The sequence below is a fragment of the Cervus canadensis genome, chromosome 8 (genome assembly GCF_019320065.1).
Source record: "Cervus canadensis isolate Bull #8, Minnesota chromosome 8, ASM1932006v1, whole genome shotgun sequence".
NCBI classification, from domain to species: domain Eukaryota; kingdom Metazoa; phylum Chordata; class Mammalia; order Artiodactyla; family Cervidae; genus Cervus; species Cervus canadensis.
Window position 1 is genome coordinate 53,730,544 of NC_057393.1, and position 134,808 is coordinate 53,865,351.

A 134,808-nucleotide genomic window follows, 5' to 3' on the forward strand; every position below is an offset into this window, starting at 1 on the left:
ACTAGGTTCATTCACTCATGGCAGTCCTGCAGTGGACTGTGAAAATGCGTTGTGGATGGGTATTCGGCCACGGAGAAATATTTCTGAGATACAGTAAGTAGAATTAATTGCAAAACACAATTCTCATTTGTGTGGAAAAGATACTTGAATGTGCACGCACATTTCGGAGGAGGGTATTTCGTGGTGGATGTCACTGGGGAACAGAACACATACTTGTTACTTTACACTCTATGCTTGGACTGTCTCGACTTATACTGAAAAAGAGATTAGTTTAAAAGTCATATGAGGTAATAAAATTAAGACTCTTAGGTGATAATTTAATTTAGTAGTTATTAAACCATGCTTTTGAAGCCCCTGCTGACATACAAAACGCAGAGCATAGCAAGAAAACAGAGGAAGAGAGAACTCTCCCAGACCTGTGTGAGACAGACTTCCTCCTTCTCCAAAGCTGGAATCTCTAAAACTGGCAAGTTCACCAGTACAGTATCCATTTGAATCCCAAAGTTGTATCACAGTTGCTGTTTTATAGTGCCCATTGTCAGGTTGTCCTGAGGTGCCCTGGAGACCCTAAAAGCATTCTGAGAATGAATATATCTTTACTGTAGTCTTTGAGGGCTTCCCTGGTGGCTCAGATGGTAAAGAATCCACCTGCAGTGCAGGAGACCTGGGTTTGATCCCTGGGTTGGGAAGATTCCCTGGAGAAAAGAATGGCTACCCACTCCAGTATTCTTGCCTGGAGAATCCCACGGACAGAGGATGCTGGTGGGCTACAGTCCATAGGGTCACAAAGAGACAGACAGAATTGAGTGACTAACACTTGGGTTTCCCTGGTGGCTCAGATTGTAAAGAATCTTGCAATGCAGGAGACCTGGGTTTGATCTGAGGAGGATAAACCAGGTCTTGAGTTTATAGGAGCTAAAAGTGTACAGTTCTCTGCATCTTTGGAGTGAGTGCCCAGATGAAGAACGGTGCTGCAGGAGGCCCAGTCTGCCCTGGAAGGCTGGGCAGCATCCTCTTGGATGGCAGATGAGCACATGCAAGGGTCTATACCAAGGTGGGTCCCCGGGGACAGGTTACCACAGTTTGGGGGCAGACAGCCTACAAACCCTGTGGATGACCCTAGAGCTAGAAAACACCCACCCAAGGTCATACAGCTACTCCACTCACCCAGGACAGCTGAGGGCACTGGACCCTGACGTGGCCTGGCTGAGCTCCGGACACCTGGGCAGAAGGATGTCCTGGGACCACTGGGCTATCTCCTCCCCCTTTTTTGCAGTCTACACTCTGAGCTTGCCAGCCAAAAGGCAATTGGGTGGTCCCCACTGCCGAGACTCAACCCCTCCTCCGCTGCCTCTGACCCAGCCTCCTGTTCTGAGGAGCTCTCCCCCTGGGTCCCTGAGATTGCCAGGGACATGCCCACTCCCAGACATGCCCATTACTGCTCTAGTAGCAGCCCCAAGTAGTATCTCTGGGAGAGAAAGCTATACCCGATTCCTTACTGCATAGCAGGCTTGCTCTGGTCATGGAGGGGAGTGAGGCTGCTGCTCATGAAGGTAAGTAAGCTGCCCAGATGTTCAGCTCTGGTCATGAAGGTCAGAAGTGAGCCTCCTGCTCAAAACCAGGGCCTCTAGCCCAGGGTGGGACAGAGGTCCTTAGGGATGACATCATGCTCTCCCAAAGGCCCACCAAAGCCAACCAGGCATCCAGATCCAGGTACAGAGCTGGGGATCTTCACTTTCTCCAGATGGTTGTCAACCTCCCATAGAGCTCAGTAACTGGATCATCATCAGGAAACTGATACTTTTCACAGCCTTGTCCTTGGTGCTGGTTTTGCTCAGCAGGCACCAATCAGTGGTTCAGAAGCAAGGCTCACAGGCACCAAATCTATTTTAATTGCAGCTGCAGGTTCAGGGGCAAGGCTCCCAGAGTTTCAATCCACCTTTTCCAAATCTCAACTGGTAACTTACCTTTTTCGTGTTTTGGACACAAAATGGCTCCTCCAGAGCTGTCCTGGTGACTGAATCAGTTTTTAACTGTTAAGTACTCTGGGTACTTCCTTTGTTCCAGGAAGTTCTGGATCCATTCATTTTTATTGTTACTCCTGTGGGGAAACCCAGTGCAGCAGCACAGATGGCTTTCCTGCCCCGCCCACAGCCCTGCCCTGGGGTCAAGCGAGCCCAAGGAGGCTGGTGAGTGCTGGCAGGTGCACCTAGAGGCGGGACAAGCGTGGGCAGGAGAGGTCAGGCACCTGGGAGCTTGGGCGGCAGAAACAGAGGACTTTGAGGATGGGCTGGTCCAGGGCGTCAGGAGCCACAGGGGCCAAGAGAGAGGCACTGAGTCTGGTGATTGGGCCGAGCGGCTTTCAGGCAAGTGAGAAAAGCAGCGGGTAGTGGCGGGAGGTGGCCAGAGCCAGACAAGCAGCTTCCTGGGAAGGAAAGCTGGAACCTGGCAGCACAGAGGTCGGTAGGCAGGCTTTCTGGGAGGTGGATATGTGGGATGGGACAAGAAGGAGAGCAAGTTGGAAAGATAATAGCATGGCAGTTCCAGGAGGAGGAGGTGGACAGGAGAGTCACAGGAAGGATAAACAAAGACCCTGAAACTTTCAATCTAGAGTGTATGGGGGCGGGGGTGCAAGAGGGGACATGCAGAGCCACAGGCTGGCCTCTGCCTCAGTCTGAGAGGACTGGGAGTGGCTGGGGACTCAGAGGAGGCTGGGCAGGGCGTGACCGGGAGGGCTGCACTGTGGCTGTGTGGAGAGAGGCCAGAGCGTTGGAGATGCCACGTCAGCACTCCTTGGCCTGCATTTCTTTTCTATCCTCAACACAACTCAGAGTCAGAGGAGATGGCTGAAAGTGGTCAGCAAATTCTGTAAAATAATTAAGAAACAAAGCCAACTCTAAATAAGTCACAGGTAGGTAGACTTCACCCTGAACTGGGCTGGGACCTGTGAAGATATTTGCAAGGGGTCGCCAGGTCCACCTGAATAGACGGACGGCAGAGCTGTCGAGGAGCAGCCGCGGTGCACACACCAGCAATGAGAGCCTGCAGACACTGACCCCCCAGGGCGGGCTGGATCAGATGCACCTGGCGAGGTGGGCACAGCCGCTGACCCTCTCCACAGATGGGCCAGCAGGTCTAGGACACACAGCTCACACAGTCGCAGATTCCAGCCCAGTGTTCCCAGGCTCTTTTGCTTGGACCTTACCACCTGGGGCTGTATGCTTAATGACCTAAAATAACATTTCCTCTGGGCCTACAGAGTCAAAGTCCCTGCGCTTACAGCTGAGCAAGCCAGCTTGCTCTATCGTAACCTCCAAGCAATCGCTGAAAGTGGCACGTGGAATCTTAAAAAAAAAAATCACCCAATGAAATTTATTTCAGATTGTGTCAACTGGCTACGTTCCTGTGGTGCTTACCCACACCCAATCCCATTGGTTCCCTTGGCAACCAAGTTTACCACCGAGGTGCTTAATGCCATCTTGATATGACCCCAAACAAAAACAACCAAAGCAGCAGCATTAATATAAAGATATATTCCATAAAAGAGTTTGGCAGTCAAAGAAAAGCGTCACACTTCCTAAAAACACAAGCATTCTTCTTCCCCTAATCTACAGAGAAAATTGTAAAAAACAACAAAACCAACGTCATCAACAAACACCCACCAGTATACACCACGCTAGCATGTACACTTCAGCAAGTAAGTAAAGGTAGTGCTCCATCCCTGAACGAGGAGGACAGAACTGGTAGAACAAGATCCAGAGAGGCATTAGAGTGTAGCCCAGCCAAGATGCACAGACACCCCAGCTTCCCCCAGGAAGTTATTCAGGACATCAGACAGACTTCATTTCCAAAAGCAAGCCCCCAGTAAAACCTGACCCAAAGGGTGGACACAATGACCACAGATATCCCCTTCAGGGGTTGGAGGGTCACCACGAAAGTCTTCAACGAAATATATGAGCCTCTATCCAGCTGCAGGCTGGGGTCCATGGCTCAGCCCAGGGGCTGGCTACAGGGCTTCTCTGTCCAAGGAGAGGCAAAAAAAAACGCCAGGCCGGCCAGCCGGCCCTTAGCATGCAGCCTGGAGAGGAGCCCTGGCCAAAGGTCTCCGGCTGGCTGTCTCTGGCTAGGGTTCCCTGGCCTTGCAGTAGCGGAGGGTCAGGATTCAAGTTCTGGGTAACAGTTTCAGTAGCACCAAGACCAGGAGTCAGTGAGGCCAAGTGGGGAGGGGAGTGATGGTATGCGTGTTGGGGGCACGGAGACAAAGGGGGAGTCTGTGAGTGCAGCTAGGTGATGAGGGATGATAAGCTGATGGAGCTGGTTCGTGAGACACTCAAGGGAACTCAGAGGGCTGGCGTCAGTCCCAGACACCGCGTAAGGCTGTTGAGAGGAGAATGCCAGAGGAAATGAAGACGTGGTGTGAGAACATTCTTACCCCTATAAATAAACTATTTACACACTTTAGGAAAAGGAGAGCTGACGCTCAAGAGGAAAGCCATGCCCACCGCCCCCCCACCCCACCCCCCGTGCCATCAGGGCATAATGCTGTTAGGCTGGAGCAGTTCCCGTCCTGGGGGGCGGGGTGGGGGAGACAGGGGACGAGGCACTCCCGTGGCACCAGCCACGTGCTGGCTCAGGCTTACTTCACTTGGATGTGGCTGAGGATCCTGCCCACACCCCTGACATGTGCAGACACCACAGGCCCCATGGGCACTCGGAGGTCCACAGAAGATGGGGCTGCCTCGAGGCCAGCACCAACCACATGTGCGATGGAGGCCTGGGTGCAGCCACCAGAGCCGCTGGTCCCTCAGAGTCACCTCCCCCACTTAATGACGGGGCCTCTGACTCCAGGCAGACCCCCGTGGGGGTGTCAGTCACAAGTCTGTGTGGGTGACAGGGGGCCCCTCGGTCTTCGGCATCGGCAAGCAGAAACAGGCCACATCACGCGGATGCTGAAGGCGGGGTGCTGGCTCTGGCCAGGTGCTTCTGCTTCTCTGCCTGTGGACATGACGCTAACGGTGGCGAAGGGCTGCCGCCCCCATGGTGTGGCTCAGCTCTGCTTGCCTGCCTCCGGCTCCTCAAAAGTGGTGGCCTGCCTTCACCGCCTCAATGTCCGAGATCAGGGTCCTCGCCAGGAAGATGCCAAATATCTGGAAACAAAGGGCAGCAGAGGCAGCAGCTGTCAGCATCAGGGCCCAGAGGGCATGGTGGAGAGGGTAGCCCACACTGCCCATCACCCCCACACCTGCCCGCGGCTGAGGACAGAGAGCAGCACATGGGCACCTGCTGAAGGAGACCAACCCACAGTAAAGACAAAGGAGCCCAGGGTCTGCTTTGCCAGGTCCCAAGAGCCTGGAAGAGGCGAATAGCAGCACCACAGAAGCACAAGGGATGCTCTGGCCTGCCCGCAACATGACCCTGCACGTCCCAGACTGCAAACCACGACACGCTTTGTGCCCTGGGTGAAACCGGAAATGACAGGGTCACTGACTGGTTCTGATTCCCAAAATAAAATCTGAACATTTCCCGTAAACCTGGATTCTATAATAAACACAAGGTTGTCCCCGGCCTGGGCTGTGCTACACTTCTGACCTCAGTGACCGGGATAACCGTGTGGGAAGAATGATGTTTTTCTACCAGGAACAGACTAATGTAAACTCGGTGACCTGAGGAAATTGGCTTTTTCACCAGTTTTAAGTTCTTTTTGTGGTTGGTATTCGATGAGCCACTCCTTCTTAAGTCTGAGTCCTTGCCTGCTTTGCAAGTAAATTTTTTTTCTTTCCTTTTCCCAATGCTTCTGTCTCTCGGCCTTCCTCTGAGATCAACCAGCCACTGAGCAAAGGAGGGAAAAGTGCATGGACAGCTGGTGACCCCGAGTCCACATCAGTGACCCTCCTTCCAGGAAAGGTCAGAGCTGTACATTTTCTAAATGGTGTGTTTTTCCATAGAGCAGCAGCCTCAGTTGCTTCAGAGGTTGCTTACAAGGCTGCCAGCTTCTCCAAGCCCTGGGTAGTACTGGAAAACTCCTGGTTTCTCTGATTCACTAAATTCTCTAGCTAGTTCTTCTCCCGGCAGACACTAGCCAGCCTACTCACCCCAGGCCTCGGGCACCCCCAGCTACCAGCATCTTTCCCCATGTGAAATCTGGCTCAAGGGGAGAGCAAGCCACACAGGCGGTGGGAACAGACCTGCAGCAGTGAGATGGCGATGAAGACGCCGGCCACAATGTAGATGTTCCGTGGGAGCCAGCTCTCCAGGGCCTGGATGCAGCCTTTCGTGAAGATGGACTCATCCCATTTGCTCTTCAGCTGCAGGGAAAGACAGCGCCCTGAGCCTGTGACATGCAGGCTGTCTCCACCCTGTTTCCCCAGAGGGCTTCCGCCAAGGGCAGAGCAAAGCTCAGTGGGGAATGAGGGATCTTGGAGGAAGGCGCCAAGGACAGACGGACAGACAGAACTCTCCGGGAGAAGTACATCAACTGGCCTTGGCCTCTGCCCCTCCCTGGACAGTCTGCACTTTATAACCTGCCTAAGTAAAGGCTCCCTCACTGTGATCTTTAACTTTTTCTGTCAGAGTCTCCACAGATTTCAAGATCAACACACTCCACAGCCTGTATCTGGAGAAAGGGGAGCAGGCTGGGAGGTGGGCGGGAAGGAAGATGTGCCTCAAAGAGAGAAACTAGGAGAAGAGGATTCAGCGTCTTCTGAGTCAGCAGAGGGAAGGGAAGGGGCTTCTCAGATCATGTGCCCTAGCCCATGGGAGACCAGTTCCAGGAAGCAGAGCCTGCATAAGTGGTCACAAGCCAGCCGGCTCTTTCTAATCCTGACCCCAAGTGGAGGCTCAGGAAGCACATAGGGATGGGCCAGGAGCTGGTCCCTATGTCCCCCCACCTCCCCACACAGCAACCAGCTCCGGGCCCCCTCCCCTATCAGCATCACCCATGAAACACTGACAGAACATTCATTTGTTAGCGGTGTTAGGGGCTGAATTATGTCCCCCTAAAATTTGTATGTTGCAGTCCTAACCCCCAAGACCTCAGAGTGTGTCTGTACTTGATGACAGGCTTATAAAAAAAGAAGTAAATACATTAAAATGAGGTCCCTGTTGTGGGCCCTAATCCAGTATGACTGGGGTCCCCTAAGAAGAGGCTAAGAAGAGGTCAGGACACAGAGAGGGAATCCCATTTGAGGACACAGGGAGAAGACATCATCCGGGCCAAGGAGAGAGGCTTCAGAAGGGACCAACCCTGCTGGCAACTTGATCTCAGACTTTTAACCTCCAGAACTAAGAAAATAAACCTCTGTTTCCACATAGCCCAAGCGCTTCATTACAGCAGCCCTAGCGACTAACACAAATGGTGACAAAATTCGTTAGCTGGAGAAGCTGATGCTGACACAGGCCCATCTCTGTCAAGTGGAGCTCACTGCAGAGGGGGCTGAGGTTTCCCAAACAGGAGGGTCACATCCCCAGTGTCCACCTCGAATAGGAGGGGTTGTCTGCAGGTTCCCTGAGACCCCTCTCTTTCAGACCAGCTGTCATTCACAGCAGCAGAGGCCATCAGAGCAAGGGCTGGGGGAGGCCTCGCCTCTTCACATCCGAGTGGACACTCCCTGCAGCCTGAAGAAGCCCTTAGAGGACTGAGCCCCGCCTGCCCTGTCACCACTGTCTCCACGTGGCAGCTGGACCAGGCCATGTGCTCCTGCAGCTCCATCCTGGACCCCTAGATAACGACGCCTCCTAGGATTCCAAGGAGCCTCTTCTCAAACTTATAGCCTTTGTTCCCCCAAACTTCCATCTGACCTCTTTCCACTCACGTAGCAACTGCTAGATTTTAGGATTGTGGTTCACAGAGCGTGAAATCACAGCCATCACTGTTCTTGGGAGGGTGTATGCGTGACCACGTGTGTGCCCTTGCTTGCCTGGTTTCCAGCTTAGGAGGCACGTCTGGCTCCTTAAGTCTCCCCTGGCTTTTCCATCCAGTTTGCACTTTTGCTAAATCAGGGAGTCAGACCCTGGGGAACAGACCTGAAGAATTCAAAATTCATATGCACTGGGGCTCTCACCTGAGTCCTGACGTCATAGCCACACTGTGTGTTCACAACTTTTTGCTGTTAGAAAAACAGAAAAGATTAGTCATTTTTGTACTCTTGAGAAGCTGGTGGTAGAAAGCTCTAGAAAAGTCACAACCAAACACCAGCACCAACTCCATTACAGCAAACGCCCTTCCAGCATACTGCCAGCTAACCTTTCATGCCAGGACAGGGTCAGAAAACCTTTTGTGTGAAGGACTAGACGGTAAATATTTCTCACCCACCTACGTGGCTGCTTTTTAACTCTGCTGTTGCAGCATGAACACAGCCATTGACAATATGTAAATGAATGGGCATGGCTGTATTTCAATAAAACTTTATTTACAGACAATGGAATTTGAATTTTGCATGATTTTCACATGTCACAAAATATTCTTCTTCTTTTGATTTATGTTCAACCACTTAACAATGACTGAAACCATTCTTGGCTCACAGATGATGCAAAAACCAACAGCAGGCCGGCTCTGGCACGGGGGTTGCAGTCTGCCAATCCCTGTGCTAAAAGGGAAAACCTACACTTGCTGAAGAATTCACAGTCACTGTGGAGTTGTCAGATGCTGGCTCTGTGGCCTCTGTTGATCTGAGCGCTTCCCGGGCTGAGGAACCTACCCAGGGCCTGTGGCCCAGCACCAAACAGTGTGACCACGCTGATGGTGCGGTGTGACTGTCCTCTCGGCTCAGACCCTCTTCAGGGAAACATTCAGTGCTCCTTCAAGGGAACCCAAGGAACCTCCCTGGGCAGTCCAGTGGTTAGGATTTGCAGCTTTCACTGCCAGGTCCCAGGTTCAATTCCTGGTTGGGGAACTAAGATCCCATAAGCCACGCAGTGTAACCAAAAGAAAAACAAAAAAGATCACCCAAGAGCTCAGTTTCTGGAACTCAAGGATGTTGGTCTGCAGACCAGAGAGGAAAACCCATGAAAAAGAAAGAACGGTAAAAGAATTCTGCGTCACCCCAGATGGCAATGTACTCCACCATCCCAGGCTTTTGAGGATTGGGCATTTTCTCCAGAGAAAGGGACACCTGGGTTCATTACATTCATAGTATCCTGTTCAGGCTCCTTGAGTGAGAGCCCCTCCCGGCAGGGGGAAACATTGTTTTTCTCCTGCTTCACCCAGCCCACTAGAGCCAGGGTGGGCCATGTGAAAACGTTCCTGGAATTTCTACATACAGGATTTCAGAGCTGCACGAGCCCCAGGCAAGTGGAAGGGGAGCCGGGCGCTCATTGCGTCTGCAGGAGAGAAGTGGCCAGAGCCCTCAGGGAAGCAGGAACTGCTCACTCCACCCCGGAGGGACTGTCCACAGGTGGGCCGACTTACTGCTGGGTCAGGCACGCAACAGGAGAAGGGCACCCCACATTTCTCGCGGCTATAGCTGGCGCCACTGCAGTTGAAGTAGACATTGAGGTCCCAGTCTTCAGGGCCATATGCCCCGCAACACTGGTTCTGCAATCATAAAGGCAGGAACCATCAGAGATCCAAGCACAGGGTGGGTGTCTGTCTTAGGGACACGGGGTTTGATGTGCCTCCATGTACCACACAGAGAAATCAAGGCCCACCCAATGGACCTGCCATCACAGAGACGTAACCGAGATGACCCTGGTGGTCCTAAACAAGGGAACTGTGTCCAGGACCCAACACCCCAGGCTGGCTCAGCAGCGCCCTGGCCTCAGCTCCACTCCCTCCTCGCTCTGGAACTTCCCCTTCTTCCCCAACTGCCCCCCAAGCAGCCCAGAGCAGGCTTCTGGTTCTCCTTCCTATATGGTCCTCTACTACCCCGCAAGAGAATACCTCCTGTGGTCAGTGCGCCTTCCTCCCCAAGAAAAGGCCAAGCTGACCCCAGTCACCTTTTGTGTCTCTTTACAGAAAACAGCTGCTGAACGCCTACTCCCAAGGAAAGAGTTACAACTGGGGTGAGCGGTAACACAATCAAAGCTTTGCCCCTGACCCTGGATCTCTGTCCTCCCTTCCCACAACCCCTCTCTATCTGGTGAAGCAGCAAAGAAAACCTCCCTTTGTCTAAAAACTCATAAAACCAAATGCACTGAGAGCAGCTTTGTGACATCAGCAATGTCCCAACCAGATGTTGTTTTTGCACTTGTCCTTAAAGCTGACATAGTTACAGCCCTAATTACAAGCCCACAACCAGGATTTCTGCTTCACTTTCATTTCTGAGATAAAAGTCCATCTCTCCCCGCCAACCACCCTCCACGGTTCCAAGTGCTCTAACGAATATCCAATATTTCACCATGAGAAAAAGAAAGCTCCATCATTTACTGACTACCCCTGAAGAAAGACTACAGTGTCTTTAAGGCCAATGCAGAGATCCGGCATCCTTGACACCAGCAAGCCCCAGGCTATGTGGAATTGAAGAGCCTTGAATAGAAAAGGAAAAGCCGCAGCAGGCAGCAGTGTCAGGAGAGGGTGGGGTGACGACTTTCACAGATGGACGTGGGTCTCTACCAACAACACAGGAAGGATCTCTGATCACATAAATGGGTTTTGCTGGATCGAGCCCAGGATACGTGAAACACGGGGCAAACAAGTTCTGCTTAATAAGGAGAACAGATCACAGTTATTTTTAATGCTCTCTATTTTCTTCTCAGAACCAAAAGGTTCCCAATAAAAAGTTTTTGAGGAAGCTAGGCTTTCTGGCAGAGCAGAGATCAAACAACAGCCTTGCAGAGGCCGGCATGGTGGGGAGTGGGTTTCTCCCGGGGGAAGAGGGGCAAGGGATGGGGGACAGCTGTGGTCCCAACCTCCAGGTGCAGCCACACACAACGGGGATGGAGGTCAGATAGAGAAAAGGTCACCACCTGGGACTGCTTAGACTAACCTCCGGGGACATATTCCAGGGAGGTTACATTCCTCTTGGTCTGAAGAAGTTTGCTCCAGGCGGCTCTGTTCTCTCAAACAGGAAGGGGAAAAGGTCCCAGGAAGGAAAGGGACAGGAATAGCCTCAGACAGCGAGTCATGTGCCCAGCTCTGCCCCTCAGTGCCCACAGGGCCCAGGGAAGGTGGCTGTCTGGGTGGTCCAGGCCTGAGGGAGTGGGGGTGGTCACGAGTGAAGCTAGACTGCCTGCCTGAAGCACCTGGGGGACAGCACCCTGAGAGCAAGCCTGGCCCGTCAGCACACAGGCGTGGACAAAGCTAACCTGTACAGAGGCAGGGGTGGCACCGTCCCGGCCTCCCTGCCGACGGCAGAGCTGAGGGGGGAGGGTCCCATGTTCCCCACCAGCCTGGGCCCCCAGCCGCGCACACAGACTAAAGTCAGGACAGTTAAGCTGTCTTAGGGAGAAGGCGGGCACGGTACTTACAGCTTTCTGAAGGGAGTCGATGAGGTTCTGCAGGTCAATGTCGTCCCGGTAGGATCTGATGTTGCTCTCGAAGAACTCCCGGAACCGGTCCCTCACCCAGTCCTGGAACAGGAAGGCCAGCACGGCCACGGCCAGCTCCAGGAAGAAGATGAGCACAATGGTGCTGCAGAACTGCAGGGGGGGACATGCAGAGAGCGGGCGTCACTGCACCTCAGCCTCCCGGCCAGACCGCACCCCCACCTGACCCAGAACCTCTGCCTCCCTCTAAGAGCACGGGCCTGGCAGCCAAGAGACCCGCGCTGGAGCTGGGGAATCCCACGTGATGGGCTGGGTACCCTGGGCACCTCATCCCTGCTCACATCGCTGCATTGTTGGTTAGAGTCAGATAAGTGAAAGAACAAGCAAGCTCCAAGACAATGGGCCAGCCATCTCCTGTGAAGGAGTGCCCCTCCAACAAGGAAACACCCCCACAGGAATGAATGGCTATCCTGGCCCACCAGGCTGTCAGCTCCTTTAGCATAGAGACTGTGCCCCAGACACCCTATCTGACCTCTCTCCTCGCACCTACAACCAGCGCACTTGCTAAAAACCTGTCATTCCTACTTTAGGGATAAGGAAACAGGCTCACTCAGGTCACATACCTGAGACGCAGGCCATCTGAGTTCCCTGGCGGGCTCTTGACAACTCTGGAGTTGCTAATGTTATCAGTACCTACTCTGTGTGCATACGATAGTCAACTGCGGTAAAACATCTGCAGGGCACAGGCAGCACTGGGGTGGAGTTCTGGAAAGGCCACTGCAGCCACAGGTCCACACCCCTCGATCAAGGCAGGGTTCCGGCCTGCAGAGCTCATGTTATCACAGCCACTAGCACGGGCCACACCGCACACTAAGCATCTATGCTACAGCCAGCAGTATCCCAAAATAAGACACACACACACAAACATACATACACACAAGGCCCCCCAGAATGTAATCTCCATCCACAGAGAAGCAAGATAACCAAACAAAGTTGAAAAGCAGGGGAAAAAACAAAAACAAAAAAAAACCCCACGTGTTTTCCTTTTAAAATTAAGCCCAGAAAAAAAGGCTTGGCCTAATAAATTCAACAAATAATATACTGCAAAACATGATTATGTGTTTCCCCCACCAGGTGCTATTTAATTTCAGCTGAATGCATTTCAAAATGAATGTGTATCTAAATATAAAACTAACTCTTAGTAACTCAAAGTTCTGCCATAAAATCAAGGATTCTGCACTGTATATCCAACAGATTCATACCCCCTGGAGGAGGCAAAAGATGATTGACATCTTCTGATCTTAACCAGGAAGGGCAAAGGTGATTAGCAAACAAACAACTGGAACTGCAGCGGGGAGATAAAAGGTGAGGGAGGCACAGGTGACTCTGCCCACTAGGAGCTGAAAATTAGAAGGGCTCAACGTCTCCCCCGCTGAGAACCTACTTCATCTGATTGTCTCCCGAAACCTTATCTTTTTCAGTGGGCAGCAGGGTATAGAGGGCTGCCTCCTCCCCTCACTGCTGGATCCTGGGGCAGGCTTATAAGAGTGGCTACCTCACCCCACCCACTCCAGCAGGTAAGGGCTAAGCCTGTCCTACAGAGCCCGCAGCCCTACCTCCCCCACCATACTTCCTCCCACCCCCACGTCCGGGCCACTCACAAAGTTGAGCAGGCAGATGTTCTCCCGCAGGGCCCCCACGCAGCCAGCGAAGCCCAGGGTGAACATCACCACGCCCACCATCAGCACCAGCACCACTGGGTCAATCCCATGCATCCGGGTCACTTTGGTGAGGTCAGAGAGCACCCCCTGAAAGAGGCAGAGAAAGCAGGGTAACATCAGCCTTGAAGAGTCGAGGGTGCCCTGGTGGGGTGGGGGGGGGGGCTGATCTGCAACTAAATGAGGACAGGGACCTGCCTTCTGGGGCTCAATCTTCTCATTAAATGCCAGGCCAGAGCATGGCCCCTACCCAGCTGCCCTCTTAGAGGCCCAGCAGATCCTTGCCTCCCTCAGCTCCCAGTTGCCCTCCTGCATCACATCTAGGCTGTCAGTTCCTCACAGGCAGACCCCATGCTTCTTTTGTAGCTTGTAGGATATTGATGGGGTGAAAAGGGGCCCTGGGGGACCCTGTAGTCAAGGCACCCAAAGGCCCTGGCCTTTGGTCATCTGGTGGCTGACCCCGCATGCTATTCATGGAGAACGCCATTATCTTGAGATGGAAACAGCTTCAACTTGAACAGGCTTGCGAACAGTACATGCACCAAGGACAGATGAAGACAGCACTGTTCACTGTCTTTTTGTGATGATGCAGATGTCCTATATATATCTGCGCTATTCAAAATGGCAACCACTGGCCACACGTACTATTACTGAGCACTTTAAATGAGGCCTAGTGGAACTGAAGAAGTGAATTTTAATTTGTTTCATTTTAATTAATTTAGATATAATCAGTCACATCTGGCTAATGGCAATCAGAATGGACAGAGCAGCTCTACAGGACTCAACGGAGGAAGAAGCAAACAGCAGCCAGGCCAGACACCCAGCGGGAACCGGGCAGCCAGGGTCGCCAGGCCTAGGCTCCGGGTCTGATCGGCTGCGATGCTGCTGCTCTGTCTGGTCACACGGTGGCGCTATGAGTCATGGTTTGCACCAGCTTCTCGGTCACTAGGGCAAAGGGACACTGCCCTGCAAGCACTTAAAGGGGCCCAAACCTAAAGGTAGACCTTATCCAGTTCCCAAGGCCATGGCAACAAAGCCCACAGACCTAAGTGCTCCTGCCTCCTTCTTCTGGAAGCAAAGAGAGGCTCCACTGACGGAACAGAGGCCCCTGGGCCTTAGGCTTAAGAGAAGGCTTTAGCTCTCACTGTTTCCTGCCTGGCCTCTCCACCTCCCCAGTACCCCCCAACTCACAGTGCAAAAGGTGCACCAGAGGTCCACTCTGCTCACATCCGGTCTAGTCCCCTCCTAGGAGTCCCAAATGCCCCTTGTCCTCCCCTGTCCTCCACAGGCTGGGCGATGAGGTTCAGGCGTGCTAAAGATGTGCCCCTGCAGCACAGGGCACCCAGGGGGCACAACCCAGAGCTTAACTCCCTGACTCAGGGGTCCTATCCGTGGGCGAGAACGAGAGCTTCAGGAATCACCACATCTGTGCTCAGGGAGCTGCCGGCTCCAGAGGCAAAGTTAGCATCCACTCCAGAAGGTAGCCCCAGGCCTGCCCTGGACACAGCCGTGGACACGCCCCGGGATGACTCGGGGCTTCTGGAAACAGAAGAGACGGCTCTCCATGCTCATGGGGCTCAAAATCCCAACTGGCCCAGCCTTGGCCTCTAGCAGCAACCCTGCCACAGGGAAGCCAGGCTAGCCAGGAGTTTTCATCACAAGTTAAGTAACTTCCAAGAACCGGCTCTGTAAAGGTTAATGACCACAAATCATTGCCCTGCACAGGAGGGGCTCTTTGGGGAGGAGTTTGGAGGAAAAGACAATTAAAGCTGAATGAACCTGGTGGACTACCGCTCAGGGTTCCAGGGACAGCCACACCTACCTTCTCGCTCCATGCCCATAGTCCAACTCCGAGGAAGACAACTCCAGCCAGCTGAGCAGGGGCAGGGGAAAGAGAGAGAGAGAAAGTCAGGTCAGAAACCAGCTCCATGAACATGCTTCTCAGAGGAGGGGCCGGACTGCAGGTGTCAGAGGGCGTTCCTGGCTCATGTCCACGCTGGGCAGAGCAAGGCGGCCCCTTGGTCCCTGCAGATGACAGGGACTCCAGCAGAACGGTGGGACAGTGAGGCTCTTCAGGTAACTCACACCTGTTTTCCCTGACTGCTGGAACAAAGTTCTTTAACCCCAGCTGGCCCCATGCTTGGGAGAGCAGAGACAAAGATCTCGGAACAGTGTCTGACCAGGAGAGTCTCTGGGGTCAGAGACACTGAGCCACACCCTGCTTCTTTCCCCTTCCACAAGCCCCCTACTCACTTTAATGCACTGTCTGGTGTGTAAGAGGACATCATCCCTTGTGATGCCTGCAAGGGCTCCCAGTGCAGGTAAGGCTCTGCACAGGACTGCCACCCTCCTTGGGTCTCCAGCCCTGCAGACAGACTCCAAGCACAGACAAGCAGCTGCCAGGCTGAGCTTCCTCCCCCACCATACTTACACTCCACGTGGCGGGACACACCTGTGCTTAGGGAACGCTGGGTTATGTTACTGAATTAAGAGGCCTGCACTGAGCCATGTGCTAACCCCAGAACTGTGTCCCCCAACCCTGACCTCTCATCCATAGGAGCCCACTGGCACCAAGGTGCCCCACATGCCCCATGACAAAAAGAGACCCCCCCCATGTACACCCCACAGCTTCCTACACCAGGGAGGGTTTTTCCAGAGCAAACACCTCCTGGCCTCAGAAATTAAGTGGCCCCCTGTTGTTCTGCTAACTGCCTAATATTCTGCTGGCATTTCACTGCCATTTATCAGGACCTGGTGATAAACAACAGGGCAAGGCTCTCTGTGACTGCACGTTTCCCAAGTGTGTTCTCCAGCTTCAGGGCCTCCCTGCCCACTGCAAGCCCTAGGAGGCCGGACTCGGAAGAAAGGCCTTCGGAGAAAGCCCGGGAGTTCCCAACCTCCTCTGGATCACAGGCCACTTTCAGAAAATGTGCACATGCCCCGTATTTTGGAGGGAATTTCAGAGGGTTCACAGACTCCTTATTGCAGGTTCCCAAAGCAGTCTGTGGACTTCAAGTGAAAAAGTCCTGCCAAGACCTGATCCGCCCGCCCCCGGCCCCTCAAGTTGACTAAGTACCACAGGGACTAAGAAGGCCAGGTCGAGAACTCTGAACCCAAGTCCCCCTGAAACCAAGTTCCCTGACAAGTTGATGATTAATCTCTCTATCCACAGCTTCATTCCCTTTCTTGTCTGCCCCTGTTCTCCTTAAGATTAAGGAATATCAAAGAAAAGGGGAGACTGAAACGGAGCAGAACCCTGAGGGACCTTGCCGGGAACAAGCCCCTCCGTGGCCCCTGCTTCTTGCTGGCCTCCCCTCCCCCTGCCTGTTCCAAAGAGCAGACTCAAGCAGTTAATGATTAGAATAATGACACAGGAGTCACAGGACTCCCGATTCCTCCGGAAGGGATTTAGATAACAATCTGCCACTATCTTTAAGTTGTTCGGCAGAAATAAGACCCCCACCCTGTGGAGGAGGGCGATTACACACTGACCACAAGAAGTGTGGACCCCAGACTGGTTGGAACCAAAAGGCTGATGATTCAGATTCCTGAAACATTACCTGTTACCTCAACACTAACCAATCAGAAGAAAGTCCACAAGCTAACCACATACCCTGTGGCCCTCACTACTAACATCTGCCTTTAAAAACACTTGTCTGAAAGCCTTCGGGGAGTTGGGGTCTTTTGAGCACGAGTTGCCCATTCTCCTTGCTGGGCATTCTGCAATAAACCTTGTACTTCCCTTCACCATAACCTTGTGTCAAGTAACTGGCTTTGCTGCAAGTTGGGCAAGTGAACCCAAGTTCAGGTCAGTAACAATTCAGTAAGCAGTGAGGGAGAAGACCCAGATCCTAAGTCTCAGTTTAGTTCATTCATTTACTCACTCATTCATTCAATGGACATTGAGCAAATGCTAGGTACCATCTCAAGCACTGGAGACAGCACTGCATCACGTGGTCAAAGATCCCTCTGCTGCTGGAACTTGGGTGCCATGGAGCTGACATGAGATTCTTTCCACCACATCACACCGATCCCCCACTTTTCAGTCCTCCCATTGGATTAGCCAGCCGATAAAGGGCTTCATTTTCCTTGATGGGGTGCATGACCTTCCATTCCTGAGTGTCTGACACTGTGTGGTAAGCAAGCTGGAAGGTGACCAGTTGCTCTCTGCTGAATCCTATAGACATCCCTCCCCACCATTCCTCACAGTCTCTGATGACTCACTTCCCTCTTTCCAAGCTGGGAGGTCAAGTCTTTTGCCTTAGCTTATCCACCCTCATCCACCACAGTAGTCATTCCCTCCTCCACTGAGGCACTCAGCTTTGGGGACACGAAGGATACACACATGGTTGTCTTCCACTCTCCCTGTCACTTCGCCTCAGTCTCTTTTGAGGGCCTACCCTCCTCTTTCAGAGCCCTCTAAATGCTGGAGAACCTCACTGCTTAGTCCTGACCCCTGGCCTCCCCAACCCTCTGGATGATGTCATAACGCACACAGCTGACGCACAAACCCCAACCTCCAGCCACAGCTGATCCCTAGTCAAACACCCCAATGTCTATTTGATCTGTCCTCTGAATACAACCAGCAACATTTCAATCTTCACACTCCCCCAAAGGGAGCTGTGGTCTCCCAACTCCCCTGCAGCTCCTCCCAACTCTCCCGTTCTCACTAAATGGCACCACTGACCATCTACTCTTAAGACAGAAAACCTAGACCTCAGGCTTGACTGCTCTGTCCCTCAACTCCACATTCAACCTACTAGGACCTGCTATTAGTCCTACCTTCAAAATACATAGAGAACCCTCTCTGCTCCCACCTGTCCATGCCATCACCCCTGCAGGGGCCTCCCCACTGTCTCCCCACAGGTCCTGAGCAACTAGAACAATCCTTTAATAACATATATCAGATCACCCACCTCCTCAAAATGCTCCGATGCTTTCCTTTTACACTTAGAATAGAATTCAAACTCCTTGCTGTGGCTCACAGGGGCCTGGGTAGCCAGGCTGTAGCCCGCATCTCCAACATTATCTCCATCTCCAACCCAGCTCCCCGGCCCCAGTCCCACCCCCCCACCCACCCACCCCTGATCCCTGCCATCTCTGCTGAATCCTACAGACATCCCTCCCCACCATTGTGACTGTTTCTTGAACTCACCTACCTCATCCCTGCCTCAGAACTTTGACTCAATCCCTTAGCCTAGAATGTTCCTCCTCCACATCCCTTCCTGGCTTCCTCCCTCACTCCACTCAGGTCTCTCCAAATTTCACCTCCTCAAACACACCTCCCTTTGCCATCCTGTGCAGACTGTCTCTGCACGTGTCAGTCCTGACCTCCCTCCCTGCTAGATCTTCATGGTACTCATCCTAGACCACGTGAGCTGTCTACTGTGTCTCCTCCTCTGCCCTCTGAGGGCAGAGATGTTTTCTATTTTGTTTAGGGTTGCCTGACCACTTTCCAGGACAGCCCACCCACCACCAGGTACCACATGGGATGGTGAGGGAGGTCTGCCCCCTGCAACCCTCTCGCTGAACACAGTCAGCTTGAGACACCAGCTCCGCACCACCACAGCCCAGTTTTCCTTCTCTCAAAACAATGGGGCTCCAAGAATAAGAGCTCCTGTTTTTTTTTTCCATGCTGTTTCAAAGGAAGAACTAAAGTTAACTTGCAGCAGAAAGACAGGAACTGAGGTGGGGGGTGGGGGTGGGGGGGTGTCACATGCCAGATCATGGGTTCAATGAACACTGGCCCAAGGCAGGAACTTCAAGGACCAACAATTGTTTTAGAGAAAAGAAGACTGAAGGAGGACCAGACAGGGGAAGTGACCTGTCTGGGAGCTCACACAGCAACCTCTTGAATGAGCCAGGACTCTGGCCAGCTTGGCATGGCTCCCTGTGGAGCCCCTTCCCTGCCCCCCACCCCCCTCCCCAGGACAGATGGTCTGTGTAGTTGGGCTGTCCTCTTGGCTGCCAACCATCTGGGAGTGCCTTCCAGCCTCAGAGTAACCTCCTTTGTTTCTCATCTATGACCTGATTAAATTCCTTCTCAAAGAACGGAATCTAACTCCCGCCAAGCCCACAGAGGCCAGCCTTGGACCATCAGGTTCGCACGCCGTGGTGGTCACCAGGGCAAGTAGCACCACCCTCTCCTGGGTAACTGGTGCTACGTTAAACACAATACACCTAAAGAGGCCCTCCACACCCACAACACTGGTACTATTACCCCCATTTTTCAAATGGCAAAGTTCAGATGTAGGATGACTTGGTTATTGCCTAAACTCACACAGCGAGCTGGTGGAGAAGTCAAGAAACAGACCTGCGTGTCTCTGACTGTCCTGACATCACGTTATCTCACTGCACAGGGCGGCTGCGAATCGTGGGCACCAGCATACACCCTCCACCACAAGGGGCAGTCACAGTGCCCGGTGGCGTGGGAGGCTGCAGAAGGGGCTTCTAGGCTGTGCAACAGTAAAGCCAATGGAGGATCACTCTGTGTCCAGTCAGGGCCCCTGTGGGGGTCACTGTGAAGATTCAGGAGTGACCTGAGGCAAAGGCCCCCTGTGTAAGAAGGCAAGAGGTTTCCTCTGGGGCATTCTGGGCTGGTCCAGCCCTGCTTTGTTCTGGAAGCCCACATGGAGTCAACTTGCTAAAGTGAGCAAGCCCTTACCCAGCAGGTTCCAGACATGATGGAATTGTAGACACCTGGCTAGGTTCCGCCAGACCGGAGGAGGAGTCCAACACCAAACAGGCTGAAAGCAGCCCCTCATCACCCACAATTTAGTGGCCCTGGTCTCTTGCAAGATTTCATTTCAGTGTGAAAGTGCTCAGGCAATTCCTGCAGACACCAGAGCCTTTCCTCCACAGGATCAAGACAAACCACCAGCAGCCGTGAAATGCTTTCAGGTTGCTGGCCTGCTGGCCCCTGACTCTTGTAGATTCCTTTAGCTGAGGCAGGCTCCCTTGGGCCACCTGAGGGAGCCTCCGAAAAGAACCAGAAGGAAACCCAGGAAGAAGCACTGGAACCCAAAGGAGTCCTGAGCAGCGCTGAACAAACAGCGTGGGTCAGTTGGTCCTGATTCCGGCTCCAGCCCACAAGTTCCTTGTGACAGGACTTGTGTGAGTCCAGAAATTTCTCTGAACCTGTTTTCCTTTGCAAAATGAAGGTGACCCCTCCTGGGTCAAAGAAGGGTCTCTGGGGCACTGAGCGAGCCCTGCCTTGCCTTGGAGGCAGAGCAGAGTCCTGGGGGACCTTTGAGACCTTACCAGCATTTGCAGGATTGAAGACACTGTGCCCCACCCTCCAATGGCTCACAGCTTTGTCCTGACACAAGGTCAGAAGCATCTGTTTTACCGGGCTTCTGGAGACAAGAGTAGAGTTTAAGGAAATAGGTGCCTCCTAGAGGCACTTTTCAAGTGAAGTGGGGAAAGGATGATGGAAATAAAACAGGGCAGGAGTAGAAAAAGCGATAATAAAACTTTCAGCTCTGTTCCTAACTCACCTTGTGGATTTAAGAAAACCATCGCTCTCTTCGACTTCAGAGGAGACCAACGATCTCCAAAGACCTCTGCTTCTCCTGCTGCCTAAGCTCCGCCACCATAAATCATGCCAGGTGGAAACCCAATGGTCCTGGCACTCACTCTCCAGAACTGGACATCCTGGCCTGGCAAGTCCAGGGAACACCAGAGATGCTTGTGGTCATGTGAAAGGATGCCAGAGATGGCACAGACCCTAGACCCAACCTGGCCCTGACAGCCAGTGCACTGAGGTCAAGATGAGGAGGTGCCCTTCCAGACTGCATCCACTCTGAAGCATAAAAGGTCTGCTTCTTTAAAAAAAAAAAAAAAAAAAGGTTAAACTCAGCCACTTCTGGGTGGGAGTTTGGAAGTTCTGGGGGCCGGAAGGGACGCTGGAGCCCAGCTTCCTCATCTCAGAGGGAAACGGGCCCGGGGCGGGTCAGGGCCTTGTCCTGGGTCACACAGTTATCACACACCAGCCTTTCCTCCTGCCGGAAGGGCGGTTCTGAAAACCAGAAGCATGTGTGCCCTTCCCGCAGAGCCTGTGAACCCCTGCGAGGGGCCCCTCCGGGATGGGGAAGGACATGCCTCAGGGCTCTGGGGCAGCTTCCACAGACACTCTGTACTCCCAGATAACAGGGGCTCACGCGCACAACGCCCCGCCCAGGGATCTGACTCTGGTCAGCCTTTGAAAGGAAGGAAGACAGAGGAAGGTTACAGGCAGCAGCCCCAGGCGGCAGCGAGAAGGAACCCCCAAACCCGCCTCACCCCCACCCCAGTCCCTGCCATTGCTGGCACAGTTGGATGATTTACAGTGAGTAGAAAACAAGATACTAAGCTGAGGGTCGGCAGTTCCATAAGCCAAATAGGAAGTATTTTCAGCTTTGCCGGGTGGAAGGTCTCTGTTTTAGTTACTCAATTCTGCTGTCTTAGCAGGAAAGCAACCACAGATAATACCCAAACAAATGGGCAGGGCTTGTTCCAAAAAAAGGCGTATGTGCAAAAATGGGCAGAGAGCCAGGTTTGGCGTGCAAGTCATAGTCAGCCACGTCCTGCACTAAACTATCATACCGAAACCATATGAACCTAGACAGGATTTCCTTCAGCTCAGCCACGTGAACCCCAGGACATCCTATAATTCGGGTTGCCAACCCTGATATGTTTCTATATTACTTCAACAGGCCTTAATAGCCTAAAACTACAAGTAACTCAAATAATATGTTTCCACCATGGAATATCCCACAACAATGAGAATCAACGATCTACAGCTATGTACCACAGAAAGAATGAATTTCAGACAAAAGATGCAAACTGAAAAGACTTGATATGGATTGAAAGTTATGTTGCTCCAAAATTAACATCTTGAAGCCGCAGCCCCAATGTGATGGTATTTGGGAGGTTAAGAGCGGTTACATGAGGTCATGAGGGTGGAGCCTCCATCATTAGAGGAAGAGAGACTGGAGCTTGTGTTTTCTCTCTCTCTCTCTCTGCCATGTGAGAACACAGCAGAAAGGCAGCCACGTGCGAGCCAGGAAGATAGCCCTCACCGGAACCTGACCATGCTGGCACCCTGATTTCAAACTTCCAGCCTCCAGAAATGGGAGAAAATACATTTTGATTGTTCAGGCAACAAAAGCGATGGCATGTGGTAATGGCAGCCCAAGCTGACCAAGACAGAAAGAATACTCGGGCAGAAAAACTGTATCTAGCATCCAAATAAAAGTTACCAGATAAGCAAGAGGTAAAACAAAAACATGACCTATAAAAAGGAAAAAAAAATCAGTAACTGGAAAGAAGACAGGAATGAGAGAGAAGATGGAATCAGCAAAGACTTAAAAACAGATACTGTAAATATGCTCAGATTTACAGGAAAACAAGCAAAGAGAGAAGTAGAAAATAAAAAAAAGATTCAAATGGAACTATTAGAAACAGAAAAACCAACATTAGAAATGAAAAATTCACTAAATGGGTTTAACTTCCAGTTAGACACTACAGAAGATGAGTGAACTCAAAGAGAAAGCAATAGGAACCATCTAAATTAAATGATGGAGGGGGTAAAAAACAAAACAAAACTGAGCAGCATCTCAGTGACCTGTGGGACAACAAGGAATTCAAGGGGGGATGGGGTGTATATTAAAAGAAATAATAATTAAAGTCATCCCAAATTTGATGAAAAATATAAACCCACAAATCCAAAATGCACAATGAACTTCAAACAGAACACAAAAAAACACACCAGCACACATCATGATAAAATCGCTGGAACCCAGTAAAAAAGAGAAACTCCTGCAGTAAGCCAGGAAGGGAAAGAAAAGACACGTTGTATAAACAGTTTACATTTACAAGACATTTAACCAAATGAAATGAAAACATCTCAAAATGTGTGGGATACAAAAAACCATGGAGCATCATCAAACACAGGCATACCTTGGACATATTTGGGTTTGGTTCCAGACCACCACAATAAGACAAGTCACACTAAATTGTTTGGTTTCCCAGTGCATATAAAGATTATCTTTATACTATACTGTAGTCTAATAAGCATGCAATAGCATTATGACTAAGAAAAAAATGTACATATCTTAATTTAAAAATACGTTACTGCTAAAACATGCTAACCATCATCTGAGCCTGCAGCAACTCATAATCTTTTTTACAATAGTGATTCATCACAGATCCCCAGAACAAATACAATAATTAAAAAGTCTGAAATATTCCAAAGATTACCAAAATGTGAGAAACATGAACTGAGCCATTGCTACTGGGAAAAATGGTGCCGACAGACTTGCTCGACTCGGGGTTGCCAGAAAACCTTCAATTTGTTAAAACTTCTGTGTCTGGGAAACACAATAAAATGAGGTACTTACACTATAGGAAAGAAGAAAGATCTAAAATCAATGACCTAACCTTTTACCTCAAGAAGACAGAATAAGAACAGCATAATCCCAAAACACATAGAAGAGAGGAAAATAATAAAAAGCAGAAATCCATGCAACAGGCTGGAGATGGATGGTGGTGATAGATGAAGTGCAACATGAATGCACTTAATACCACTGAACTGAGCACTTAAAAATATTTATAATTCTAAGTTTTGTTACATAGGTTTTACCACAATTTTTAAATTAAAAAAAAAATTTTAACTTTTTAAAGAAATTCATGAAATTAAAGAAACAAAAAACAGAGACGCATCCCCTAAATTAAAGGAAGCCAAATCCGAGAGTGAAATTTAATTTACAGTGACAGGAGGCAGATCAATGGTTCCTAAAGGCAGGGTGGGGAGAGAATGACTATAGAAAAGCACAAGGACCATTTCAGGAGTGATGGAAATCTTTGATATCCTTATTGTGGTGATGGTGATTATACAGAGTATACAGCTGCCACCTCAGTGAACTGAACATCTGAAATGGGTATACGTTATTCTATTTAATTTACACCTCAATAGACGTGATTTTTTAAAAACACATTTCTGGGAGGGGAAAGGTATAAACAAGGTGGGAGTAGGATACTCCCCCACAGATGACAAATCACCCCGTCAGACTGGGCCATGCTGACTATTTGGTGGAAGCAGAGTTACACACACCACCAGTTACTCAGACTTGACACCACCCTGTGAGTGTGTAATAATCACATGTCCCAGGCAATAATCATAGTACACATACTGCCCATCCTTGCAAATTCCTCCTGGTGGTCCCAGCCTCAGATGCGCCTGAACCAGTGAGATCAGGAGCTGAGGGCCTGCAAGGATCAGCCACTCCCAGTTCAAGTGGAGTCTATAATTAAGCAATCCTTGCCCTCTGTATTGGCAAGCCAAAATATGGAAAAATACACAGACAAACACATACCTGTGTGCGCCAAACGATAAGGCAATCTATTTCCTATGAACTGGGGCAGACCTTCTGGTGAATATGACTATATAAATGTGTCAGGCCAGTCACAACAATGGACACACCTTCTGACCCATTTAATCTCACTCCTGGGAACCTATCCCAGCAAATAATTTCTTGTCCTTTCCCCAAAGGCAAGAATCTGTGTTACAAAAGCTAATCACTGCGTCGTTATCTAGGATAGTAGAAAAATTGGAAAAAACCTAAATGTCCAATAAGGGAATTTTCAAAAATATGATCAGAGAGTCTATTTGGCAACCTGGAATGTTCCATCCTAAGTGATGCTAATATGAAAATGCAGACTGCAAGATGACAAAGATACTTTCACCAAGTGAAACTGAGTGACTGCAGACAGGAAAATGGAGCCTGTAGAAGGGAACACAGTAAAGCTGGGGATGCCTTGTGTAGTTCCCTAGAACTTCCAAGCAAATACAAAAGTTCAGTATATAAAATTGGGAGGGGAAAAGGTACTACTTCTCAGCAGTGAAAGCTAAATATTCTACAAACATTATTAAAACACTAGACTTTTCCATTCTGATTGCATTAAACAACCAAGAAATGGAAGCAGAGAAACCATCTGCATGGGGATCAGGCCTTGGGGTCCAAAATCACGTGGACAGAGTTCAGCTCAAATAAGGGCAATTCTCTAGTGGTTAGAATGATCCAGAGTCAACAGCCCATTGTAGGGTCAGACAAAGAGACCGTCCACCCACAGAGATGCCAAAACAGGAGCGAGGGCAGGGAGTTGCTGTTAGGTCCTTCCACGTTAGACTGGCTTTGCCTCTCTTGGGCAGGGTTAGGATTAGGGACTGTCCTGTTTTGCCTGGGGCAGGCCTGGGGCACATCTGTTGTTTCGGCAAAATTCTTAATAACCTCTCTTTCATTCTTAGAAGTTTCCCGACTTGGACCACAAATTACATGCTTACCCTACTCATGGGAGGCATCTGTTACTTTGAAGGAAGGGGCCTCAAGCCATGCTGGTCACAGAACACAAATGTCCATGTTTCTCACCCAGAAACAGGCTGCACAGGAGGCTCAGAAGCGAATTCCTGCATTTTACAAGCAAGGAAGCTGTGGCTCATGTCACTGAGAAGGCCCCAGGCAGAGGGCTCTCTGAAACACAGGCTGATCATCTGTGCCTACAAGGGGCCTCAGTTCTACACTTTTAATCCATCTCTGAAACAGATCCAGGCAAGGGCTTCATTAGAACCTTCGCAGATTAAACTCAGTGTTTGTGCTGGTAAGCAGTCCTGGAGTTGCCGGCATCATCGGAATCATCCATCATTGAGGATACACTCAGTAAAACCAGGGAAGCCCAAATCCTCTCTGGAATCGGGTGGGGTGAGAATGGACAAAGACAAAGGCTGTATGCCTCGCTCAGCTTCCCTTCCTCTGCAAGTCAAAGTGAGATATTTCAAGAATTTTAATCATAGTGAGGCTTCCCTGGTGGCTCAGTGGTAAAGAATCTGCTTGCCAATGCAGGAGACATGGGTTCGGTCTCTGGTCCGGGAAGATCCCACATGCCACAGAGCAGCTAAGCCTGTGTGCCACAAATATGGAGCCTGTGCTCTAGAGCCTGTGAGCAGCTACTGAGCCCACATGCCCCAACTACTGAAGCCCTAGAGACAGTGCTCCTCAACAAGAGAGGCCACCGCAATGAGGGGTCTGCGCACCGCAACCAAGAGTAGCCCCCGCTTGCTGTAACCAGAGAAGAGCCCGTGCAGCAATGAAGACCCGGCACAGACAAAAATAAATAAATACATTTTTAAAAAGGAAACTTAATTGTAGTGAAGTACACATAATATAAAACTAACCATCTTAACCATTTTGAAGTACGACTACTCAGTGGCATTAAGTACATTCACAGAATTGTCAAACCATCACCTCCATCCACAGATATCTTTCCATCTTGTAAAAGTGACACTCTGTCCCCATTCAACAATAACTTCCCACTCTCTCTTCCCCCAGTTCCTAGTTCCCATCATTCTACTTTCTGTCTCTGACTACTCTACGTACCTCATATTAGTGGAATCATAGAGTGTTTGTCCTTTTGTGTCTGGCTCATTTCACTCGGCATAATGTCCTCAAGGTTCACCCATGTGGGAGTACATGTAGGAATCTCCCTCATTTTTTAAGGCTGAGTAATATTCCATGGACGAGATGGTTGGATGGTATCGCCATTTCAATGGACAGGAGTTTGAGTAAACTCCAGGAGCTGGCGATGGACAGGGAGGCCTGGCGTGCTGCAGTCCATGGGGTCGCAAAGAGTCAGAGACTACTGTATGACTGAACTGAACTGAAACTGAATATTCCATGGCATGTATAGACTACATTTTGTTTATCCATTTATCCTTCGGTAGACACCAGGGTGGCTTCTGCCTCTTAGCTATTGTGAATAATGCTACTATAAACAAGGGTGCTCAAATACCTCTTCAAAATCCTGCTTTCAATTCTTCTTGATATATGCCCAGAAGGAGAATGGCTGCATCATATTGTAAGTTTTTTCACTTCCGGAGGAACCATCATACTTTTTCTCCACAGCAGTTACACCATTCTCACCAATGGTGCATAGGGATTCCAATCACTCTGCATCCTCGCCAGCATTTGTTATGTTCTTATTTTTAATAACACACATTCTAAGGGATGAGAAGTGGTATCTCATTGTGGTTTTGATTTGCATTTCCCTATGTCAAAGTGAGATTCTACCCTAGGAACAGGTCTAACACAACCAAGGAATGATTATAATTTCAAAAAACCAAAAGAAGGGTAAAAAATGTTAGTGTCCTTAAAATGCTGTGTTGGCAGCATTTCCCTGACATCCCTGTGATGAAAACACCATGAAGCCCAGCTCCATGCTCACCTGGTAAAACATGCAATTCAGAACAGACACAAATACTGGGGCATCCATGTTTCTTGCCTCCAGTAAGATTTTTCCATGGAAAAATCTTGGTCCTGAAGTTGGAAAGAGACAACTTAAAGAAGAGTACTATAGGTATTTGCTACAAAGAATGTTACTGTGAAAATAATTCTGGATGGGGCAACCTGCTAAATAAAACCTCTGCTTGTTCCAGTACCTAGAACTGCTCAAAGAATCAACAAGTTGCTTCTTCATATTCAAACCCGCCTACTGAGCCCAAGTCCACCATTCAGGCTGTCATCCTGTTCCACTGCTCAGTGTTAATTCATCAAAATCAAACAAAAACTCTCTGCAAAACGATCTGGCAAAATAATCCAAGGTGGAAGAAGATATAAATTAAACAAGATTGGCTGAGTTGGTAACTTTGGAAGCCAGTTGATGGGAGCATGGTGGTGGTGGTGGGATGGGGTTGGGGAATGTTTCATTATATTGTTTTATTTTTGTATTTTCTCCATTTAAAAAAGAAAACTCCTCTGAGAAGGCATACCATTTTACACATTTTCAGCAACCTTGTGAAGCAGGCAGCAGGCAGGTGAGAGCAATTCATAAAGAAATTAGCTTAGGTGGGAGTCTAGACTGGCACCCAGGAGCCCCCCATGAACCATGTACTTCTCGAAGGGCTTTACACCCCAGTTCTCAGACCTCACTCCACATTTCCAAACCCTGCACAGAAGACAGCAAATCTTTGCCTAGAACTCAGCAGGGAGGGGCCAGGCAGCCTCCCCCTCTCATTTTCCCAACCAAGCTCTCAGTCCTTGTTTTCCTGACTGTTCCTTTTTGTTCCATCCCATTCTGCCCCAGTGGACACCAACTGAAAAATGATTAGCTCTCGACCACACACATTGCCAATTCTGCAAAACTCTGATAACACTGCAGCCCCCTTCAATAACCAAACTGACCTGCTACAATTCTGGACTTTATGAACTCTGCAATTTGAATTTGCTGCTGCCAATGTATTATACTGGATAGGTTAGTAAAACTTCCCAAGAGCAAAGAATCTGTTCTGAAGAGGCTCTGAAGAAACAGAGATTCCCAGGCCCTCGGCCACGGCGGCCGCAGGAGAGTTTCACTCCAGATGCAAAAATCAGGATGAGAGTCGGAGGTCGAGATGTAAGGCCAACAAGCACAGCTGGCCAGCTGACTAATGGTTACAACAGCTGGGTGGACAAGGCCGAAACGGTCAAACCACCTGTCTAAACCAGGTGACCCTGAACTGTGCATCTGGCTGGCAGATGGGGACTCCAGGTGGGGCCAGAAGGCTCTCCTCCAGACAGGTAGCGATGCAGGTCCGGATGTCACACATCTCAGGGAGGGGCAGCCACAGCCCTCCCATTAGGTGGAGGAACCACCTCAAATGTTCAGCACTGCTCTACTACAGGGGCAATGAGGTGGTTGCTAACAAAAGGTTGTCTGGGACCAGAAAAGTCCTGGGTAAACAGCCAAGCCACTGAATCCCACCCTCTTTCTCCAGGACAGAACCTCACCCCCCCAACCCCAGCCCAAAATTTGGGATAAATCATCAGGAGATGATGCTGGGAAAACAAGGGCAAAAGGCTGAGAAGTTGTGGTAAGTCTGCCTTATTGTCAAGTGTTCCAGTCCAAATAGGAAATGTCAAAATCCTCAGTAGAGGCAAATGTGGCATCATGACCACTCATCCCATCCTTCCTTCTCCATCTGGTCCCCCCCAACACTAGCTGCAGACCCAGACACCAGAAAGAGTGCTTATATGAAAGGGAGGTTTTAAAAAGTCTCTGTATATGGTCATGTTGTCTTGTTCTCCTTCTCCTGTACAAAATCATTGCCTGCCTCTCTCTGAACCAATCCCACCAACATGCTCTGATATCTCTCTTAACCCCTTGACCATCTCCAGCTAGTATCCAATTTCTCTACTTTTCATTAAGGCAAGAGTCCTTGAAAGGACTGTCATGAGTCACTGGTCTCCACTCTCTCATGTCCCATTAGCTCCTGGGCCAACTCCAGGTGGGTTTCCACTCCCGGGCAGATCTGGTCAAGGTCACAACCTCCACCTTGTCAAAGCCAATGTCAATATTCTGTTCTCACCCCACTCCTGTCTACATGAAGGGCTTCCTCTCGAGACTTCCATGACACAAAAATCTCCTGGTCTTCCTTTGATCTCAGGCCACTCACTCACAGCCAGCTTTGGAGTGGACTCTCCTCCTCAGTCCCACCTCTAGCATCCTCACCTCCATATTCAGACTCCTCCTCTCCTCAGTCAATACACTCTCCTTCAATAATCTGGTCACCCTTTCCTCAGATGGTGGCCAAGACTTTCATTTCCAGGAAACTGACAACTCCATGTGTCTGGCTAGGAGATCATTCTAGCTCTTCTGCCCCAAATTTCATCTCAGAACTTGGGACCACCACCCACCCCTTCACTCTTCAGAATCTTTCCAAAATCAGATGACACCATCCAACTTATAACCTACTAAGTGTTATTAAAAGGAGCAGAAAGTAATTTCAGCTACTTACTGGGAACCATTGAGTCCTACATGACCTGGCTTCTTTGTGCCCATGTCCAAACCTCCGTCCCCTATGCCCTGTACTCACTCAGATCCAGCCACATGGCATTCCTTTTGTTTCTTGCACATGCCAAGCTCATTCCTGCCTCAGGACCTTTGCACATGTTGCTCTCCCTACCCAGTGCTTTCTTCCCAAGACCCCACATGGCTGTGTATTCATTAGTATTCAGGTCTCTGCCCACAAGCCTTCTCTTCTGACTGTCCTTCCCAAGCACCCTGGCCAAGTGGCTTCTCCTTCCCTGCTCTGAGGCTCTTAAGCTAATACCTCTTCCAGTTGAACACCAACATTACAAGGGCAGGGCTTTACTACCCTTGTCCACCCTTATCTCTAGAAACCAGGACAGGGCTTGGCCCACAGTCCAGTGTGCACAAAGGACCTTACAGCTGATGTCTCATTGGGGCATTCCTGGAGTGTGGGTGGAGGGAAACTGACACACATCTGGGTCAGAGCCCCAAGCCTTCCTGAACCCCCAAGGCTGAAGAAAGGCACCTTGATCTGGTCTTAATCACCTTGGCCTTCCCCATCACAGCACTTTATGGTCTATTTTATAATTTACCTGTTACTGGCTTCAGGAGGGTAGGGCCCTGACTGCCACTTCATGGAGGGGCCAGGTAAACCCAAAGTATGTAAAGAAGCACAGTTTACTAATTAAGGACAGAGAACATGGCTGCTCTCAGCCACTCACCCAGAAGACGATGTTGTAGCTGAAAAGGAGGTACTTGTACCAGCAGCTGACCTCGGCGTTAGAATATCTATAATAGTGCATCTTCTGAGAAGCAGGATCTGTGGAGAGAGGAAGAGTGATGAGATGGCAGGTTCAATTTTTCGAACCATCTCCCCAAAATCTGCTCCCCAAGGAAGGAGCAAAGGCAAGATACAGATTCAGACTCCAGAAATTCCCAAATTGCCCCCTGTGTTTTTTCAGTAGTCCAGACATAGGTTTAATATCAATGCCACCTACAGGTTAGACAAAAATCAGTGAAGTCAACTTTCCATAAACAGCCGAAAGAATAAGAGGAAAATTTTGAAAGAATGGAGAATGGCAATTTCTAAAAAGTGTCTTGTGGACTTCTGCTGGGAACCTTCCCAAACATTTAGGTCATCACCTCTTCACTGGGTATTTATTCCCCCACTTCACAACAGTGAAATAGGCGTTCAGAAAGGTCATGTGGCTTCCCCAACAGCAAGGCAAAAAGCCCAGGGTTCAGGACCCCAACCAAGGCAACATGGGGGTGGAGACAGTGGTCCCCACAATCCACGTTCTTCCCGCCCACCGCTACCTGGGGCTAAGCAACCAGGAGTTGAGGGAACAAAACAAAGAAATGAGGGCTCGACTAGTCAGAGTCGAGTTTGGGAAGAAGAGATGAAAGAGCAAGTCTGGGCATGACCTAACAGTGGCCAGTCAGGAGAAGTCACATTTGTTCATCTAGTATTTTCTGAGACAACCTCTCAAGCTCAGCCCTCAAGAGGTGAGGAAGATGGAGCACCCTGGCCTGGGTGGAGAGATCCTGTGAACCCACAGCAGCCAGTCTTCACCCCACTCCCCCTTCCCCTGCCTAACCTCCCACCCTTCAGGGCCACTGTTTTGGCCTCCCTGGGCTACAGTAAAGCTTAATTATAAAACACTGAACTGCACAGGGTGAAGGGTGGGGCCCTCTCCTTTATCTGTGTCCTAAGCCTACAAAGGAGGGTGCACTCAAAAGGAGTGAACTCCGAGGGCCTGGTCCACCTTCACTGTGTTCATAAACCACAACGGCAACCCAGGGGGACCCTTAACTCCTCCACTATCCGCTGCTCCCAACAGTGGCTGAATGGTGGGGAAGGTGCCTCAAACTGACCCTCGGGGTGGGATCTGAGGCTCACTGGAAATGCCCACGCCTAGCCCCGGAACTCACCCTACTTCCCAGGGTGAGGAGAGGAACAAGAGGTAACCCAGGGCCTAGAGCAAAAACAAACAAGGCTACTCTGGCAGTGGGGAGACACCCCACCCACGGCTGCCAGTAAGAGACCAGCTTCTGCGCCTTGCCACGGAGCAGCCACCACAGAATCCCTTCCTGCTGAGGCAGCCTTGGCGGCCTGACCCCTGGTCTGTAATGTTCTGAGAAAGTGCTGCCAGGCAGGCACATGAAACCACATCCCTCTGGAAATGGCTACTCTGACTGCTCCACCATCCTTCCCACAGAGCAGACCCAACCAACAGGCAGAGACTGGACACCACTGCCGACTGGCCCCCTCCCTCCCAGACGGACGGGAGTATGGTCAAGACCCAGCTGGGAGTACCCAACCTGCCTGGCCTGAAACCAGCCAGGGAGGGGGCAGTGACCCAGCAGCCCATCCCCACCTCCCCGTCCCACCAGCAGAGCAGCATTTCTACAACACTCCCCTCCCAGAATGCATGTGAACACATGCATAACATACCAAGGGAAGATACTGAACCCGGGGACACAGAGGACCTGAACACAGCCTGGGCCACACAGGATGGCTGCAAGGAGATGAACAGGAACTCCTGGGCAGAGTCCTTCCTTTGGCCACATGACCTGACCCTGAGCAAGGTCTGCCTCTCAGGGCCTCAGCTAAAATGGGGCCAATCCCTAAGGGACCCAGAGACTGGGGAGGGCTGCTCAGGCACAATACCCCGAAGTTTAGGAATCCTAAAGGGTGCTCCTTGGAGTCATTTAACCTAACCATAGTAAAGAACTCTCCTCCAAGCTCTGAAGCAGTAAACAAAGCCAGGCTCCCTTCTTTCTCCTGGACCTTGGCTCCACAAAGACACCAGCTAATTAGCACTGGCCTGTATGCTTTCCATAGCATGGCAGACCTCATTCCTGCCCCCTAGCCCAGGGCCTCTGAAAAATGTTGACCCTGAGGTGACACATGGACTCTCCACGTGGAGATCCCTGATCTCCTTCTGCTCCGGCCAGGTACATGGGGAGAACATGGAATGGCCAGAGGGAGCTCCTTGACAGGCAGGCTGCAGGAAGCCAGTGCTCTGAGTGTGGATTCTCTGCAGGGGGCTGGTTTTCTCACCATCTGTTCCCCCCCCTTCCACTGGGCTCCCAGGGTCTCACCCCACAAAGACTCAACCAGGAAATAACTCTGCCTTTATAAATGTCAGGGTTCAAACCCAAAGAATCTCAACAACTGTGATATAAACCCCAAGCCTTCACTCCATGGTAACTTAAACACTCAGAACTATACTAGCCAGGTCCATGCTAGGGAATGATCAGAAATTAACACCCTAATCATCCATGAGATGATGTATCACACTCAGATAAGTCACCTTACATGCCTGCCACTCACCCCCAGAACACTTGCTTGAACATTGCACCATTTTTGTTGGACCAAAATAACCTTATGAGGTCTTGAGGTAGGGTGTTTTAATGGCACTTATTTCCCAATTCCAACCCACAGAAGAGGAAACTGTTGAAGGGAAACAGTGCCATTTAGTCTTTCTTCACCCACTTGTTTATTCCTCCCCAGGGGAAGAGAAGGCACTCAACTGACCAGGAGGTGGGGAGAGGGGTCCTATACCACACTTCATCAAAGGAGCAGCAAGGAAAAGCTGCCTCTTGCTCTCGACCCGCCAGCTCTGTCCTGGGACCAGGGTGGGTAGAGAAGCAGGTCTTAAGCTTCAGCCAGAAGATCGAGGTCCCCGCATAGGCAAGTTCTGAATTTAAATGGAAGGAGGTAACAGTGAGATTTGTTTGGACCCCAGCCTAAGCCACATCCTCCAACACAAAGCCTTGGGTTTGGGGCAGAATGAAGGCAATGAGCATCTGAGGTCTGGCTTGGCAGCTTCAGAACTTCAAGGAAGGAGAAAAGACTGATGAGTGCTCCCCCACCAGCCTGAAGTGTTACCCACATTTCAAAGAACCCCAGAAGGTGACGAGGATGGTGGTGCTGAAACTAGAACCAGATCCGACCCAGAAGTCAGCCAAAATGACTCCAGAGTGACTATGGTCCCTCACTTCTCACCATAGTTGCTAATCCGAGTAGAGTCACATCAGAGGAAGGCAAAACTCAGCTCTGTACCAGCTAATGAATTCAATCAACACCAAAAGCATTTACCCTAAAATACATACACAGACTAAAAATTCTGCTTCTTAACAGAAGATAAATAAATTTTCACAGCTACTAATGACCACCACAACTGAAAACTCTCCAAAAGCTATGTTGTGTTTTCTGCAGAGAAAACAATTATTTAATTCCAAGTGCTCAAACTGTCTCAACTCCAGAAGTTATTATAACAGAATAAAGCGTTTACATGGCAAGTAGGAAGCACTGTGTTTGTCCAAACATCAACTTCTTAAAACAAGGGGGAAAGTCAGAATTATTTAAGTGTTAAGACAGCTGGTTAGCAATCTGAGAGGAATTGAATAATACACTAAAGTCAATCTAAATAGTAAACACACACACACACGCAAGAACAGGGTATCCACATTTAAGCTAACTGAAGTACAAAATCATCAATATAAAACAGATATGCTTCTAAATTCCCATATAATAATTAAAAGTAACATAAAATTAAAAAGGAAACAAATGATAAATTATCTGCAGCTGTAGTGATTATGACAAAGGGTAAATACTATGTCCAACACATAGAAATTCATACTTAACAAAAGACTCTGATTTTAGACCAAAGGACAAAGGATATGGGCATTATACTAAAACTGAAGAACAAAACAATTCCTAGATGGAAAACTATTCAAAGTCACCGGAAATGAAATTAAAGACAACTCACAGATAGTGTTTTACACATTTTAGCAAAATCACCACCACTATTGTTGGCAATCCCATGGTGAGGCTGTTGCATTCATACCTTGCTGGGAGTAGAATAAGCTGTTACTACCCTTTGGTAAGCAATACAGTTACAAACATTCAAATTAAAAAAAAAAAAAGAGAGAGAGAGAGAAGTCCTACCCTTAATCCAATAAACTCATGACTCAGAGTTTGCCTCAAGGAAAGAAACCAAAAGAAGAAAAAGAATGAGTTAAACATTCGAAATCTAAATATCCTAGCTTGCAATTATGAAACTATTTGTAAGCATGCGGCTAAAGGTCAAAATGGAAGCTAAAACCATGAAAATGGCTCCGTGGGTCTGGGTCGGTAGGCTTACAAGTGATTTTCTAAAAAGGCTTCTATTGTGGCACTTACCATGACCACCTTTGTCCTAAAATGTAAACTGTGGCCACTGCTGGTGGAAGATGCAGGCCCACAAGTGTGATGACCTCTGCAATCACTGTAAATAGGGCTCATCTACTTTGGGATTATATTAACTTGTAAGATTGTTTCTTCCTCCATCTCTCTGCTTTATTTAATGAAAAAGGTAGCACATGCTGAACTGTAAAATACTTAGACAATTCAGAAGTGTACAAAGAGAACTGGCAGTGAGAAGCCAATGACAATGGCTTTCAAATTTTTTACGATGCCCCACAGTAAGAAGCTCTTCAGTATTCTTGCCTGGAGAGTCCCATGGACGGAGGAGCCTGGTGGGCTACAGTCCACAGGGCCGCAAAGAGTCAAACACAGCTGAAGCAGCTTGGCACACACGAGAAGCACACTGAACAATCAATCCAGTGCACACATACTCCCATGCACATCTGAGCTCTGTGAAACAATACTTGCCCTTATCACAGGCGACGTGTTCTAGATTTGCTATTTTCATTTTTTTCAAAATTATTCCTGAACATATCCCTGCAAGAATCAATGATTGTAAATTCTGTGTTGAGACAAAAACAAACAAACAAAAACAGATCCTTGGCCCGAAGGCCCTTTCCAGGGCCTCCCTTAACTTCTAGCTCGTCTTGATGTTAACATTCCAAATGTCTTAGAAAATTCAGTACATGCTATGCTTGTATTACTATTCCCTGGTTTTTCATTGTTAGGTGTTACCTCTCCACTTCCTGCCCTGGAAGACGAAAATGTAACTCTACTCTTATACAAGCCACCTGTCCCAAACCACTCCCCTCACACTCCTTTCCCATATCTCCATTCCAATCATACCCACTGCGACACTAATTTTCAGAGTCTACATTATTAGGACCACGTGAGTCATCACAGTGAGCCATGTAAGCCACGATTACTTTTCCTAGACAACTTTTTGTTCTCTAGAGTTAATAATCCTCATTTTTTCTGTTTAATTTTCTATGAATTATTAATATTCAATCCCAAATTCAATTGTCAGTTGTCCAAATCTCCTCTCAATAAGTTCACTCACATCAGATGTTCTATTTCTAGTTCTTCTTCCAGAAGAAATTTCTCCTGGAACCTTCTGAGCTACTTTAATCTGGACTGGTGCCCAGAACTCCCTTGGCCTCATTTGGGATACAGCCTATGAAAGAGCCAGTCTTTGCTCACCTTTGTGGAAGAAATCTTCAAGGCAAAAGGAAAAATTTTCAGACCTTGTATGTCTGAAAACATCTTTATTTTACCTTCATTTGTGAATAAAAGTTTGGCTGTGTATAGAATTCTAGGTTGGGAGTCATTTCCACTGAGAACACTAAAGGCAATGCCCTACCATCTTCTACATTCCAGGGTATTGAGAAGTCTGAAACCACTCAGATTCCTGATTTTGTATTAACCTAGTTGTTTCTCTCTGTAAACTTGTAGGACCATCCCTTTCTTCCCAGCACACTGACATTTCAAGGTAATGCTCTAGCTGGTCAGGGTACTGGCCTATCTTCATCTACTCAGCTCAACATCTGATGAGTCCATCTGATATGGAAACCTATATCCTTATAGGAGATTTTTTTCTGGGTGATTTTCCCACTTGCATTTTTCTCTGCAACTCCTATTAATGGATAAGGGAACCTGAGCTGATTCTTTACCTTACCTCTTCTGCTCTATATTCCATCTCTTCTTCATCTTTCTTGTCTATTTTCCAGAAAACTCTTTCAAATTTATAATTATTCTAATGATTTGATATTTTTGCTCTGCCCTTATTCTTTAAAAATTTTAATATTTTTTTTTGTTTCCTAAATGTTCCTTTTGTATAATATCCTATTCCTATTTCATAGGTACTTCTTTTATCTCTCTGAGAAAATGTCTAATTTTTTTCAAAATATTCTCCAAGTAGAATATTTATCTCAAGTTGCTCCCCCGCCTCATTTGTTTTGCTTCCTTTCACGTTAGGTACTTTCTTCAGGTATTAGCAATCATTAGTAATCCTCATGACTAAAAGTAAATGCCTAAGAATTGACGAGAAGCCCTGAGTCCCTGGGCAGGTGAGTTTCTGTGCAGGGCGATCTGGCTGGCCTATCTGCTAGAAAGTCCCTGTTGTCAGCATCTTTAGTTCTTTCCTTTTAGGTCAGTCAGGTTCCTCAGTGAGGACTCTTAATCTCCTGCTTGGAAGGTAAGGGGCTGGCTGTCAGAGTTCTAGAAGCCAAGTGGGATAGAAGGCTGGGGAATGGAGATGTTCTTCATATGAACTACTAAGAACAACTGGAATCTCCCAGGCCTTGGTTTTTCCTTCAGTAGAAGGAATCTCCAATGTCCTGCTAAAGGGAAGAGGCAGTCACCAAGCACCATGGAGAAAGGAAAGGGGTTTAACCACATGAACTGCCTTCAAACAGTTCTTATATTTAGCTACCTCTGAGGCTCCTCCCCTTCAAGCCACCCTAAAACAATAATATGGTGACACCAATTCCTACATTTCAAAGTGGGTCACTCACCCATCCAATTCCTGATTTGCACATTTTTTCTTGCTTTTGTTTCCTTTGCCATTCTCCATGTCCTTGTAGAGTGATTCCTTTTTGAAAATTCCCTTTATCTTAACTTTTGTGGGGTTTTAGGATAAAGTAAAATTAGGCGTGCTCACTCAATACACAGATCTCTGGGAAGATTTCAAAAATATCTTAGTTGCCATCTTTTTACTGAGCAAAGTTAAAAAAAAACAGGAAGTATAATTTATAACCATATAAAAGGACAAATGAGATTTTGCGGATGTAATCAAGATGAATAATCAATTTACTTAAAATAGGGAAACTATCTGAGTGGGTCCAATGTAATTAGATGAGCCCTTAAAAGCAGAGCTTTCTCCCAGCTGAGGGTAGAAGTAGTCATATTCCAAGTATGAGAAGGATGCAATGCATTGTTGCTGGATCTAAGACAGAGAAGCTACCTGCAAAGAGCAGAGAGAAGTTCCAGCAGTTCAGGGGAGCCCTGGCTGACAGTTAGCAAGGAAACACAGCCTCAGTTCTAAAACAAACAGCAAGGAACTAAATTCTGCCCCAAATCCTCCCTCCAGGAATGAACAGAGCCCTGCCAACCCCTTGATTTGGGCCACGTGAGAGCCCCAAGCAAAGAACCCAGTTGAACTGTGCTGACCTGACAACACCATCCACCCATATCCTGAGCTAAAACTCTACCAAGTTATTCTGCTGGCTCCTCCCTGCCTCATTCTCCAAACTTGGCCACTGACCAAGATTCAACCTTTCCACCTGAACTTTGAGGCTCCCAGTACTTGTATCTGCCCACAGGCCGATCCCCAGGAAGGGCAGCCATATTCCCAACAGAGTTGGGGGCCCTGCTGCACCTCCAAACAGTGCACCATAGGCCTTCGACTTTCCAGGTCCTCAGAGCCCACTGTGTACTGGGGACCATTCACAGGCCAAAGAACAGGGAAGCCCAAGGTGAGAGGTCTACGAAGAGACAGGTGACTTTCAAGGGAAATGGGTAAACGGGATGGTCATAAAGGCAGGCCAGTAGGCTGCCTCACTGCCCAAGGGAATCTCACACACAGGAAGGATGTCATGTCGTGCCTCAGCCTAGGGGCACTATTACTCTTACAGGGGAAAGAGGGCCTCAAGTCCACAGGCTCCCCACTCGGTTCGGACTCACCCTCAGAGTCAGAAGTGTCTAAGTCCTACTCTAACCCATACCCTTTAGGACCAAGTCTCCACACTCAGGGTCTGCCACAAACAGTGCAAAAATGGACATGGTGGCAGCAACTACCACAGGGGTCCGGAAGTTTGACTCTTCACCATGGGAAAACACGACAAAGTCAGCCGGGAGTTAGGCTGGGCCCCTCAACCCCCTACCCCCCACCCCCCACCGTCCCTCATCACCGGGTGACAAGCCCTGCCACACAGGTGTGGGGGAAGGGAGGTTCCGAGCTCAGAGACTCTCAGGCCCTCGACCGCCGGACCTGGGAAGGCCTCCAGGTGGAAGTCCAGGAACACCTGGGCTGCCAGCTCTGAGCCCCACCGGGCTCTCCAATGGGCCTGGGATTCTAAGAGCTTGGCTTCCTGTCTGAAACTCTGTTTTTAACCAACACTGCATTATGAGCTTCCACCACCAAAACCCCACAACCCCCAGACCTGCTGAGTCTGAGGAGCACCAAGGGGCCCCTCGCTGATCTGGGGAGGAGACATCTGTCTCCCTCAGTGCTGACACCAGGAAAGAAGTCAAGGGATGGAGGGACGTGGGACAGAGGAAGCAGTGAGGCGAGGACTCAGCGGGAGACATGCTGGGCCTCGAATGGAGGTCACCTAATCCAGCGATTTTCAAACTTACTATTTTTATTACTTTTTAAGCTACAGGAGCTTTTGTACAAAGAGACTCTGACCCAGAAACCCAGCATGAGGTGTGCAGAGCAGTTCTCTTTAAGTGGCTAGGGGGAAGGGGAGGCTCTATGACATACACGCTTGAAAATGATGGGTCTGGCCCAGCTGATCCCAAATTCCACAGAACAGGGGAATCACTCAAGGAGCTTTTTCCAAACTGCACATGGAGACTCGTTCAGTAGTGAATGTGACAGACCTGAAAAGCCACATTTTTAAGAGCTGTCCTTCACAGCAGACAGTTTGAAGGGACTCCCCATTGGCCCAATCTGCAACTGTGTGTGCATCAGAACAAATAATATTAATGCATTTTAACTCACTGGATAAAGTAGGAACCCATGAGTCCATTTTAATACATATAAATGGACAAATAATATATAAATGGAGGGGAAGGGAAAGTTCTTTACAGCAGAAGGATAAATGTAAAAATTCATGTCATTAAATCATCACCATTCAGTAACCATAGAATTTGAGGGTGGGGAATTCCAGAATGACAGAAATAACTGATAATGGGTTCTTAAGTCTGTTATGGCTATTATAACAAAATACCAGACTGGACCAAACTGACAGACCAGGCAGCTTCTAAAGTACAGAAGTTTATTCCTCATAGTTCTGAAGGCTAGGAAGTCTAAGATTAAGGCACCGACAGGGTGGGGTGAACGCCTCATCCTGGTTCAAAGCTGGCACCTCTTCACAGCTTCCTTACATGGTGGAGCAGCAAGGGAGCTCTGAGGGGTCTCTTGCAAGGGCACTAATCCTATTCTTGAGGACTCCACCCCCATGACCTAAGCTCCTCCCAAAGGTTCCGAGTCCTAACATCATCAAGACAGGCACCAGACAGAGTTTCAGTATGTGAATGGGCGGGGTGGGGGAAACACACAAAAACATTTAGACCGTAACAGGCTCTAAAACTAGTCAATGACAGTTTGATTAGAAACAGCATGTTTACATGGTCTCAAAGTATCTCCCCATAGAACACTTATTAATTACAAAGAGCATGATAGTAACTTAGCAGTGGAGAAACCTGCAGATATCACCTTTAACGGAATGACCACCACTGTCATCACCAGCAATGAGTCAAGCCAACGGCCGTCCCTCCTGACAGGATGCACTGAGGACAAGTCATTTCTGTGGTGTTCCTGGCGAAAATGCATAACCTGAGTCTTACCTTGAGGAATGATCAAAAAACAAACAAAACAAATGCAGAAAGAGTTTACAAAATTAACTCGCCTCAAGTAAAATGTAGAAGTAGTGGCCATGTTTCTTTAAAAAAAGAGAAGAAAACATTTGGGCAACAAACAATCCTGGGGCCCAAAGAGAGATCTTGAAAATGATACATCAGGCAAGTCATGCCTCACCTGCCTGCCCACACAGGTGAGAGAGGGCCAGGCCACCCACAGCTGCTGCCGTTTTACCTCTCAAAGGACTGTGGGGAAGGAGGCCTGGCACCGTGCTGGCCTCCCAGGGGCCTTCCCTCTGCCGCTGAATGTGAAACCACCTGTTTAAATGAGAATGGGGAGCCCTGAGCCCAGGTAACCACAGCAAGCCTGTTTCTGAAAACCCTATGTGTACATGAAATGTCTACATTCACAAGCAGATGCACACAAGATGTGGTAATCCGGGCCCAGTTTAAAGTGACATCTCCAACATGGACAAGAACCCATGAACCCTACATGCTGTGATCTCTGGACCTCAGGACCCAGGGGACTGGGCCTTTTGTCCACCCTGAGGTTCTCCACAAAGGGCTTGAGGCAAGGCCACAGTCACGAATGAATGAAGCCAAGTGTCCAGCAACCCATGAGTGTACTAACTCGCTCTGCGAGTCCCTGGGGGGAAAGGCTTTTACTGTGGGAGATGAACACCTCGGGACCTGTTTCTACATGTCCTGGCTGCTGCTGCTGTTGCCAGGCACCTAGAGTGGGGCTGTGGAGACCGAGAACTCGAGTGAGACCTGCACCTGACGCAAGGGGCTCAGGACACGCTTCCCCCTGCTAAATGGTGTCAGGCAGGTGCAGGAGGGCAGGACCGGGCCCAGGAAGGGAAGAGGCGGCAGGAAGCTGGTCAGGAAATGTTCCCTAGAGCGGCAGCTTTAACCACTACAAGCCAGTATGGTGGCAGCCAGGAGTCTCAACAGAGCTCTGGGTCAGGCCCTGTGGATGGCACCAAGGCACAAGCACTCGGGGGGCACCCCCTAATTCTGCCCAGAGCTGACAGGGCTCGCCAAGCTCTGAGCAAGGCTGCCAAGCCAGGGCAGAGCCTGGCTCCTGGCCTCTGAGCAAGGCAAAGAGCCTGGGGTCAGTCTCACAGAGGGAAGAAAGCAAACTTTCCCAACAAGCTATAAAAGGTGAAGCCTCCTGGACAAAAATAAGTAAAATGAAATGCGTTGAAAATGTAGAAGAGAAGAGGAATAAGCAGGGAGGGGAAGGGAGAAGCAGATGTTTTTTTTAAAAAACACAAATCAATGGTGGGACTCTAATGAAAAAAGCTGAGAAAAATCTGCAAAGAGATTAGAAGCTTAGTACCTAAAACAGTTCCAGACAGCCAGGGGCATCCCCAGGCTTGGGGCCCCACACTCACCCCCAGAGGCCCTCCACCCACCTCTACCTAAAGGCAGGGGGAGGGCAGGCCATCTTAGCGAAATCAGGAAAATCATTTCAAGCATTTTTCCCGCTAAAAAAAATACTACAAAAAAATAAACTTACAGTCTGTTTTCTGGACTATTTATTTGAACGTCAACATATACCAAAAATCTTTTTATAGGATGCTTCGTGTGTCTACAAAAAGCAAACAACATTTACAACCTGATTCTGATCTCCTTGTAGCCCAGCTGGGATGGATGGGGTGGGGCAAGTGGCACCAGATGGCCGAGGGAGGCTCTTAGCCCCCTTTCACAAAGAAGGGCTCCAATTACCTCCTCGGCCCGGTGCCCCAGAGTTGACCTCGTCGACAGGCTTGGAGGAGGCACCCGCAGCTGCCAGCTCAGGCGGCTTCCACGGTTCCCAGACCCACCTCCCAGACACCCCCAGTGCCCTGGGCTACCTGCTGCAATCTTCGTGTCCCAGAGAAGGAGCTGCCAGACCCCTTTAAAGTTGGCAACTTTAAGCAGGGCAGGAGGGTGAAGACAGCTAAACCACAAAAGAGAGAAAACAGTCTTGAAGGTGGGGCAGGGCAGGATGGAGGTGTCTGAGACAGAGCCTCTCAAACTTGAAAGTGCATGCAAATCACCCAGGAATCTTGTTAAATGCAGATTTTGCTTCAGCTGCTGTGGGGTGAGTCGGCAGGGCAACAGGCTCCCAGGTGTTGCCAGCCCGGCCCACTGACAGGCCTGCGGGCAATACTCTGAACCGTGAGGGTGTAAGAGGCCTTGAGTGAAAAGAAACAGCGCTGACGGAGCCAAAGGACCTTTAGGGCAAGTGACAGGGGCAAGCTCACCCATCTTAACTAGGGATGTCATCAGCTTTCTTGGAGGGATGTTTTAACTGTGGAATTTATTTGGTATTTTAGTGCATCCTCACAGGTTATTTTTATTCCCATTTCACAGCTGTGGAAGCTACTCTAACCAAATGTTTATCAAAGCTGGGCTCCCTGCCCCTTGGATGTTTTCCAAGAGCACAGGCCTCCTGTGACGCAGGGCAGGGCAGAAGCACAAAGCCCAGAGCTGTGACAAGGAGGCCAATCCCAGCCCAGCAGACAAAGACAGGAAAGCCAGGGAACACAGGAGGCCCCCCAGGGGGTAGAGGTTGGGTGGGGAAAGGCAGATGAAGAGCCAGAAACCCATTTTGCCTCCTGGAATTTTTAACAAAATAGAGACAAAATGTAACCTCAGCCTCCTACCCCCTACTCCCCTAACTCCCATCCCCACCTCCCAGAACTAAAGAGGATATTTAAATACAGAGGGTATCTCTGTCTTATAAGTTTTATTTCTACTTTTAACAGCCTGGCCTCATTTTGGCAGGACATAAACAGCCTTCATTCCCCCCTCCCAGGTTTACCAGAGACGGAGTGTGGTACGTCTAAGAAAAGGGTCAATGCTATTGTCTAAGGCAGGACTGTCTGTCTGAGTGGGCTCCCAATGCCACACTCAGCCCCGAGGGCTGCCGTGTGCTTTTGGGCTCACGGTGGGTGGGTTTCCCAGTGAAAACCACAGACATCTGGGGAGGTCATCATCACCACTACCAGCCCCTCAAGAACCTGAGGGAAAAAAAACCCTGGGAAGAGATGCCCTCCATTAACCCCGTCCAATGATATTTCTCCCAAAAAAGTACCCAGAGTTGGCGAGAGGGGCTCAGTGTAGTGAACGAGCATTTTGGACTTAGGTTCATAGAACTCAAAAAGAGTCACGGCTCAAAAACAACCAAAGTTCATCTGAGCAACCTTTCCATTTTCCAGAGACCTTTGCCCATGGAAATGAGTGACCGAGGTCACCCGGAAGGCCAGCAGCACAGCTGGGACACAACGTTTCACCTTACCTCCCTGTGCTTTCCCGGAGCAGCATGCTGCCTCACTCATGGCCTTTCCCACCCTCATTTGGGCCCAACTACCCTAAACACTGGGCTCCCCTGATGGCTCAGCAGTAAAGAATCCGTCTGCCGATGCAGGAGACAGGGAGTTGATTCCTGGCTTGGGAAGATCCACTGGAGAAGCAAAAGGCAACCCACTCCAGTATTCTTGCCTGGAGAATTCCATGGACAGAGGAGCCTTGTGGGCTACAGTCCATAGGGTCACAAAAGAGATGGACATAACTTAGCGACAGAACGACAACAAACAAAAAACCCTAAAAGGTGCATCTGTGTTTCAACATATATGACAGCGAACCTAGCTCTTTTTATTGAGTCTGGTTCAACATTTGCTGCAATAAGGGCACTCCAAGGAGGCAACCCTATCCAGGCCTGGGACCTGCTTCCTAATATATAAGGTTGGCTGATAAAGAGTCAGATAAGACAGCCAGGCTGATCTCAAGATGGATGGGTTTTGGAAAGATAAAATAAAATGCTAAACACAGAAAGCAGTGAGAGCTCAGGAGTTCTCATACCAAAGAACTCTATGTCAAAGGCGGGGGGACAATTACAGACTTCGGCTGCAGTTAAGAAAGTTGGAGATTTGTGAGCTGGGGCAGGCACACTTTCAGAAAGAGTAACCCTCTTTCCAGAGTAACCCTCAGCTTGGGCTGTGACCTCACACTGGGTAAAATCAGACTCCCCAGGAGGAAGCTCAATTTGCCTACCAAAAACTGAGGATAAGAGATATTCAGATGCAAAGGGGCAGGGGATGATGGGTGTGTATGTGTGTGTGGGTGTGGGTGGGCGCGTGCTCTGTGTGTGTGTGTGTGTGTGTATATGAGGCGCGTGCACGCTATGTCATGTCCAACTCTTGCGGCCCCCGCCAGGCTCCTCTGTCCGTGGAATTTTCCAGGCAAGAATACTGAATACCACAAACATAGAGACCCTTCAAAAGAAAGAAAGAAAAAAAAAAACCCAAAAAACAAAAATCACTGTTTTCTCAACTACCCCTGCCACTAAATGCTAAGTTTGTCCTGACATGACTCTTTCATGCAGAAGGACCAGGAGGTAAAGGAAGATCACATTTTGCACTTGGGAATGGCTTTTTCTGCCAAAGATCAGAAGGACAGTGCTCCCAAAGGCATCCGTGAATTCAGTCCTTCTCCTTCTCTCACATATCTTCAGTGGCACAAACAGGCGAGCCCTTTCTCTGTCCCCACTGTACAAGCCAGCAGCACTGTGATCCAATAAGATGGCAAGACCCTCTTTAAACAAAGAGAAATCTCAGCACCACTGGGGAGCCGGGGGTCCAGCTGGGGGAAGTGACGGTACAGCAAGCAGACCGCACAGCATCGGCTCAGTGGGGAGATTCATGTCACAAGGGCTTCCGCTGGTGCTGTGTGCCCGCTGCCTGCTGCCTGCCCAGCCTGCCACCGCCTGCCTGAGATTCAAGAGCCCGGAGACGGCAGAACAAAGAAAAATGGCTGTGGCTCAGGCAGCGAGGAGGCTGCAGGCCGGCCGGCCAGCCAGCAGGCTTTTCTGCAGCTGAGTACTCCAGCCAGGCACAGGGACACCGGGCGCTGGGGTACAAAGGAAAGTGGGGGCCTAAGACTGACAGCTACCCAGGCACACGCCTGGCCCCCACCCAAGGATGCAGCTGGGCCGAGAGAGCTCAAGCAGAAACCCACTCCCAGAGGCAGTGGGCAGGTGGCTGGGCATCCCCACTCCTTGCCCAGATGCTCAGCACTCTTACCCAGGGAGGTTCCAGGCAGAACCTGGGGACTTGAGAGGGAGGAAGGGGAGTCTTGACAGAGGTACCCAAAGGGCAGGATCCTTCCAGACTTCCGGTGATGGGGAGTGCTGAGAGAGGGCAGGGTCGGGCTAGGCACCTCACCCAGCATCAGAGAACAGGAGAGGGGCCCTGGAGTGGCTAAGATCTGTTCACCAAAGGACTTCTATTAAGCATAATGGGCTCCCACTGCCAGGAACAATAGCTGCACTGGCCACCCCCTCTCCTCCTCCCCTCCCCTCCCCCCAAAATTGTCCACAATGGGAGGCAGCAGGAAACGGGGCAGAGCCCATGAATAGTTCCACTGTCAGGCCCCAGGCCCCACCTCCTCAGCCCCACAGGTCAGCCCTAGCTGCCACCCGGCCACAATAGAAACTTGTATGCCGCCAAGCTCCAGGCCCCATACAATAGAGCTGTGGGCATGGGAAGCTGTGGACTTCTCACGGGGCGGCATGTAAGGGCAATGGTGGGAGAGACAGGGCAGAGACGCAGGCCTCAGACTCACCAAGGCAGGGTCATACTGAGCACATGGCTTTTTAGGGCAGCTATCTGCCAGCCAGTCCCAAAATCTCCTCCCTTCTTGCCCTGTCCTGTCTAGGCATGAGGTCGCCAGAGCCAGACAGGGGAATATTATGGTCATTTCAGGGACACACAGTGGCCACAGGGGTGGAGAAACTGCCAGAGCACTCCCAAGACCCCCAGAAGGATTCCCAGTAGACATGAACCCTCACACCCACCCCAGGAAGAAAACCTCACCTGCCCTCACCCCCTGCATCTACTCTTCAAGGAAGCTGCCTGCTCAAAACAGAAAAACTCATCTATTATTTACACCAGGTGCCTTCTAGACCGGCTTTTAAAATCACAAGGTGGCAGTCCTCTCCAGAGCAACCTGAAGTTGCACAAAGCCAGGCAGGGCTGCTGGGCAGGTAGGAGATGGGGGATCTCAGGGCAGCGGATGGTCTAGTGCGACCTGGACAAGAGGCTTCACACCAACCCCTGAAACCTAAGGAAGATCTTTTCTTCTAAAAACTGATTCGCAGCTCCTTGTTCATTTCTCCAAGACTCCAGGCTTCATACCCAGCTCAATTCCTGCAAACTCCTGGGGTCACTCAAGCCCACGTATGAGAAGTTCCCCACTCCCAGCCTCCCCAGACCCTCCCCGGCACTGACTGCCTTCTTCACACTCTTAATAATCACACTTTTGGGTGCACAGGCTGCATGGCCCACGGGGCACACCCAAAAGCTACACACACCAGGGGCTCCAGAGGCAGGCTGACCTGAGCTGAAACGCTCAGACCACATGGGAACGACCCAGCAGCACAGCCCCTCCAGCTCTAGGGTCTGACGGCATAAACACAAGATCCTTCCACAAGGAAAACTCAGAAATGTTCATTCTCCCTCTTGGAATCAAAACGGCATGTTTCTTTTCTGGTCAAGCACCCCATGCCTGGATTCCCCATCTAGCCATCACTACAACAGACCTCTGAGCGTGTACATGCAAGGCATTCCTGCAGCATGGCTTGGAGCAGCAAATGCTGACAGCAAGCTCAGTGTCATCCATAGGGGGCTGATAAAGTGAACCATGATTGACCACACAGAGGAATACCATGCCACTGTTAGAAAGAATGGCCTGAACTGCGTGTGCTGAAATCAAACAATCCCAAGATAAACTTGAGGGTAGAAATCGGAACACCATCAGGTGTGTACGGCTTGAGGACAAACAAGAGGAGGGCAGACACGCTCCACTAGGCACCCAACATCTGGTAATGCTTATTTGGCCTCAGGGGAGCAGAAGTGAAGGAGTCAGGGGTGGAAACATTAATTTTCACTACATATCATATCTTTGAAACAAATATGTATTTTTTTTAATAAAACATGTATTTTTAAAAATAAAAAAAGTTAAAACTGAATTGACATTTAAAACCCCTTGTTTATAGCACAAAAAATTTGGCTTGTAGCTCTCTGCAGGCGGTTCCCTAGAACAAGAAGCGGCTGGGGGGTGGGTGGGGGGGTGTCAGTCTTTGAAATAAAGACAGACATACCAACTCATAGAGCTCCCCGCTCACAAGTCCTCCCCAGGTCCCAAAATAGAAAGTCTTCCTAGGAAGACCAAGAGCGGATTCTGACCAAGGCAGAAGGGAAACCTAAGTTATTCCATATAGAGGACCATCTGTAGCCAGGTCCACTCAGTCTGTGATGAGACTGTAAGACCCCCAGGATCAGTGGGTGCTGAGTCACAGGCATCCCAGGCCTAGGCAGGGACCCTTCTCAGGGCCCTCCCCAATCATCAGTGAGGCTCAAGGTCCTCGTGTTACGAACCCATCCCAATTTTAGCAGCTGAAGAAAGCTGTTTCAACAGATTTCTAGGCCTGGCCCAACTCCAAGGACAGGCTAAAAACAGTTTTTCCAAAATCCCAGCTCTAAACTCCAATCCCTTAACCACTAAACTCCCTGCACCTTTCAGGAAATGCAAGCTGCAAAATGGAGCTATGAGATGGGTGTGCACACTTGCTCCTTACTAAAGGGATACATACATGTTGTTTAAAAGCCTACTTTAACTGACACATCAATAAATACTCTGCACTCAGAAGCACTGATGTATTTCCTCCAAGTGATTTTCCCCCTAAGGGACAACAGAATAACTATCTCAGTCTCTCTCCGGCTTCTGAGGGGTATGACACAATGCCTATTAGAACCAGGATGGGCCAGACCATTGGAGTGAGGCCACTTAGAAGGCAGGGAGTGAGTGCTTCCTGTATGGAGCTGTCTCTACCTAGCAGAGGTCCCCTGCCCCACCCCCAGCCCACCACAAAGATCCCCTAAGGACTTGCAGAGTGCCCAGGCCACAGAGAAAGGTAGCTAGACATGGGGGAAGTATAAGTTTGGCTCCCCTACTCTGTAAGAGGCTTTCTGATGAGTGTTCAATGTTCAACAGGAAGGCTGGAAATAAAGGAGTACAAATGAGACTTCATGACAAGCAGGATCACGCAGGCAGCTGGAGCCCTCAGACCTCAGCTACTGGAAACAAGTTCCTGGCCCTTCAGAGGGCCCTCAGGAGCTGTGGTCCATCAGACCACCAACCCTCCATCAGATCAAGGCTGGTCTCTCCCACGGTCTTTCTGCATGAGTGGGCAGGGCTCTCACACCCAGGTAGGCACTGATGCTCAACACACTGAATCCCAGCTGGCACCTCCCCCTTGCCCCCTCAACATCTGTCTTCCCATGGAGAGAGTATCAGGACTCCCCAACCCAGAGGAGCCCCAGAGAGATGTGCGCACCGCACCCTTGCACCAGGGTACACGCCACTGGCTCCTCCCTACTCCCTTGGGAATGAATACCTCAGCGCAACTACCGGCTCTTTAGTTGTTGACAGGCCCCTTGTTTACATCATTACTTGCATTTCACAGGAAGCAACCAGGACAAAGGAGAGCAGAGGCAGGACCAGTGCACAGAGCCACTGTTCCCTGCTGGGGTGGAAGCCAGCCTTCAGGAAGTGCAGAAGGCTCCGCACCCCGCAGCCAGGAGGTTTTCTCCACACTCCCCTTTTTTCTCACAACAGCGGGTGGCCTCTTTCCTAAAAAGCTGGCTACTGAGACACGAGCACCTCCAAGAGTAGCAGACACACCCAACAGGGTCATCTGTGCAGGTGTGAGCAAAGAGACAAGAAGGGCAGAGAGAACCAGGAGGATGGGAAGGCCACAGAGAGCAGAAGGAAGCAGCTGGGGGTAGGGGGGGATCCGGCCAGAAGGGCCTGGAGCTGCAGCAGTGGAGGGGGTGGGGAGGGGAGAGTCACCCATGGCACCTCCCTTGGCCCAGGTCAGGCAGTTGAGATAGTTGTATCCAAGGCCTATGGGAGAGAAACAGATCCATAAAGTTGTCGGACTGGTTTGTCCAGAATGCGGAGAACAGGAAACACAAGGTACAGAGGCCAAGGAAAGAGGGTCAAGTAGTGAGGGTTGTCCAGAGTCAAAAGGCTCCCAAAAGATCTGGAAATAAGGGCAGCCAGCACTGGTGGGCCACAGGGAACCAAGGCCGAGGAGGGTTCACCCAGGGCTGTTTCCTGGGTGCAAAAGGTGGTCAAGGGGCCAACTGTGAGGGAGCCAGGGGCCAAGGAGCCAGTAAATGCGAAAAGTAAAAGACTAGGGTTTCTGGAAACAAGAGAGTGATGCCCACAAAGAGGGTACCACTCTTGAGTGACAAGCATGAGTAGTGATGAGCTCAGGCCAATGCGAGAAGCGTGGGCAAGACTGAACAAAGGCTGAAGCTAGCCTCATACATTGACAGTCTCTTTGACCAAGCTAGTCAGGCTCCTCTGAGCCCTCTGCCCCTTCTGTCTCTGTCCTGGTAGATTCCAGTTTTAGCAAGAATCCTGCTAAGGCAGTTTAGCCAGGATCCCCTACCCTCCATTGCTGGTCACCTTGCACATCTGACCAAATCCTCACCCTCCTAGTGCAGCATCCCCCACATGTTATCTGATCACCCTAGCCTGACTTCAGCAAGAATTCTGTTAGGTCTGTTAACAAAGAACTACCCTACCCTCTCATAAATTCTCCATCCATCCACCCTTCCCCCTACTATACTCCCTGGCTGTAAATTCCCACTTTTCCCTGTAATATTTGGGGTTGAGCCCAATCCCTCTCCCTTACTGCAAAACCCCATTGTTATAGTCTTTACACCTATCATGACAGTCCTGAAGAAAGTCTACCTTACTGTGTTCACAGTTTCAGAATAATATTTTTTTTTCCTTTAACAATATGGAGCTCTAAGTCTTCCTGCACCTGGAGTGTGAGAACAACTGGGGCTGGCATTTGGGGCTGGACGCTGCCCTCCCCTAAGAAGCCCCAGGGACAGATCCTGTCTGCCTGGCCCAGAAGTAAAGGGCTGAAACCAGCTACAGGGTAGCCAGACATCAGGGAGGTCACCTGGAGAGGAAACAGAGTCTCTTTGCAGCAATGGTCACTCAGTGGGCAATCGGAGCCTTTCCTTAGAGCAGCTGGAGGCTGCAGCCGGGAGGCCTGGAAAGAGCTGGGTTTTGAGCACAGCTTGAGTGGGCACCCCAGACTGGGGATCAAAACACACCCAAAGCTGAAAGTCACACCATGGCCTGAACTGGAGCAGGGTGTGTGGGGTCCAGTTGCCCCTCCATGGGAGACCAAATCTGAAGCTGGTACGATCATATTCCTTACTCCCACCTGCCACTTTCCAATAAGCCTGAATTTCCCACGGTGCCTTGGGGGGCTTCTGATGCATAATTGCAGACCCTGCCTTAGGACTGTGTCCAGGGATATGCTGCTGCCCTTGGCCCTCCCAGGCTCACCACTCGGACCTCAGGGTATGGATTGAAGAGATTCAGGGAACACTCATGCAATTCCAACTGCTGTTTGAGGGCCCGTCCCCTGAGTATCAACACAACACATTCCTCAAAGCTTTTTTTCTTTTTTAAGCTTTTTGGGCCCTGCAAAATAGACTGGCACAGGCCCCAGTAGTTAGTACCGGTAGACAGGGAAAACCCAGAGAGGGGGAGGTTCATCAATCATTTTCTCGGAGTCAACCTTTGCTCAGTCCCACAGCGTGACTTCTCCCCCAACCTTACCCATGCACTAAAGCCTGGCCTCAGCTCTCCCAAATACCAGGGGGACACAGACAGGCAGCACCAGGAATGCACCTCTGACTAGGATCCCAAAGGCCCCCCCACCACAGCTCACAGCCACTAGGCACAGGTGGACAGAGCCCAAGAAGGCAGAGGCCGGTCCCTCCAGCTATCCAGCTGATGGACATCAGGGCTCCAGGAACTTCTCTCTGGCTGCTGAGTGAGGGAGACAGAACAGACCTCCATAAGCCTGCCCAAGCCCATCGTATCTCAGATTACCAGGCCTGCTGCCTCCTAAGAGAAAACCACAGCCCTGCCCAGCCCCGCCCAGCCCCATTGGATCCCCACCAGGCCCAAGAATGGAGGAAGTGGGGTTCCCAGAACCCGCAGCTGGCGAGCACTTTGCTGAGAGCTGTCAGAGTCATGGCAGCAGTCCCAAAACAGAGTATATCAGCCTAACTCAAGAGCTGCACATACTGCATCTCAAACCTGAAGTGTGTATGCTTCACAGTAACTCCACCAGGAACAGGGAGGGCAGATTCTTCTCACTTTACAGATGAAAAACCCAAGTCCAAGAAAGGGAGAAAAAAAATTCAAAGGCTTGTCTAGGTCACTCAGCTACAAAGTAGGTACAACTCGAAAGCTGGTCTCATCACTGTCCACTCTATGTGATGGACAACATTCTTCACTGGTACATTTAACCAGCAAAGGCACTGACTGTTTCCCACTGGCCAGGTCAGACCCTTTGCTAGTCCAACATACCACTTTCCTGTCTGAACCAAAAAAACATGCTGTTAAAGGAGAAAACAGATGTTGACACATTATGAATTACCCCCATTGCTATAATGAAGATAAGACAAACCAGGAATGTTGGCACTGACTTAGCCCAAAGACTTTCAAAAAACTTGTGTATGTAGTCCCCTGAGCACTCTAATGACCAGCCAAAAACAAGACCATTGCTGTAGACCACCATTACCTCTCCCTGTATTCCTGATAGGAAAACAGAAGCCCTGAAAAAGGAGGAAACATGCCTAAAGATAGTTAACCACAAGCAGAAGAACCTGAGGTCTCACCACCTCCACCAGTGTTTCCTGGCTTTGCTGGAAGTCACCAGGGACACAGCAGGCAATAAAGCACAAAAGCAGGGTCCAAAGTGTAGCCGGCTCTTGGACACCCTGCAAGGGTGGCCCAGGTGGGAAAATGCAATTAACAAAGGGGTTCCACCCACTTCACAGGCCAGAGAACCACCTCAACCCCACATCCAAGCCTGATCTCCATGTGACTCCATCCTTTAGGTAACGTCACCAGTTTACCTTTCCACACCCCGAGGCCTGCAAGCTCAGCCTCGGAATCTCATTGGTGGAAGGGGAAGGGCAAGGCCTATAGGAGTATTTCTGCCTGCTCCTGCTTCCAAGAAAGTTGGCTGCCCCTACTCACCACATACAGAATATGAGGAAGACAAGAAATCCAAGGATTGATGTGTCAGGGCAGAGACAGGGAGCAGGAGCCTGCTTCCCATCCCATAGGTAATACCATCCCTCCTTAAAGGCCACAGGATCCAGCAGCAGGAAACAGGGATCCCGGAACCCAGTTCACAGCCTCGTGTGCCAGGCAAGGAGCTAAACAAGTGCTTAATGAGAATCTCTGGCTAGGGTCTCTGCACCAGTCCTTGGGCTCACAAACTGATGACTGAATAAATGAATAAGCAAAAGAAGAACCCAAGGAACTCAAAATAACTTGTCCAGGGTCAGAAGAACAAGTTGCTTCTGCAGACCACCTCTTACTATGCTAATAAGCATTTTTGTTCACCATACCTCTGCCCTTCAAATGTGACACCTCAACTCATCTCTAACCTAAATGACATTTCTTTGACTAATTCATGATTGATGTTCCTGGTGACAGAAGCATAGGACACTCAAATCTAGACCTTGGAAATAAGTTACAGCGATAACTTATTGCACAGTGTTGGGCAGGTGGCAGGCATCAGTGCTTTTCCCCAAATGTTTCCAGTCCTCTTTTGCTCCCCACCCTGCAGGGAAGTATGGCCATATATGACTGCTTTGGCTACTGAAATGCCACTTCTAGGTGGAAGCTTTAAGAGCCAGGGTGAGATTCACGGTGCTCCCTGTCTCCAGGTGCAAATGACCAGGAACGTTCCAATTAATCAGCATGGGTCCCATGGTGAGAACAACATAAAGCAGATATGCGATGGATGTGGTGTGAGTAAGAAATAATCCTTCATTGCTTTAGGCCTCTGAGATTTGAGGATTGTTACCACGGCAAACCCTGATCTATCTAGACAGCTACAGGCAATGACTCACTCCCCAATCTTCTGTGCATGGTAGTGCTGGTCTTCCCATTCCCTGGCCTTAGGGAGATAAAAGCTACATTGCCAGTCAACCAGCAGGGGTTCAGAGACACCTGCTTTGTGCCCAGACAGATGAGATGCCTTCAGAAGCAGAGAATATAAGGAACATGCACTGAAGAATTTACTAGCTCCTCTGTGGGCCAGGCTCTTCAGTGTACCAATCAACTTGAATCACCCTGAAAGGATGCTTTATCTAATTTATCTAATTAGATATGAGAAAACCCAGTTTACATTCAGACCTTAAGCAAGTTACTCACTCGGTGACCACTCTGGGCCACGGTTTCACCATCTGTAAAGTGGGACATTAACATTACCCACTGTACTGTGTTGTTTCAAGGATTAAATGAATGAATACAAATAAAGTTTCTTGGATAGTATGTGATATGTCTCAATGAACACTAAGTCTTAATAAACATGATTACTACACATTTAAACATTCCATGTAATTGCTATAAGCTTGTTCGTAACTCTTCCAGTTTTTAAATCCGGCAAAGGTTTCCCAGGACTGGCACAATGGCATTTTGTAAGCATTGCCAAGCTGAATTCTGTCTCGGTAAAAGTTGAAGTCAAATCCCTTAGCACAAGGTAACCTAGCGTGAGGCCTCAGGAAATGCTTCCACAACCCAGAGCGTCCAGAACTCCCAGTTTCCCAGCCTCTATGGAAACTTCACTACCACCAGGACCTACAGGGCAGAGCTCCCTCCCCTCCCCCATGGAGAATGTGTTCTGTCCTCCCACTCCCAAATGTGGGATGGGAGGGATGGGAGGCACCCTCACCCGTCCTCAGAGATTTGCACAGCTACCCAGCTGGTAAAGGATGGAACTTTCCTAAGCAGTCAACCCTTCTGTGGTTCCTTCGTTTCCCTGCCCTTTCTTGCTAGAGGCAGCTACAAACCTCAGGACACACCAGTGGGCTTGAACTCGGGTGCCTGAACAGTGCTGCTAAGCTGAGATTAAGTTCAGATTAATAAACACTACAGAGCATCTACTACATGTCCAGCCTAGGTTCTAAGACCTCATAGAACTGACAGCCAATCAGGGAGCTGTGAGCCTAGAACAGTGCTTGCAACAACGCCTGGCACCCCACAGATTCTCAACCACACTCTGTTGAATGAACTGAAGACCATCTTTAGTGGTTCAAACAGTGGAGTTCAGAGATGTGAGGACGCAGGAAGACAGGAGGGGAAATCCATCTAGTAGCCTGGGCTTCCAAGGCCTGACCCCCAGACATCATGGATCCTCAAGATAAGACAAAGCTTGGAGATAGCAGAGAGAGGAGCAGGAAGGACATGTGGGGCCATCACAGAGGAGTATGTGTTTCATTCTGAGGATGCTTGGAGGATCCCTGGAAACAAGGGCACTCGGCCTTCCACAGGGCTTACTGAACGACAGAGGTGATGTAGGGGTGCTGGGGTGCTCTGATGACCAAGGCGCCAGCTTTCGCTTCACCAACAGGGTAGGGTGACCCAAGCACTCTGCAGGCACTAAGTTCCTCTACCTTGAGGTCAAGGAAGGGTAAAGCTTACCCTGAAGGGTTTGGCAAGCAGCTCCACCCACTTTTATCAAAGGGAGGGCAACCCTCTTCTCAGAAGAGGGGAGGAATCCTCTGGAGCTGACTGTGGTTCAGAGAGCACACCTGCACAGGCTCCAGTGCAATGCCCTGCACTTAGGGCCCAGGTTGACTTGATGCCCCTAGACCCCACCACCAGGGACAGCCTGGGAAGTGGTACACTGCTGCGGGATCCAGCTGCCAGGCCAGCACCGGGGCCAGTCGCTTCCCCACGACTCCCAACAGCACTGACTGCTTCCAGCCAGAGACCAACTTCGTGTTCCCCCGGATTCCTGTCCCAGCGGTCCCGATGCACAAGTCCCTACACAAATACACGCACACACCCTACCTACCAATACCACCACCCCTACCGGGAAGGAGCAGCGGCCCGGGACGGACGAACTCCACAGCCACAGACCCAACTCGACCGAAGTTCCAGTTATATCAGGAGTTGGGTTTGCTCCCAAGCACAACCCCAAACGACCAACACGGAGAAGCAGGATCACCACCTACTCAAACTCCGGCCGCCCCAAATCCGTGACGGGCAGAATGGGACTTAGGGCCAGGGTGGGCGACTGGGAGCACACTTGCGGCGGGGCAGGGGAGGGGACCGCCCTCCCCGGTCGGCGCCACCCTCCACCCTCTAGCCCGAGCTCCGGGCGGCCGAGGGTCCGTGGCGGAACCGAAAGGAGTGCCCATCCCAAGGCTCGCGGCTGGGGAGGGGAGCAGAACCCAGGACCACGGCGATCTGACCCCTCCCTCCCCGAGTGCTCCCACCACGCCCGCCCCAGCAGGCACCCGTCCGGCAACGCGGACAGGGCGAGGGCGACAGAACCCCGAGCGCCAGCCGGGTCGACCGCTGCGGCTCTCACTCCGCTCGGCGCCCGAGTTCGGTTCAGCGGGGTCCGGACCAAGGCCTCAGCCCGTCGCGGGCGATCTGAGCAGACAAAGCCAGCGCTGGCCGCCGGGCCGCCCCGGGGCAGGAGCGAGGGCGCAGGAGGGACCGACCCTGGACCAGGGGATCAGTCCTTGTCCCCAGAGGGCGCTGGGGGGAGCAGGGGGGGATCGGCTTCAGACAATGAGGGGGGCAGGGCCCGACGCTCCAGCGGGGGCTCGGCGCTCTACTCACCCGGGCGCGGTGGCGGCGGCGGCGGCGGCGACAGCAGCGACGCGGCCGGGCTCGGCCAAGGAAGTTAGAGCAAGTTCGGCGGCGCGGGGCGGTAGGGCGCGACTCAGGCCGTCCGAGCGCGGGGGCGGGGCGCGGAGGGCGGGGCCGGGGGCGCGGCGCCGGGTGGCTGCTGAGAAAGGGGCGCCGCTTCCCTGGGCCGCCCTGCGCGGCACCGCCCTCCGCGCCCCGCCCCCGCCGATAGCCCCGCCCCCGCCCCGCCCCGCCCGGCCTTCCAGTCCGCGCCTGTGCTGAGCCCGCGGGGCCCGGGGCCCCTTCGAACCGCTCTGGGCGGGGCGGGAGGCGAAGGCGGCCCTGGCCGGCGCTCGCTGGTTGGGTTCGTGGCTCAGGCCTAGTGGGGACCCGCACCCCACGTTTGGGGCCTCCGCAATATGCGGACGCCACGTCGGCGTTGTCACTGACCGGACCGGAACCCAGGCTTGAGAAGCGCGAGTTGTGGGGGCCGCGTCTCGTGGGGGGCGGGGGGTACGACGAGGGTGACTGGGTAGAGAGGTTAGCCAGGGTTAGAAAAAAATGGCTGAATTAGAAATATGAAAGGCGTTCTTGCCGGGCCTCAGAGGCTGGGAGTGGGGGTAGGATTCCAACCTAGAGTAGTAAATTAACGTTTATTTCTTCACACACCCACCGGCAGGTAAAGACTGGCTCCTGGTAGCCTTGGTGCTAAAAATACTGGGCTTTCTTTGGATCACCTGCCGAGATTTGTTCCTCACCTTCATCCTGAGAAGATGGCTGAGAGGGTGCTTGAGGGGGAAGGGGGAACTAGAGGTACAGCCTGTGGTAGATAGGGATTCACAATGCCGACTGGGCTCTGGTGTTAAAAAGGCTGACCTCTGGGGTCTCAACGCACTTGTCTGAAAAATGAGACCCAGGCACCGCCACTGAGCCTGGAACTCATTCAGTGGGGAAGGACCAGGCGATTTGTTCTGCTGGACAGCAGGAAATTCGAATCTATTATAACTGGGCCAAGAGACTGGCTGCACCACATTGTAGTAAAAGCAACCAACAGGTTAAGCGCAATGTAAGGAGGAGATCTTGTACAGGAACTGTTGGGTCCATTCCCAGTTTTTTCTTATTAAGGGGGATGCAGCCAGCCTCTGACACCCAGACAGCTCAGAGACCTCCCTGGAGAACTGTCCATCCGTTCATCTAGAGCAGATAGTGGGTGTTTGAGTGCCAGGCCCTGATTTGATGCTGAGGATACAGCTGTAAATAAGACAGCTGAAGCCTTTTACTCCATAAAGCTGATTTTTGGTGGCGGAGACATAATTGCAAGTTGAAGTAAATGCTGGGAGAAGAACAAGGGACTGGGTTAGAAAACAGGAGCCATTCATTCTTTAGGTGGAGCCAGCAGGAAAAATGTCTTTGAGGAGTTGACGTTGGAATTGAAGTCAAGAGAATGAGGAGATAGCATTGGGAAAAGGAAGGCAGAGACATTCCAAATCAAAAACAGCTTGCACCAAGGTCCTGAGAAAGGTAAGCTGTGAATGTGACAAGGAGCTAGGGAGAAAACAAACAAACAGTATGGCCAAAATGCGGAGCCTGGGAAAGAGAACCAGGATGATATGGGGAGGTGGGCGGGGACCAAGACGTGTAAGACTGTGTCTAGGTTGGAGACCTGTTATTAAACCATTGAAGGGTTTTATGCAGAAGGCTAATGTATTCTGATCTTTTACTGTGTTAAGAATAAATTGGGGGGGTACTCTTTTGCCCCCTTCTGATGCCTATGTCAGAAGCTTTCTCTATCTCCTTTATACTTTAATAAAACTTTATTACACACACACACACAAAAAAGAATAAATTGGGTAGGTGACAGGCAAAAATGAAAGCAAGGAGACAATTAGACTCTTATGGCAGCCCTGGCCCAAACTAATGGTGGTTTGGACCAAACTGATGGTCACACTAAGATCAGTAGTTGAAAGATGCTATTTTGGACATGGACATCAATAGGATGGATGTGGGGGAGGCAATGGAGAAATCAAAGAGAACTTTCAAGTTTTCGGCTGGAGTAAGTGAGTGACCAGTGCCTCATTTATTGGATAGGGTAGCCTGGAGGAAAGGGACTACAAGTCAGGCAGGCACGTCAAGAATTCTGTGTTCATGTTGAGTTTGAGATGCCATCAGAGATCCAGTTCAATTGTCCAGTCACTACACACCCAGAAGAGAGGCCTGGGCTGGAGGTCAGGCTTTGAGAGACATCATTTTAAAGATGATAAGTGCCTTGGGATCTGAGGGAGTCACCTAGGCCAAAGAGGTAGATGCAGAAGAGGTTGGGGTTTAAGAGAGACCCAGAGGAGTCCGAAGAGCCAGAGCAAAAAAGAAGACTGAAAAAGACTTCTTTTTCAGAAGGCTGGGGAAGCGAAAGGAGAACCAGAGAACGCTATATCCCAGAGACTGACAAAGCAGTGTTTCCAGAAAAGAGTGGTCAGCTGTGGTAGATGCTGCTCACAGATCAGATAAAATGAAGAAAGGGAAGGAGCCTTTGATTCTGGCAACATGAAAGTTGTTGGTGCACATGATAAGGGCAGTGTTCCTGGAGTGGTGGGGTGGCTGCCAGACCATGGTAGAGCTGTCGTGTTTGGACAGCTTATCCAACAGGGAACACAGAACTGGGAGAGATCTAGAAGGAATGTGGAATCATAGGAGGCTTTGGCAGAGAATGCTGGATGACCCTAACAGCCATTCTCCCCCATTTCCTTTATTATAGACTTTCCAGTTCTAGCTGGCCACATAGCTTCCTTGAATAAAAGCAAGTTTCTAGGACTCCCTCAGGGCTCTGCATGAACACACGACTCAGTTCTAGCCAACAGGAAGTAAATGGAGGTGACCATGTGCAATACAGGATAAGTAGCCTTAAAGGGAGGTGGTGTGCTGTCCTCAGCCATTGTTTTCTCCTGCCCAGTGGAATATGTTCGCAGGCTTATTCATTGCTGAAGTGGAAGCCATGTGTTGAGGATGTTAGAGTAACAAGTTTTTGGGTTTCTGATGTTTAGGGATCTGCTGTATCTACTCTGGGCTACCTACTTCATCCTTTGTTTTCCAGTGCTTATAGCCATATCTAATTTTAATTTTTGTTAGGATATAAAGGGTTTTGTTAAAATATGGAAAGGACTAGAACAGCCTTGCAGAGTGATAGGAATGATGCAGGAGAGATGGCAGGAGTGATGGTTCGGAAGAAGCGGTAGAAGGAGATGGGATGTGGGCAGGAATGGTGCTGTCCCCTCTGGAAAGGGATGCCCCCACTGTTATTAAGGGGGATGTGGAGGCAGAGAATATGTTTCCAGTGAAAGTTGGGAGTGGAAAGGTGATCATCCACACCTGATGATTTCTGCTTAACCTTGGATGATGAAGAAGGGCATGAGCCTAGAACAAGGAGAGAGTAAAGTCAACTTTGTGAATCATGGACCCGATGATGTTAGAGGTCCTGCCAGCCTAAGCAGCCTCAGAGACAGCTGCTTCCTGGCACAGTTGGCCACACTGCTGCAGGGCATGAAGGGGTTGAGGGAAGTGCCCACAAAGCCAGCAAGGCCACCACCCCTCCCCCACCAGGCCTCACTGACAGTTACTGTGACACTCGCCTGCCATTCCCAGCTGCCCTTTGAGACCCACCAAGCTTTACCTGACCCAATTTTACAATAATTTGTTGTGGCTTTCAGAGAGCATCAGGGACACTCAAAACAGAGCAGGCCCATTTTCTTTTCCTTTTTTAAAAACTAAAAGGAATCACAGTGGTTATCATTTTGAAATGTACAGAAATATCAAATCACTATGTTGTGCACCAAGAACTGACAGTGTTGTAGGTCAATTATATACTTCAAAAGCAAACTCAGAGAAAAAGGAGATCAGATTTGTGGTTACCAGAGGTGGGGCCTGGGGAGGAGGGGGAATTGGATGAAGATTGTCAAAAGGTACAAACTTCTAGTTGTGAGATAAAGTACTAGGAATGTAATTAACACTGCTGTATGTTACATTTGAAAGTCGTTCAGAGAGTAAATCCTGAGTTCTCATCACAAGGAAAAAAATTTTATTTTGTATCTCTTAATGTATGAGTTGATGGTTGTTCACTAAACTTATTGTGGTAATCATTTTATAATATTTGCAGATAAAATCATTTTACCATATACTTTGAACTTATACAGTGCCATATGTCAGTTACATCTCAATAGAACTGAAAGAAGGAAAAAAAAGTACCATGTAACCTAAAGCAGAAGAATGGAGATATGGACAGTCCCAACTCATAAAAGGGCTGTATTATAAACAGTGATTTAATTTCCGGGCTAGCCCCTAGAACTGTAATTGCCAAGAATATAACTGAATTATTGCACCTACTGCAAGCCTGAGGTATAGATTATGGGAACAGAAAATAGTACAAGGAGGGGTAAAAGAAAGAAGCTGAGAGTATTTTCTTCTTCTGGACCTGGAGTGACTATAAAATTTAAATGGAGGAACTTGGCTTTACCATCCTCTGACTTCCTCCTTTAACCCCACTCCTCCCCCGCCCCCCCCCCCCTTCCCAGTCTGGTCCTTGTCCCAGTGCTGCTTTTGCTCACCCTGGGCTCCACTCTAGCACTTCTGTGTGTGTGTGTACAAGACAAAGAGGTGGAGGATAAAGGGAAACACCTTGAATATAAGAGGGACTTGGTGTCCAAGTGTTTCTAATTCTCAGCCTCTTGATCTTGAGCAAAATATTTTCCGTCTCTGAGCCCTACTTTTCTTATTTGTGAAGTCAAGGTAGTAGAACCCACCTCACAAGCTTATAGTAAGAATCAAATGAAATAATGTTTGTAAAGCATCCTATAAGCTAGAAGAAACTCTGTTTTCTGGGAAAGATGCCTTATTAGGGCCAGACGACCAAGGATCCTCACTTTAGTCAGGATGTTTTGGTTGGAAGTGACAAAACCCTACCCAAACTAGCTTAGGCCAAAGGAGGGAAAATTATTAGAAGGATAGTCAAGTCATTCACAAAATCAAAAGAAGAACTTGAAACCAGATTGATTCTGGATACTAGGGGCTGATCATGCGGGATACACAGACCAGGAGCCCTTTTCTCTCTGTCTCTCCTAGTGCACAGAGCTTGCCCCATGTTGCAGATGTGACTCCAAATAACTCTACACTCTAGGAATCCCAAGGAAGGCCTCTAACTGGCCAAACTCTGGTCATGTGCCCACTCTTGAGCCAATCACTGTGGCAAGGGAGAGAGGTTTCCCTACTTCCACCAGGTATAGGTCAACATGTCCATCCCTGTGGTCAGTAGAGCAACATCTTTGCCAAAGAAGAGGTGGTGGGTACAGGACCAGGATAATTCGTGGCAGAGTTTTATAGTATACATATGCCTGGTGTTCCTTAGGCCCTAAGCAGTCACTGAAAGGTTTTAGGCAAAATAGTAACATTATTACACTTGTGCTTTTAGAAGATCCGTAAGGCTGCAGTAGGATTGGAGGGAGCAAAATATTAAAATAGGTAAGAAGGAACCTGTACAGTAGTCCAAAAAATTGATAATGAGGAAATGGTAAGAGGTGAACAGATTCAAAATATATTTAGGTGGTAGAACTGAGGGGTGGCTAATAGGATGGTGACTAATAGGATTCTGGCTGCATGGACAGTCATGCTATTTACTGAGACCAGGAATCCAAGTGACTGTGTGTTTGGTGAGGGGGTCACAACTTGGACCTCTTCCATTTGAGAGATCTCTGGATAGAGAAAAGATGTTCAGATTGCTGTTTGAAGTTCAGGAGAGACATCTAAGCAACATTACATATTTGAGAGCTGTATTAATCAGAACTTGTGTTCGGTTCCTGTAACATCAACCCAACCACACTGCTTTAACTAAATGGTATTTGTTGCTCTTTGCTGCTCTATTGAAAACTCTGATATAACGCCAAGTTTGAAGGTAAGCAGAGCAAGACTGGTCATTCAGGGCCAGGTCTGCCCTGTCGGTTTGCTCTGGCTCTCCTTACTGGGAAACTTGCATCCTCAGAGTCAGCTGTGGTCATACAATGGCTGCTGCAACTCCAGCTTCCCACCTGCATTCCACATATGCAGGAGAAAGAGCAGAAAGGATGAAGGAGCAGCGCCAGTGTTAAGGAAAGCAACCTTTCCCCAGAAATCCCCACTGCCTGCTGCTTATGACTCATTGGCCAAGTCTGGTCACATGGCAGTCCTTAGCTCCAAGAGAGGCTGGGAAATGTAATTTAAAAAAATAAGTCCTGAGCCTGTTTAACAGAAAGAAAAGGAGAATGGTTCTTGAGAGAGCGGCACAGAGATGGTGATGAATAACTGTGAAAGTAGAGGAAATTACCCTGGGACTGGGAGTTGAGAAGGGAGAATAACCGAGGCCGAATCCCGATGAACATGGAGACAACCAGAAAGAGAAAAAGAAGAGGGATTAATTAACCTGAAAAAGAGCAGTCAGCAAGGCAGGTGCAAAGCCAGAAGGGTGGTATGTATACAAGTCGAGGGAAATGAGGGTTTCAGGAAGGAAGGAGTGGCCCCCAGTTTCCAGTGATGCAAGGAGGACTGCAAGACAAGGCTGAGGAGTAACCACAGGGTCGGTAGCTTCACAGAGCTGGGTTAGTGGAGTAGTTGAGTCAAAAGTGGGCTGGAGACTAAATGAGGTTCAGGGTGAGATCGTTAGCTGGAAGATGATGAGGGTAAGAGGCTGAGGGAGAGGTTTGTTTGGATTTTTTAAGAAGAGAGAGACTTGAAGATGTTTAAATGATGCAGGAAAGACAGTAGAAGAGAGATTGAAGAGTCTGAAGGAAAAGAGATGATGCTTGCTGGAGAAGGTGGGAGGGACTGGGATTCAGGACAAGTGGGCAACCAAAAACTGGAGGACAGATGGGGCTCCATGGAGACAAGAGGATGGGGGGATAGCTGAGTGGGATGCAGATGTTTGTGGGTTTAGTGGGGGTCCCTGAGTGAAAGCAGCCTTTTTTTTTTTTTCCTTCTGAAAACAGGAGAAATAGGTCACCTGTTAAAAGAAAGTGGCTGTTTGGTGGGATCCAGGGATTTTTAGAGAAACTTAGTAGAAAATGAGAGAAGCTTTTGAGGAAGGCAGGCAGGAAGGTTTGAGGGTAGTGAACCAGAGTCAGAGTCACAGCTCAAATGAGACAGCCTTCATCCGTCCTCAGCGACTGGGGTATGTCCCGGTGTAGAGAGCAGAGACAGGAGAATTGATCAAAGTTTGGAGGGAGTTGCTGGAAAGGCACAACAGAAAACAATGGTACAGAGGGTCGAAGACAATCGAAGAGAAAGCACTGAAATGTTGTATCAGGAGTTGTGGGTGTTGGGGGAGAGAAGTGATAGCTGGAAGGGCCAGTAGGTGGAGAGAAAGGAGAAGATGGGAGTGGAGCTGGAGGGCCCTCATTGACTGCAAAAGACAGGAGTGGTGGCTCGAGGCTACGGTCAGACAGAGGGAGGTATCCACTCAGAGGGAGGTATCCACTGGAGGGAATGATTGCGCTGGAATGAAGGAATCAGTGACCCTTGGAGTGAGGACGTCAGGATCAAGTATGGCAGGACTCAGGTGAGTTGGGCACTAACATCTTTCACTCTGAGCTGTCTTGAATTAAGGTTGCCTTTCTTGAAAAGATCAGGGAGCCATGGAGAAAGGTTAACAGAAAAAGTAATTTCTTAGCCTGTCACCCAATGCCTACCCAAATATCTTTTTTAAAGAATTTGTAAATTTCCAAGGGCTTCTTACTCCTATATGCAACTGCCACCTTGGCTGTGGGTCTTCTCTCCTCAGACAGTATCCCTACCAGACTAGAGATTTGTGGTAGGAACACAGTGGAGCATACTTTAATGATGGAGGCCAGGATTGTCATAGATGATGGTGACTAGGAGTCCTGCCTATCTCACCTTGGTTGTCCAACCTATAAACTGAGGGTGGGAGAAAGGGGACAGTTGTTTAGTAGGTAACCTCCCAGGGCCCTTCCAGCCTTGACTGCCTGTGAGTCAACCCTACTGTAATTTCTCCAAATGGGAGAAGACAGTTTTGCCAAAGCAGGAAGGTCCAGATGTTGCCAGTAAGACGTCAGAGGGAGAGTGCCAATCAGCGAGATTAAGAGCAAGATCAACCCCAGCTTTGCCCCTGAAAGCTGTCCACTAGGGGAACTGTGGACTGTGTGCAAATGTGAAAATCACTTGACAGTGAAGAATGGTTCCTTCTGAAATAATCTCATGTGAACTGACTTTCACAAGGCTGTGCATTTGTAAAACAACGTGGAAGGGTAGGCTCAGAGTGAGTCACTCACCCCATAAGACATAGAACCAGAACTGTTAGCTTTATGTCCAGACCTTTCTGTCTCAATCTTCCACCCCAGTCCTGGAGAGTCATGATCACATGGATTTGGGGATTCACTGAGACCTGGGACCCCTATGCTCAGGGTCTGCCAGGAGGGACCCTTGATAGGAACCCCAGGGAAGGGGACAAACAGGCACCTGCCCCACCTGCCTGAAGCAGAGCAGAGCAGAGGTGGATGCTGTACCCATCACAAGCGCTTCTGCCTGGCCGGCCGCCTCACAGCTCTGGGGACTTTCCCCTGGTTCCCTGGGAGAAGCTGGCTGTCCCTGGGGAGCAGTGCGTGCTCGCTGCTGCCACGTGCTCACACTGCCATCTAGGGGCAGCCAGCTGAACTGACTTTACGAACCACTGCTCTGTGTGTTGGGGCAGGAGAAAAGGGCTTTCTGTCGGGTCTGATGCTGCTTCCTTCTGGGGCACTAGTTCTCCTGGCTCCCCTCTCCTCGTTACCCACTCAGACAGGGCCATGCACCTCCTCCTCTGAGTATCCGGATCTCTCTTCCCTGTAAGTGTTTCTTCTCTTCCCTGCTTCCACCGTCTCCACAGGCTCTCTGAGGTTTCTGTTGCTCATGTGACTTTAGATACCTTCCATGCACTGGCCACACTTCATGTTTATCACCAGACTTGCCCTCTCTCATGAGCCCCAGCCCCAATCTAGAAAGAGGATTTGATTCCATGCTCCCCTCCCCCCAGGCCTTGAGAAGTTCATGTCACTGAACATTGTGCAGAGGCTCAACAAGCCTGGTCCCCATAACCACATCTGAGCAGGTCCTTGTAACCACGGCTTTGACCACAGGCCTTCTTCACACTAGGTGATCCAGTCTGTCACCTCTAGTTCAGGGGTGGCTGCACAGCAAGCCCTTCAGGACCCAGTGTTGGAATCTTCCCTTCAGGACCTAGTGTTGGGATCTGTTGAATTGCTTCTAGCCAAAGGAAGCTGCCTCACCCAGAGTTCTTAGACCCAGAGCTCGCCAAACCCTCTTACCTCATTTCTGGACAAGTGATGAGTGATCCTGACTCTGGCCTCCCCATGGGGGTCAGATGAAGCCAGAGTTCAGTTTGAGTTCAATTTCTCCCTCCACCCTGTCCTGCTTCCCTTACTTCCTGCAAACAGGTCTCTGGATCAGCTTCTGTTTCCGGTGCACTCGGCCACAGCACATGTTATCACCGCAACTCAGAACTTCTGCCCATTCCCTTTGTGTGAGAATACAGAAGGAAGAAACCAGCCAGCCCCATCACTCAGCCAGGTCCTTCAGAAGAATGGGCCTGGATGTTCCCATGTCACCAGCTTCCAGAGAGTCACTCACACTCTGGCCCTGGTGTCTCCCTTTGTTTCTCCTGCTCCAGCTACTTCTGGCCAACTGGTCCCCAGTTTCCTTGGGGGGGGCTCTGCCTGCTGCTCTCTGAGTCTTCAGCCCTTGCCCTCTTCCTTTTTCAGAGAGGCACATTTGTGTACCCCAAGAGTGAGAAGCTGATTGCCTTGGTTAACTGTCACCCTCTACATCACTTCTTGGACAAAACTTTTGTGCTAGTTTTGCAGGTTGGTCTGCCTTGCATACCTGACCAGTCCATGGGGTCCTAACTCAGAGTCCAGGACCCACCCCTGGTCCAGCCACTCTGTCCAGGACAGTTTTGGGGTACAGAGCTCTATTGAGGGGACTCCAGTGGAGCTGCTGCGTGAGAGCCCCAGGAGAGGGCAGTGATGCATGGCAAATGAGTGCATAGTGTCTCTCTGGTGTGCTGCTAGGGCTGCTGACTCAGATAAAAATGAACAAAGTTAGATCTCCACATTAGCATTTGTAACCAGTCTGAGTATGAGTATGCAGATCCGGTTTTGTGATGATTATAGTCTTATTGGTCAATTTTTAAAGGTGTTTAAAACATTTATGAGACTGAATCATCAGAATTGGGAAGAGTGTCATTGATTACACTTAACTTCAAATGTTCAGGGCAATATACTTTGTTAAAATTATAAAAGGTCAATTTGTTAACTGTGAGAATTTGTTGTTATTTAGTCGCTAAGTCATGTCTGATTCTTTGTGACCCCATGGACTGAAGCATGCTAGGCTTCCCTGTCCTTCACTGCCTCCCATATTTTGCTCAGAAAAGTCCTTCACTACCTCCGGGATTTTGAGCAAAATCCCGGAGGCAGTGAAGGACAGGGAAGCCTGACATGCGACAGTCCTTGTGGTTGCAAAGAGTCAGACATAGTATATGAATATTTAAAGAAATGTTAACTGTTTCAGTTTTCCCATGTTGCATGTGAGACAATGTGTGGAGCTGGCTGTGTTTCTCTGTGTACACAGAGTTCCTTGGGCTTTAAAGAGTAAGCTGTGGGGAGCCCAAGGGGTGCTGAGGGTCCGTTCAGGGAGCAGGACACTCACTGTCTGTGCACCTGCGGGTGAGAAGGTGTCTGTCCAGTGCTCTGCCCCACGGCCCAGCTGAGGCCAGTGAAAGGGGCTGACCCTGTGCGCTAGGGTAAGGGATTCACTGCTGGTGCCCCCCAGCCCTCACCCAACACAGGCCTGAAGTTGATTCAAGGTTCTTTTGAATCATGAATGTTGGGGAAGAGATGAGTGCCAGATCAGGGCAGCTGAGGTCTCTGCCTGGCGGGCTTGTCAAAGGCTTCCTGCTTGAAAGGGCAAGCCGCACAGCCCACCCCAGGAGCTGGCTATGTCTTTAGGCCCAGCTCCCCAGTCCCTCCGGCCCCCAGGGCCCTGGCCGCCTCCTCCTCTTGAGTGTGGGCGGTGCCAGGATAAAGGCCTGGCAGCAGACTAGTCTTCTCTCCCCGTAAACAGGCACAATCAGAAAGGGCACAGGGAAGGCCCAGTGCCAGCTGGATCCACTGACAGGCAGAGCAGCTCTCCCAAGTGCTTGTCTGAATTTGCATTCCTCCCCAGGCCTCCACTACCCTTGCAGGCCCGTTGGGCTTCCCCAGCCATACTGATTCTATACAATTTAATGTGCCCTGAGCTTTATGCCACATCTATAACCCTCTCTGAGGGGCTGAGGGTGAGGGCGCAAAAAACTTTTGGTCAGTAAATCAGATACAGAGGTTTACTAAGTAGATAGGATAATGCTGTTTTTATTACTTTATTAAAAAATATTTAATTAGTTAATACATTCACATGTATTAAAGTTCTAAAGGGCTTTGAAACGGACCCTTCTTTTCTTCTCACCTGTGTCCCCAGCCACCAGTACCCTATTCCTCGAGGCAAATACTGTTACTGGTTGTTCATGTATTTTCCTATCAGTATGTTATAGAAGACACTGTTGGTTGAGTCCTCAAATCCATTCTGTTTTCTTTTTCTAGGGATAGAGTCACCAAAATTTGGCAAGCTATAAACCCATCCATGAGAAAGACTACATTCTCCCAGCCACTCTTACAGGTAAGTATAAGCATACCTCACTTTATTGAGCTTTGCTTTGTTTATGTGTGTGTGTGTTTACACATTAAAGGTTTGTAGTAATTCTTCATCAAGCAAGTTTGTAGGCACCATTTTTTTCAACAGTATTTGTTCACTTTGTGTCTCTGTGTCACATTTTGGTAATTCTCATAATATTTTAAACTTTCATCATTCTTAATTTTGCTATGGCGATCTGTGATCAGTTATCTCTGATGCTACTATTGCATAAAGATTATGACTTGCAGAAGGCTCGGATGATAGCGTTTTTAGCAACAAACTTTTAAAATTAAGGTATGTACATTATTTTCTTAGACATAATACTATTGAACACTTAACAAATTACAGTATAGTGTAAACATTACTTTTATATGCACTGGGAAACCAAAAAAATTCATATGACTGGCTTTTTTTTAAATTTTGCTTTTATTTACTTTATTGCAGTAATCTGAAACTGAACCCATGATATCTCCGAGGAATGCATGTGCAGCCCTTAATCCTGGCCTGGATGTGAGCAAAAGTGATATGTGCTTCCTCTAGGTCATACTTTAAGGGAAAGAAGTACGTTTAGCCTTTGACAAAATTCAACATCCTTTCATGATAGGATTAAGTATGATTAAGTATGGAAGGATCTGTTCCATACAAACAGATTAAATATGGAAGCATTGTTCCTCAACATAACAAAGGCCATATGTGATAAACCCACAGCTAACATCATACTCAATGGTGTAAAGTTAAAAACCTTTCCTCCTAGGATCAGGAATAAGACAAGGATGCCCACTACCACCATTTTTATTCAACATAGGACTGGAGGTCTTAGTCATATCAATTAGGCAGGAAAAAATCAATAAATAAAAGACATCCAATCAAAATTTCATCAAAATGAAATGTTTACAGATCACATGATATAGAGAACTCTGAAGGCCACCCCAAAACTGCTAGAACTAATAAATGAATTTAGTAAAGTTGCAGATATAAAATCAATATATAAAAATCAATTGCATTTCTATACACTAACAAGCTATCTGAAAGAGCAAGAAAGCAATCTAAGCTTTCTAAGTTAATAGATAGCTAAGTTAATAGACATCTATCACTGGAGAAGGAAATGGCAACCCAATCCACTATTCTTACCTGGAAAATCCCATGGACAGAGGTGCTTGGCAGGCTATAGTTCATGGGGTCACAAAGAGTCAGACACAACTGAGTGACTGAGCACACAGTAGACATCTATAAGCACATTCCACACAACAGCTACAGAATACCTTCTTCTCAAGTGCCTAGGAAACGCTCTGGGCACTTATTTGGCTGCATCATGTCTTAGTTGCAGCACATGGCATGCAGGCTTAGATTCTCTGTGGCATGTGGGATCTTAGTTCCCCAACCAGAAATCAAACTCATAGCCCCTGCATTGCAAGGTGGATTCTTAGCCATTGGACCAGGGAAGTCTCCCTAAAAAACATTCTTAAGTATAGACCATATGTTAGGCAATCACATAAATCTTTAAAAATTAAAATAATTGAAACCATACAAAAGCTTATTCTCTGATCACAGTGGAATGAAGTTAGAAATCATTAACAGAAGGAAATTTGAGGAATTCACAATTATGTGGATATTACGCTTCCCTGGTAGCTTGGACAATAAAGAATCTGCCTGCAGTACAGGAGACCTGGGTTGGGAAGATCCCCTGGAGGGGAATGGCAACCCACTCCAGTATTCTTGCCTGGAAAATCCCATGAACAGAGGAGCCTGGTGGGTCTCATGGGTCCATGGGGTCTCAAAGAGTCAGACATGCCTGAGTGACTAGCACACAAACAACATACTCCTAAATAATTAAAAGGTCAAAGATGAAATCAAAAAGGATATTAGGAAATATTTTGAGATGAATGAAAACAAAAACACCACATACCAAAGTTTATGCAACCAACACAGTGCTTAGATGGAAAATTATAGCTGTAACCATCTATATTTTAAAAAAAGGAAGATCACAAATCAATAAGCTAACCTTGTACCTCAAGATACTAAAAAAGAAAAGCAAACTAAACCCAACACAAACAGAAGGAAGGAAATAATAGAGATTAGTGCCAAAATAAATGAAATTAAAACGTAGAAAAAAATGTAAAGAGGAAATCAACAAAACCAAAAGCTGATTCTTTAAAAGGATCAACAAAATTGATAAATCTTTAGCTAGACTAGTAAAAAAAAAAAAAAGACTCAGTTTATTAAAATCATCAATAAAAAGGGCCATTATTTTATTTTTAGAAATAAAAAAGATTATAGCAAAAAAGAAAGCAATCTCACAATAGCATCCAAATAATTAAATAAATAAAATATTTAGGAATAAACTGAACCAAGGAGGTAAAAGACCTGTACACTGAGAACTATGAGACACTGATGAAAGAGACTAAAGAAGATACAAGAAATAAAAAGGGAAGGAAAAGAAGACACAAATAAATGGAAAGATATTCCATGTTCCTGGATTGGAAGAACTAATATTGTGAAAATGTCCATCCTACCCAAAGGAATTTACAGACTCAGTGCAATCCCTATCAAATTTCTAATGGCATTTTTAGGAAACCTTTTAGGGAAACCTATCCTAAAACCCTAAATAGCCAAAGAAATCCTAAAAAAGAACAAATCTAGAGGCATCACACTTCCTGATTTTCCACTATAGGGAATGTTTTATGCAAAGATGGGCACAATTAGAGACAGAAATGGTATGGACCTAACAGAAGCAGAGATATTAAGAAGACGTAGCAAGAATACACAGAAGAACTATACAAAAAAGATCTTCATGACCCAGATAACCACGATGGTGTGATCACTCACCTAGAGCCAGACATCCTGGAGTGTGAAGTCAATTGGGCCTTAGGAAGCATCACTACGAACAAAGCTAGTGGAGGTGATGGAATTCCAGCTGAGCTATTTAAAATCTTAAAAGATGATGCTCTGAACGTGCTGCACTCAATATGCCAGTAAATTTGGAAAACTCAGCAGTGGCCACAGGACTGGAAAAGGTCAGTTTTCATTCCAGTCCCAAAGAAAGACAATGCCAAAGAATGCTCAAACTACCACACAGTTGCACTTATCTCACATGCTAGCAAAATAATGCTCAAAATTCTCCAAGCCAGGCTTCAACAGTGTGTGAACTTCCAGATGTTCAAACTGGATTTAGAAAAGGCAGAGGAACCAGAGATCAAATTGCCAACATCTGTTGGATCATTGAAAAAGCAAGAGTGTTCCAGAAAAACATCTGCTTTATTGACTATGCTAAAGCCTTTGGCTGTGGTGATCACAACAAACTGTGGGAAATTCTTCAAGAGATGGAAATACCAGACCACCTGACCTGCCTCCTGAGAAATCTATATGCAGGTCAAGAAGCAACAGTTAGAACTGGACATGGAACAACAGACTAGTTCCAGATCAGGAAAGGAGTACGTCAAGGCTGTATATTGTTGCCCTGCTTATTTAACTTATATGCAGAGTACATCATGTGAAATGCCAGGCTAGATGAAGCACAAGCTGGAATCAAGATTGCTGGGAGAAATATCAATAACCTCAGATATGCAGATGACACCACCCTTATGGCAGAAAGCGTAGAGGAACTAAAGAGCCTCTTGATCAAAGTGAAAAAGGAAGGTGAAAAAGTTGGCTTAAGCTCAACATTCAGAAAACTAAGATCATGGCATCTTGTCCCATCACTTCATGGGAAATAAATGGGGAAACAGTGGAAACAGTGGCTGACTTTATTTTTGGGGGCTCCAAAATCACTGCAGATGGTGACTGCAGCCATGAAATTAAAAGACGCTTGCTCCTTGCAAGCAAAGCTATGACCAACCTAGACAGCACATTAAGCATTAGAGACATTACTGTGCCAACAAAGGTCAGTCTATTCAAAGCTTTGGTTTTTCCATTAGTCATGTATGGATGCAAGAGCTGAACTATAAAGAAAGCTGAGAGCCAAAGAATTGCTGCTTTTGGACTGTGGTGTTGGAGAAGACTCTTTAGAGTCCCTTGGACAGCAAGGAGATCCAACCAATCCATCCTAAAGGAAATCAGTCCTGAATATTCATTGGAAGGACTGATGTTGAAACTGAAACTCCAATACTTTGGCCACCTGATGAGAAGAACTGACTCATTGGAAAAGACCCTGATGCTGGGAAAGATTGAAGGCGGGAGGAGAAGGGGATGACAGAGGATGAGATGGTTGGATGTCATCACCGACTCAAATGGACATGATTTTGAGTAAGCTCCAGAAGTTGGTGATGGACAGGGAAGCCTGGCGTGCTGCAGTCCATGGGGTCCCCAAGAATCGGACATGACTGAGCGACTGAACTGATGGACTGAATGTTTGTTGTGATCCACACAAAGGCTTTCACGTAGTCAATGAAAAGGAAAGATGTTTTTCTGGAATTCCCTTGCTTTCTCTATGATCCAATGGATGTTGGCAATTTGATCTCTGGTTCCTTTGCCTCTTCTAAACCTAGCTTGTACATCTGGAAGTCCTCAGTTTACATATTGCTGAAGCCTAGCTTGAAGGATTTTGAGCATAAAATGAGTTCAATTGTACAATAGTTTGAACATACTTTGGCACTGCCCTTTTTTAGGATCAGAATAAAACTGACCTTTTCCAGTCCTGTGGCCATGAGCAAAAGGTTTCATAGCCCCAGCTCTGGGGGCTTAATTCAGAGCTCTTTTGTCTCCATCAAAATGTTGGTACTGACCTGTTTGGGGTCCTGTAGCATCATATTTCTGTAACTCTGTTTTACCCCATAAAGTGAGGAGTAGGATCAAGATTTTAACTCATTGAGTCTATGCTGGGAGTATTTTGAGTAGGAGATGGAACCAGCATGTCTTGCTGGATGTAGAGAGTAGTTTGAGGTGTTATCTGTTGGAAAGAAGCTCTGCCAGGAGAGGAATTTCCAGGGACCTGGCCTCTGCCTCTGGCTACTCCATGACCTCTCCCATTCTAAGTATGGCTGGACCAGCCCTGAGCTTGTACTTGTTTAATGAGAAACTTCTCTCATCAACTCTTTGGTTCCTTTGAAACAAGAAAGATAGGATAAGTGCTCATTTCTTTTTTTTTCTTTCCCAGGTTTTAAAATGAATTAATTTTCTAGTATCATCCAAAGACTTTTTTAATTTTTATTTTTTTAGATTTAAAAAATTTTTAAAGGATTGTTTTGAACTTATGAATTTAAACATATCTTATATGTTTTAATCCATCTTAACTAAAGATGCTCATGTTGTCTCATCTTTTGTAAGAAAGAACCCTTCATGGTAGATCTTGTAGATCTTTCTTTCTACAAGCCTTTGGTGGTTTGGGGGCACTTGCTTGATAACTGATATGACAAGATATTCCAGGTCATCTTGTACACATTCTCTGCCCTAAGCTTGTAATCAGCCATTTCTCCAATGTTGGAAGATGACAGTGTGGACTTATCTGACTCTTAGAAGAGATTCTTCATGTTTCTGGACTGAACAACATAGTAATTAGGGCATGGGTGTCTCTTGTCTAACTCTCAAACAGATACTCTGTTCAAGGCTTAAGATATAGATGGGGAAAATTCCTTATACTTCTCTAACATGTCACAGTTGTTTCTCAGTTTAAGGCAGTGGTTTTCCACCTTGCTGCATACTAGAACCACGTAGGAATCTTTTTTTAAAAATACTGGATCCATCCTGGATGCACACCCAGAGGTTCTGGTTTAACTGGACTAGGATGTGACCTGGGCATTCGTTTTAAAAGTGTGAAGCAACTGGATGGTGCACAACCCTGGCTGCACAGTTTAACATTCCATATGTGTTTCTACACTTTACTTCGTATGTATGAAGCTTTAAACATTACTGTTGGGCAATCTTAAAATTTTATGTAAATTGTGTGCTACTGAGTATAGCCTTGGGAAGCTTGATTTTTACCTAAGGTTGTTTTTATGCATCCCAGTTGATACTTACACCCCTGGTTCATTCATCCCAACTATTATATTAACAGCTTATTAAAACCTTACTTCCACACCATCATTTTCTGCTCTCTTTCACTGAAAAATTCATGAGCAGTTAGTTGTTCAGGTCAAAGATCTTGGAGTCATCCTTGACTCCTCTTTTTTTTTTTTTATAATGTCCCAAATTTATTCATTTGGAAATCCCCTTAGCTCCATCTTCAAGCTTCAAATGTATCTGACAATTTCTCACCACCTCTACTGCTACCACCAGCTTCCAGTGATCATTATCTTTTGCTTGGATTATTGCAGTAGCATCCTAAGTGGTCTCCATGGCTCATCTTCTATAATTGATCATTGCAACGCAATCAGAATAATCTAAGTCAGATCATTCCTCTTCTCAAAACCCTCCAATAGATTCCCATCTCTCAGTAAAATTCAGAAGTTTTACCATGGTCTGCCAGAACATGGTGTACATTTCCACCATCTATCTCACCACCTTCTCATCTTGTTACCAAGGCCAAGGTCATACTGCTTGCCTCATGCCAGGCCAATAAATCGAGAGAGGGATTGTTGGGGCAAGGAATAGCAACTTTATTCAGAAAGCCAGCAGACTAAGAAGATGGTGAACTAGTGTCCTGAAAACTGTATTACCTGAGTTAGAATTTGGGGCTTCTAAAAGGAAAGGCAGGTGGCTGGTTGTTGCATATTTTTTGATGCAGGGATCCTTTATGATTGCCACAGTCCACATGGGTGTGGTTACAGTGTTCCTGTAAACCTCCAAGAAGACAGTTGCTATTTCCTGTTCTTCAACTTTTTAAAAGTCAGAGCCTTGAGATTGGACTATTCTGTGTTTTTCAGGCTATAGGCAACACTCGTTCACAAAGGTGCAGCACCAGCGTGACTAAGCACGGGCAAAGAGCACAGGAGTTGGAGCTGAAGCAGTAGATCCAATAATGAGTCAGGGTTTTTTTTCTCTCTCAGACAGTCTCATCTACCTCTGCCCCCTCATTTATGTTGTTATAGCCACACTTGCTTTCTTTTTATTTCTTGACTATAACAATCCCATCCCCACCTTTGGGCCTTTGGATTTGCTGTTTCCTCATCGATGTGAGAAGGGTAATGCTTTTAAGAAATCAGTGTATTGAGGAAGAGAATGAAGAACCAGGTAAATAAAGCAGGCTCTCCCGTTTTCCCATGCCTATGTACTTTCCCTCTGAGGTTCAGAGACTTGATCCTATCTGAAATGAGCTCCTTACTACCCTGTCTACCTACCCAAATCTTCTCCACCCTAAAGTTTCAGTTCCAGCCCAGGCTTCCACTACATCCATGTCCATGCCATCCTGACCCTTGCCATCCAAAAACTATTTTACAAAAATCATCAGAGATTACCAGAGGCAGTCTGGTTCTGGGTAAATTCTCTTTTAAGGTGTGAGGGCTGGCCTTCTAGACTTGATGCTAAATTCTTTGAAGATGATTCTCAACCTTGGTTGCATATTGGAGTAATCCAGGAGCTTTCAAAATGTTTTGTCTGTGTCTCACCCCGGGATTCTGATTTAATGGGCCTGGGTGTGTGGCCAGGGCATCAGAATCTTTCCAACCTCCTCAGGCAATTCTATCGTGCAAACGTTTAGAGAACCATCAGCTTTCCTGCAAGGACTCTCTCTCTCTGCAGGTAGTTTAAATTATTATGGATTCTTGATTAGTTTATAAAATAAAAGAAAAGGGAACATGCTACTGCTTGTCAAAGGCTGCTGAAGCTTCAAGCCTGAAATGCACAGATATTAACAGGTTTGATCTGTAGGGTCCTTTAGATTCTTGCTTCTCAAAATGTGGTCCATGGGTCAGTAGAACATCAACATCACCAGGAGCTTGTTAGAGGTGTGAAAACTCAAGCTCCACCCCCCCAATCTTGAGAACTGTGAAACTTTCAGTACAAATGATTTTGTCCAGTCCCCATATTAGGAGACCTGAACAAAACTATGTTCCCTAGCATAGTTTTTAGCACTCAAGGTTGTTTCTTGGGGAGACCCAGCCCCCTGAGTCCTTGCCTGGGGAAGCTCAAGGCTGTCAAAAGAATTTACCCATTGCTCCAGCCAAACATCTGACCGTAGGCCTCTGACCTACATTTTCTTTTTTTCAGTTGATGTATATTTTATTTTTTTAAACTTTTCATTTTATATTGGGGTATAGCTGACTAACAGCATTGTGATGTTTTCAGGTGGACAGCAAACGGACTCCATTTTCTTCCTTTTGCTTTTTTTGACCTCCCTTTTCTTAGAGCATTTACTTTAAAAAAAAGAAAAAAAAAACCCTCACAACTGTAAATGCTGTCTCTGTCCCTTTAAGATGTGTATGTTATCTCCTGAAACCCAGGAGTATTTTCCTTAAGGACCTGTGAGCATCCCTCTGAAATGTCCTCAGCAAGACAGATAGGGCTCCATCTTCCAGTCTCTGTGGAAGGATGGAAATCTAACCTGCTGAACGAGCCAGTTAGCAGAGACAGCCTGATCACAGTGATCAGTCCCCCCACCTGCCGTTTGTAATTTTCCACCACTTTGACTTTGTTCAAATCCTGGCTCATCTCCCCTCCCACTCCTTCATCTTCCCTTTAAAATTCCAGTCACCTTTGTGCACAGCCTGGCTGAATTCAGTTCTATACTGAAGCCTCTGCCCTAACTGTGGGGGTTACCAAGTAAACTCCATCTACACTGCCTTTAACTAGTGTTTGGCTTTTCTCTAACCATCTTCATTTAACAAGATCTTTAGGTGATTTGCATGTATACAAAAGTTGGAGAAGTACCATTTCATATTTATCATTCCCTCAATGACTTCTAATAAACAGCCCTCAATGACAGATAGGAATTATTATGCCCATTCTGTGATTAAGAGATGAAGGTCAGAGCTTTGCTTAAAGTCACACTAAGTTAAACTAGAACTTGAGCTCACCTCGTAACTCAGTCCAGTGCTCTTTCCATAATGCCATGCTGATTGGGGAGAGAAGGCACAATGCATGTGAGGACCCAGGAGTGAAACAGCTGATGAAGAAGATCACGGGAAGGTTCCTCTCCAGGCATCCATTTCAGCGACATGTTGCAGGCTCTGCTTTTCTTTGGTTGTAGAACTGTTTTCAGAATCAAGTGTCTTCTAGGCACCAAAGAATTCTCATCTGGAAAATCCTATCATTAGCTGGAGTCCCAGGGATCACAGCTAGTAGGGGTGAGTCACTGTGTTGACCCTCTTCAAGTACTGAGGAGCGCTGCCTCCAAGAAGCCCAGCACCTCATGGGCTAGTGCGCACACCATACAGCCACCACATGAAGTCAGACCCAGTCCTGGTCTTAGTCCTGAACTAGCCACCCCTTCTCACTGTACGCTCAGTGCCAACATGCCTACCTTCCCAGCTTTACGTCCACCCTCCATCTTCGTTTCTTGCTTTCCCGGATAAGCACTAACTCCCTTCCTCCTGGCCAGCTTGGCCCCTTGGGTAAATTCAGTAGTTCCCCCTTATCCATGGTTTTGCTTTCCACCCTTTCAGCTGCCTGAAGTGAACTGCCCTCTGAAAATATTAAATGGAAAATTCCAGAAAAAAAAATTCTTAAGTTTTAAATCGCACACCGTTCTGAGTAGCATGATGAAATTTTGTGCTGCTCCGCTGTCCTGCGTGGGATCCACAACCATCAACATCATCTGCTTCTGGCATCCAAACCCCAACACTGTCATGGCTCAGTGACCCAGGATCACCTGAAGCAGGTAGACGATCCTCCTTCTTTCTTACTGTCAGGTCAGCGGTCACCTTACCCTACAATGCCTACGTCATTCACCTCACTTCATCTCAGCACATACCATCTCACATCATCACAAGGAGGATAAGTATAGTACATGAAGATATTTTGAGACCACAGCCACATAACTTTTATCACAGTATAATGTTATAATTTTTCCATTTTATTATTGTTTTTAATCTCTTGTCTAATTTATACTTTATAATAGGTATGCATGTATAGGAAAAAACACAATATACATAGGGTTCAGCGTCTTCCATGTTTTCAGGCATCCAGAGGGGTTCCTGGAACATATACATGTAGAGAGGGACCACTGTACTCCTCTTCTCTGGACTCCGGTCCCTGCCTTCCTACTCCTGGGCTGGTTTGTGCCCTGAGCAGACTCCCTAGGGCACAGTCCCCTTCAGGCTCTTGTGGACATCATATTTACTCACACAACAACATTTCAAACATAACAAACTAATGAATTAAGTTACATTTCATCTTCTCTGTCCTTTTTCCCCTTCAGTTACCAAATTGGGCTAAAAGAGCATCAATAAGAAAGCAACTACCAATTTTAAATGCCAATTCATTTCTCTAGAAAAGACAGCAAAATCACTCACATGAACGACAGGATGAACTTTTCTGGTCATTTGGAAACCTCTTAGATCATTAGAACTAGAGGAACTCCTTTACCAACCATACCCCATACACATGCAGAGTACTGATTGTTCACATTCAGGTGTCTTTGGCACCAATGATTTAATAAATTCAGCCATTATTATGGTAAATATTTTTATTGTTAGTTTTATCAGAAATGTGTATATATGGACAATTTTTGATGCTTAATTTTATTAGAACCAGAACCATGCTTTCTAGAAGATTGTTTCTTCTAGAAAATCAAATCTCCAAGATTAGAATGGAAGACAATGAGAAAATAGATTTCACTTTATTATTTACCTTTATCAAGTCATCCAAAGCACATGAATTCTTTTATGTATTACTTTAACATTATAAAATAAATCATTATTACTGTGAAAACATGAGCCAAAAACCTTGCATCTTTTTTTTTTTAAAACCTTGTATCTTTAATCTTCAAGTCAATCATCAACTTTTCTAAGATTTTTAAAGACATGAAAATAAAAATCATTTCAAATAATAGCACTCAAACACCATGTACATTTGTGATGAAGTGTAACAGTCAACTTTAAGCCTCAGATTTTCCAGGTTTTAGCTGAAATAAGCCTTATTAGCGTCTTAGATTTTTATCAGTTTTGTTTGGGGACTTATTAGACCTTATTTTGCCTTATTAGACCTATACAGAGTACAATATTAAAATATGTTAATGGTCTATACTGAGAATATGGCATAATAGATGGGTTTATAACTCCTTAGGGACAGCAGTTGACCCACAACACATCCTGCAAACACAGGTGAGAGCCCTTGTTATCCCTGAGCTGGGCAGTTTCACACAATCATTTTTCCACTGAGGCTGAAGTCTGTGGTTTGATCTTCCTAGCAGCTTCCAGAACAGAAGTCAGGTTTACTTTGTCTCCAAATTCTTTTTCTCGGTGCTCGAGAAGAATGCCCTAAAAGGAAACAAGAGGGTACGTCAGTCCTTACTCTGAGAAACTCATGAGACAGACTCTTGAGCGCCAGCTGTCCATTAAGCCCTATGCTTGGGGCAGCAAGGAACAGAGATCCAAATCAGGCTGGGCTCTGCCCTTGAGAAGTGCCATCTTTTGGGGAAGGTGGATCAGGAAGACTCCCTCGAAATAATCTGGACCGTATATGCAGCACTTTGGCAGCAGGAAGTCAGGAGTGATTAATGTAACAGGGCGATCAAGGAAGGCTTCACAGACACTACAACGTGGACGGTGAAGGGAGAGGTGCAGGTAAAAGGACATTCCAGGCAGAAGAGAACAGAATGAGCTTGCCCAGAAAAGCCTGATGGTATGGAAGTGGAACTCCGAGGTCAGACCTTGATGGGCACTCAGTGACGACCTGAAAAGGGTGACCCTCTCTTCAGTGTACCTATAAGTCTTAGTGCATTTAGTGAGGCGTAATGCGCTAAGACACAGTATGCCCTAAAGTACCCTAAAGTGGTAAAAAAGATAAAACAATATGCTGAGATCAGCATCAAGGAAGCCTTGTTAGAGAGTTCTCTGACACTAATAAATTAAACTCAGATTGAATTTGAAAAGTAAACACTTACAGTTTTACATGTTCTTTGTACCATTATTCATAAAGACTTTAAAAAAAAAAAGTACCACCACCCCGTGGGAAGGGTGATGTCCTTCCACTACAGGGAAGGAGATCAGGAAATTAAATTATATTTACTTGCTCATCAGAGCAGTTTGCAGACATTAGAAACACAGGAAGAACATATATTGACATGAGGAAATGTTCACGATATACTGTTAAGTTAAAAAAGAACATCTAATTTAGAAAGATATCATTTTCTAAAAAAAATAAAAGGCCCCTCAGCTCAGCTCTGTTCTAACAAGTTGACCCTGGTAACTGAGCTGTCCCCATCTTCTCCATTTTCAGATTTCCTACGTTGAAAACACATTATTTTAAAAGTAAGTATGCTTTAAAGATTATTACAGAGAAAATCCCTACTGAGTGGCACTTGGCACAGTGGAACTGCAAAAACTCTGCTCTCAAGAAACACGGAGGTGAGTCCTGAAGCTGGGCCAGCCTGGTCAACCTTCCACCTGGAAGGAAGAAGGCAGGAGCTCCAAGGGCACTAACAAAGTCAAACAACGCACCTAGCAACATCAGAGCGAGCCAGCCAGGCTTAGGGAGCCTGTGAGCACCAGCTGAGTCACTGCCAGGCAAGAGGAGGCTGGCAGGGGAGCCGGGCCCTGCCCTGGGGGCTGAGAGGCAGAGATAGCAAGAGAAGGAATCCTAGGAGTCCAGAGTGGGGAGAGGCTGAAGGATCCTAAGGAAGTGGCCTGCCCAAGTGCAAGGGTACTGGAAGGGATCTTTGGGAACCATCTGCAAGGAGGAGCTATGGGCAAGGGAAGGGCGGCGTCTCTGCTGCAGGAGAGATTCATTTCCTCTGTACCACATACTAGCTGTGTATCTTTGGCTGCGTTATTTCATACGCCCATTCTCTTACATGTAGATGAGAACAAAAATACCGACTACCCCAGACTGACTGCAGAGAGGACATGAGATCATGTAGAGGAGCACCTGGCACAAGGTAGGTACTCAATGGCAGTCCCCGTCACTAAGACACGCTGATACATTTACCGGAAAGTTAGCAAACAGGTTTATGTTATACCAGACACCAGATCATGCTCGATTCTCAGATAAGCAATTGCAGATACCAAGGTTAAAAAGAAAAAGACATGAAATACAGCTTAAAATTGAATGCTTTCTGGAGAAATATTGTCTGATATCCCTTATGTGGAATCTAAAAAGAAACGATACAAAGGAACTTACTTACTAAACAGAAAGAGACTCACAGACTTAGAGAATGAACTTATGGTTGTGCAGGTGGGGGGATGGGCGGAAGGAATAATTAGGGAGTTTGGGATCAACATGTACACACTGATATATTTTAAATGGATAACGAACAAGGACCTACTATATAGCATATAGAACTCTGCTCAATGTTACGTGGTAGCCTGGATGGAAGGGGAGTTTGGAGGAGAATGTATATATGTGTATGTATGGCTGAATCCTTTTGCTGTTCACCTGAAACTATTAATATCACAACACTGTTTGTTCATGCTTTCGAACTGTGGTGTTGAAGACTCTTGAGAATCCCTCGGAATGCGAGGAGATCAAACCAGTCAATCCTAAAGGGAATAAATCCTGAATATTCATTGGAAGGACTGATGCTGAAGCTGAAGCTCCAATACTTTGGACACCTGATCCGAAGAGCCCACTCATTGGAAAACACCCTGATGCTGGGAAAGATAGAAGGCAGGAGGAGAAGGGGACAACAGAGGATGAGATGGTTGGACAGCACCACCAACTGAATGGGCATGGTTTAAGCAAGCTCTGGGAAATGGTGAAGGACACAGAGGCCTGGTGTGCTGGAGTCCATGTGGTCACAAAGAGATACGATTGATCGACTATACTACTTTGTTAATCGGCTACACCCCAATACAAAATAAAAAGTTGCTTTTTTTTGTTTTTTTTTAATTGAAGGCTTTCTGTTCCCACTAGCTTATTTCTCCCTACCTGGTAAAAGTATGCAGTTAGCAATGTCAGTAGGGATCTCCACCATGAAGACCAACCCTGTCTTTTTGGCTGTGCCACGAGGCTTGCAGGATCTTAAGTTCCCCAACTAGGAATTGAACCTGTTCCCCCTGCAGTGGAAATGCTGACTCCTAACCACTGGACTGCCAGGGAATTCCCAACCCTGTCTTTTTTTTTTTTACAGATAAGCCCAAGTATTAATGTCATGCCTAAAGTTGGTGAGACAGGCCTAGAAGTTTAGAAGTCAGACCTTGAGTCTCTGGGTCCTCCTGCCAGGCCCTGGAGCTGGCACCCACTGAACCCTGTCCTGGCTCTGTACCTACTCGGCCTCTGCTGGCACTGCCCTGAGTCTGACATGGAACATCTACCCACCACCTCTTTGGCCACAGAGTCTTCATCTCTCTACACCTTCTCCTAGGCCCCTGTTTTGGATCCCCACAGCTGGGACCCAAGCCAGAGTTTACAGAGAAGTGTGCCCTGCCACTAGGACCCCATGCGGAAAGCACCTCTCCCACCACAGCTCCCAGCTGCTCCCCCAACGAGGTCTGTTTCCATTCCTTCTCTCGTCACTTTACTATCCATCCTAAATGACAGGGAACACTGCAAGGGAGTAAATTTTTCACAGAATAAAGATTCTGCTTTTGTTCTAACGTGGAAAACAGAACTCGACATCAGAAAACCTGGGTCGGTCCAGGCCCCCACAGTGCCACTGAGGAGCTGTCCTCGTTGGTGCGCTCACTCACCCCCCTCACAAGTTACTCACCTGCAAGGTTCGGACTATGTTGTGATGTTACTGTGACAGGGGAGGGGGCTCCCGTGTGAGGTGCCGAGAGAGCAGGAGGGCGATACAGGACTATTTCCCTCCCTTCCCCGTCCTCATGCTCCCTGGCTTTCTGGAAGGAAGGCTGGGAGACTCCGATTAGGGAAAATCACCCTCCCACCAATAGATCGGTGTCTTGTACTCATAGACCCCCAAGTGAACGCTAGGAATTTACCTGCTTTCCTGGTCCCATCACAAAGACTCCCCCAAGGATGAAGCCCTCGCCTTCAAGGTTCCCAGAAAAGCCTCCATTCCAGGCCCGGAAGAAGTTTCGCCAGACGCCCAGACGGACAAATCCCATGAACACCATCTTTCGTCTCTGTGGGCCATAGAACTTTTTCTGCAGGATTGAGGAAGACAGACCCCATGTGAGTAGCCCGTATGCCTGCCTTCCTGCCTTCTGCTGGTTCACATCCTCCACCTGACACACACACCGCTCCCACCCAAGAGTGCTCTAAACTGCCCAGGACCAAACAGAACCCTGCAGCTTGCAACTCTGACTCTAATCTCTTGCTACAGACGTACAGGCTTCTTGGGCCTGACCAAGAGATAACAGTCCTACACTCTGCAGAGGGGGGTGTAGGGGAAAGAATAAGGGCCACAGTGAATTATGGGACAGGGGTTGGTGCTGGGCAGCCCCCTACAGGGTGGGGGACCCAGTGGAGCTTTTAGCTATTTTCAAGGCTCCCATTCCCAGGTCACAAGTCAGGAAGGGCTCAAGTAAAATCTGAAGGACAATTTTTAAGTGTTTTTTTTTCACTCGTGCTCTGCTCAGAGGGCTGGGGGCAGCTGAAATGGAGGCCAACTTCAGCTCCTGGCCAGACAGGCTTGGAGCCACCAAACCGAGCACCATCCCCAGCAGTCTGTGTCTGACTGGCTCACACCACACATACCTCTTCATCCAGGAAGATTTCTCCTTTGAAATAAGGCTGGAAGTCCTTAACTTCATTCTTGATGTGCTCCTTTACCACTGCATAGAGGGGGACGTCCAGCTCGTCCAACCTGGACTTCAGGGAGGACAAATCTGCAGCCTCCTGCAGAAAAATGGAAAGGTCAGGGGCACGAACTCCTGGGACGGTGTGGGCCAGCCAACACTGTCTCCTACATGCCCAGAGTGTAGCAAAGACATATGCACCAAATGCAGGAGAACAGACTCTCATGCCCACTGTACTCACATGATCAGCAAGACTGAAATCCCCGAGTTTTGGATCCAAGGCTGAGGGAGGCAGTGAAGTCACCACCTCCAGCCCTCAGCCATCAAGCAGGAATGACAGCGGCTCCCCAAGAAGAAGGAGACAGTGGGTCTAGTCTGAAAGTGTGGCCATGCTTCCCCGGGTGCCAAAGCTGCACCATAGGTGAGACTGCCCACATCTGTACCAGTGACAATCCAGACAGCTCATTTCAGTAAGCAAAGCCCTGTGCTGAGCATCAGGAACACGGGAACTGGAGCTAGTACAGGACACAGTACAAGACTGACAAGCCTTGGGATTACCAAAGGAAAGTCAAGTAAGGTGAGCTCTTACATGAAGAGAAACAGAATTAGACCAAAAAAAAAACCTGGAATAAATAACAGACTGGGCCAGTGTTGATCCTGGCTGGAAATGCCCTGGTCCCCACTTGCTAGGATCCCTTCCTATGAACAGGTCCTCAAATGCACTCACCTCCCGACAGAGGAAGCAGCCTGGCCTCCGCACAGCCATAATCACAGCTCCATTCTTCTCCCAGAGTGCCTTCGCTTTAAAAGTTACTGCATCTGAAGAGAAGAAAAGAGAATTCAGTATCATTTCCTCTCACCTGCCCCCAACCTCTAAGCACCTCATAAACAGCAACAGGCCTAACAGAGGACCTGGAAAAGTACTTCACACGTTGAGAAAAAAATCAAACAGGAAATACAGACAGGCAATATTCATCTTTTGGAGGAAAATGAATCTAGTGTAAGAGTCCTACTCCCTAATCAGAAGCCCCCTCCCCCATAAAAATCTAGTTGTGAACTTGAATATCCCAAACTGGAATATTTCTGGAAAAGTAGTGTATTCCTTTGCTGGTCTCAGTGGACCTTGTAACAATGCTTTAGAGATAATACATGGCTAAAACTTGAACAAGATCTTGCACTTGGCCAAGAAAATCCCAACTCTGAAGGAAGTATTTGAAGAAATTACATCAAGTGAATTTTTTTTTTTTTTAATTTAACCTCAATATGTTAACTCCAGTGTTATCCACAGGAGAGGGCAGAAAATGGCCAACAAGGAGATGCTTTGGGTAGCAGAGTGGTGCAGCTCAAGCCCGGCTCTGGTCAGACTGAGTCGCATCTAGGTGTGAGCCCAGGCAGGCTCTGTCTCCTCCTTGAACCTTCCTTTCCCTATCTATAAATGCAGATGCCTAGCAGCTCCACTTTGGGCCACAGGGAGTATTAAAACATGGATATAAAAGAGCTCACTGCAGCATCTCATAATAGAGTCAGTGAGGGCTGAGTAAGCACTATCCCTTATTATTTCGGTGAGGAATCCATGTGCCTGTGAAATGTTACATAGCAAAATAAAGGTGGGAGAGGGTTGAAACCAAATCATACAGGGAAATTCAGGGTTGAACATAGTGAAACAGAGCTCTCCATCTGCAGGGCTTCTTAGTCCTTTACCAAGGGGACCTACATCATAAATCTGCAATCACAGTTCCTGCCTTCCCTTCACAAGCTTCCTCACTTACTGAGCAGAATCAATGGTCTCCCTTTGAGGGGTCAACCCGGAGACAACCCAGTCAGTGAGCCCTGACTTGCACCTAACTCTCATGCCCACTGAACCCACACTATGGGCATGACTGACACCCCCTGAACTTCGGGTCCAAGCCAAGAGCACAGGAAGGCAGCCGAGTCATCACGTGTGGCTCTCAGCCATCCAGCAGGGACTCCAGTGGGCTCCCCAAGAAGAAGGAGACAGGCGGGTCTATTTTAAAATGTGACTGTGCTTCCCCAGGTGCCACAGGCGAGGCTGCCCACGTCTGTACCTGTGACAATCCAGACACCTCATTTCAGTAAGCAAAGCCCTGAGCTCGCATCAGGAACATGGAACTGGACACACAATATTTTTCTTTCTTTTTTTTTAATTTTTCAAACTTATTGGACTCAGGAGCTCCTGTTTTCAAAGATCCATGCCTGTGAGCATGCTAAGTCACTTCAGTCGTGTCTGACTCTTTGCAACCCTATGGACTGTAGCCCACCAGGCTCCTCTGTCCATGGGATTCTCCAGGCAAGAATGCTAGAGTGGGCTGTCATGCCCTCCTCCAGGGGATCTTCCCAACCCAGGGATCAAACACACGTCTCACTTCTCCTGAATTAGCAGGTGGATTCTTTACCACTAGCACCACCTGGGAAGCCCCAGGCGCCTTGAATTCCTCAGAACACACTCTGGAAGGTTTGGTTGAGTTGACCGTGGTGCAGTGTTACTAAATATTACGGAACAATTATTAAACTTAGAGAGACAACATGAGAAAATGAACAATGCTTTTGATAAGAAAAAGCTAAACTGTAAAAGAAATCATGTACACTAAGATCATAACTACATATTACAACATGTGTACCTGGAAAAGAATGTGCAAAAATAAAAAAGATTATTGTGTTAGGGTAATGGTAATTTAAAATTTAAATTATCAGTAATTTTAAAAGTGTTATTAAATTTTTCCTAATGTTACACTGCCTTCTCAGTGAAAATAAAAAGAAGGAACTACTTTAGAGAGGAAAAAAAATAAGTAGGCCTGCATCTCAGTGCCCTGGAAAAGTACTGACGCTGGTGGGGTCACCACTTACCCTTCTCCAGTGTTTTCAGGTCTATGTCCTCCAGATACTCCAATGCTGCTTTCTGGGGCTTGGCCAGAAACATGTCTGTGTTGGCCAGGAGCAGTGCCAAGGCAGCAGCTCCAATGGCCCCCGCACCAATGGACCACATTCCCATGCTGAAGAAACTGGGATCCTGGAGGAAAGACATTTCTAGGGATTGAGAGGAAGGAAGAAGATGTTACTGCTCCCACAGGACAGCTGTAATCTGATCTCCGGGACAGGGCTCCGGCTGGGCAGCTAATCAGGGTGCCAGAGGCCAAGGGAGGGGGAGCTGCAGCATCAGAGATGGAACTGGACAAGGGCTGCTATCAAAGGATCTGCCACCATGGGAGCCTGGGGGGTTATGACGGACACGTGGAGGTTCCTGCCCCAGGGAGCTCACTTCCAGGTCAGGAGCCAGAACAAGAAAGTGACAGCCTCTCTTGCTGCTCCCTTTCCCATGCCCAAAGCTGTCACCTCCTGGTCTGATGGTGTTCCTCCAGGCTGCATCCCCCAGCACTTCTCTCCCTCCTCATCAATGCCTGTCAATGCTTTCAGTCCAGGAGTCACAGCTCCCACCTCCCTGGGGAGGGAGCAGCTTCTCGTGTAATTAGATTACTTAAGAGTGCCAGTCCCCTTGTTGTTACCCTATACTTTCTCCTCGCTGTGAATCCCTCAGACACAGAGAGACCAGTCCTCCTATTTCATCCAGCCCCCAAGAGTGCCCAGCAGGGCCTCACTCAAGGCAGACAGGCAATCTGAGTACATTTCTCCCAACTGAGAAGACCTTTATTTTCTGCTCATTATACAAATAAAACAGGCTCGAAGTGAAAACAAGCAAATAACAAAAAAGGAGCATTACATAAAACCATAGTTAACAACAAAGCAAATGTTCTCTAAACATCTACCACTTACTGTATAGTTTAATAGAGATGGCTACTATTAATCTGACACTTCCCCCTGTGAACAGAACTACACAGATGTCTGCTGAAGGAACGGGGTCAGAGTCTGAGAGAGTAGGCATCATGTAAGAGCATGGTGCTGGGGGTGCTGTTCCAGAGGGCTGGGCAACAGATGTCTGCACCAGGCAGGGGGCTCGGCGGTTGAAATGGAGGCACAGGCAGGTCCTATGGAATCTAACCTCATCCTCAGCTCATGCTCAGGGGCTGCACTAGGACTTCCTCTAGTTGGGAAGCCTTGTGCTTCTGGGTGCAAGCTCCTCGAAGCAACCCACGTCTGTAAGAGTGGCAGATATCCTATCCAGCCTTCTTTTCCAGACAACCACTTACAGTATCTGTCTTTCCATTTGGCCCCCTAGCCATCCCAGAATCTGACTTATAGGAACCTTCCTCCCTAAGTACTAGCATGACTTTATCTGCTAGGATCACGGGGTACCCTCCTGAGGTGTGTATCTATATGTCTGTGACACTGTGGCCCACCTGACCAAAGACTTGACTCCCCGCTGTAAGACTCTACTCAGGAGAGGATTTCTCCAAAGGTTTAAGCAAAGGCCCAGAAATTCGCGTGTCACAGCCAAAGGAGGGGGCTGGGAGGGATCCACTAACAAGAGGTGAGGTTGGGAATAACGAGGGCTTTGGGCAGAAATGGGTAGGCCAGATTAGTGTTTAGACCAGCCTGCAAAGTTCAGACTTGAGTTCAGACATAAAAGGGGACTTCCAGGCAGTGGGTGTGGGGTGTGAACTGGGAATAACCAATGAAAACAGCCTTTAAGAAAAAGGAATCTGGCATCTGTACCAGAGGGAAGAGGAAAAAGGGGAGGCTGTGTGTGTGTGCGCGTGCGTGCGTGCATGCGTGTGTGTGTGTGTGTGTGTGTGTGTGTGTGTGTTGGCGGAGGGACTGAGTGAGCTGGGAGAGAAGCATATCGTATAACCTCAAAATGTGCTCTTATGGGATGGCAGCATTGGCATCAGGGAGAACTGAAGAATTTCCAGTCTTACCTCAGAACTAAAGAATCATAACCTGCATCTTCATCAGATGTGGCAGGCAATTCACAGGCACATTGGAGTGTGAGATGCATTGTCTTAGAACAAAGAATTCAGGTTTTGTGCTTGGCTGGACATAAGCCACAGAACAAAGTGCAGTTCTGAAGGCAGGCTGGCCTTGGAGAGCTGGGCCTTCCTCAAGGGCCAGCTTCTGTTCCCTCAGCTCATTGTGGGAGGGCAGCCACAGTGACAATGAGAATCAAAAGCCAGGACATGTCTCCTCACCTCTGCCCGGCATGTCCTGCCTCATTCATTCTGTTCTTCTAAGACTCAAATACCTCTTCCAGAGGTCTTCCTGGATGCTCTGCTTACCCCCACTTTCCCTCTAGAGGGGATTATTCTCCCTAACCCACGTCCACATTGCACCATGGTCCTTCTAATGTGTTCAACACACTCATTTGGACCTGTTTTCAAGCTGTCTCTCTTTTGACTCTGTTCCTCAATTTAGCTCTGAATTCCCAGTGGCCAGCACAGGGACTGTTTGTGGTCCACAGTGGGTTTTTTATAAATGTGTGCTGAAATGAATTTGACAAGATTGAGTGATGGAAATGGTGATTTATGGACGACCAAAGCACTTGGGCCAAGCAGGAAAGAACATTCCACAGGCCGACTTCCAATTTTTTTTTTACGTGGCAAAGTTATACATTACTGGATTACGGTTCATAGAACAATCAGGGGGAAAACCACAGCTCTCACCTGCCTGCTATAAACAGGAGATTCTCCAGAGCGTGGTACAATTTCTGTACCTTGACGCATTTCCAAAGCCTCCTTGGACTACTGATAAGTGTGTATGATTCAGATCCACATGGCACGGTCTCTGATCACAGATTTGATACCATTTCTGCATCGGTTCACAAAGGCCAGCTTACACCTACCCTTCCAAAGGACTCGCTTCAATTCCTGGGACACATCATTGCATTCTAGGAAGTCCGGGGACCCTCACGGTCAGCTCTGCATCCTTCTAACACACCACTGCTGTTCCTGGAGACAAACAGGCTCCATCTCTTCACTGCCCATTAATCATCATTGAGCCTATTTGCTCCTGAGTACAAGGGAATCAGGTTCAAATAGACTCAACATTTATTTCCAAACATTTATTCAGCACTGATCTGTTTAATAAGTGGCAATTTGGGAATTTTAACTAAATGATAACCAGTCCTCTAGGAGCTACAGGCCTAGTACACCGGTAACAGAGTGGAAAGGTGAGGGGAAAAAAAAAAGATGAGAGACAACACCTCAGGCAAGGTATCAACACTGGGCTAGGGCAGTGCAGGCATGAAAACGCTTCTATCTGGTCTGGGTAGCCACAGATGCATCTAGAAGGAAGTGGCTTTGGAGAGACTCAGAGAGCAGGATGGAAGAACTAGGCCAGGCTGGGACTCAATAAGCCTGGGAAACAGCAGACTGGCTGGGTGTGAATGTCCTACAGGCCCCTGACTCCCTACCTCAAGTCCATGAGCTGGAACACAAGATATGGGCTTCAAAACTCCCAGGAGCTTTGTTCAGCACCCCATCTGCACCTCTAGCTATGATCTGGAAAGCATGAGCACAGTCACCCCTTTGGAGAGCTCCATCCTCAACCTCAGGCCCCAAAGCACTAAGATGTGAGAGTGTTATCAGCACCAGAGGGGAGAGGTGGGCCTTTCCATGAACATATGCTCCCAATGGGCCTCTAGCAGCTGGCCTTCTGCCAGAGGAAAGTTGTGAAAATTGACTTCTACCTATAGAGTGTATAGATCCACCTCCCAGCCAAGCTCCCCTAAGTTGCAAAACAATTCCCAACCCAACAGGCCTTGGAGCATGTGCCATGCAACTCGCTGGCTCTGAAACCTGAATCACAGCTATTTCCACTCACAAAAAAAAGCCTGGAGGTAGAGGGAAGCTTAATATCTGCATGGAACAATGACTAATCACAGGAACCTAACTAGAGAGAACCTAACCTAACATGGCTACTAACTGGAGAGAGAGGGTGGCCGGTAAAGCAGCACTTACTTAGTACCACCCAAAATGAGTGCCTTAATTTCACTCTCTCTACAGTCTTATGATGCACATAGTCTCCCATTATGCAGCTGACAACACTCAAGTTTAGAGAAGTTCAGTACCTTCTTCCAGTCACAGAGCTAGCAGGCAGCAGTACTGTCTCCTGGATCCAGACCACTAAGACCCCAAATGTTTCTACTACCCAGGCCTCTCAAAGCATTCACTGGTGGGGTTTCTGGAGGTCAGGGGGCCTGGTTTCTTTTGTCCTAGAATTTTAAAAGATCAACTTATTTTTTCATTCATCACATACAGTCAAACCACATGTTGAAAGGAAATTCACCATGTGACAGATGTCTCTTCTCTTTCCTCCCCTGTCTATCCCCCTTCTGTTAAGGAAAGGGTCAGTGCTTCTCTGAAAGATAATAGCGAGGCTGTTTACAGAAGAGCCGGCACCCACCTGACACCACCACAGTATTCGGTTCCCCACTGTGGGACTTATCTGATCCGGGCTCTCCCACAGAAGAAGGTGAAGCCTGATAAGACGACAACAACAGCTGGGGTAGCTCGGAGTGGCAGCGCTGGGCTGGGATGAGCGTGGGAGCAGGAGACACAGCCGGGTTCCTGAGGCCCTGCTGGCTTGATCCCTCCCCCAGTCTCCTTTTCCTCAACTCCAAAATGAGGGGGTTGGATAAGGTGAATGGCAAAGCTTCTAAAGCACCCAGTGACATGCAAGATTCTATGAGGAACAGCTCTCTTTGGAGCTTGTGCATTCTGGGTTCCTGATCGTACCTCCACCCCCTCTCCCGTCTCAAGTTCAGAGTATTTCTTCCCCGATGCCCAGAGCTTCACAAGGCACCTCCCCTCGCCCACATATGGTCCCTTACCCCCAACCTTTCAAACCTGGGAACCAGGCACTCACCATCCACCATCCGCAGTGTGCACACCCCGGTTTCTGCTGACCCACTAGGAGTAGGCAGGGAGCAGGCGGCAGGAGAAGGCGGGAGGCGGGGCTCTGGAGTCCCGCCTATGGCCCTAAGCTCACTCACTCCAAAGGCAGGACCCAGGCCACCCAGAAACCCTGGGGCACCTTCAGCTGCCAATAGTCAATCTCCAGAAAACATCAATATGGACAGCTGCCAAGACCCCCTAGTCCTTCAAAACACTGAGCAAATGTTGAGTCATTTGCAGTCATGCAGATTATAACATTTATCAAGTGCCAACAGACTCCCTCAACAGACTCCCTCCTCTGCTTTCTGGAGCAGGCTAACGAAGCAAAGTCCTTAACGCAGCCCTTAACGCAGTCCTGGGGTCACAGTAACTGAAATAAAAGGACATGTCCCTTTCTCCATGGCTGCTTGTGTAACAGACAAACAAGCCGACTCCATGCTGGATCTATTCCTTTAGCTCTAACCCTTGTACTCTGTGCTTAGTCAGCTGCACCTTTGTGAAAGAACATTGCCTAGAACCTGAAATATACATGAAAGCCTATTCTCAAGGCTTTGATCTTTAAAAATAACAATTGTCTTGTTGATGGTTTATAGGAATACTGTGACCAGACCTACTCTGACAGCTGCAAGAACAAAGAATTCCTGCAACAATCAGCCCTCCCCTTTCAGTATAAAAGAAGCCTGAATTCTAACTCAGGTAACATGATTCTTTGGAACACCAGTCCACTGTCTTCTTGGTCTACTGGCTTTCTGAATAAAATCATTATTCTTTCCCCTGACACCTTGTCTCCCAATTTACTGGCCTGTTGTGCAGTGAGCAGTACAAGTTAGGCAGACTGCTCCCTCGCCCCATCCTCCACCCTACACCACTGAGGCCACTTACCTACTGTCTCTTCTTCACCTCCCTCTGCCTTCCCTTCTTTTCTTGCCACTTTGAGACACCTCGGAACCCACACTCCGTGCCTCAGTGACCTCACCTATGGCCAGTGCTTCACCCACCACCTTGGGATTGACTTCCATGTTCCAAGTGCTGCTCTGGACTCGAAGTTTCCACTTGAGAGTTCTATAGTTTATCTCTGTGACCAAAAGCTGACATTCATTAAAGTCAGTTTCTCTTCCAGAGTTCCTTTTCCCTAGCTCAGTGAATGACACAATCATGGAGCCAACTGTGCAATCCAGAAAATGTGAATTGCATTTTCTTCTTCATTCTCCCTAGTCACTGACACAAAATCAGTCAGGAAGTTCTGTCCATCTTATGCAATGGGTTCACTACCCATCCTCTTCTCACCTTCATTGCTGCTGTCCAGAGTGAAGCCCTAATTACTTTGCACCTGGCCTCAGTAACTACAGATCTGAGGTTGGCTGGCTCCAGGCCCTCTTCTGCTTATTCTCCATGCAGTAGGCAGATCAACTGTTACACTTCCCAGCCTGATCACACTCTTCCCTTGCTTTCAGATTATCACTGGCAACAAACTCTGCAACCCACCACCAGGGCTCTTCACAGTTCAGCTTCAGGCCACCATTCTTGCCTCACTCCCAGCCATTTCCTCACCCTCCTGGGTCACTCAATGTGCAAGGACTATAACATGCCTTGTTAGGCCTCCGCACTGCAGCTCGTGTTGTTTCTGTTATCCAGAATGCCCTCCCCACCCGGGCCAACTAGGTAAAGGCACAGTACATATTAACACTTTCTCTCCAGAGCCTTTCCTGAAAGCCTTGACAATTGACTGCTCCCTCACCTCTGGTTAGACTACATGCATGAGTGCAAATATACACATAACTTTTGCACATTGCACAAGCAGATGGATTTAGTGTATTTAGTTATTTACAAGTCTATCTACACAATATGGTAGATCAATCTGAGGGCAGGAGCTGCCATCTTTATCCATTCCTGCAAATTCAGCATTTAACATAAATCCTGTCAATTATTAGGCATTAAATGTCTGGATGCAATGATCTCAATTTTACCCTTTGAACTCCACAGTGAGGCAGAGTTGGAACTACTTTGTAGCTCGTTTGACCTTAAAGAAAATACTTGAGCCTGGGGCTTAGGTGACCTTAGGTTGGTTCCTAGCTCCTCTGCTCATTGGCAGGGTGATCTGACGCAAGCTCTGAAGACGCTCTGGGCCTGGGTCTACTCATCCATACAGAGGAGGGAACTAGAAAATTTATGAGGTTGTCTCAGTTCTGACATCCAAAGACTCTGAAGTACTGCATGACTGCACCTCCAGGGTTCTGACATCCAGAAAGTTATGGGGACACGTGCCACTACTGCTCTGCTGCTGGGTGTGTACAGTCTCAGCCTCCGCTTCCCCAGGCCTCATTCTGCCTGTTCAAGGAGCTGCCTCTGGGCAGGAACTGATAAAAGTCTTACTAAAACAAGGTATCAGCACTGGGTGGGTTAATTCATGCCCAAAACAAGTAGAGGCAGCATCATATTCCAAACATTAAGGGTACACCTGCCCAGCCAAGCCCCACCCAGGGAATCTTCCCTACTCAGAATGAGCTGGCTTGAGGCAGAGACAGAGCAGGAGGAAGAAAGGGGTTCTCAGGAAGACAGAAGAAACTAGGAGGCTGGAAAGTATGCTTCATCTTCTTTTCTTTGCTCTTGCTAATGCACGTTCCTTCAGAGTTCTAGTTCAGTCCCTCTTTCACTACGTAAAAGAAGAAATTAAGGCCCAGAGATGGAACAAGCTAGTCCCAGGTCACTTCTGGGGAAGACTGGTTAGTGGCTGTGCTGGGTCTCAGGGCTCCCAACTCCCAGTTCATGGCTATTTAGCTTGCATTAGACACACCTGCAGAGGCTGGAACAGTGTGGGGCTCAGGAAAGGGACCCACAGATCTTCAAGTGGGCTCACTGGTCTGAAAAAGGCTGAAAGCAAAACTGCTCCTGAACAGAGCCTGGGAAATCATGCGGCCATAGACAGCGCTAATCTCTCCCAAGTCCAGTACTTTGCGAGCAGTTTATAATTCAAAGTCAAATGTTTTCTTGAGGGTCACACTGCCCATTCTTGGCTGAGAAGCCATTCTGTACCTCTCCTCCCCACAGTCACAAGGTCCTCTTAATTCTGGATGATAAAAAGATAGCCTTGAAAATGACAATTTGGCAGCCTGGTATCATGGCACCTAAGGCCCCAGGAGCAATAGGGGATGCACTCCCACCCACCCTTGTCATCAAGCACCAGGGAACTAGCCAGGTCCAAGGAGCTCTTACCTACTTGCCTCAGTCTCCAACTTCCTGCTCTGCTCCTTGGGGTGACTGTCTCCCAGATGCCAGATTCAAAAAGTTCTGATCAGATGCTGAATGCAGAACAAGAGGACATCTCAGCTACTGGGAAACCTGCCAGTGTGAGGAATGTGAGGACTGGGAGACATCTTTTCCTCTCATCAGTATCTTGAGGCTAGAAAGTCTCCTCCCACCCCCTGGCCATTCTGCCCTCTGCTTGCATAGCCTCCAGTCTGGGCTCAGTTATATGAGTGTGGATGGGAAGGCAAGCACAATACCATGAAAGACACTGGGCTTCAGGACAAAAATCCTATTTCTTACTCTTTGATTCTGAGAGTTCACGTTGTCCCTCTGAATCTCAGTGTCTTCTTTAAAATAAGGGCACTTTCAGAAAGAAAATATGAGAAGAGCAATGACGAATGAATTGCAAGGCAGCACTATTCTCTTCTTTGCAGGGCTCAGATTCACTCATTCTCCTACAAGGGCAGGAGATCTGAAGCAGAACAGACAGCAAACACTGAACAGCTGCTCTAGCTGTGTCACTGCAGGCCTGCCTCCTGGGCCTAAGTTCTGGGTCTGGAGGGAACCCTGGCTTTTCTCTGGCCCCTCTGCCCACTCTCTAATGCATACTCCGGGCTGCCCTTCTACAGCCCGCCAGCACCAGAAAAGGCAAAGGGTCCTGCCCAGCTGTAATCTCCCTGGGCCAGAGGCTGCTGAGCTCAGGGGTGAGGCTGGTTCCCTCCAGACAGTTCTTGCCACACACGCCTCAGCGGAGGGACATTTGGAGTGTCTCTGCTCAACATTTCACAAAAAGGCAAGTACCCAGCTGGCAGGACAGCTGCCTTATTTCTGGGATACTAACAGATCCTGGGGCTTCAAGCCCCAGAATTCCAGTCCTCACCAGACTTTCCAAGCACTCTTTAAGTGACAGGAGCAGATGAAGTAAGAAATGTCTTCATTCACCTCAGGAACACTGCATGAGATCTCAAATAAGTGGCAAGCCTTTATAAAGAAGGGCAATATAGGAAGGTTCACACCAGGAATAACTCAAACCTAATTCAAATTGCTGCACGCTGTAAGAACCTGGACAAGGCTCTGAATTAGTAAGACAGGAATGATTCCCAAATTACAAAAGGTAACCTACAGAGTTGTAGAACTGAAGGATAAAATGTATGCGTGGTGCTTTGTAAGCTATCTTACAAAGAGTGACAGAATGTGAGGTGTAATTCTTACTCATTTCTAGATTAGTCAGTGATTGCCCCTAAAATGTTGTCTGTACATGAGATGGAGGGTTCCTAATGGCCAGTTACGTTCCAAGGAGACAGGGTTTCTCATCTGCCTGACTGAGCCGAAACAGGAGCATCCAAGACTTCCCAAGCTGGCTCCCAGACAAGGCTTAGCTAAATAAATCTGAAGTAATTATTTTCTGTTTTTAATCATCTGCCAAGTTCAAAGGAAAATACATTAAAAAAAAAAAAAAAAAACTAAACGGAGGGGTAGGGAGCTGGGTTGTGGAAATAGCCTCCTGTGTAAAGAAAAAGAAGCCCAGAGTCAGCTGGGGCTAAATCCCAAGCTGGCTTCTGGCCTCCCTGGGGGTGCTGTCTCCCCACGACCCTGGCCAGGCTGGGCCTTAACCACCTTCTCCAACTGCTTCAGCTCTGATCCCTGCAACAACTTCGGGGCGCGACTGTCTGATCATCAGTGCCTTGATTTTTCATTCCCAGACTTCAGCACAATGTTTTAAAATCCGTACGGTTGGGCTCTTTTCAAAGTTGCCTTTGAGGGAGGGAGGCAAAACAGGTGCCTCTGAGATAATGAAAAAATGAGAAACCGCTGTCCCTTAAAACACAGAGCCCCACATGACCAGGTTCTTGGCCTCCACCTGCACATTGTCAGCTGGTCCGCCCGCCACCCCTTGGGCAACAACCCCAGGCCCATCCTGCCTCGGCCCCACAGGACAGACGCGCCAAGACAGAGAGTCCGTTTCTCAGTTCTTTGTCCCAACAGTCTAGGCAGGCCGGTGCCATCAGCCTCTCTAAAAGCCTGGGGGCGGTGAAATGGGTGATTGTGGGGGGAACGGATCAGCGCCGGTCCCGAAACCTGGTTTTCTGACAGCAAACGCTGGGTTTTTTTCGCGGAGCGCGGGGCACTGGGGTGGGAGGGGCGTCGTCCTCCGTGGGAGTGGGGGCCCCCTGGGGCTCAGCAGGTGCGGCCGCACCCGGCCGGCTCGCAAGCAGCTTCCCGTGGGCCCCAAAGCTGATCGCCGGGCGGACCTAACGAGTCCGGCATCCAGCTAACCTGCGCGCGCCAACCGGCCTCGCTCGCCCCGTCCTACCTCGGTTTCCTCACCTGCCTTCGCGGACGTCACGAGTCTCGCAGCCCCCTAGAGCGCCGCACGTAGGACTCTCGCTCCCCGGCCTCCCGCCTCCTCTAATGTCGATGCCGGGTGGGCTGACTGACAAAACCCTCCCGGGCCCAAAGGGTCCCAGGGGTGGCCCCCGCGCCTGCGCAGGTTCGCGCCTGCGCCGCCGCGCGCGCCACGCCCACGTGGCCCGCCCCGCCCACCGCGGCTCAGTGCCAGCCACGCTGTGGCGCTGTCTCGCACCCCGAACGCGGTCCAACCCTCTGTGGCTCTCGAGACCCGCTCTCCTACGGCCTCTCGTTCTCACAGCTCCAGCTTAGCTCAGTCCTTCGCGAGCAGTGACCCTAGACTCCTGACTCATTTGTCAGGAGCGCCTTCTGGAGCAAAAGAAGGCTCTCGACTGCCCTATTTGGATCTGGAAGTCCTGTAGCCCGAGGACAGACCCTTTCAGTCAGTTCAGTCGCTTAGTCGTGTCCGACTTTTTGCGACCCCATGGGCTGCAGCACGCCAGGCTTCCCTGTCCATCGCCAGCTCGCGGAGTTTACTCAAACTCGTGTCCAAAGAGTCTGTGATGCTATCCAACCATCTCATCCTCTGTCTTCCCCTTCTCCTCCTGCCTTCAGTCTTTCCCAGCATCAGGGTCTTTTCCAATGAGTCAGTTCTTTGCATCAGGTGGCCAGAGTATTGGAGTTTCAGTCCTCACCGTTTTTGAGCAGTTAATTTTTCGAGGCTTTTCTGTCTTTGGGGGTTTTTTTGTTTGTTTGTTTTGCATAGGGAGCGAGAAGCTTTAGGTTGGACTCATTGTGGTGAGTGTCCCTTCAAGTTTTAGGAACAAATTCACAGTTGCCAGCCTCTGACTCCCATCCCGTAGCCTCATTCGCGCTCAGAGTGCTGTCTGTTGGGTAGAGGGTGGTGAGTGGCGGCCTGGCGCACTGGCTCCTGGGATGTTGCCAGACCTCACAGATTCTGAAGTCAGGGTCTAGTCTGACCCAAATGGTTCTTCCACACATTCATTTACTTGTTAGGTGTTAAATGTCCACACTATTTTATAAAAGTCTGCGATTGAGAGAACACCTTTTCAGAGACAGGAAGAACTGATTCACAGGACAACACTTAAAGTATCACTGGGACCACTGATCAGTCACAAGGTAGCACAATGAAACAGCATAGCAGGGCTGACACACCCACTGCATTTTGCCCCCTGCGTTCACCTGGCACTGCCTACTGGTGTGCAAAGTCCAGAGGTCTGGTTCACCTTCCCAGCCTTCCCAATTCAGACTCTAAATATCTTGCAAATTTATGGGCCATTTAAGTCTATAGTCCCCAACCTTTTTGGCACCAGGGACCAGTTTCATGGAAGATAATTTTTCCACAGATATGGGGATGGGGTGGTGGTGGTTTCAGGATGATTCAAGCACATTACTTTTATTGTGCACTTTATTTCTATTATTGAAGGAAATGGCAACCCACTCCAGTATTTTTGTCTGGAAAATTCCATAGACAGAGGAACCTGGCAGGCTACAGTCCATGGGATTGCAAAGAGTTGGACAGGACTGAGCAACTTCACTTATTTCTATTATTATTATATCAGTCCCACCTCAGATCGTCAGATCCTAGAGGATGGAGATCCTTGCTTTAAGAGACCTGTCCTTCAGCAGATGGTGAATTCCTTTTCTTCATCTTTAGAAACCCAGAGCCTGGCCCAAGGCCAGCACAGAGGTATAGATGGGAAGTGTTGTAAAAAAGAGGGTGTTTCTAGGTTGGAGGTGAGAGAGATCAGTTTGAGTGATCTTGCAGATTTCTTGCAGGAGTAGGTATTTGAAGGCCTGAAAATATTTGGTATAATTTGGTACAATTTAAGTGTAGTCATAAGAAGACAATTTACCCCCAGAGGGCCTTTCTCACTCCTGATAATAAATACCTTCTTATCCCATGAAGGGGAGAGGGAAAAGGCTTATTGTAGCCATCCTGAAATAGGATATTTGATCAACAGGGAGAAAGGTTGCAGGGAAGAAGAGCCACTTAGAGCAAAACAGGAAACAACTTCCCTTGGGTATATGGGTCCCTGGAGACTAACCATTAATGACAGAACCATCCAGGGGTTGTGGGTAGCAGAATCCTGAGGTGGAAGGCTCCCTGAGGCTGCAGCTCTGGATAATTATCAAATGCAAGAAGCCAGGATTATATTTACACTTTTGTAGCATTCCAAAGCTATGGATTTCAAAAGCCAAGCTAGATCTGATAGCTAATTAACACACTCCTCACACTCCCAACTGGTCTGAGAAGGCACAGGCTGAACTCATTAAAAAGTGGTCATCAGACCAGAAGAATAAGTTATGGGCAAGTAGGCACAGGAAAACTCACAAAACTCAAGGATTAAAAACAAAAACACCAACACTAATCTGCCAAGCTTTAAAGAGAAAAGTAGTTCTGGTGTCCTGAACCATGAAAATAACCTAGATTTTGAATTTAGGGGAGTAGAACTGAAGGTTGACTAGAAGCTTTGTGACAACTTAGCTGTGTTACCCTCTCAATAGGGACAGGGAAACTGTTCCATCCTTCACAAATCCCCTGGGGCAGGCAGAAAGCATTGCTAACAGGGGGCAGAGATTTGTAAGTAAAAATTTGTGATTGCAATGTCACAGCTGCCTGTAGACTGATCTATCTTCATCTGTTCACTCAGCAGTAATCCAGGCCAACAGCATAACATGATGCTCTAAGTTGGTGGTCCTGCCGTGTGTCTGCCTCATTGGGAACAGTTCTGGAAGCAGCTAGCATCAACATGAAAGTAAAGTAAAAATGGGTGCTTGATTTCATCTTCTCAGGCCAGGTTCTCAATCTGTGGATGCATAAAAGTCAAATCAAATCTGGAAACATGTATGAACCACAGAAACAGATGTGTGTGGATCAGCTCCAGCTTTCTACTTGCCAATAGCTCCAAATTCCACTCTTCCTTATTTTTTAAAAAGTATTATAAAGATGCTCTTCCTCCACAGTGTGCCTCCCAGCAAAACCTCTCTGGAGCCCTCAGTAGACAATACCTGGTTCACCAGATGGATCAATGAATAACCCAGAGCTGGATGGTATGCTCGATCATTCTGTCCCTAGGTTGACAAAGCAGGGCTGCCATGGGTGTCCTCACTTATGATATTTGCTCCATCCACATCTATTCAATTAGACAGCTTTAGTTTGCAAGTGACAGACCCCAACTCATGCTGCCCTGAGGTGCTCCTGTGGTTCAGTATAGTCATCAAGTATCCAGGTCCTTTTGCTTCTTTGCTCTGTTAGCCTTGAGTTTGTTCATGTTAAGCCTGTTTCCTCTTATGGTCAAAGGATGCTTTCTGAAACCCAGCATGGGGAGGGGCCAGTTAGGCAAAGAAGGGAACAAAGTCGAGAGCCTCACTCTGATTGGCCAGTCATGGTAGACAGGGTATTTCTGTGCTCTGATTGGTCTAAGTCTGGGTTAGTGCTTATCTCATACATCACTGCATGCACACTTTAAAGGATAAATAGAAGTGAAATTAATGTGTTAAGGTATTCCTAAAACATCTTCATATCAAAAGTTTAACTCTTCTGCATTTTTAGACTCAGAATCATTGATGTCTGCTTTTGTCACAGAGAAGGGAATGGCAAACCACTTCAGTATTCTTGCCTTGAGAACCCCATAAATAGTATGAAAAGGCAAAAAGATAGGACACTGAGAGACGAACTCCCCAGGTCCGTAGGTGCCCAATATGCTACTGGAGATCAGTGGAGAAATAACTCCAGAAAGAACGAAGGGATGGAGCCAAAGCAAAAACAACACCCAGTTGTGGATGGGACTGGTGATAGAAGCAAGGTTTGATGCTGTAAAGAGCAATATTGCATAGGAACCTGGAATGTTACATCAATGAATCAAGGCAAATAGGAAATGGTCAAAGAGGAGATGGCAAGAGTGAAAGTCAACATTCTAGGAATCAGCAAACTAAGATGGACTGGAATGGGTGAATTTAACTCAGATGACCATTATATCTACTACTGTGAACAGGAATCCCTTAGAAGAAATGGAGTAGCCCTCATAGTCAACAAAAGAGTCCAAAATGCAGTACTTGGATACAATCTCAAAAACAACAGAATGACCTCTGTTTGTTTCCAAGGCAAACCATTCAGTATCACAGTAATCCAAGTCTATGCCCTGACCAGTAACACTGATGAAGCTGAAGTTGAACGGTTCTGTGAAGACCTATAAGACCTTCTAGAACTAACACCCAAAAAAGATGTCCTTTTCATTATAGAGGACGGGAATGCAAAAGTAGGAAGTCAAGAAACACCTGGAGTAACAGGCAAATTTGGCCTTGGAGTACAGAATGAAGCAGGGCAAAGGCTAATAGAGTTCTGCCAAGAGAATGCACTGGTCATAGCAAACTCCCTCTTCCAACAACATAAGAGAAGACTCTACACATGGACATCACTAGATGGTCAACACCAAAATCAGATTGATTATATTCTTTGCAGCTAAAGATGGAGAAGCTCTATACAGACAGCAAAAACAAGACTTGGAGCTAACTGTGGCTCAGATCATGAACTCCTTATTGCCAAATTTAGACTTAAATTGAAGAAAGTGGGGAAAACCATAAACCATTCAGGTATGATCTAAATCAAATCCCTTATGACTATACAGTGGAAGTGAGAAATAGATTTAAGGGACTAGATCTGACAGACAGATGGAGGTTCATGACCTTGTACAGGAGACAGGAATCAATACCATCCCCAAGAAAAAGAAATGAAAAAAACCAAAGTGGCTGTCTGAGGAGGCCTTACAAATAGTTAAGAAGAGAAGCGAAAAGCAGAGGAGAAAAGGAAAGATGTATCCATTTGAATGCAGAGTTCCAAAGACTAGAAAGGAGAGATAAGAAAGCCTTCCTCAGCAATCAATGCAAAGAAATAGAGGAAACCAATAGAATGGGAAAGACTAGAGATCTCTTCAAGAAAATGAGAGATACCAAGGGAACATTTCATGCAAAGATGGGCTCAATAAAGGACAGAAATGGTATGGATCTAACAGAAGCAGAAGCTATTAAGAAGAGATGGCAATAATACACAGAAGAACTGTACAAAAAAGATCTTCAGGACCCAGATAATCACGATGGTGTGATCACTCACACTCACCTAGAGCCAGACATCCTGGAATGTGAAGTCAAGTGGACCTTAGGAAGCATCACTACAAACAAAGCTAGTGGTGGTGATGGAATTCCAGCTGAGCTATTTCAAATCCTGAAAGATGATGCTGTGAAAGTGCTGCATTCAATATGCCAGCAAATTTGGAAAACTCAACAATGGCCACAGGACTGGAAAAGGTCAGTTTTCATTCCAATCCCAAAGAAAGGCAATGCCAAAGAATGCTCAAACTACTGCACAATTGCACTCATCTCAAACACTAGTAAAGTAATGCTCAAAATTCTCCAAGCCTGGCTTCAGGAATATGTGATCTGTGAACTTCCAGATGTTCAAGCTGGTTTTAGAAAAAGCAGAGGAACCAGAGATCAAATTGCCAACATCTGATGGATCATCGAAAAAGCAAGAGAGTTCCAGAAAAACATCTACTTTTGCTTTATTGATTATGCCAAAGTCTTTGACTGTGTGGATCATAATAAACTGTGGAAAATTCTGAAAGAGATGGGCATACCAGACCACCTGACCTGCCTCTTGAGAAACCTGTATGCAGGTCAGGAAGCAACAGTTAGAACTGGGCATGGAACAACAGACTGGTTCCAAATAGGAAAAGGAGTACAAGGCTGTATATTGTCACCTGCTTATTTAACTTATATGCAGAGTACATCATGAGAAATGCTGGACTGGAGGAAGCACAAGCTGGAATCAAGATTGCTGGGAGAAATATCAATAACCTCAGATATGCAGATGACACCACCCTTATGGCAGAAAGTGAAGAAGAGCTAAAGAGCCTCTTGATGAAAGTGAAAGAGGAGAGTGAAAAAGCTGGCTTAAAGCTCAACATTCGGAAAACTAAGATCATGGCACTCGGTCCTATCACTTCATGGGAAATAGATGGGGAAACAGTGGAAACAGTGTCAGACTTTATTTTGGGGGGCTCCAAAATCACTGCAGATGGTGACTGCAGTCATGAAATTAAAAGACGTTTACTCCTTGGAAAGAAAGTTATGACCAACCTAGATAGCATATGAAAAAGCAGAGACATTACTTTATCAACAAAGGTCCATCTAGTCAAAGCTATGGTTTTTCCAGTGAGAGTTGGACTATAAAGAAAGCCGAGCACTGAGGAATTGATGCATTTGAACTGTGGTGTTGGAGAAGATTCTTGAGAGTCCCTTGGACAGCAAGGAGACCCAACCAGTCCATCCTAAAGGAGATCAGCCCTGGGTGTTCATTGGAAGGACTGATGCTGAAGCTGAAACTCCAATACTTTGGCTACCTGATGCAAAGAACTGACTCATTTGAAAGGACCCTGATGCTGGGAAATTAATATTGAGGGCAGGAGGAGAAGGGGGTAACAGAGGATGAGATGGTTGGATGGCATCACCAACTCAATGGACATGGGTTTGGGTGGACTCTGGGAGTTGGTGATGGACAGAGAGGCCTGGCATGCTGTGGTTCATGGAGTCGCAACGAGTTGGACACGACTGAGCGACTGAACTGAACTGATTATCCTTGGGCTATTAGAAACCCTGATGATGCAGCATTTCTTAAAAAGAGTTCCACTATTGTCTTCTGCTCAAAATCAACAGGAAGTTTTGATAAATAGATGTTTTACATCTTAATGGCAGTCCTTCAAAACACATGAATTGTGATAATAATCTCTTATTGCTTTGGAATTTCTTTTATCTATATCAAGATATTTGGGGAATTTTCCTTTGCCTTATAATCCTTTGGCATAGATCTTGTGAAATATAATAGACCTCATATGTGTGTGAGGGGTGATTGAGGGATAGCTTTATTTCTTGGCTCTGTAAACCTCTTTTATTTTGATTGTTGCTTTGCAGGAAAACAGAAAAATGAAGTCATTCCTTTGATAACAAAATTTCCTTTACTAATATAAGTTTATTTTTCACTTGCTATTTCCATGAATTTCTGTGTTCACAACGACTTTTTCACTCTAGTGCCAAGTCATGATGTAGTCTCTTAGAAGATTTTTATACAGCAATTAAACTCAACTCATGGAGTATAAATAGTCTGCACTTGTAACTCAATGCAGCTTAACTAATATAACATCCAAGTTTTATAAGGAAACATAAATGGCTGAAGTGAAGTGAAGTGAAGTGAAGTGAAAGTCACTCAGTCATGTCTGACTCTTTGCGACCTCATGGACTGTACAGTCCATAGAATTCTCCAGACCAGAATACTGGAGTGGGTAGCCTTTCCCTTCTCCAGGGAATCTTCCCAACCCAGGGATCAAACAAGGGTCTCCTGCATTGTAGTCAGATTCTTTACCAACTGAATTATGAGGGAAGCCCAAATGCCTGAAAGTAGTTGTGAAAGTTACATGAAAGAACAATGAGACAAAATATACCTTACTAAGTATCAAAATACACCATAAAACCATTCAGGTGAATACAGTGTTTTCTAAAACCTCTGCTTTGTCTGTAGTTATATCTCAGTTTTCCATCCTGCTATTAATTTCCTTCTCACTTTTTTTTTTTTTTGCTGGACACTAAAGTCCAGGTGAGCTTCCCTGGTCACCAGTACTCTGAATATTGTCACACATCACTGCTGGAAAAGTAACACTTTTCGTGACTCCACAGTTAGAGGATGACCGGAAGCTCTGAGTTTGGCACTTTCTTAGACTTGGCCCTATGCACTTCTTCCCTTGGCTAATTTTAATCTATATCTTTTCCCTATAATAAAATATAACTGTAAACATAACAGCTTTCAGTGAGTTCTACAGGTTCCCCAAGTGAATTATCAAACCTAAGTGTGGTTTCAAGAACACTAAACGTGAAGTTGGTGTCAAAAGTCTTACTCCCTCAAATGGACACATATATACATATGGCTGAGTCCCTTACTGTCCACCTGAAACTCACAACATGGTTAATCAGCTATACTCCAATATAAAAAAATTTTTTAATAAAAAATATATATTTAAAAAAAAGAAGTCTTGCTCCCTCAAACTCCTCACTGTCCTTGATAGTTTCAGTGGCATCTGGGTTATGTAAAACCCAGCTAAGAACTTTTCTATTGATTCACTTTATTAAGTTATATTTTTCTGAATCATTGTCCATTTCAACTAAATTTTAAGATATATGTATTTAAAGTTGACCCCAGTCTGTGGGATCACAGAGTCGGGCACAACTAAGTGACTTTCACTTCACTTCTCTTCCTAATGATATTCTAAAAGAACTCTGCTTTTCCTCTAGTTAGATCCCATTTCTCAATCCAGTTATCAGTTTCCTTCCTTATTGTTGTTTGAATTTAAAAAAAAATTAGTTGCATCTGACAGGAGAGATTTGTGTTGTACCAGCGCATGCCTTGGAAAGACTTAAATAATTCAAAAGATTGTCTTTTTTTTACCTCGAATAGCCAAAGTAATCTTGAGAAAGAAGAATGGAACTGGAGGAATCAACCTGCCTGACTTCAGACTCTACTACAAAGCCACAGTCATCAGACAGTATGGTACTGGCACAAAGACAGAAATATAGATCAATGGAACAGAATAGAAAGCCCAGAGATAAATCCACAAACCTATGGACACCTTATCTTCAACAAAGGAGGCAAGGATATACAATGGAAAAAAGACAACCTCTTTAACAAGTGGTGCTGGGAAAACTGGTCAACCACTTGTAAAAGAATGAAACTAGAACACTTTCTAACACCATAGACAAAAATAAACTCAAAATGGATTAAAGATCCTATAAAGAAACTATACAACTCCTAGAGGAGAACATAGGCAAAACACTCTCCGACATAAATCACAGCAGGATCCTCTATGACTCACCTCCCAGAATATTGGAAATAAAAACAAAAATAAACAAATGGGACCTAATTAAAATTAAAAGCTTTTGCACAACAAAGGAAACTATAAGCAAAGTGAAAAGACAGCCCTCAGGTTGGGAGAAAATAATAGCAAATGAAGAAACAGACAAAGGATTAATCTCAAAAATATACAAGCAACTCCTGCAGCTCAATTCCAGAAAAATAAATGACCCAATCAAAAAATGGGCCAAAGAACTAAACAGACATTTCTCCAAAGAAGACATACAGATGGCTAACAAACACATGAAAAGATGCTCAACATCACTTATTATCAGAGAAATGCAAATCAAAACCTCAATGAGGTACCATTACATGCCAGTCAGGATGGCTGCTATCCAAAAGTCTACAAGCAATAAATGCTGGAGAGGGTGTGGAGAAAAGGGAACCCTCTTACGCTGTTGGTGGGCAAACTAGTACAGCCGCTATGGAGAACAGTGTGGAGATTTCTTAAAAAACTGGAAATAGAACTGGCATATGACCCAGCAATCCCACTTCTGGGCATACACACCGAGGAAACCAAATCTGAAAGAGACACGTGCACCCCAATGTTCATCGCAGCACTGTTTAAAATAGCCAGGACATGGAAGCAACCTAGATGCCCATAAGCAGACGAATGGATAAGGAAGCTGTGGTACATATACACCATGGCATATTACTCAGCATTAAAAAGAATTCATTTGAATCAGTTCTAATGAGATGGATGAAACTGGAGCCTATTATACAGAGTGAAGTAAGCCAGAAAGATAAAGAACATTACAGCATACTAACACATATATATGGAATTTAGAAAAATGGTAATGATAACCCTATATGCAAAACAGAAAAAGAGACACAGATGTATCGAACAGACTTTTGGACTCTGTGGGAGAAGGTGAGGGTGGGATGTTTCAAGAGAACAGCATCGAAACATATATATTATCTATAGTGAAACAGATCACCAGCCCAGGTGGGATGCATGAGACAAGTGCTCGGGCCTGGTGCACTGGGAGGACCCAGAGGGATCAGGCAGAGAGGGAGGTGGGAGGGGGGATCGGGATGGGGAATACATGTAAATCCATGGCTGATTCATGTCAATGTATGACAAAACCCACTACAATATTGTAAAGTAATTAGCCTCCAACTAATAAAAATAAATGGAAAAAAAAATTGTCTTTTTTTTTTCTTTCTAATCTACTGACAAGCTCTAGTAACCCAAAGAAATGAAGGAGAAAGCAGCTGCCTCACCGCCCAGATACTGATTTGTTCAGGTGTTTCAATGCCTCATGATATAATAAAATCACAAAAATTTTCTTTAAAAACAGTTTTATCAGCTTTAGTAAAGTACGATTTTTTATTAAAGAATTGAGATAAAATTCGCCAGTTTTAACTGTTGAAACCCACATATACAGTCGTCTACGACCACCTGCACAATCATCGTATGGAACATTTCTGTTACCCACAATCAATAGTTCTTTCATGTCCCTTTGTGGTCAATCCCTTCCCCAGACTGCTAGCCTCAGGAGGTCACTGATCTGCTTTCTATCACTATAGTTTTGTTTTTTGTAGAATCTCGTGTAAATGGAATCATACAATGCATTGTATTTTATTTGGCTTCTTTCTCTTAGAATAATGCTTTTGAGCGTTTGTTGCTGTGTACGCCAGGACTTTGTGGCTTCCCTGGTGGCTCAGATGGTAAAGAATCTGCCCTCAATGCGGGAGACCCGGGTTTGAACCCTGGGTCAGAAAGATCCCCTGGAGAAGGGAATGGCAATCCACACCAGTATTCTTGCCTGGAGAATTCCATGGACAGAGAAGTCTGCCAGACTACAGTCTATGGGCCACAAAGAGTTGGACATGACTGAGCAACTAACACACACATACCAGTACTTCATCCCTTCCTGTTGCTAAGAAGTATTCCATTGTATATGTATGCCAGACTTTGTTTTTCCATTCACCAGTTGATGGATATACTTGGGTTGTTTCTGGCTTTTTGTCAGCTATGAATAAAGCTGCTGGGAACATTTGTCTGCAACCTCTGGACATCTGTTATCATTTCTCTTGGATCAATGTCTAGGAGTGGTCATATGGTCAGTGTATGTTTAACTTTATAAGACAGTCTCAAACTGTTTTCTAAACTGCCTGTATGATTTTCATTCCCACCAGCAGTGTGTAAGAGTTCCAACTGCTCCACATCCTCACCAAATTTGGTACTTTCAATCAACCCCTGTAGTTTTCTCCACTGACAGCACACTTGCTATTAGACCCTTGAAGCCACTCTTCAATGCTTTAGAGAATACAGTCCAGTCTCTACAAAGATCCTGAAGCAATCTGGGGGCAGAGAGGGCTCAGGCCCTCCGTCATGTTGGGTAACCCTGATTCCATCTCTTCCTTTAGTCTTATAAATCTGGATCTGGCTTCTCTGGCCTCTCCTTATTCCCAAGTATTGGCTTGTTTCTCCCGATGTAACTCTGCTTAACTGACTAGAAACAGAAAACTTCTATTCCTCACTCTGTTCCCAAGAGTTAGGCTCTTCTTATTCCCTGTTCCTGATGAACAGGAAGGAACACCTGACATCAGCTGTGTGTTTGTCCCTATCTGTATCCCAGTCTGGTCCTGTCTCTCTGACTCTTCATCTAGCTACATGTAGGTCTGTTTTGATACACTCTGATGCTGTATGTGTCTAGCACAAGTTCTAGAAGGAAACCTCACAAACTCATAACAATGGCTCCATTCTGGAAAGGAGAAAGATTTACTTTTCAACATGTAGGCTTATGTTGGTATTTTTAAAGCAATATAATTAAAAGGAAAATAGCTACACTGCTAAAAAAAAAAAAGTTTCATTGTACTCCACATTTTGGGCATTCTTCTGCTCTAGGAGCTTTCTATAGTTCTTCCTAGCTCTTCCCGTGTCTCATTGAATTATTAATTATTATTTTAAAAAATCACCTCTACTTTCTGGACACTAGAGAAGATACTCAGAACTCCCAGGCAAAAAGAATCCTGTGTAGCAAGACAGGCTGCTCCATATTCATTAGAGTTTCTCCAGGGAGACTCAGTTTCTTCCTAAACACATTTAGAAGGAAGAGCATCCCAGAAGGAGTCTAGGTTGGCTTAACACTGTCTAATTTTTGTCTCTTTTCTTAGTGTCTCATTCAGTATAGCCTATGTCCCAGAAAGAAGAACCATGGTTGAGATGATAAAAAACATTGTCTCCCAAACCGCAGATAACCAGTTTTGGACAATAGTAGGTTGCCACCAGCCAATCCTTCTGGGAGAGGATGAAAGCTTCCTCCCCGCCTGCAGTCATCTTGCCTTATGTTCTCTTGCAATATCTCAAAGTGTCACCAGCTTCCCCTCATTGGCACGCTGCCAAGACACCCAGGGACCTGGCTGGAGCCAGCGGATGCTGTTTCTGCCTCCCAGGAATGTTAATGAGCATCAGGTCAGTGACTGGGATGGCCAGGGCTGCTGCAGGAAAGAGCCAAGAGGTGAATATTCCTTACAAGCTCCTCAGCCTCACCACAGGAAGCCTCCCCTCTAAGCATGCAAAGTCTCCTCTTTGCTGACTGAATGCCTCCTCCCTGCAAATGGCCATTAAAGCAAGGCTTGTGCCACCCATGAATCAATGCCTTCTCCATCCTTGGTTCTGGGCACACAGCTGCACAGTGTAAGCTGTGCCTTCTCCATGGTCAGACACTGTGGGCAGCCAGAAAGACCAGGAATGGGACTGGATCCACCCAACAGGGGTACAGCGGCCCTCTTCTAGGGTTCTCACACTTCATCAAGAAGGCTTCTCAAGCCTCAGCCTCAGCCTCAACTCTGCTATTCAGCCATCCTGCCATTCTTATGCGTTTCCGAACATCAAGATATCTTTGCGTGTGTGCTGTTTCCCCAGTCTAAACTGCTCTTCCTTATGCTTTCCTCCTTGTTCTTCAACACCCAGGTCAGTTGTCATCTGTGCAGTGCTTTCCTCTCACTCTGCCTGAGTTAATTCCACTCTTCTGGGCTCCTGAGGATTGTTCTTATTTCTGTTCCCACACTGCCTACCTCTCCCTGCCTTCCCCACTGGAGTAGGACCTCGAGGGTAGAGACTGTGTTCATCACAGCCACACTCCCAGACAAGGACTTGGCAACTGTTATTAAGAAGAATGGCTTGGCTCTCCCCCTACTATCCTGAGATAGGCATTCTCACTGTGGAAACAAACCCAGAGAGGAAAGTTTCAATGAATCAGCCAGGTTTTACTACAGTTTTCGCCAAAGAGGATTTTGTGATTAGTGATTTAAGTTACTTCTGCACACCAACCAGCAGGCACACCTATACTGAAATGTTAATCATCTAACAAACACCCACCACCCCACTGAGTCATTGTGCTGAAGTCAGAAGTTCCAATATTTAGTAACATGCCTGCCAGCTTGATCATTGGCCAGACCTTTCAACTATGCTACTCAGGAGAGAACGATGCTGTACGGCTCCTAAATGTTTTCTCCCTGGGGGTGTAGTATACATGACTGAATTTGAAGAATGTTTTTTTCTGAACACCTGGAATGTAGTCTCCCATATTTTCCAACAAGTAAATGCATAGCTTCATCTAGCAAATGGTTTATATTAATAGATATTCATCTTTGCTGAAAGGGTTTCCTAGATAATATTGTGACTAAGGTTCATAAGGATTCCAGGACTTTCTCTGCAAGGCCCCAATTTAGAACTGTTCTGGGGTACAATTTAAGGCTATTCAGTACAATTTAAGGCTGTTCTGTACCTTCTGGGGGTGCAGCTTTGGTACTCTATTGAATACCAAAATCTTAAGCTTTGAGTGTCCAAACTTCCCAAATTATTGTCACCCAGCAGTCTCTGAAATGTTAATTTCAGTTAGTTCACTCCGCAAAAGGCTCCATGTTTATTTATTTGTTCATTTAAAGAAAGTGCTAATAAAACATGCAACCAAATTGATTGTATGTTAAGCCCAAGAGTCAAGCTGGATCTTTGATACTAAGTAGGGTCCTGTGTGGTTCCTGGGCACAAAGACTTTCTATGTTCCCCATTTCTTTGATTACAAGAAATAGCTTTCATTCAGCTTCCATGACCTTCCCTAAGGTCCAATGGGCAGATTCAAGCAAGAGAAATAGTGCAGTCTTGGGGCAAGGTCCTGGTTCTCTATCAAGGGATATGCTGTGCTTAGTCGCTTAGTGGTGTCCGACTCTTTGCAACCCCATGGACTGTAGCCTGACAGGCTCCTCTGTCCATGGGGATTCTCCAGGCAAGAATACCAGAGTGGGTTGCCATGCCCTCCTCCAGCGTATCTTCCCAACCCCGGGATGAAACTCAGGTCTTCTGCATTGCAGGAGGATTCTTTACTGCCTGAGCCACCAGGGAAGCCCATCAAGTGATACCCTCGATAATATCTTTGAACTATTTTGTAAGTACTGAAGCCCCCTCCAGGTGGGAGAAGTTAAGATCAATGATGGCATGCTGCCCCACAAGCATACTTTAACTCTAACCCTAACTTCAGACCAGTTGGAACCTGAAAGTTGATGATGCTGACTCCTACATACCTCACCACCAACCCATCAGAAGAATGTTCACAAATTGATCACACCCTCTTTGAATCATGAAACTTCTTACTATCCTCTCTAAGTTGGAATAAATAGTTTTTTGAGGCAGGATCCCACTGTGTCCCCCTTTGTCTGGCAAAGTAATAGAGCTATCCTTTTCTACTTCACTCAAAACTGTCTCCAAGGTTTGATTCAGCACCGGTATATAGAGAACATGAGCTTTCAGCATCACCTTGAAAAGATATTTGCATGCCTATGTTCATAACAGCATTATTCACAATAGCCAAGAGGTGGATGCAACCAAACATCTATCAGGTGGTGACTGGATAAACAAAATGTGGCATATATATGCAATAGAATATTCTTCAGCCTTAAAAGGCAGGAAATCTTGTCACATGCTACAAGATGGATGAACCCTGAAAACATCATACTAAATGAAGTAAGCCGGCCACAAAAGACAAATGTATGATTCCACTTATGTGATGTATCTAGAGTCGTCTAATTCACAGAAAGACAAAGTGGCTTGGTGGTTAAATGGAGTTAAACAAGAACTTTTTCCCAAAAGGAAAATGTTCTAGAGATCTGTTGCACAACAGTGTAAATATACTTTATACTACTGAACCATGTACTTGAAAATGATGAAGGCAGTAAACTTTATGTTGGCCATTTTTTTAAACCACAAAGCAACAATAACAATAAAACAAAGCAAAGGTTCTTCAGGATCACTGGGTTTGTCCTTCTATTTTACAAATGGCCCAAAGATTTGCCTAAGGTCATCATTCATATTTGGGGTGACCTGACTCACGGCTGGATGCTTTTCTTATTCGAGCAACCTGCCTCTCCATCAGCTCTGGTGAGTTTCCCCTCCTCCTTCATTGGGGAAAGGAGGAGGCCAAGTCAGTGATGGTCCCAAGCAGAGTCAGGGTAGGGGGAGAGGCCCTTCAAGGCACTAAATTCTCATCGGTTCCACTCTCTTCTCTTCATCAGCCTCCTGGGCAGCTCATTTTTTGCCGGGCACCAATATGTATACCCATGGAAACAGGTGAGTGGTCTTTGGCTTCTAAAGATAACAGAAGCCCAGACTGTTGCTAAGGAATGACACTGTACCTGGAAGATGTTCCCTGTGCCCTGGATATGGCGTCACACCCCCAGCAGACACTACCTTATCTCAAATCAGAGTTCTTCTGCTCCCCAGTTTGGGTTGAGTGTTGGCTTGGGTCTGCATATACCTCTCTGCTCAGGCTTAAGGAGATTTCACTACAACCTTGGATATTTCCAAAGTGTTCTCACTTCAGAACTTGAGCTTCCCTAAATGCAATATTCTTTGTTAGGTATTCAAGGCTGTATCTTCTTCTTCTTCATCTTCAATCATTCAGTCGTGTCTGACTCTTTGCAACCCCATGGACTGCAGCACGCCAGGCTCCCATGTCCTTCACTATCTTTTGGAGCTTGCTCAAACTCATGTCCCATTGAGTCAGTGATGCCATCCAACCATCTCATCCTCTGTCATCCCCTTCTCCTCCTGCCTTCTGTCTTTCTCAGCATCAGGGTCTTTTCTAATGAGTCGTCTCTTTGCATCAGGTGGCCAAAGTACTAGAGATTCAGCTTCAGCATCAGTCCTTCCAATGAATATTTGATTTCCTTTAAGATTGACTGGTTTGATCTCCTTGCTGTCCAAGGGTCTCTCAAGAGTCTTCTCCAGCACCACAGTTCAAAAGCATCAAATCTTTGGCACTCAGCTTTTTTTTATGGTCCATCTCTTACATCTGTACATGACTACTGGAAAAACCATAGCCTTGACTAGACAGACCTTTGTCAGCAAAGTAATGTCTCTGCTTTTTAATATGCTGTCTAAGTTTATCATAACTTTTCTTCCAAGGAGCAAGTGTCTTTTAATTTCCTGGCTGCAGTCACCATCTGCAGTGATTTTGGAGCCCAAAAACATAAAGTCTGTCACTGTTTCCATTGTTTCCCCATCTATTTGCCAAGAAGTGATGGGACTGGATGCCATGATCTTCGTTTTTTGAATGTTGAGTTTTAAGCCAGCTTTTTCACTCTTCTCTTTCAGCTTCATCGAGAGGCTTCTTAGTACCTCTTCACTTTCTACCATAAGTGTGGTGTCTTTTGCATATCTGATATTTCTCCCAGCAATCTTGATTCCAGCTTGTGATACATCCAGCCTGGCATTTTGCATAATATACTCTGCATATAAGTTAAATAAACAGGGTGACAATATACAGCCTTGAGGTACTCCTTTCCCAATTTTGAACCAGTCTGTTGTTCCATGTTCAGTTCTAACTGTTGCTTCTTGACCTGCATATAGGTTTCTCAGGAGGCAGGTAAGGTGGTCTGGTATTCAGAAGCAAGAAGAAGAAATGGGAAGAATACACAGAAGAACTATACAAAAATGGTCTTAATGACTAGGGTAACCACGGTGGTGTGGTCACTCACTTAGAGCCAGACATCCTGGAGTGTGAAGTCAAGTGGGCCTTAGGGAGCATTACTACAAACAAAACTAGTGGATATAATGGAATTCCAGCTGAGCTATTTCAAATCCTAAAAGATGATGCTGTTAAAGTGGAGCACTCAATGTGTCAGGAAATTTAGAAAGCTCAGCAGTGGCCAGAGGACTGGAAGAGGTCCGTTTTCATTCCAATTCCAAAGAAGGGGAATGCCAAAGAATGTTCAAACTACTGGACAATTGTATTCATTTCACATGCTAGTAAGGTTATGCTCAAAATCCTTCAAGCTAGACTTCATCAGTAAGTGAACTGAGAACTTCCAGAACTTCCAGATGTACAAGCGGGGTTTAGAAAAGGCAGAGGAACCAGAGATCAAATTTCCAACATCTGCTGGATCATAGAGAAAGCAAGGGAATTCCAGAAAAACATCTACTTCTGCTTCATTGACTACATAAAAATCTTTGAGTGTGTGGATCACAACAAACTTTGGAAAATTCTTAAAGAGATGGGAATATCAGACCACCTTACCTGTTTGCTGAGAAACCTGTATGTGGGTCAGGTAGCAACAGTTAGAACCATACACGGAACAACTGACTGGTTCAAAATTGGGAGAGGAGTATGACAAAGGTGTATTGTCACCGTGTTTATTTAACTTCTATGCAGAGTACATCATGCAAAATGCTGGGCTGGATGAATCATAAGCAGGAATCAAGATTGCCAGGAGAAATATCAACAACCTCAGATACGCAGGTCATACCACTCTAATGGCAGAAAGTGAAGAGGAACTAAAAAGCCTCTTGATAAGGGTGAAAGAGGAGGGTGAAAAAGTTGGCTTAAATTTTAACGTCCCCAAAATGAAGAGCATGGCATCTGGTCCCATCACTTCATGGCAAATAAAAGGGGGAAAAGTGTAAACAGTGACAGATTTTATTTCCTTGGGTTCCAAAATCACTGTGGATGGTAACTGCAGTCATGAAATTAAAAGACACTTGCTCCTTGGAAGGAAAGCTATGACCAACCTAGATAGCATATTAAAAAGCTGAGACATCGCTTTGCCAACAAACGTCCACATAGTAAAAGTTATGGTTTTTCCAGTAGTCATGTATGGATGTGAGAGTTGGATCAAACAGAACACTAAAGAACTGATGCTTTCGAATTGTGGTGCTGAAGAAGACAGTCAGTCCTAAAGGAAATCCACCCTAAATATTCATTGGAAGGACTGATGCTGTAACTGAAGCTCCAATACTTTGGCCACCTGATGTGAAGAGCCGACTGATTGGAAAAGACCCTGATGCTGGGAGAGACTGAAGGCTGGAGGAGAAGGGGGTAACAGAGGATAAGATAGTTAGATAGGATCACCATCTCAATGGACATGAGTTTGAACAAGCTCTGGGAGATAGTGAAGGACAGGGAAGCCTTGAGTTCTGCAGTCCATGGGGTCTCAAAGTCAGTTACAACCTAGTGACTGAATAACAACATCATTGGAAGCTAACACTGGATAGTGACTTAAGCTTAAACTTAGGGTCAGGAGTAAATTCTGGTTTAATAGGCTTTATCTCTGTAGCCTTGCTTCCCAGGTGGCTCAGTGGTAAAGAATCCACCTGCCAGTGCAGAAGATGCTGGCTCGATCCCTGGGTCAAAAAACACCCCTGAAGAAGGAAATGGCAACCCACTGCACTATTTTTGCCTGAAAAATCCCATGGATAGAGGAACCTGGCGGGCTACAGTCCATGGAGTCACAAGAATCAGACAGGACTTAGCGATTGAGTAACAACTATACTCTTAGATAGTCACTTATCTCACTCAACCTTGCTTAAAGAAAAACAAAGATAACACAATCTAGTGTTGAAAATGTGATGAGATAATGCATGACAGATCTTAGCGTAAAACCCAGTACAATGTAAACGGTCTTTGGAGCACTTTGACATAGGACTTTTTGTCAATAATACTGGTGTCATCTGCTCCAGCAGAGTTTGATCATTTACTAGATGTACACTGTGCACATAGTCTATACATTCCAGCCTCTGCCTCTGTCTTACTTCTCTTCTCACTTTCTAGAGCCTCTCTAGCAAATCCCACCGAGGCCCAGGTCGAAGCCATCTCCTTCTTGAAAATTTCATCCATGCTACCAGCAGGAATGTATCTTTGCTAGAGGTTGATTTATGAGGCCTGGGCTAGCTGTAAAGATAGTGTTACAGATGGGGGTGGCTGAATGTGTCCTCAGGTGATCATGGAATGCAGGAGGCTCTAGGACTTGAGAGAGGGGCTTAGTCTTTCTCTGGCACTTTGGAAACTTCTCTGAGCTGACCCATGTTTCCTCTCTTCATGAGGAATTCCTGAGGAATCCATGAGAACTCAAGGGGGGCACCTATATGACCTAGTTTGTCAGCTACTGCAAGCCTTGGAGAAGAAGGGAGCTTTCTCAAGGATATTGCCTGGGTGCTCCTTCTAGGCTGCCAGCTGTGTTCTGTTTTTCCTAGAAAAGCAACCCTGGGTGGTGGGATTGGCTCCCTCTGCACCATCTTGGGTCCATAGGCCTGATCTTTGCCCCTCCCTCCCCTACTTGTGTTCAGATCCAAAGGTCTAGGCTAATTCTCCTTTCTTACACTCATAGCAACTTCTGCCTTGGATTCTCTTATGCCTTGTGGTTCCTCTCTTGGGACACGATTCCAGTCAGTCTTGTGTGATTATTGTTTGGTCTAGAATTTGCTCCTCCACTGGATTAGAAATTCGTTCAGTGCAAGGATTATACTAGATTGATTTCTCTGTTCTGTGCAGAGCCAAGCATGGTACCTAGCTATGCTTGGCACCTAGTAGTTTGTGTTAACTTACTTGTTATAATAGTGAAGCTAATAACCACCAATTACCATGTTGCATGATCTGTCTGGCCCAGTTCTAAGTGCTTTACATACCTTATGTCAGGTAATTCTCATGTCTGTTCTGTAAAGAAAACTTTGCTCTCCTTCACTTAAAGATGAGCACTGGAGGCTTAGAGAGGATGAGTGACTTGGCCAAGGTCATAGAGCAAAGAAAAGGTAGAGCTGGGATTTTAATTCATCTCTACTTGACTGGATAGATGCATGGATGGACAAGCAAAACACACATACAAACACATCATCTCCTTTGCAAAAATTTCACCTCACACCTGAAACCAGTCACACAAACCTTAGAACACTTGACTCCTCCTAGACAACTTGACCCAGCATCATGACATGGACTGCTCGTTTGGAGCCTCCATTGGTTCAGACTCAGATTGGAGCTGGCCACATTTATAAGATCCTGAACTATACAGGGTGATCTGAATGGTGGCTTCTGTCCTTCCTCTAGCTTCATCTTCATCATTGGCTCAGCTTGCTCTCTAAGCTTCAGGAGGGCAGGGACTTTGTCTTTCCCAGACCCATGCTTGAACCTGACAGGCACTCAATAAATTACCATTATTATGTTCAATCTGCTCCTTGGGGTGCTTATATTTTCCCAGCATCATTAGCAAGAAATATGGAGACTCTGCACAAAATTCAGGGCTAAATAAATCTCCATAGAAACAAACACAGAAAGGAAATATTTCTGCAACGCATAGAAAGATCCATCTGATTAGGCTTGGCTCTATGTATAAGCATATAGGCAGAGTACATCATGTGAAATGCCAGGCTGAATGAAGCACAAGCTGGAATCAAGACTGCTGGGAGAAACACCAATATCTCAGATATGCAGATGACATCACCCTTATGGCAAAAAGTGAAGAAGAACTAAAGAGCCTTTTGATAAAAGTGGAAGAGAAGAGTGAAAAAGTTGGCTTAAAACTCAACATTCAGAAAACTGCGATCATGGCATCCAGTCCCATCACTTCACGGCAAGTAGACGAGGAAACAGTGGAAACAGTGACAGACTTTATTTTCTTGGACTTCAAAATCACTGCAGATGGTGACTGCAGCCATGAAATTAAAAGACACTTGCTCCTTGGAAGAAAAGTTATGACCAACCTAGACAGCATATTAAAAAGCAGAGACATCACTTTGCCCACAAAGGTCCATATAGTCAAAGTTATAGCTTTTCTAGTAGTCATGTACAGAAGTGAAACTTGGACCATAAAGAAAGCTGAGCGCCTAAGAATTGATGCATTTGAACTGTAGTGTTGGAAAAGACTCTTGAGAGTCCCTTAGATGGTGGCTCAAACCAGTCAATCCTAAGGGAAATCAGTCCTGAATATTCATTGGAAGGACTGATAATGAAGCTGAAACTCCAATACTTTGGTCACCTGATGTGAAGATCTGACTCATTAGGAAAGACCCTGATGCTGGGAAAGACTGAAAGCAGGAGAAGGGGTTGACAGAGGATGAGATGGCTGGATGGTATCGCCGACTCAATGGATATGAGTTTGAGCAAGCTCTGGGAGAAGGTGAAGGACAGGGAAGCCTGGCATGCTGCAATCCATGGAGTTGCAGAGTCAGACCTGACTGAGGACTGAGCAACAACTATGTATCAGCAGATACATGATCATAATTCTTCTGAAATTAACAACCAGCCACTTCAGATGAATGTTTGTGAAGTGCTGGTGACACCATGTGGCTGTGAGATGAAACAGTCTGGGCTTTTGTCAAGTAGAAAAGAAATTGTGGAGGAGGTGGGGAGGTGGGGAAACCATCAACAGTAACACAACTGCAGGTTTAGAATTATGTGGTTCTAGCACAACCTCAACCATAGTGATAACAACAACATCACCAACTGATGTTATTGAGGATTTCCTGTGTTCCAGGCAAAACTACTGTAGGAACTCATTTAAGAGTCACAGGGGATACAGAGTTAGAGGTGGATGTTCACAGGTGGAATAACCAGAGGCTGACTTCTTTTCTTAAAAAAAAAAAATGCATTTCATTGAATTACAGTTGATTTACAATGTTGTGTTAGTGTTTGGTATACAGCAAAATGATTCGGTTATATATATATGTATATACATATATTTATCCTTTTTCATATTCTTTTCCATTATGGTTTATTACAGGGTATTGGATATAGTTGTCTGCTATGCAGTAGGACTTTGTTGTTTATCCATCCTACATGTATTGGTTTGTGTTTGCTAACACCCAAATCCCAGGCTATCCCTCCCCCATGCTTCTCTCTTTTGCAACCACAAGTCTGTTCTCTATGTCTGTGAGTCTGTTTCTGCTTCATAGATATATTTGTTTGTGTCATATTTTAGATTCCACATATAAGTGATATCTTATGATATTTGTCTGTCTGACTTACTTCACTTAGTATTATAATCTTCTCTAGTTCCATCCATGTTGCTGGCAAACGGCATCATTTTATTCTTTCTTATGACCGAGTAGTGCTCCATTATCTATGGATATATATTGATATATATACCACATCAGCTTTATCTATTCATCTGTGGATGGACAGTTAGGGTGCTTCCGTGGCTTGATTATTGTAAACAGTGCTGCTATGATCATTGGGGTGTCTGTATCTTTTCAAGTTGGAGTTTTCTCTGTATATATGCCCAGAAATGGGATTTCTGCATCTTACGGCAACTCCATTTTTAATTTTTCTTAAGGAACCTCCATACTGTTTTCCACAGTGGCTGCACCAATTTACTTTCCCACCAACTGTGTAGAAGAGTTCCCCTTTCTCCATACCCTCTGCAGCATTTGTTATCTGTAGACCTTCTAAGGAAGGCCATTTTGACCAATGTGAGGTGATATCTCATTGTCATTTTGAGATGACTCTAATTATTAGGTGCTCTAATAATTAGCACAACCCACTCCAGTACTCTTGCCTGGAAAATCCCATGGACAGAGGAGCCTGGTAGGCTGCAGTCCATGGGGTCGCTAAGAGTCGGACATGACTGAGCAACTTCACTTTCACGCATTGGAGAAGGAAATGGCAACCCACTCAAGTGTTCTTGCCTGGAGAATCCCAGGGACAGTGGAGCCTGGTGGGCTGCCGTCTATGGGGTCGCACAGAGTCGGACACGACTGAAGTGACTTAGCAGCAGTAGCAGCAGCAATAATTAGCAATGTTGAGCATTTCTCATGTGCCTTGTGGCCATCTTCATATCTTCTTTGGAGAAATGTCGATTTCGCAGAGACTGACTTCTTGAACATGAGACTCTGAAGGACTATGTCTGGTAGGAAAGAGTTAGAAGCATTTAGCCAATAATGGTTATATTAGTGATCTTTATACTAGCTGTGAGCAATGAATAATAGCAACTTCGAAGGTCATAATAATAATGATAATCTGAAGGGCAGCATTATGACAAGAGAACAGTTTCAGTGGATTCTCCTTGAATTTCAGTGGAGCAGTAGATTCCTTAAGATTGTGTTCAGAGAGACAGGTGAGTAGCTAAGTGAAGTTGTGGCAGTGTCTCACATCTCCCTTCGCAAGCCTAATGTTCCCACCAAATTGTAGGTAAACAAGCTGAAACCAAGAGTGTGAAGATGTGCTGAGCCCCTGATAAGTACCAAACAGGTTCAAGACACCAGGGAGAAAGAAAAATCCCAAGTAGTGTGACATTTACTACATTGCCTCAGCCTAGCAGAGAAATGCAAAACCATGACTAGCAGACCCTAACAACCTCAACAAACAGAGAGGTCAGTTTTCCACTAGAGAGGCGACTGGTAGAGCAAGTAATCAGAGCTCACTCCATTACTGGCCCATCTGGAGGCTAATCTAGAAGAATTCTGTGGCAACACAAAGACTGGGAAGTAAGCATCCCATCTCACAGAGAAAGATTATGTTTAAGTGTGCAGTTCATATTTTTAAAAGCTGAGCTTCTCGGGTTCATATTGATAAATTTTACTTTAAAAAAATAACATTTATTTCTCCAATGGAGAGAATAGCTCTATTTCATTTTAATTTTATGAAAGATTTATGATCATTATAAAGAAGTTTAAGTGCAGAAAAGTAATACAAAATATAAATTCAGCAGTATTCCTGTCATTCGACCATCATTCTATGCATTTCTCTATGCATACACATACACACATAGTCTAAGAAAATACATTTATTGTGCTAACACATATCTTTCTACATTATTGCTTTTAGTGGCTGTCTAATAGTCATAGCCATAAACTGGAATCAAGATTGCTGGGAGAAATATTGATAACCTCAGATATGCAGATAACACCACCCTAATGGCAGAAAGTGAAGAAGAACTAAAGAGCCTCTTGATGAAAGTGAAAAAGGAGAGTGAAAAGGTTGGCTTAAAACTCAATTCAGAAAACTAAGACCATGGCATCCAGTCCCATCACTTTATGGCAAATAGATGGGGAAACAATGGAAACAGTAACAGACTTTATTTGGGGGGGCTCCAAAATCACTGCAAATGGTGACTGCAGCCATGAAATTAAAAGACACTTGCCTCTTTGAAGAAAAGCTATGACAAATCTGGACAGTATATTAAAAAGCAGAGATATCACTTTACCAGTGATGGTCCATAATCAAAGCTATGGTTTTTCTGGTAGTCATGTATGGATGTGAGAGTTGAACCATAAAGAAGGCTGAGCATCAAAGAATTGACGCTTTTGAACTGTGGTGTTGGAGAAGACTCTTGAGAGTCCCTTGGACTGCAAGGAGATCCAACCAGTCCATCCCAAAGGAAGTCAGTCCTGAATATTCATGGGAAGGACTGATGCTGAAGCTGAAACTCCAATACTTTGGCCACCTGAGGTGAGGTACTGACTCATTTGAAAAGACCCTGATGCTGGGAAAGATTGAAGGTGGGAGGAGAAGGGGACGACAGAGGATGAGATGATTGGATGACATCACTGACTCGATGGACATGAGTTTGAGTAGGCTCCGGGAGTTGGTGATTGACAGGGAAACCTGGCGTGCTGCAGTCCATGGGGTCGAAAAGAGTTGGATGCAACTGAGCGACTGAACTGAATAGTCATAAGGGGTTTCCCTGATGCCTCAGCAATAAAGAATCCACCTGCAATTCAGGAGCCACAGGAGACACGGATTCAGTCCCTGGGTCAGGAAGATTCCCTGAAGGAAGGCATGGCAAACCATTCCAGTATTCTTGCCTGGAGCTGGGAAGCTATATTCCATAGGATTGCAAAGAGACATGAGTGAAGTGACTGAACACACACACGTGCAGCAGTAATCATAGGGGAATGTCTCCACAGTGAATTCCAGAAATGTCTTTTGTCCTGTCTATCTATCTATCTATCTCTGAAGTATTTGAGAAATTAAATACTAGATCAAAGTACCCTTTTTTTAGTCGGCTCTTACAATTGTTGTCAGCCTATGCTTGTGTGTAATTGCTTTTGTACTGTGAAGTTCTTTGAGAAATGTTCAACTCTTTCTTTTAAGGAAAGGTTAGATGCTAAGCAGATTGGAACGTGGGGGTAGAATAACACAAGATTTTGGAATTCACTTGGCCACCTAAGTAAATAAATGGAAAGGTAGGCACAGGGACTTGAAATCAAGTTCGGAAACCTGGAGCTGCTCCTCTGCCCACCGGCGCTTGTCTCTCTGATGCCGCCCTCTGGTGGTGGTGAGCTGTCAAAGTCGCACCCTGCCACCTGTAGTCTCGTCTGTCTTCCTTTTCCCCTTCCCTTGCGTTCTTGAAGGGAACTACTTAAACAGGAGGAAGAAATATTAAACGGGAGAGAAGCCTTCTTTTTAGTCATGTAGATTCTTGGTCTAAAAAAATAGTTTTTAATAAGGAGAAGAACAGCATCCTTTTTACAGCATCCTTTCAAACCCCTCTTCTTTCCCCCACGTCTCTCTCCCCACACCCCGCCCACACACTAACAAACACACACACAGGCACACATACATATCAAAAGCATGTCATTAGCTGTAGCACATTCTCCCTATTGGTGATATTCTGATTGCTCCGAGTTTTTCATTTTTATACACTTCTTTGGATGAACAACTCTGTATGTATATCTTTAAATAGCTTGATAAATTAAAAAGCTCTTTTTTACTTTGTTGAGAGCAGAGAGGCTGCTATTAGAAGCTGGAAGAGCTATTCCCAAAGAGAATTCTTCCAGACTGAGGGCAACCATACCCTGCTTTCATGACTAGGTGAAAACAGGGTGGCACAATGTGGCCAAAAGTTCACTCCTGCCAGAATGCCCACAGCCCAGGGCTCTGCCTCTCGGGACCTGGTGCCCCTTCAGCCCTTTGAGGGTGAGCAGTGTGGCGGCAGTGGCCATGGAGCTGGGAGACAGCAGCACCTGCTTGGAGGCCGAAACCTTCAAAACACTGCTCAGAGAGCAGAGGCCCGGGGAGCACACTCACTGAGTGGGAGGCACATTATATGGTGCTGTGTGAGAGCTCTCGTGGTGGGTCCACTAGGGATGACAGAAATAATCCAGGGAAGAGTCTGAATCCCGTCGCTAAGTCACGTCCAGCTCTTTGCAACCCCATGGATTGCAGCATGCCAAGCTTCCCTGTCCTTCATGATCTCCTGGAGTTTGCTCAGACTCATGTCCATTGAATCAATCATACTATCTAACTCTCTCATCCTCTGCCACCCCCTTCTCCTCTTGTCCTCAATCTTTCCCAGCATCAGAGTCTATTCCAATGAGTCGGCTCTTTGCATCAGGGGGTCAAAGTCCTGGGGCTTCAGCTTCAGCATCAGTCCTTCCAGTGAATATTCAGGGTTGGTTTCCTTTAGAATTGACTTGTTTGATCTCCTTACCATCCACCACTGAAATAAAATATGCATAATCACTTTTAATGTAATGGTTTTCAGAAGCCAGTGTTTAGCTGCAGATACATGGCCCATAGCTATTGTTTATTGTATATACTGCCTCATGAAAACCCCAAAACAACTTTACATAGTGAAGCATCTTAGTATTCTAATCTTAGGGAGGGCAGGCATGTGGGGCATGGAGCAGTTAAGTAACCTGTTCATAGCCAAAAATGTAATAAGTGCCAGGGTGTGGATTTGCCAACAGTCTTGTGGAGGTCAAAATTCTTGCTCTTATCTTTAGGTTATACTGCTTGCTTTCCAGTTAAATAGCAAATCACTTGAGGTGAAAATAAATTTTATCATCAGGTTTTTTTTGTTTGTTTGTTTTATCTCTATTTGTTGAGTGAAGGGGCTATACTCTTCTCATTTATACATTGTGACGTGAAGTGAAGTCACTCAGTTGTGTCCGACACTTTGCGATCCCATGGACTGTAGCCTACCAGGCTCCTCCATCCATGGGATTTTCCAGGCAAGAGTACTGGAGTGGGTTGCCATTTCCTTCTCCAGGGCATTTATACATTAGGTACCCATATATTCATTTGCTTTTTCTTCTGGAGTTTCTATAGTATTTGATGCATCTTTAGACCTGATATTTTGTTATATTTTTAGTTAATAATCTTTTAAGAAATAGTTTCTTACATTGAACCACAGCAGGAAAGTTACAATTACCCATAAAATAACCACTTTCAAGAAGAAATTTGACTCAGATTGGTGGCTATAAGGAGCAATTAAGTTCTGATGAACAGCCTCCAGGGTACTCGTCTCTTGTGATGAAACTTCCTCGTGAAGTATAGCTGGATTCTTTTATCTCTTCTCCATGGTGTCTGTTCACCAGTGTTACCTCCAATATCCACCTCTCTGTAGTGGCAATTTGGTAAACACCTCCTCTTAGCTGCTGTCTTGTCTCTGAAGGAAGAAACACTGGGGAACTTGACCAGTTTTTCAAGGAAGGTCTTTGGAAATTATTCCTTGGGTAACTTCATCCTGACTGAACTCATTCTCTGATGCTGTGGCTTTCAATTCTGTTTGCTGAGATCTATCATCTTTGTTAACTTTAGTCTGGAGTTATCGCTCATGAAAACTTCTGAAAAGATTCTTTTATTTTTTTAGCCAAGTAGCATGTGGGATCCTAGCTCCTCTACCAGGGATTGAACCCATTTCCTCTGCATTGGAAGTGCAAAGTCTCAACCACTGGACTACCAGGGAAACCCCTGAAAAGATTTTTTCTGAATCACTGAAGGCAAGCAAATTAAACTTGAAGTGGAGAAAATCTTCATGCTTTCATGGCTAACTAAATGTGGGTCATAGAATACAGAAAGAAGACCTAAAATTTAGTTTGGGTGACACGGACTACAGGGCTTGCACGACAAGATGACATTTGTGGAACTACTTGGCCTGGATTTAGTTTACGGTGGTTATCTGTTTTTCCTGAAAAGAAATGAGTTGAGATAATGGAGTTTACCTCAGGAAAGGTCACTTCTGCAGCCAAGAATGTGCAGAGCACGTCTTTCTGATGGGCTACAGATATACGACATCACGAGCTAGTATCATGTTAGGTTTGCTCCAAATGGCTCACGATGCCTAAGACCTTTTGTCTTGGCTAACTTTTTCTAAAGATGTTCTTTGAATAGTATTTTCCACGGAGCCACGCTGAGCTGAATCCTCTCCATAGATTTTCTGACAGCCTTTACTGGGTAGAATTTCCTGGCTCAGAGTATGCATTACTTGTTCCTCTCCTAAAGAACTGTTTGCAAGACTTTTATCCTGACTAATCAAATGCTTGAAACTTTTTATCTCCAGATGGCTTTATTTAACTAGACTTACCTACTATTATTTGCGATGACATTTGCTGAGAAATTTGTTCTTTGTTTAAAGTTCCTTATTTGGTTTGGCAGCTTTAGCCATGACAATGACAGTTACTTTTGGTATACTACTATTTTGAAGGAATCTAGTGACAAATGCTAATGTACCCCAAGGCATGTTCTCAGGAATACTACCCTGCAGAACCTCTTCAGTAAACCTGACTACTTGTGAGAAGTATGCCTTACAACCTCTGCCCTAGAACTTGCCCTTATGCAATGGTTATATTTTCCAGATTTCCAGATTTTCTTAGTTTTTTCATTTCTCATTGAGTCAACCAACCACTCTTTGGATCCTGCCTTTTTTGGAAGTTTTACTCTAAACATCTTGACCTTTGGGCATTATTTTTCTAAATGAACTCTCTGAACATCTCTTCTCTGGTCAATCCTATTGATAGAAGTGTCTCTTTCTAAGGCCTTCTCTTGGTAACTATTAGTATATTCTAAATGTATCACTGGAAGTGCTTCTTTCAGACCAAAACTATTGGGGAATTTCCCTCTTGATTTCTGTCAATTTGACTCCAGTGCTCATTAATAGATGTGTGGAATAATGTCTTGGTCAACCTCTTTTCTATTTGGTAATCCCCCTGAAGGAGCTGCCTGGGAAATTGGGCCCCATTTACATTTGTCTGTTGGTGAAATATCTATTGATATCACTTGAGGAAATGTGCCTTAATTATCCTTCATAAAATTATATATATTAATTAAATTAATTAAATATATGCACATATTTCAAGCATTGCTTTTTGAAGACCTATTTCATAAATACCCTTATCCAAGGATCTCAGGGCTCTTGGCCTAATTATTTTGTGGCTAATTTTATTCATAGAATCTTTCAAGTCAGCAACCAATTTTTGAGGCATCTCATAAACACCAGTTTTATGCACTGATTGTGACAGTGATGAATATTGAGGAATTTTTTTCCCCTGGCTAACTTTTCTCATGAAATTGCTTTCTACTGGCCATTATTCATGAACATTTTCCCTAGCCAGGCTTATCTGCAGAATTTATCTCCCTTAGTGATAATTCTTGCAAGGTCTCTCCTCAGCTAGTTGCATCCATGTAGTTTGTTTTTCAGATAAATGACCTGGAGGTAATTCATTCTGGCCCATTATGGTCTTGGAATATGTCCTCAGTGGTGACTTTTTTTGGGGTAGTAGGAATAATTGCAGTCTGATTGAAAACAGATATGTGTTTCATTATAGGGGCAATGATTTCTGATCAGCTTCTCCCTTCTTGGCATTATGTATGCAGACTTTGCTTTTACGATACCTCTTGTGGGGCAGTTTTTGCCCCAATAACTGGTATCTGGGAACTGTATTTCCTCATGAAATATTTGATTATTCCATTTCACTTTGGCTAAACTTATCTACAAGTGTAATATTTTTTATACATTATCTTTGGATGCTATCATTTTAGTCATCGAGGTCATCCTTTTTGATGATGGCAACCAGAAAAAAAAATTTTTTTCTTTTCTAGTAATTTATTTGAGGAGGAAAGATGCAAGAAATTCCATCCAGTGTCAGGATAACTTCTGACCATGGCTTCCAAAAGTCTGTTTTCTGGGAACACTTAATAGGACTTTCTTCCATCTGTGACATCCAGACTTGCCTTTTGTTGAACGTTATCAGAAGGAGTTTCTTCTTGACAACTAGAACTTGAACATGGACACAGAAAGACCCAGAAAACCTCCCCTGTGCTAACATGAGACATGAAACAGGGCTTATCTATGAGCCATCCTTGGGGAACTGTTGGCACACGCATTGAACTCTCTTCATACAAATCATAAACTTTAATCCTGCCCAGAAAAGTCACTCACTGGTTTTCCTTTGCTGACAGGCGTCTTCTTACAGCCACAGTATTAGTTGATTTAAGCCATTTCATTCTCATATTCTGAAAATATGTGGTTGTGATGTCACAGCTGTTGCATTTGTTCCCCCAAAGTCATTCTTCATGTTGTCTTTCCGAAGATAGAAAAGGGGGACCTATTCTACCCTACAGGATACTATTCAACCTTCTGAAAAATATTTACAATCTACATAAAAATATAACAATGATGTTACTAGGTACTGATTATTCAAAAGAATATTTTCACTGGAAAATGTTACTCTGTCACTAGGAAGAGCTTTAGTGATGGACTTTATCACTTATATCACTTATAACAGTGTCTCTAAAGGATCTAACATGAATTTTTGAAGTATCCTATTTGTATTGTAAATGCCTAGAGTGTCAATTAGTTTTGGTTGATAATCAAGACAATAAAATATGCATGAGTGAGTGTAAATGCTTCTGGATAACAATGATCACTGGAAAGATCTTTGAAGATTTCATTTCCTATCTGAGAGGTAAGAAAAAGACTGCAATTGATTTGAAGACTGCAATTGATTTGGAGCAAAATATCCAAAGACTAAAGATCTCTTCAAGAAAATTAGAGATACCAAGGGAGCACTTCTTGCAAAGATAGGCACAATTAAGGACAGAAATGGTATGGACCTAACAGAAGCAGAAGATATTAAGAACAGGTGGCAAGAATACACTGAAGAACTATGCAAAAAAGCTATTAATGACCCAGATAACCATGATGGTATGATCACTCACCTAGAGCCAGACATCCTGGAGTGTGAAGTCAAGTGAGCCTTAGGAAGCATCACTGTGAGCAAAGCTAGTGGAGGTGATGGAATTCCAGCTGAGCTATTTCAAATCCTAAAAGATGATTCTGTGAAAGTACTGCACTCAATATGCCAGAAAATTTGGAAAACTCAGCAATGGCCACAGGACTGGAAAAGGTCAGTTTTCACTCCAATTCTAAAGAAAGGCAATGCCAAAGAATGCTAAAGTACCACACAATTGTACTCATCTCACACGCTATCTAAGTAATGCTCAAAATTCTCAAGCCAGGCTTCAACAGTACGTGAACCATGAACTTCCAGATGTTCAAGCTGGATTTAGAAAAGGCAGAGGAACCAGAGATCAAATTGCCAACATCTGTTGGATCATAGAAAAAGTGAGAGAGTTTCAGAAAAACATCTACTTCTGCTTTATTGACTACACAAAAGCCTTTGACTGTGTGGATCACAACAAACTGTGGAAAATTCTTCCAGAGATGGGAATACCAGATTGCCTTACCTGCCTCCTGAGACATCTGTATGCAGGTCAAGAAGCAACAGTTAAAACTGGACATGGAACAACAGATTGGTTCCAAGTCGGGAAAGGAGTACATCAAGATTATATATTGTCACCCTGCTTATTTAACTTATATGCAGAGTACATCATGTGAAATGGACTGAAATGGGTGAATTTAACTCAGATGACCATTATATCTACTACTGTGGGAAAGAATCCCATAGAAGAAATGGAATAGCCATCATAGTCAACAACAGAGTCCAAAATGCAGTTCAGTTCAGTTCATTCGATCAGTTGTGTCTGACTCTTTGCGACTCCATGGACTGCAGCACACCAGGCCTCCCTGTCCATCACCAACTCCCGCAGGTTACTCAAACTCATGTCCATTGAGTCGGTAATGCCATCCAATCATCTCATCCTCTGTCGTCCCCTTCTCCTCCTGTCTTCAATCTTTCCCAGGATAAAGATTTTTTCCAACGAGTCAGTTGTTTGCATCAGGTGGCCAAAGTATTGGAGTTGCAGCTTCAGCATCAGTCCTTCCAATGAATATTCAGGGCTGATTTCCTTTGGGATAGACTGGTTGGATCTCCTTGCAGTCCAAGGGACTCTCAAGAGTCTTCTCCAACACCACAGTTCAAAAGTATCAATTCTTCAGTCCTCAGCTTTCTTTATAGTCCAACTCTCAAATCCATACATGACTATTGGAAAAACCATAGCTTTGAATAGACGGACCTTTGTTGGCAAGTAACATCTCTGCTTTTTAATATGCTGTCTATGTTGGTCATAACTTTTCTTCCAAGGAGCAAGTGTTTTTTAATTTCATGGCTGCAGTCAAAATCTGCAGTGATTTTGGAGCCCCCCAAAATAAAGTCTCACTGTTTCCATTGCTTCCCCATCTATTTGCCATGAATTGATGGGACCAGATGCCATGATCTTAGCTTTCTGAATGTTGAATTTTAAGCCAACATTTTCACTCTCCTCTTTCACTTTCATCAAGAGACTCCTTAGCTCTCTTCACTTTCTCCCATTAGGTTGGTGTCATCTGCATATCTGAGGTTATTGACATTTCTCTCGGCAATCTTGATTCCAGCTTGTGCTTCCTTCAGCCCAGTGTTTCTCATGATGTGCTCTGCAAATAAGTTAAATAAACGGGGTGACAATATACAGCTATGAAATGCAGTACTTGGATGCAATCTCAAAAATGACAGAATGATCTCTATTCGTTTCCAAGGCAAACCATTCAATATCACAGTAATCCAACTCTATGCCCCGACCAGTAATGCTGAAGAAGCTGAAGTTGAACAGTTCTATGAAGACCTACAAGACCTTCTAGAACTAACGCCCAAAAAATATGTCCTTTTCATTATAGGGGACTGGAATGCAAAAGTAGGAAGTCAAGAGATACCTGGAGTAACAGGCAAATCTGGCCTTGGAGTACAAAACAAAGCAGGTCAAAGGCTAACAGAGTTTTGCCAAGAGAACTCACTGGTCATAGCAAACTCCCTCTTCCAACAACACAAGAGAAGACTCTACACGTGGACATCACCAGGTGGTCAATATCAAAATCAGATTGATTATATTCTTTGCAGCCAAAGATGGAGAAACTCTATAGTTAGCAAAAACAAGACCAGGAGCTGATTGTGGCTCAGATCACGAACTCCTTATTGCCAAATTCAGACTTAAATTGAAGAAAGCAGGGACAGCCACTAGACCATTCAGGTATGACCTAAATCAAATCCCTTACAATTGTACAGTGCAAGTGACAAATAGATTCAAGGGATTAGATCTGATAGACAGAGTGCCTGAAGAACTATGGCTAGAGGCTTGTGACATTGTACAGGAGGCAGTGATGAAGACCGTCCCCAAGAAAAGAAATGCAAAAAGGCAAGATGGTTGTCCGAGGAGGCCTTACAAATAGCCGAGTAAAGAAAAGAAGTAAAAGGCAAAGAATAAAAGGAAAGATGTGCAGGGCATATCATACAAAATGCCAGGCTGGATGAAACACAAGCTGGAATCAAGATTGCTGGGAGAAATATCGATAACCTCAGATATGCAGATGACATAACCCTAATGGCAGAAATTGAAGAAGAACTAAAGAGCCTCTTGATGAAAGTGAAAAAGGAGAGTGAAAAAGTTGGCTTAAAACTCAACATTCAAATAAGTAAGATCATGGTATCCAGTCCCGTCACTTCATGGCAAATAGATGGGGAAACAATGGAAACAGTGACAGATTTTATTTTCTTGGGCTTCAAAATCACTGCAGATGGTGACTGCAGCCACGAAATTAAAAGACATTTGCTCCTTGGAAGAAAAGCTATGACAAATCTAGACAGCATATTAAAAGGCAGATATGTTACTTTGCCAACAAAGGTCCGTCTAGTCACAGCTATGGTTTTTACAGTAGTCATGAATTAATGTGAGAGTTGGACCGTAAAGAAAGGTGAGGACTGAAGAATTGATGCTTTTGAACTGTAGTGTTGGAGAAGACTCTTGAGAGTCCCTTGGACTGCAAGGAGATCCAACCAGTCCATCCTAAAGGAAATCAGTTCTGAATATTCATTGGAAGGACTGATGCTGAAGCTAAAGCTCCAATCTTCAGCCACCTAATGCAAAGAACTGACTCACTGGAAAAGACCCTGATGCTGGGAAAGATTGAAGGCGGGAGGAGAAGGGTGTAACAGAGGATGAGATGGTTGGATGGCATCACCCATTCGATGGACATGAGTTTAAGCAAGCTCCAGGAGTTGGTGATGGACAGGAAAGCCTGGAGTGCTGCAGACCATGGGGTCACAAAGAGTCGGACATGACTAAGTGACTGAGCTGAACTGAACTGATCCACAGAGAGGGGAACCGAACTGTCTTTATTAGACAGCATCAGGCAGCACTGCCTGGCAGGCGCATGGGTTCCTGACAGACAGACTCGAGCACCACCTCCTGGCCCTTTGACCTTGGGACAGTCATCAGCTTCTGAACCTTAGTCGTTTTCTCATCCACAATATGGCGATTATTCAAATCTCCATCTCATGGAGCATTGTAAGAATTAAACAAGATAATGCAGTTAAGCACTTAGCATAGGGACTGGCTCATAGTCAACATCCAACAATAGAAGTCAGATATTATTATTGACAATGATGATCATGGTTTAAAACTATGTCCTTTTAAACATGTGTGGAGGAATGAAATCAAGTGGGAAGTGGGAATTTCCATATTCCCATTTGAAAGGTATGAGAAATCTGATGAACCTACACCCTTTGAGTCTGAGTAACCTCTGGGAGTTGGTGATGGACAGGGAAGCCTGATGTGCTACAGTCCATGGGGTCACAAAGAGTCGGACCCACTGAAACAACTTATCATGCATGCACATGCTCCATCCTAGATCTTCGCTCTTTGGGGGAGGTCCTGATTTTAAAGTCCCTTCAAAAGTATGCATAATATTTTGGGGTGAATTTACTCAACCTCTTCATTTCTTGTGAACAAATAAAAGTTGGAAGCCATTTTAGATTTCTCTGTCCCATTCACTGTGGCTTCCTCTCAGATCTAGCCCTTCCCCTGCACCCTGAGCTCTTCTGGCAGCATCTCACACACGTCTGCTTATGTTTCAGAGTTTCACACCTGTCTCCATGCCTTTGCACATGCCCCTGTGCTCTGAAATGCTCTCTGTTGTGTTGTTCACCTGCCTTTGTTTATATTGACATCTCTTTCTGCACGGGACCCTTCTGTGGTCATTGAACACCTCCTGTGCACTCAATGCTGAATCCCTTCCTGCTCTTGTCCAACAAGGAGCCCTTTATCAGTAAACAGGACAGGTGAATGAGCTGCCAACCACAAGAACCAAAGGGCGAGGAAAATAAGAGTCTCTCTTCAGTGGCTTGTCAGCTGTTCAGTAAGAGCAAATCAAGCCTGGTCAGAGGTGATAATCTTAGAGAGGTGATAAAGACTATAACCTGAGTGAAGGAATTCAGCTCCCTTTAGAAAGAATGTGTCCATCTGAAGGGGGGCAGCATGAACACTCTCTGTAATTTCCAAGCACTACCCTCAGTGGGAGAAGACATTTCACTTCTTAGCCATCCATCTTCAATCACTGGCCAAGGCTAGCTGCAGAAAAGCTTGTGCATATGGGAACCAGTCACAGCTTGGTCTGTCCTGGACTGCAGCATAAAGACTTCTCAGCTGGGAGAGGGACAGGACTTCTGAGCTGAGTGCCCTTAACCCTATGCTTCCAAGGCTGCTCCTCTGAGGACAGTGCTGGTGAGTAAGTTCAAGCCCTCCCGTTCGGATTTGAGCACTGGCTCTCCCTCTTCTCACTCCATGGGCTCAGGCAGGCTTCTTAATGTCCTTGTGTCTCAGTTTCTTCACTGCTAAACTGGGGGAAAAATAGTATGTATTTGCAAAACATATATCTGAGGGTTTAGTATCCATACATAAAGGGGTTTCCCAGGTGGCACTAGTGGTAAAGAACCCACCTGTTGACACAGAAGATGTAAGAGACACACGATCAATCCTTGGGTCTGGAAGGTCCCCTGGGCAAAGGTATGGCAACCCACTCTGGTATTCTTGCCTGGAGAATCTCATGGACAGAGGAGCCTGGTGGGCTACAGTCTGTAGGGTCACACAGTTGGACACAACTGAAGCGACTTAGCATGCACATCTACATAAGGAACTTTACTATTTTTCATGAATGATTGGAAGAAAATAAAAGTAAAATAATTCAGTGTAGCAAGAGTATAAAGAAATGACCATTTTCACGTAGGAGTGTAAATTAGTCTATATTTTTCAGGTGATAGATTGGCAAAATTGATTGCAATTAAAAATAAATGTTTATTTTAAAATAAATAATAAATAAACAAAAGTTAAAATATATTATGAGGACACTGAGGAGGTTTAAAATGGACTATAGATAAGGTAAGAATTTTTTAACTTTAAAATTTTAAATCTTTTAATAATTAATTTTGAGACAGTTATAGATTTACATGCAGTTCTGTGAAATAATATAGAGAGATCCCATGTACAAATGGTAACATTTTGCAAAACCATGGGCTTCCCATGTGGCACTAAGTACAGTATAGAACCCGCTTGCAAGTATAGGAGACATAAGGAACACAAGTTCGATCCCTGGGTTGGGAAGATCCCCTGGGGGAGGACATGGCAACCCATTCCAGTATTCTTGCCTGGAGAATCCCATGGACAGAGGAATCTGGAGGGCTACAGTTCATAGTGTCTCATAGAATTGAACACAACTGAAGCAACTTGGCATGCACACAGTATAATATTGACATTGGTACAATCTACCAATCTGGTTCAGATTTCTTCAGTTTACTTGTACTTTTTTGTATATGAGTATGGGTGCATGTGTGTGTTTAACTCTAAGCAATTTCTTTCAAAAGTGTGGCTTTGTGTATCCATCACCACAAGTGAAATATGAAACAGTTCTATCACCACAAGAATTCCTCTTCTTGCCCTTTAATAACCACATCCACCTCCCACTTTCCCTAACCCCTGACATAAGCCAATCACTAATCTAGTCTGCATCTCTGTAATTTTGTCATTTCAAGAATGTTATATAAGTGGGCTGATTTAGCATGTATAAACACTTGGCCTAATTTCCTTCAGATTCATCTAAGTGTTCGTGTATCAACTGTTCATTTCTTTTTGTTGCTGAGTAATATTCTATGACCTTCTACCACAGTTTATTCATCCACCAAAGAATAAGTAACTGGGTTAATTCCAATTTTTGCCTATTATGAATAAAACTTTTATGAACATTCACATAAAGTTTGTGTGTGAACCTAAGTGTTAATTTTTCTGGAATATGTGCCCAAGAGTACAATTGCTGGGTTGTATGGTAG

General features: G+C 46.5%; 2 protein-coding genes and 1 long non-coding RNA gene across 12 annotated transcripts; 1 reads left to right on the plus strand and 2 right to left on the minus strand.

Moving 5' to 3' along the window:
* Positions 1-3,513: 3,513 nt before the first annotated feature.
* TSPAN14 (tetraspanin 14) lies at positions 3,514-56,610 on the minus strand. The gene is made up of 9 exons (XM_043476232.1): positions 56,479-56,610; positions 30,680-30,777; positions 14,962-15,012; positions 13,083-13,229; positions 11,404-11,574; positions 9,407-9,532; positions 8,061-8,105; positions 6,186-6,305; positions 3,514-5,147 (listed from the first exon to the last, which is right to left on the minus strand). Exons 2-9 carry the CDS (start codon positions 30,758-30,760, stop codon positions 5,076-5,078), a joined length of 813 nt encoding a protein of 270 aa, XP_043332167.1. The 5' UTR covers positions 30,761-30,777; positions 56,479-56,610; the 3' UTR covers positions 3,514-5,075.
* Positions 56,611-56,749: 139 nt separating this feature from the next.
* On the plus strand, positions 56,750-81,744 carry LOC122446272. 4 transcript variants are annotated; one of them, XR_006270835.1, is made up of 6 exons: positions 56,750-56,970; positions 57,874-58,008; positions 68,148-68,223; positions 80,488-80,615; positions 81,068-81,145; positions 81,701-81,744. It is a non-coding gene; the product is annotated as an uncharacterized LOC122446272 (long non-coding RNA). The 4 variants fall into 4 exon arrangements; XR_006270834.1 differs by having other exon boundaries at positions 56,751-56,967; XR_006270836.1 differs by lacking the exon at positions 56,750-56,970 and adding an exon at positions 68,683-68,799 and having other exon boundaries at positions 57,012-58,008.
* Positions 78,719-97,464, minus strand: PRXL2A (peroxiredoxin like 2A). Of its 7 annotated transcripts, none has more exons than XM_043476238.1 (7): positions 97,286-97,464; positions 94,925-95,010; positions 86,772-86,934; positions 84,634-84,725; positions 83,866-84,006; positions 83,148-83,312; positions 78,719-79,526 (listed from the first exon to the last, which is right to left on the minus strand). In XM_043476238.1, the coding sequence occupies exons 3-7, from the start codon at positions 86,914-86,916 to the stop codon at positions 79,413-79,415; spliced, it is 657 nt and encodes a 218-aa protein (XP_043332173.1). In that variant the 5' UTR covers positions 86,917-86,934; positions 94,925-95,010; positions 97,286-97,464; the 3' UTR covers positions 78,719-79,412. The 7 variants fall into 7 exon arrangements, with proteins under 7 accessions (XP_043332173.1, XP_043332171.1, XP_043332174.1 ...); XM_043476236.1 differs by having other exon boundaries at positions 86,772-86,951; XM_043476239.1 differs by lacking the exon at positions 94,925-95,010 and having other exon boundaries at positions 97,272-97,464.
* Positions 97,465-134,808: the final 37,344 nt, after the last annotated feature.

What these genes read in the sequence shown, in the direction of transcription:
- TSPAN14 (XM_043476232.1), bottom strand. Translation starts at nt 30,760, where the DNA reads ATGCACTATTATAGATATTCTAACGCCGAGGTCAGCTGCTGGTACAAG. An exon ending in TATGGGCATGGAGCGAGAAG is followed by an intron (nt 13,230 to 14,961) that starts GTAGGTGTGGCT and finishes TGCCTCTTTCAG; the next exon opens with GGGGTGCTCTCTGACCTCAC. An exon ending in GCTATGACGTCAGGACTCAG is followed by an intron (nt 6,306 to 8,060) that starts GTGAGAGCCCCA and finishes CTTTCCCTGCAG; the next exon opens with CTGAAGAGCAAATGGGATGA.
- PRXL2A (XM_043476233.1), bottom strand. An exon ending in AAATCTTCCTGGATGAAGAG is followed by an intron (nt 83,313 to 83,865) that starts GTATGTGTGGTG and finishes TCAATCCTGCAG; the next exon opens with AAAAAGTTCTATGGCCCACA. An exon ending in TGATGGGACCAGGAAAGCAG is followed by an intron (nt 79,527 to 83,147) that starts GTAAATTCCTAG and finishes GTTTCCTTTTAG; the next exon opens with GGCATTCTTCTCGAGCACCG.